The sequence below is a fragment of the Amphiura filiformis genome, chromosome 16, assembly GCF_039555335.1.
Source record: "Amphiura filiformis chromosome 16, Afil_fr2py, whole genome shotgun sequence".
Taxonomy (NCBI): domain Eukaryota; kingdom Metazoa; phylum Echinodermata; class Ophiuroidea; order Amphilepidida; family Amphiuridae; genus Amphiura; species Amphiura filiformis.
Window position 1 is genome coordinate 36550537 of NC_092643.1, and position 139701 is coordinate 36690237.

Genomic DNA, 139701 nt, shown 5'->3' on the forward strand with positions numbered 1-139701 from the left:
TTTCAGAGTTACTGGTACTAATTGATAATCATGGAGCACGTACAAGAGGTAAAGTCTTTACCCCTTCTACGCGCTCGATGACTAAGGGTTCAACCATCTTGTTCATTAGCCAATCAGCGTGATCGTTTATAAATTTGCAGGGCTCATAACTCTGAAATTAGTTGAGTGTGTTGGTAAAATTTCGGTTGCTCTATCCAGGCGGCGGATGACATGATCGAGCCGGCAACCCGTGAAACCGCCCCGGCCGTATGGCATTTTCCATATACTCGGTTAGTTTTGTGGGGTTCATTATCGAACCCCAACGGTTTTAGCTTGTATTTATATTATTTATCAACATAGGCCTATTTGTTTGTGATATTTCAAGCGTTTTAAAATTTCAAAATAATCCCATTCAATTACACGGTTGACGATGAAAATTTACTGAATTTAGGGAATGCATGTCATCCACCACCTGGCTCTATCTGCAGGTTGTCAAAACACATTTAACTCCACCAGGTGATAATTTGATTTACTTCCCACCTCAATGTTGAGTAAAGAATCCGAGAAGAACACATCAGAAGTATTACTGTAAAACATCCATGTGTTACGCACATGATATGAATGAAATTATGAGGCTTTTTCATTGCAGATATCGGCAACCTTATAAATCAATGACACAACGCTGCATCTGCTCCACACACGACAATTTTCGATTTGTCAGATTTTTATATCTACAAGGTAAATCCGCCGTGACTGAGCCATTTCAATCAATTTCATTGGTACGGTGGCAAAACACCGACAACCAAAGTATGGGAGCAAAATGTGTGCGACAAACTGCATCGTAAAATCTATGGATGAGCAAGGATAGTGTATCAAAGTTTAGAAATATGTCGTCGCAGGTGCAAAAGCCTGATTCAACAAGACATATTATAAACATGAGTGAAAACAAGAATAAGCTTAAAAAGATGGAGAGAGTTAAAGAATGATACATTCACTACCATAAACAGATCCCAATTTATGTGAAAATTTAGAAATCCTGTAAAAATAGTGATTTTTTTTCTTCTGCTATGGAAACAAGTTGCAAAAACTAGAAACATTCTATATTATGGTAATAATTAACTTTGCAATGTTCTTTGAAAGAGAGTGTAGTAGATTCTGACAATTCTGTGTGATTTCTCAATTTAATATTACAGCAAAAAACACTTCTTTCTTTGCGGTCAATCTCAGTATTCCAAGTTTAATTACTTCTGACATCGTATGACCGCCATTTTCACAGAAAACATGTGTCATATTGATATTGATAGGAAAAATACTTTTGATTGTTTTGATGGAAAAAAAAAATTAAAATCACATCAGTAATCATTGGACAAGATCATATATTTTGATATCAAAATCTCAGTGGGTGAATGGTTTCACACTCCACTATCGAGGCCTGTCAATGTTGAATGAATAATTGATGTCAAAAAGATGAAATCACAAAATCTATCATTTCACCAATATTTTCTACTATTTACCAAAAAGGCTGGTGCAATCAAGAATGTATTACCAAATAGTGATTTAGTATCGAAATTCATAATGAAAATGCAAACTCCAAATTTAAAATAAACCCTCTTGGTCTGTAATTTTCATCATCTGACTATCTTTGTAAGCCAAAAGTTAAACTTGTATGTTGACAAAAGATGATATCCATGGATTCTTTAGTTTTTTTTAACCATGGGTCTCAGTTTCAATGACATTGACAATAATTCTTTTGACACCATTCTTACCAAACTTGCACAGTTTGACCTACACAGCCTTTTATACACAATGTTTGTCTGCTGTAATGATTTTATTACGATTTTGAAATAACCGGCTTCATCTGTCAAAAAGGCTCTGTTGACATCTTGGCATCACTACTTCGTTTTTCAAACTCCAGCGATCCAGCTTGAAGTGCGCCATGTCTTCACATAGAGGTAACCATGGTAACGCTCACCAGGGAAGAAGAGGGTGCAGGTCAAAGACAAAGCAGACCGTCCACATAGTTATATCACAAAACTATGCTAAATCACATTTTCAACATTATCATGTGATAAGGTGAACACTACATACTAGCTTCTACCGTTCCTGGTCATACACAGGGTAGCATATCAAAATCATGGTTAACTAGTGCCATGGGTACATGGTAATAAGTCAAAATCGCGGTTCACTTGTACCATGGGTACATGTTCATCGGTGATCTTGGGTGGAGATTTAGGGTCCCACATTTTCAAATCTTGCAGTTTGAGTTCCCAGTCTAAACGCTGCATAGCGTAGAGTGACGATGACTCGTGTTGGTGTCTTTGTAGTAATTCCTCCTGTTGGTTGGAAAGAACGAAAATATTTTGGGATTATTTAAAAATCTTTGGAGATAACAAAATGTTTTTGGCAGATAATTTTGTGTGCAAAAGGAGATCATGTTGTGAATAACACAGATTTGAGCCTTGGAGGTCACAGGTTCAATTCTTGGTACTAAGCTAGCACACAAACTTGTCTACTTCCAACAATTAAAATTAGTATTGCTTTTTTGCTTAGCCACTGATGTTTCTTATACTTGAAGGACTTGAGTTACTCCACTTTCTATACTTTGTTCAGCTTATAATTGGCGAAAATTATTTGTTTTTTGTTGCTGCTTGTGTCAAACGCGTCTTAAGGGCTGGGGTATGAACGTTTGGACAGTATTTATTTTGGGACATTAGAGCACATCAGACATATCGAATTGCATTCTGAATACGAAGAATGTCATTCTGATATCAAATAATTATGAATTTTTGAAATTCGCAATTTAATACACATTTTATGGCAAATCATTAAAAATTGATATTTTTTATATTTAACAGTACTTGAAGTAAACTTTATAAATCTGATGATTTATACTTAAAAGTGTATGTGGTGGGATGAAAAGCCGACGATCAATTGAAAATTTTGACCTTTAAGATTGAAGATATGGATTTTTCCCAAAACACCACAAAAAAAAATAGGTCTTTTTGGGAAAAAATCCATATCTTCAATATGAAAGGTCAAAATTTTCAATTGACCGTCGGCTTTTCCTCCCTGCTACATACACTTTAAGAATATGTCATTAGATTTATATAATTTACTTTGAGGACTGTTACATATCAAAATTTGAAAATATCAAATTTTTATAATTTGTCACAAAATTTGTACTATATTGTGATTTTCAAAAAATGAAAATTATTTGATATCAGAAAGACATGCTTCGTATTCAGAATGCAATTCGATAGGTCTGAGGTGCTCTCATGTCCCACAAAAAATACTGTCGAAACGCAATAAACGCCATTTTAGATCCCTTAACAACTTATGCTGGCATAAATTCACACAAGCGCACATCAGTCACACAACTCGATTCTAGTGTAGGTGCTGCATCCAACTGCATGCATGCCATTCTATATCATTAATACACAATGTAATGAGCAATTGTTTTGCCAATTGTAAGTCTAACAATGTACAGCGTTAAGTCATTTTGTGATCAATGACCTGCTTAGTTTCTGCCAAAGTGACAAAATCAGTCTGGTCAACTAGTAACTGGAATATCAATATTATTTCAACCTGCATCAGCTAGTAATAACCAAAAAGATTTTTTGAATGAATCTAGATGTTGACTGTTTGTGTCTGTATTGTTGACACACTTCACTCACCTTTATTCTCTCATACTTCATGTCTACATCTTGTAGTAGTGAGTACAACTGTCGACCATTGAATCGGGTGCAAATATTCTTACTATCATCTGGTGGCTGTGTGATATAAAGACCAAAAGAAGGTGTTACTATAAAATCATTTGATCTAATTAAGTTGTGCGTAAATACTAACAGTCCCAAGAAGAATCTATTATCCATGTTCTCTATATACCCACAAATTTCAATTGGGTGAGAGGGGTGTTAGGTCTATTTCACCCCACACACTTTGTATGTGTTGATGCCTCAACAGCCCTCGCCCTCAAGAGTAACTGGTGGGCATATCGAGTAAATGCATGTAGGTAATAAATGATGCTAGACCCTAAACGAATTGGGGCTATTTTAAAATTCACACTCCCAGTGTAGAAGATCAAGGTCATGTCTTCCATAGGTATGGAGTCTTGTATGGAGTCCAATGGTAATAGCCCAATAAAGCAATATACTTCAACAAAACTATGGAAGACATGATTTAATCTCCCACATGGGGTGTAGATTTCAAATGGTGTCACCCATTCAGCTAACTCCATTTGAAATTTACACTCCTGTGTGGAAGAAGGGCGTATGGATTCCAACTGGAACAGCACAATGTTTAACACTTCAAATTTGCTGTCTTTTGACCTATCATGCTTTCATGAGAATGTTACATGTAGGAGTTGGCATTGTGTTAAGGCAGTCCAGATGTTGTTGACAGGAAGCTCTTGATATTTTGGTTAGATTTAATAAGGGGAAATCCTTGCAAATAAGTAAGCTTAAGTGTATTTTTTACACTTGGGTTCAGGGTACTTACCAGTGGTTCAGGCATATTATAAATCTCCTGGTCTCTAAACACAACACACGCACTGAAAGGCATCCTTTGATTAGCATACGCCCTCGCTGCCTTGCCGTGCACACGCATTATATCTTGCTCCGCCGATAACATCAGCTTTTCCTAATAAAAGAACAAAAATTTTCAAAATAAATTGGGTTAATTGTCAAGTTCTCAGTAACACTAATATTTTTACTCTTGGTGGGTGGGTGATGTCAACGTGTTGAAGCAGCCGATTTGCGCATGCTGTGTTAAAATGCATGCATATTATGTATTCAACACTTTGAGGCAATGGTAACAATTTGTAGCTGTGCGCAGATGTCACCGAGTAGCTGAAATACTGCAAATTAGAACTGGACTCACTATAAACACATGAATTCAGAAGTGAAACATTTTCTGAAATGTTACCAAAATATGTTTCCGGTAAGACGTACTCCCTGACAAAAGAGAGTGAGCCAATTTAATTTCAAACACAAAAAGTTTGAAAATGGTCAAACAATGGCTACATCAGACAATGCCCTATCAAAAATAATCCTTTTCCTATTTGAGCTTTGGTGACACAAATGGTACACCGTACATCCACATATTTCATCATCCACATATTCCCCTATATAATTATTACAGTACATCATACTTGGATACCATGATTGCTCTAGTTCATACAAGGTTCAAAGGGCTAATTTGATCTCAAATAGCTAGTCCCGTGGAATAATGTAACTACCATAAGAAAAAAAAGAACCCAGAGTACTATAAGAGGTTATCGTTGGGATTCAGACAATATAAACGTGCCCACATAAACAACATTCATGTTGCAGATTATGCCTGAGTGCACTGTCAAGTTGAGATAACCCAATTTCATATATCACAAATTGGCTCACCTACATCTGCCAAAGTATATTTCTAGTGAATTCATGTTACAAAAAAAAATTGGCGATATTACTTTGAGCATATTGTAGAACATACCTAAAATCAAAGTCTAACCTAATTAAGGCGCTAACCTGATTAAGGCTCTAACCTAATTAGCACTCCTTTTGGCTCAAACTTGTTTTTTAACACCTCCTCTTTACATGTACATAAAAATGAAATTGGGTTGAAAATCTGAGTAAAAATTTACATGAAACCATTCGAGCCTTGAGTTGCAATTTGGCTGTGGCATATGTGTGTGATAAGAAATATTCAAACTTTGTACTGAGTTGTAATTTGGTTGTGGCATTGCTCAACAGCTCGGTATGTGACGAGAAATTTTAAAATTTGCAGCTTTTTCCAAAGTGGCATTGTCGCCAGGCACACCAACGCACAAAACACACACATAATATGCACTTCATGGCACAGATGAATTACATGTATAAAATGCAAAACATATGATTGGGAATTCTTGCCTGCACACTAACGTTCTAAAATGCTAACTTGTTTTTATTTTATGAGAAAGCCCGGGCACAAGCACCCCTAGGTGAGAGTAGAGAACCGCACAGATCTGGTTTCACATTAAGTCTGTATATTGGTGAGTCACATACATGGATAATTTAATCTAGGTCAGTCACAAACTGCTGGTAACCATTCATTACAAAAATAGCTAGAAAACGATACCACCATGTTACTATGAATAAAATATCAACTTCCCCTTCTAATGATAGTCTGACATAACTTCATCCCATAATCTGAAGGTATTCAATATTTGAGTAAGTAAATGTTTAAGCTAAAGCATCTTTGCTACCCTTCGATTGACCCTACTTTGTTCTGTGTATCATGAGTGACATTCATGCACGCTGAATTAGGTAGCATGGGCTGGGCTAAATCCTTCACAAGATTAGCGAGTTTAACAGAAAGTCTGGCGCCATAATTGACCTGACATTTTGGGATGCCCGCCCGCCCGGTTCAAGGCAAATGTTAGATTTAAAACTGTGGAAGCAAAGCAGTTCTACTTTTGCTACATCAATGGTCAATTTATATTTCTTGTCAAAATTATACAACATAACTCCTGATAATAAAGACCCGTACTTCTTTTATTGTTAAAAATCTAATCACTTTAGCAACATGGAACCAAAAGAACGGCCAAGATAAAAACAATTCCTTTTAGCTTAATAATAAGTACAATGTGCAAGTCAGCATGTTCAATCATATTTATGCCAACAAACATTGTCTACGCCACGTAACACCAAACGACCTTTTCCCTTCACTAGCATGTTCCAGAAACCTATTTACCGAATAAACCTAACCATGCACATCAACACAAACCATACAGTACAAGATAATCAATGCTTTCTTCAACCCAACAGAAATCAAAGTAACCCGTTACAGATAACGCGTGTACGCTTTACACCACAGTGACATCTCAAATGCTACATGGGGACCGGTTTTCCGATACAGAATGGGCACAGGCAGGACGATGAACCGCGTTCTGCTGGAAATGAGCGAGGGGAAAAATAACACGAGCACATCCTTTTCCTCACCACTCTACAGGAAGAAATCAATCTTATCTCTCTCTTTTTAGGTTCGAACAACTCCAGGGAAATGGTTAAGTTTGTCTTTTTCCCGTTAGATAGATATCGGTGACTTGGTTGGTGTTAAAGCCCTTGGATTATATAAAGAAAAGCTAAGAAGGGGTAATAATAAAAATGTTTGTAAGCTGTAGCTAACTAGGTTATAGGGCAAATTGGTTAACTGTTATTTTGGTACCATTTCCTCTTATAAATTTTATAAGTAACTGTCACAGCAATAATATGTGCTAATGTTTACACTTCTTGCTGTGTGCCATGAAATATGTTAAGGTGCATTAGGGGAAAGTTGATTTCCATTTCCAAAAAAAACCAAAAACGATTGTTAACTTGCAACAAAATCAGCAACATTTTTGTATGAAATTATTTCCTGGAACAATGTACAAAGAGTTATATGCACAACTCGAATTTATGTACAATTAATTCGCACAGAATGAACAAAACATTAATGTACTTCAAATTTGGAGGACAGATTTTAAATCAAAAAAAAAAAAAAAAGTGCATTTAAATCCTTTTGTAAAACCAAGACCAGAAAGCTATTACATGTAGTACCCTGAGCATGATCTGTTTGTGGTACCATATGGACAGGATGGCATATGGTGGCTGCCACAAATATGGCAATAGATTAAAGCTTGGATAGAAAGCTCTTGTTAACACCACAACAGGAAAAAGACAAGTACCTCGCCACTGCAAATCCTATATTTAGACATGACTTGTACTACTAAATAATGCTATTTTTAACTGTTCAACATGACATATGTTTGAAAGTACTTGTATTTTCTGTAGCAATTTATCAAACAAGATGACCCATGGATGTGACGTCAAAATGGGTACGCTTTTCATGAAAAAGGGACATGCAATGAACATTTACAGATCGTTTTATTTCCCTAATCTGATATATGAGTGCTTAATTTAATTTGATAAGTGTTTCCCATAAATCAAATATTTGGGTTAAAAAATGGAAGCACTGGGAATTTATCTTAGGATTTTAATATTGCACAGAGCTAGTCTAAACAAGTAGACCAGAGAGGAATGATTTGTGTGAGTTCCGATTTTAATCACACAATAATCAAGATGACAGTGACAAATGGTGTCCCCAATTTGCATGCATGTTCCTCCTGTACCAAAGCAGTACCAAGAAAGAAAGAAAAAAGTTGTAAACTTGCCCCCACTTACCCTTTCTATATAGTGTCTCATTCTCAGCATATATCGCATCTTCTCCTGTTCCTGGAATTGACTTAGCAGAGGACTTGGCAGTTCAGGTGGTGCTGTCATCTGAAAACAAAATTCAAGCAAAAATTTTTCATAGCCATTCACAAACTTGGACTTCTATACTAATTTTCGTTTTTGGCGCATATTTTAAACATGTGTGGCACTGTTTTTAAACAGGTTCATTTGTATGCCAGAGCTTTGAGCGATTTGAAGCTGACATGTGAAAAATGGTATTTTGTCTCACAATTTCATATAATGTCGTCTTCGTCTCTTCTTTCCTCAGTTGTTACTTGGCCTGGACCACTTGCATCCGAAATGTCATTCATCACTATTTTTAGATCAAGAGATTGTCCCTCCAATTTGAACTTTTTTTGTTAAAAATATTACATGTTTGCTTTTCGTAACATTTTTAGTTCATAACCACTATAGAAATCAACTGTATTTCTTGCATCACACAATATAAAGAACTGTTTTCAATTATAAGCTTCGTGGTAGTTAAGACTTAATTTGTACCATCCCCACATCTGAATCTATCCTCCTATCACCGTTCCCGTCACACTAACCCCATAGAAAATGAACAGATAAGACTCACACTGATTTTTACGAGTAAAGTTAAACACAGTAATTTTAGAATGATTGATGCCACTCTAAATCTTAATTTGAGCCACAAAAAGTCCAGTAACAACATCAAAAACTCTGGCCATCTTCCTGCTGCCTATCTTAACCTGTAAAGACCTTGGGGTGGCATCCCAATTCCAAAATTCTAGCCGATTTTTAAATCTTGACATTAACTCACCTGTGGTATGACTCCCTTCACTTTTGTCTTCGGACTACTTTCCAAGAGGTAGGTCTTCCTACACATAAGATACTCCTGGAAGCCATTGGGAATCTTAGGTTGCACATCAGCAATCAACGTCTTCTGTCGCTGCGACACCTCGTTGCGAATGTTAATAAACATTTCCATGGTGTTCACTTTATCCTGAGGTGGCAGTGGTGTCGGCAACGGATACGGTGGATCCTCGTGCTGTTGCTGCTTATTGTGTCTTGCAATCTTTCGCTTCCTGGGATGTGACTCCACATTCTGTGGTTCGGGCATACTGCCGTTGCCATTGGAAGACTCGGCTGCTCGGCGACTTCTTGTCATGACGGTCATTTCCGCTTTGCCCTCGTTGTTGCCGTTGTTGTCGGGCTTTGTTGCGTCGGTGACAACATTCAAGTTTGAATTTGAACGCAAAGTTCTTGTCACTTTCGGTTTACTATCATCGTTTATAGGTTCCACATTCTTTGGCGAACTCTTTCCGGAGACACCAGGCTGAATGGTACCTGAAACTGATGACGACGTAATATCGGGAGAACCTCTCGCAGGCGACTTCCGTCTCTCCAAGTCTCTCGTAATGGGACTTTTACGATTGCTAACTTCACTACTAGGACTTTTTCTATTACTAGCCTCATTACTACTACATAAATCAGTTCTTGAATCATTACCGACACTAGCTGCAGTGCTAGTCGACGGTTTGGAGTCCTTCTCTGTACTTTTTGAAGTGTTTTCAGTCGGGGATGAGGCACTCGTGGAAGAGACTGACTGTAAGCTATTTGAAGAGGCAGTTGTGGGTGGTTCCTTAGGTTTAGACTGCACCATGTTTGGGTTGCGTCTTATGAGCAATGTTTTAATTTCGCTTGATTTTGAGTCATCAGCGCTAGAGGACGGAGGTACAATGTAATAAACTTCTCGCGCACAATTGAATTGTGGCGGCGACGATTGTCTTTGCTGAGATGAATCTTTACTGCTACAATGCGAGTCTTTTGTATTTTGTGTGTCTGATTTACCACCACCACCATCATTTGTATCAGTCCTAGATTCACCATCCGTGCTTGGATTACGAGTTGGCGATCTTGCCGACGAGGTAAAAGACGCATTGTTATCTTCGTTCACATGTCTATCCTCTTTGCTACTGCGAACACTTGAAGAACCCTGATGCCTATGATGTTTTCTATGAGATTTCTTATCGGAGCGTTCTTTGTGTTTCTTCGAACGCTCACGACCACTATGATGAAGTTTTTCTGACAGCGAGTCCGATGATTCACTCTCAGCTCTTGGTTCAGATACGGCAGCTATTTTAGCCTCTGTCCTCCATTCTGGTAATGAGTCCGATTCAGACTCGGACTTTAAGTCTTGCTTTTCTATATGTACCTGAGCTTCCTGCGGTAGAACTGATGGTTGTCTATTTCCTGTCGTCTGAGAGACCACTGGCTCCTCCACAGAGGAATGTTTTGCTGACACAGCAGCATGTATACTACTATTCTCTGTAGGAAAAATTCTACGAGAGTTGCTCTCTGTAGGAACAGTTCTACGAGAGTCTAATAATGCTTGTGAGTCTGGGGAATTCCGACTCACAGCAAACTTTGCACTTGGTTGATGATGTGTGTGTTGTACAGCAGGCTGCACTGACATTGGTAAACTACTAGTCCTAAGAAGATCCGTCACCGGTTTGGTGGTGACCGAAACACTTTGTAATAATGATGAACATGCTTCACGAGGTGTCGTCGCAGGTAATGGGATTCCCGACGGAACTCTAGAATAGTTTGTGTTGGGTATAAAGACATTAGAATCACTAGAATCAGCTGGTGTGCATGTACTTAAAACAGAAGCGTTCTCCACAGTCCTCATCAAATTTGGATGTTTCTTTTCTATGGGATGTCCTAATGAGAACGTTAGCAACTCTGTTGTCGTACTGTCGGCTTTACCTGCTACCGAACCTCTGCTTTCGGCAGTTAAATTTGAATCGTCCGAGATATACAAATTCGATTCACTTAGACTACTTTCAGAATCGTCTCTTGTTTCAGGTATTCTAGCAAGTTCCGACTGTTCTTGAACTGGCAACCTTGGTGTTGCATGTTTTGGTGTTGAAGAGGATGACGGTGTCGATGCAGCAGCTGTTAAAATAGATGGTCCCTGTGGTTTATCCTGTATGCACACATCGTTCAAATTAGGTGATTTTATATCCGATTTGGTATTCAAATGCGGATCAAATAGATCACTATCTCCCGATGAAAGAGAGTCCATTGAATTGGGTGTGCCAGCAGCATTCCTTTCCTGCTGCTGTGCATGAATTGTCTGGGTTGTTTTGGGGATCGTAATCACGTCCATCACCCTCGCAGATTTTCCATTTTTCACCGGCACCTTGTAATGAATTCTGATCTTCTGTTCACCCGTTGGTTGCTGCTCCGATGGAAACTCATATGGATCCACAACAGGTTCTGCATAATAATACAAACAAACAGAGAATGCAAATGAGAGTAAGTTTTATGCAACCAGAAGGAAATAAAATTAAAAGTTCATAGAGTGAAGCGGACACAAAAGCAATGGACCATTTCCTGTTGGTCTACTTTCACTCTCCCTAACTGCAATAGCTGCCCTGTTTGACATTTGACAATTCACATTCTACATTGTACAAATCTATATAAATATGACACCTGGCAGCTATTGCAGATAGGGCCTACTTGCACTAGCCCCTCGATGCTATGCAGCTCGCTATCAAGGGAAATGTGGCCTTGTCTGGCAGAAACAATTCTACATGTAGGTATGTCAATGTAAATTTCAATAGGTATATCAAGAAAATGCAATCAGAACTAGAATTTTCAAGTTCGGAAATATTGTCATTTTACAATACTAAAAAGAAACTTTGTGGTTTATTTCAGATATTTTTCTCGCTCGCATCAGGCGTGTATGTTTTGTACAGCAAAGGGTTAGCAAATGTTGCCGGTGCACTATAACCCAGATTCTGCACACAAGACCAATTAATATCTGACCCACTTTTTGGCAATTATTGCAAACACATGTCACATAATTGGAATTGAGGTACTGGCAGGAATGACTATCTTGAATTCCCTGTCTTCTGCTGATGTCAGAGCCCCAGTGAGGTAGAACCAAAGAGTACCAACTCTGTCATGTTGGGCAAAAAAATATTTCACTTGAATTTGCTGTCTTTTGCTGATGTCACTGCCCCAGTGAGGTAGAACCAAAGAGTAACGACTCTGCCATGTTGGGCAAAATTCACTTGAATTTGCTATCTTTTGCTGATGTCATTGCCCAAATGAGGTAGAACCAAAGAGTACCGATTCCTCCGCCATGTTGGGAAAAAAACCATTTCACTATGCGCCCAGCAAACTTTGATACAAAGTGCACGGTTGTGCCAAAAATAAAGCAAACATTTGTAATGATGGAGCTGAAAGACAATCAATTATCATTCTTTGTAAATGCCAAAGGTACACTATTTGTTATCCATGAGCAACAAACTGATATTGCAGATTCACCATAATGTTACACATGGGACAGTTTTGACTTGGTACTCTTTTGGTATACAATTTTTGGGAGTACCCTGACCAATATTGCAGATTCACCATAATGTTACACATGGGACAGTTTTGAGTTGGTACTCGTTGGGTCTATGGAGCGCACTGACCAATATGGCCGATTTACCATAACGTTACTCATGGGACAGTTTTGCTGAGTTGGTACTCTTCAAGTCTAATCTCTTTGGGGCACCCTGGCAATCGCATAGAAAACGTGGGTGGGTACTTTCTTGCATCAGTCAATAAGATACCAATTTTCATGATCTATTAGCCAATCTTATTTGCAGACTACAGACAATTGCATGCTGCATGGCAAAACATTGGGATAATAAAGTCAGAATATTATATATTCATCAACCTAGTGGTTTTTAGTCCAACTTGTGGGTTCTGTTGCTATAGAATGTTATCCAAAGAGGATGCGTCAGCAACCTTGCGGGAACATCCAGCCTTTCGGGCTGGCCTCGTGCTTCATGCTCACTAAGTATGTGAGGGCCACAGACTGTGGCTAAGTGGTTTCATGATGGGTGCAATGTGTTCCATAGAAAGCCTCGATTGTTTCAGTACATTTGATGAATCAGAATGACTCAAAACAATGTTTCGATTTTAATTTAGTGCAGGATTAACAAAAGGTATAATGAATCCATGTTATTAGATTCAGTATCGGTATGACAAGGGAAATACTCTGTTATCTCTTTTCTAATATTTCTATATACCATACCCAATAGATGCTTCTCTCAATACCTAATTATTATGTGATGTGATCAAGCTAAATGAGTTGTTTGGTGATTATTGCTAATATTGATTTTGAAATATACCTAATAATATTATTTTTCAACTTCCTTTGTATTTTACTGTGCTGAGAAAAACTAAAATGACCACACTTCTAATTCTGATGATAGAAGTTTTCAGCGAAATAAAGCTCTAAAAATAGCACGTGAAATTGAAATGAAAACCCAAATTTAGATTTTGGTCACCAAATGACTCATTTTGCTTAAACACACTACAGGTACCCCTGGAACAGGAAATCCCTACACAGCAACATTCCTCCTATGCACCTACCTGGCACCTGTGTTTCCCCATTTATATCCCTGCCTAGATTGCTACTCTCTTCAGCAGAATCTAGACTCTCGGGTGACGTCGGCGAGTTGGCTTCTAATAATGAACTATCCGAACACGACTCAATGATTTCGTTCCTCATGAGGGCGCGGATCTCATTTGATGCGAGGTCAAAGGGTGATTTGCCTTTCTTGTTGACTTGTAACGGATCTGCTCCGTGTTTGAGGAGCAACTCCACCAGCTGAATGAAGAAGAAAAGAAACAAATTGATGAAGCATGATTAGTTTTAGCTGAGAATCTTAAAATGCTTTTTCCATGTTTATACTTACGGCAAGTCGGAAGTTCTGAACGATTTCATGACTAACAAAGTTTCATACAGTTTAGTGAAATGGACCCCAGGTCAATATTCCCAGCAAGTTTTCTACCGCAAGGAAATCAAACCCCGGATTTCATACACCCAAAGCGAGTACTCCAACCACCGAGACACGCTCTCCAAAAGATAACATCATCAAAGCTTTCACTGTTTATTCATACTCTGCATATATGTTATTCTAAACATCATATAATTGTTTGTAATTTGTTTAGAGATGAATATATATTCTGTTCTTGTGTATTTTGTAACACATCCTACGTGAATGTGGGCCTATTTACAAAACTCTCAATAAAGATTTGACAAGCAATTAAGATTTCATATTTTGAGTGGTGGTTTGAATTATTCAGCAAAATGGACACTCTCTGTATAGGTAACTTTTCTTTTGCTTTGCCTTAAAAAGTTTTGTTTCCTGGAAGTGGGTGGCCTGAAATGCAGGTTTTGTTTTTGGTTTTTAGAGTTTCGATGCATGGTAACACATGCTTTAATTACTTGTATTTACTGTCAAATCAGTGAGGATTAGGTTTGAGGTGAAAATGTCCCGTTTTAGGAAACTTATCGATTTTCATAGAATACACTATGGACCACAATAGCCTCATCCCAATGGCATAGTCCAATAACCTCAATTACATAATCATAAATTTGGCCTCAAGTTGCAGAGTTTTTATACCCAAATCTTCAAAAGGTCATTCACTGAATGTGCAAATGTATTGGGTTTAAGAACTGTGCCCCTGATAGATGAGCATGTTGTGGATCCTAGTGATATTTAGTGATTTCATATTGCTTGTAAACAAAATGTGTAAAAAGAAATCTTTAAAAAAATTTATCATAATTTTTTACTTGAAAATGGATTTTGACTAGATTTCTCAAATTAAAAAACAAAAGTGCCGTAAATTTGCTCCTAAAACAAAATGTGTAATGTCTACAGGAACTAAACATTTTTTTAGCCTTGTCTTACAAGCAATCACTCAAACCACCCACACACTCTAGGATGTCAGTCAGTCAGTCGGCCAAACAATCCGATTTCTTTCCCCCCATTAAAAATGTCAAGATACTCATTACTAAGTCATGACTCTTCACAAAGATTTTTCTTCTTAAAATGTCGTAAAAATCAACACTTAAAACTATTAAATAAAGCTGCATCTATTTGTCATGCATAATACATTGCCACCTCCATTTTATTAAAAGTTCACTGAATTCAGTAAATTTTTGCAGAATATATAAAAGGTTATTGTTGTGTTGCATTAAAGATACTGTTACATTTCAAAAAAAAAAAAAAAAGGTTATTACATCAATCAAGGCTTGTAATGTGTGTGCGAAAATAATATGTCTTAAGACTGTGAGACCCCATTTATACAGAGAAGTCAACATCAATATTTTGAAGTCAAATTGCGATTAAAGATTAGCATAAATTATTTTTGACCGGGGGAGGGGGTCTACCATGTATACCAAACCGAGAAAGGTAGTCAACTTCAAAACTAAAGTGAACTTTTTCATCCTCATTTGCTCCTGTTATGAACGACTTCTAATTTCTACACTGCAAATTCAGTCAAGTTTGAATTAGACAAAAGTTGCTGTGGGCCGTCATTAGAAGCTGACTTTTTATAGTCGAGTTAACGCAGTGACCTTGTTTACACACAAACAAGGTCGAGTTCAAATTCGAAGGAAGTCGACTTCAGTTTCTGTGTAAACTGGGTCTACATCAAAAATACGATCCATGTTATGGTTGTTGAATTCCTCACCTTGACATGCCCATTGATGGCAGCATCATGTAACGGTGTGTCATCTTCTAGGCCTAGGATATTTACGTAAGCACCCGCTTTTAACAGTTGCTTGGCAACATCGTAGGAACCATGGTTACAAGCTTCGTGAAGAGGTGACCAACCTAATGATGATAAGAAACAAAAAGAAGAGTGAAGAAGATAGATAATTAATCATCTTTCAAAGAGAGAAATAAGAGGAACGCTATTTGTTGTTACCGGTACTAATTACCCACAGCGACACATTCAGCGGAGATAATTGACTTATGTTGAAGCCTTTGTATTCATGTATTATGTACCAGAGAAGATAGAGTACCCTTCCCACAATGCATTTCTTTCATTTCAATTTTCTGTACTGATTTGCTATCTAGTGCAACAGTGACAAAAAGTACCTCGATGAACAGAGCACATCCAGATCTTGCAATATATGTTTATTTCTTGTCTATCGACCCATGTTTAGCCAGCCCTTTCTCAATATGAAAACAAGGGGAACCTGTACAAAGTAATAGGAGTATCATTTGCTGTAATGAGGTGGTGTGTCATATTGCAAAGGATTCTGGGAAGGGTAAGACATCTTCTCTGATTATGTACACAGACTCAAAATAGCACAGACTGTAGCACTACATTTCAACCCTCCATTTTCAATGGTCATATTTTTCCTAAGGAAGATAACAAGTTTGTAGCTACATGAAAAATAGTCAGACTCATCAATAATGTGGGTACTTCTACATTATACAACCTGAATTTTAAAGGGCACGGTGGTGCAGCGGTACAGGCTCTGTCTTGTAATCGGTGGATTGCAAGTTCGAGCCCCGGCCGTGCCATCGTGTTGTGCTCTTAGGCAAGGCGCTTTACCTTACTTGCCTCTCTCTACCCAGGGGTGAAACGGGGGAGCTGTTATGAATATTGTCCATTGAGCGCTGCCCAAAGGTATGAGAATGCCTTGCTTTTTTAATTGTAAGTACTTGATCAATACATTTCCCAGAACATTTTGCTATCAAATTTTAACATATTTTTAAGACATAGCTTCATTCAGCAAACTATCAAATTCCACTCATCCATTTGCTGTTGTTTTTCGGACAATGAATCAAGAGAGGGGATGACAAATTATTCTATCAATCCAACTTTTCTCCCTATAATACATCACATTACCGAAACACAACCCATCATGTGCAAATTTCAAATCCGGATTTTGACCACAAGTCCTCGGATTTGAAATCCAATTTTAGTCCAGATCCCTGTCTTTAATATCAAGTCATATATGCACTCCAGAGCCCACACCCTAATCTTTTTACTATCATCCATAAATCTCATATTCATATCTGTCCATAACATAGGATTTACTTTTGTCAAAACATGATTTAAACCCACATCAATCTCATGGTAACCATGGTGATGAAAATAATGTGCCTACTGCAACATAATAACAAGATTAATTTCTGTCATTATTTTTTTGTATGATAACATTTGTTCAGTGACAAATATTTCAAATTTAAATCTTAACCCCCTGAGCACTACCTGCCAATCTAACATTGCCTCTGATTGGTCAATTACATGATATCATCATTTTAATCACCAATCAGAATGGAGCTTTGCAAATAATTCACCCCAATTTTTTTGCATGGTGAAATTATTCTAACAATGTTGCCGATTGGTCCAATTGATAATGAACACTTCCTTTTGGCCAATCGGCAGGTAGTTCGCATAGGGTTATGAAATCTCAGTTAGATCACACATTCATACTACTCAATTCAGGAATCCTATATGGAATCACACAGTGATAGCATCACGTCTGGTACAGCCTGGCGGCATATCTAATTTTGTAACACAAAAAAACTCCCCTAAAAGAAACAAATTAAATGACCGCTAGCCGTCCTTAGAGATACAAGTGTTCATATTAAGTCCGATGTTGGAAAGGACGATTTTGAAATACAAACAAGCATGGCTCGAAAAAGTGGGGAATTTGGGAAGCTCCTTCCCAGGAAATGTTGGTGTTTGGAGGGAAATTCTGGTATTTGGGAGGGAAATTGTGTCTTTTTTTTGTATACAATTATATAAAACATGCTATAAATTTAACTTGTTTCACAGGAAATGAACAGTTTTTTCAAGCCCTGCAAACAAGACATGGATTCGTTTTCATTTGCATTTTTATGTTTTCACATCAAAAACATGATGTTCATCGACGAGAAATTAATTATGCTAATTAAATTGTTCCAGAACACAGGCAGTAACATGATTTTATATGCGCATGGATTTCAACCATCAGACGACTTCTTTAGTGAACAACCCAAGAAAATAATTAAGTCCAATAAACGTAGTTTCGTCTAATCAGGGGCGTGATTCAAAGCATGTGAAATATCCAGAAAATAATTTTTAAAAATCCAGAAAAACAGTGTGAAATTAGGCAAAAATACCCGAAAACAGGCTGAAAATCAACAAAATCACGTAAATTTTGGCCACAAAAAATCCTGAAAATCAGGAAAAATCCAGACAAATCACATCCCTGCGTCTTACTTTGCTTGATCGCTAGTACTTACATGCAAAGTCTTGTACGTTGACATCTGCGCCTTGTTTGATGAGACTCTTGGCTGCCTGGACATCTCCTTGGATAGCTGCCCTGTGTAGCGCCGTCTCTCCTTTGTCGTTCTTCTTGTTGATCCCCTTCTTGAAAGTACTGATAGTTTGTGATTCATGTTTGGGTGTTTGGTGGCCACAACCTGAAAATTCAAAATTGGGTCAAAAAGTTTCATATTTCAAAACTGGTCAAAGATTTTACTGTAGATGAGTCTCTGTTATTCTTTGTTTTATATTTCTGAAGGCTGGATGCGCTAAGGGTCAAAACAAGGGGTTCAGAACCATGATCTTAAAATGTCCACCATTTTGCAGGCCTTTGTTTTGGAACCCCACCTCCTTCAGGGTGTAAATGTACCTGAATAAAAAAAAAAGTTGCTCTGGTTGGGTGGAAAACATGCATATCAATGAGAACGTTTCAGTAAGGCCCCCTGGTTGCTATTTTATTATTAAATCTTTTTGATTTTCATATCTTTACCCATTAGAAGATGTCTAAAAAGAAATACTTACCGTTACCTGGTGAATCTTTTGCTTCTTTCGCTGTCAGTTGCTTCAACAAGGCCAACTGTTGACGCTCTGAGAGTGGATGAGGGCGGGATGTATTTAATGTTGGACTGCCAGGTTGCGAGTTGGTCTTTTTACGTTTTATTGAAGCTGGTTTTGGTGGCTTTTTCTCTGCAATAACAAGAAAAACAAAATACAATTCCGATTACTATTGACGTAAGAACAAATGCAAGCGCAATCCAAAAAGTGTGTCACCATTAACACAGATTCGCTATAAGTCAACTAGACAAAGACCAACTTATCCATCAAAAGTATGTCAGTTGGAAGAGCTCATATCAGGGCTTAATGCACAAAGGTCATAAATGAAATAGCTGCTCTATATATATTTGCCCATTTCTGCATTCTGTAATGCACACATATGACATCTGGCAGCTATACCTGATACAGCTTTCTAACACTGAACTGTAGATATGTGTGTGATAAACCTTTGATAATGCGTGTGACTTCCATAGAATCCGTAAGAATGCTATAAATGTACTCACAATACATAGCTTCAAGATACGTGTCGGGAAAAACGAGGTGACTCATTAAAACCCGGTCACATCAAATGAACATCAAGATGGAGCTGACTTATTAAGAGTGATGATGAGGCCAATATTGACAAATATGAAGACAGAGGTTTGTTATGATCAGCATCAGGGATTTTGAATACAATCATGCGTGTGTTTAAAAAGCGTAAACCCCTTTTGCGGGATACCATGATGAAGGGTTGGTTCGCTGAGTGGGATGATAAGTTTATTTACGAGCATCACAGACTTACAAATAGGACATCCATATACGACAAACAAGCAATACATGCAATAGACCTGTATATAAAGCACACAATTTTGATGCCATGAGTGCCCCGCATCTGGGGTGGATATACACGCAGCATAAATCTGCATTGTATTGTATTCTAATTATTTTTTTAACCACACCGTTTTTCCACAATTCCATCGTAAATTTCATCTGAAAAACTTTCCGAAATATGCATATTACTATTCACCTATTGCATGGTTCCGCCATATGACATGGAATAGACATGGAAGGATTATGTAACTTTACGCAATGTTATATGCATTCATGCATGCTACCAGATCGAGGCTCTCCTCGCATATGGCGGAACCATGCAATAGAGGTAGTCATTGTGACGTCAACACCGCCATCTTGTGGGTACGGAGTGCGTTGTTGCTAAGATCACCGCGTCGATGCTTGACTGAAGAGGTGCGTCACGCGCTGCGACTGCTGCATAATCGGGGGCGTAATGGCTAACGCATGACATGCAGAACGGCACTACCCACAAGATGGCGGAACCCGCGGAAAAGGCCGATGGCCTCTATGGGTGAATAGTACAAACATTTTGGTATGCAATATAAATACTATCATTATTCACAGAACATTTACTGAAACTCTGATGTCTGGAACAGGTTTAAAAAGGTCCCCCTTCACCACCTGAAATCATTCAGAATAACACCTCAGGTACATTCTACTTCTTACAGCGATTCCCCCCCCCCCCAACATAGCCTCGTCATTTCATATAGCAAAGACACATTACTCCATTTGATTAATTAATACATAATTACAGTCCACAGCTGGCATGTTCTTATTTATTATTTTCATCATTATCCCACATAGAGGGCACCCTATAAAACCACCGTTAGTATCCTTCTATTAGAAGAGCTATATCCCATTACAGATCCTACAACCCTGTCAACCCATCATAGATAATCAACCTTACAAATCATATTATAATTGACATTCAGCATCATCTCGAACCAATAGAAGCTAGGGATAGTTTCATTTGGCAAGAATCAGCAGATTAATATGCTAAAGATTCAGGTCAACTCGAGTTTGGAGAAATCCATTTTGACTCTCTTAAAATATAATTGACAGTGCAATTATTGTCATCATCAAATCTAACCAATAGAAATCAAGGATTTGAATTTGGATACAATCCGTGCAAAGATTCAGGCCAACTAGTATTTAAAAGAGAACCCCATTTCGACTCTTTTCATATAGGCTATACCTTTAATGCTCTGCGTGCTAGCCATATAGGCCTCAACATAAAAAGTCCAAGTTTTGAGATTTTTTGTCAAAATATCAAGAGCTATCTTAAGAACTACTGAACCAATACTAGGCTTGTTTGTACTCATTTTAATGCATTTTTCATGCTGATTCCAAATATGGTCATGAAAATTTACATTTCTGAAATTTTTAATTAAAAAAAAAATTTGAAACATGTCGTCTGCAGTCGACACCCGCGTGAAGAGAGTTCAGTATCATTATTGCACAGCCTGTTAGTGAGAATGTGTTAATTCGTGTTGGGAAAAAATGCTTGCATGAATTCCATTTCATCTCCATGAATCATAACAAAATTTAGCCCCTGGAAACACATTTTTTCATGAACAGTATGAAAAAGTTTGCTATGTTTTCCAAATGCATGCAAGTACATTTGATAGATTACTGTATGTTAACGAACCAAATTAACGTACGGAAATCATGACTGATTCTACATGTACCCGGTAATATTGGGACAAGGCAGTGAGAAATCGCCTTAGAGCAGATAGAACACCTTGTTAAGGCGCTGCATATTTCAAATATGCCCTGGTAATTAGTACACTAAGGAGTTATGCAAGACAAAGCGTTAACTGGACCATTGATAATTGGATTCCGCAGAAATTGATTAAAAAGTAACACATCCATGTGTAATGGTGTTAATAGAAATTGTCACAAGCCCTGGTGGGTGTAATTATTATGTAGAATTTATTTTCAAGCATAGAATACATGAAGGCCCATATTGTGGTCATATTAGTCTGCACAATAACAAACTTCTGCTGTTGTTATTGTGTTGTATTGTTTTAATCTTCAACATTTCTTTGTTACAAAAACACATGCATATTACAGTATTAAAATAAATATTATTAGTAATATTTATTATTAGTAATATTTATTATTAGTAATATTTATTATTATTATTATTATTATTATTATTATTACAATAATTTGTATATGAATAATTATAGATGAGTTGACTTCTGACGTCAATGCCTGGTAGTATGCGCACGCATCATCACTATTTCCATTGTTTTTTGCCTGGCAGTATGCGCGCGCATCATATTATGCTCGGGGCTTGTGTTTTTAAAACTCCCGCCACATCACAATAAGGCAATTGAACAGTGTAGTGGTTGCACGGGGTTCATTCAAGCATATCGATATACCAGTCCCTTGCTTTTGTGATAAACATTGAGGTCAACTCATCTATACAAATAATTATTATTACAATAATTTTTATATGATAGACTCCCACATTGCGGTCATTTATTGTAAACATTAAAAATAAGTAAAAGTATGTTGTTATTATTCTGTTGTATTGTTTTATTCTTTAACTAACATGTCTCTATATTGTTTTACAAAAACATGCATAATTAAATAAGTTTTAACTTGAACACTAGAGACTATTTTTACGCTCACCTGGAACGTTTTCGCTAGATCGACTACAAGTAGCGTCCTCAGCAGATGCTGGTGCTGTGATCGAAAAATAGTTTAGTGTTGAAGTTAAAACTCATTTTATTATTATATACCACTAGATTTATATACCATATGATTATCTAGACATGTACTTGTATATGCAATGTGTAAATTATAAAAAAAAATTATGTCGGCAGTCTGAAGAATACCTTTAATACAAGTGGATTGTGAAATACAAACCCCAAACGTGGAATATCTGCGCATGCATGTCAAATGCGAGTTACTGTTTTCTAAAAGGACTGGTGCCATACTGTCCATGTGAATTATAAATAACGGCACGGCACACTTAGATAAACCACTTCACATACGGTTTATATTCCGTCATGTTGGAGCACGTACAATGACCTGCTATTATTGCCTTGTCGCTGCGAGGCACAATATATGATATATGCAATTACAAAAATATGAAATATCCTGCGTAATTTGCAGCGATGGGTTTGGCCTCATGATGATTCATACAGCCTCTTATATGAACTGCTCATGTCAATTTTTGTGAGTAGATGTATCCCAAATGTCTTACATAATTTGTTATTTTTATTTTTAGCAATACGCCAAGACATGTATTGTATATTTGTACAAGGTTGGGGCCTATACGGTAAAAGCCGATTAATAACGTGTTGTGATGAATTAATTATTTGCTACATCTTTTAGATTTTATTTTTTTGCTGTATATCTGAATAATTCTACCTTAGAGATAACTTAATTTATCAGATGGGGGCACGAGGCATATTTATGGCGGGATCTGTACGATATAAGTCTTATCAAGAATTCACAAGAGTCTACCATATTGCTTTGAAAATTTGATTTCAGATGTACATCTTTTAATTATTATTATTATTGTTATTATTATTAATAATTTTGTTGTTGTTGTACATAGATCTGCACAATTCTACTTCAGAGAATTCTACTTCATATTTTGCAGATGTGATTTGCTGCATATTTTAATTTAATTTTTGCTTTCTCCTCATTTGCATTCCTGACTCCAAAATCCTCAGGTGGTTTTAGTAGCATCGGTTACAATCCATTTACTTAACGCACTCAAATAAAAATATTATCATTAAGCATACATTAAGTAGCATGTGTAAACAAAACGTCCTCATCAGCAGAGCCAGCAAAAGCTGGGATGCTTCGTATTGTATAGAGCTACAGATAAAATGCGTCTGTTAGCGGCCCCCGGGGAACGCATAAAAACACAGGATGATTTGTGGCCGTCACGAACATATTTCTAATCATAGCCAAGGTTTTGTTAGGCACGCGGACCGTCTAGGCATCATATTTTATAAAAACGCAGTCTTTCATATCATGATCAATGCCATTTTCAGAAATTATGCTGTCCTGGTTGAGTTATGAAATTAGAGAATAAAGGAAGATGGATGGGATTTCTGCAACATTGATGGAAAGAAAATATCTGTTTGCATATTTTTATCACAGATTTTGCTTGAAAAATATAATTTTTTAATATCACTTTTTCTTAATTTTCATAAATCAAATTTAATATCAGTGGTCTGATCCAAAGCTTGTGCAATATCCTGAAACAATTGGGCTAAAATACACATAAAATAGGCTGAAATAAATACAATTGCACCAATTTTGGCCACAAAAAATCTTGAAATCAGGACAAATTACACCTCTGTCATTTTAATAAAACATAAGCCTGTACATGTAGTCATTGTAGTGAATAATATTATTGGGGAATTTTAGAAAAAAAATATATTGAAGCAGTAATTGATTATTGTTCTCATCATTATTGTCAAAAAAGAATCAATTTGATGGATGAATGTTTGTGTGTATTTCCTGGACTCTCCAATAAATTATCTATACATGTATTCAATAAGAAAATATTCCCCACTGGAATCTGAATAACATTCCTATTTTTTGAATAAAGAGCAAAACAAGAACAAGGTCATATTATTGTTTAAATTTCCAACAAAATCCTTACAAATAATAATCAAGATGGACTTTTATTGAATTTGCTTGCTTTTTACGTTAAATGATGAACTGATAATTAATGACCCATGGCAAATAAATGAGATAGTACTAAAATATTCTGCAAGGTCATGCACAGGTGAATCCAATTGTAGACTTATTAAAATTCAACCTTTTCATGCACTTTTTGGCTAGCTGTATAATGGCAGCATATTGATTTTGCATAGTTTTAAAAAAATGCGGAACATTATTTTCACTCTATTCGTGCTGAACACAGCTGCCACAAAAATAAAGTGTGAATGCATACTACTAATGTACAAAACCTAAAATTTACAAACAAGCAAATAATTCAAAATCAGTGAAGTGCGTCAATTACACAGGAAAATGACCAAGAGAGTCTTATGTCACGAGGTTTCATGTCACCTGATGATCAGTAATGATTTATTTACTATTTATCAATGTTAATTATTAATTTATTTATTCATTTGTCAGTGAAATTGATTTTTATCAATGACCAAAAAAAGTGTTCAATCATAATGTTCAATTTATTTCAAAATTTACATTATCCAGCAACATCAAAATGATAAAGACCATTTGGCAAGTTTCATTTTAAGGGGGTACTACACCCCTCGATAAATTTGTGTCTATTTTTGCATTTTTCTCAAGAACTAATTACACACTGGTAACAAAAGTTATGTATATTATTGGGGCAAGGAATCCAATTACTACACTGGAATTTCAGTGACCTAAAACAAGCGGTTCGTTTTTTTATGATAAGAAATAAGGTACCGCAAGGATGTACCTCATTTTCTATCATATATACTGAACCGCCTGTTTTGAGTCACTGAAATTTCAGTGTAGTAATTGGATTCCTTGCCCCAATAATATACATAACATTTGTTACCAGTGTGTTATTAGTTTTTGAGAAAAATGCAAAAATAGTCACAAATTTACCACAGGGGTGTAGTACCCCCTTAATGAGGTTTCAGTATATGGAAGCCACTACAATGGACAGTACATATTAATTGAACAAAAAATTTAATTAAAATAATTAATTAAAGTTGATTTTGCTCAATAAATGAAACGTTGCATTGATTGCATCACAATTTATGTCATGCAAAAATGACGAGACTATAAGCTTTTCAAGATGTGGTTATAATTGTTTCTAATTTCAAAATGTGGTTATAATTGTTTCCTATAAATTGGTGTAACTTCTCCTTACAGAAAACGCAAGCAATACCCGATTGCTTTTTATTTCTTTGATCACTCCCAGATTGAAAGATTCGCACCTTCACAAGCTGATAACTACTGACAAGTAAAAATCCATTTCCGCATCCAAGAAAATTACCTCCATGCTAATTGCTTTTTGTTACATCTCACTCACAGGGTTGCCAAAAGATTTCAGCCGAATCGCGGGTCAAATAATCGAAAAGTCGCCCAATTTTTTCTCTTTACCAATGGTTTCTATGGGGCAGGAAATTATCGGAAGTCGCGAGAGCCAATGTTGAAAAGTCGCCCAATTTTTTTCTTAACCATTGGTTTCTATGGGACAAGAAATTGTCAGAAGTCGCGGGAAAAATCTTCAAAAGTCGCCCAATTGGGCTACTAAATCGCGGGTTTGGCAACCCTGCTCACTCAAACTCAACTCTCATCTTGCCTAGCAACAAGACCACCTGTTCTATAGCAACCAATAACGGGCTATTCCGGTTGGCATCCATACACCCCCTACGGAAGACATTACCGTAATCATCCACACAGGCAATGTGAATTCCAAATGGGGGTTTACTTGAATGGGCGACTCTATTTGAAATCTACACACCCTGTGTGGAAGATTAAGGTTATGTCTTCCACAGGGGGGTGTATGGATTTTAATTGGAATAGTCCAATGCCTACCTCAGCTAGCCTCCCAAATCAAACATCCCATGAATAATGGCACGAGATGTAAATGTCAACGCAGACGCTTTCATCAAACTACCGCTTTTCTTGAGTTATGTAAATTTCTTTTAAGGACAGGGATAAAACATTTTCAAAGGTTCGCAGGTGAAATGAAAGACCACATAAGCCTTAATTTTATTGCTAAAATATGTGATTACTGAGAGATGAACACTGAACAGACACTGCTACAGAATCAAACAGTCATCACAGACAATTCTTGACTTAGGTGAAGTACCAAAATTTCCATGTTTCTCATCCCTCCTGCTTCCTTATCAGCTGCTGCCTACGTTTTTTTACTATTTACTATTGATAAAAATGTGGAAAAAAACCCAGCTTTTCATTTATTTATTTTTCCATTGATTGTCAGAAAATTTGTTTACGAATTCTTAAAAATAAATGCAAGCTGTAGCACTGCATGGTGTTATCCTTCCATATTTTGACTTGACTGTTGGAGTCTAAAATCTCAAGTCATGTTCAGGAGTGTTTCAAAATCAGTCAGGTGATAACTTTTGACTTAGTGGCCACCTTTGTAAAAAAAAATATCAAGAAAATGGAAAGATCCGCCTCCTATTTGTTCAAAACTCCGGGCAAGAAACATGTTTTCTATTTCTTTTTTTATTTACAAATTTCCGGTGTACCTCCGAAAACGTGACCACGATTACTAAGTAATTGAATTATTTCTCTACATGTACTGTTCTTATATCTGGTCTATTTTTCCTTTTCTAAAAAAAAATAATAATTGCTTTCCAATTTCTGTAACAGGCACGTGGCTATGTACGTGACTCTTTCATTTTGTTTGTGCTGATCTGATGTCCACATTTCAAAATTTGATTTTCATTTTTGCATGCAAGTCAGTAACATAAAATATTTTACCATAGGCTAGGCCTGGCATTTTCGGTAATTTTGTACCCGGTACCCGCCGCATTTTTTCGGCGGGTAACTGGGTACCAAATTCAAAAATTCAATGCATTTTGAAATCATTAATAGACTATGACATTAATACAAATTATCAATTTTCATATTAAAAATACAAAATATCTTGAAATTTTTTTATTTTTATTTTTTTTTTTAGGTCAACCATGAATGATCCTGGCATTTAGGTCTAGGTCCAGGGACACTACAAAACCGAAAAAAAAAAAAAATTTCGGATACCCGGGGAGTGTATTTACTACCCGGGTAATGTAATCTCGGGCGGGTACCCGTTTACCCGACCGAAAATGCCAGCCTTACCATAGGCCTATACTACCGGAAATCACTTTTATTTTCTAAATTATGCTTGCACATAAATTATGATGTTACATGTTTTTATGCATGTTTTATGTGTAATTATGCATGCACAAAATATTCATAAACTAATTTCCGTGTTGTCATGCAACAGGGCATAAATTTATGCATAGTACTTGGCAATGTTCCTAATAAATTTCACTTGCATAAAATATGCTTACAAAAATGAAGCATTGTTTTGGAAAAGAATTTAGCGTAATCAATAATATTATTCTCAATAAAAACAAGTGCCACATATGTTATCTAATTAATACCTAGCTGCACGCACAACAATACAATGCATGACTCAACAAAAATAAATGCAATGCAATCAAGCTGATCAAGCAAGTACTGATGGTATTATTTCGAACATAGAAAAATTAAGTATTTTGAATTAGTATTCCTAAATTTTCATGTCACCATGAGTTAGGTAGTGTTGTTAGTGCATTTGCACGGTTTCACTGCAAGTGTACTGCCAAACCGCCCTTGTATGTGTGTACATACATGTCCGTGTATACATTCTGCATTTCAAGGAGTGAAATACGCACTTTTGTCACTACCAAAAGCAAAACTAAAGGCGAAACTAAGTAAAAGAGCATGAATACTGTCATATAACAACAAAATTGCAAGTCACTTCTATGGTGGAACTTTTGTGACGTGTAGCAGAACCTGTGTACAATATGAACAAATATTTGATTTATAACGAAACAAACGGCCATTCGATTTGACGTGTCATTTGTTTAAAAACTGTCAACAGGAAGTAAAATTGATATAAAATTGTTTTCTATTCTATTTTTAAATCCATGCAAACAAGCAGTGCATCCACATATACTATGAAAACCACTTTATTTACTCCACAAAATTCTGCGGAGCATCAATCATATTTCAGTAAATTATGTTTTCCATGTATATCGTTTTCTCCATTTTCCTAGTACCGTAAAGTTTTGTTAAGTGCTTTGTGTTGTTTTTCCTGAAATGTATCTTATTTTATCAGAGCATCCATCAATTTATATAATTTTCTGAAAAAACATATTCAACCAATCAATTTTTGGCCATTTGAACGTAAATTCAACAAAGCATTGGGATCCGCGCATGTAAATTGGAAATAAATTTATCTTCAAATTCGCAATTAATCAAAAAATGTGGAGCCTTTTTCAAATTTAACATTACAAGTAATTTTAATTTAAAATATTATTTCAAAATTTGTGCTGATCAATATCACTACCTTCCTCACATACATTACAACATAATAAATGTAATGCATCAAGCAAAGTTACAAAATATCCCCTACAACTACATGTCATACTCTATGAGCTGCCCGTTTTTTATTTCAAACATACAATCACATTAAAAAAAACTGCATTGAACTGATGTGGTGATCCCTTATGACTGTCTTCCTTACTTACAACATACATTATGCACAATGTAATGCATCTTAAAGCAAAACTACCAAATATCCCTATTACTACATTACATGCCATATGCCATGAGCTGCCCATTCCTTTTTAAAGGATTTTTTTAAATTTCAAACATACAATCACATTAAAAACACTGAATTAAACTGATGTGGTGATCCCTTATCACTGTCTTTCTTCCTTCCTTACAACATACATTATGCACAAATGTAATACACCAAGCAAGACAAATGTAATGCATCAAGAAAAATTACAAAATATCCCCTACAATATTATATGCCATACTCCATATGAACCCCATTCCTTTTTAAAGGATTTTGTTTTATTTCAAACATATTTTACATTAATAATATCACACTGAACTGATGTGGTGATCCCTCATCACTGTCTTCCTTACTTACAACATACATTATGCACAAATGTAATGCATCAAGCAAGACAAATGTAATGCATCAAGAAAAATTACAAAATATCCCCTACAATATTATATGCCATACTCCATATGAGCCACATTCCTTTTAAAGGATTTTGTTTTATTTCAAACATATTTTACATTAATAATATCACACTGAACTGATGTGGTGATCCCTCATCACTGTCTTCCTAACTTACAACATACATTATGCACAAATGTAATGCATCAAGCAAGACAAATGTAATGCATCAAGAAAAATTACAAAATATCCCTATTATATGCCATACTCCATATGAACCCCATTCCTTTTTAAAGGATTTTGTTTTATTTCAAACATATTTTACATTAATAATATCACACTGAACTGATGTGGTGATCCCTCATCACTGTCTTCCTTCGTTACAACATACATTATGCACAAATGTAATGCATCAAGCAAGACAAATGTAATGCATCAAGAAAAATGACTCATTTTGTCAAACTAGATCAATTCCCATGTTTCTTTCATTCTTTTATTCATACTCACTTCACATGCTACAACATGAAATTGGACTAAAAGCACCTGAGAAGCACTATCATTTCATGTTGCAGAATATTATAGATTATAAAATATTTATTTGCACACTTTCTTTTGGATATTACTTAAAATCAAATTTTTGCAACACACAGTGTCCTAGCTCACTCTTGTCGCCAACACAATTCTGCATAAAATTAGCATTTTTTGAAAACTTGAAATCTTATGGCATACTGCGGTTGTGAATTAAAAATATGATTGCATACATACACTACCTACCACAGCATATAAACACGTAAAATTTCATATATGCTGAAATTTATATGAACTTTTGTATAGACTGAAAATATTTGGTTGATAAACAGCTACTCTACCTTGTTGTATAATACATCTTCTGTTTTTACAGAATTAACATAAAATTTGAGTGAAATAAAATTAACAGACGCACGTTATGATCCGTTACTGCCACTGTATCGACACGAGTCAATAAATCAAAATCCATTTTGCCCCTGAAATAAATGGAAAAATTCACCCAGCATATTATGCAGTAGCAGCATCATTTTAAAACTAGTATATTTCTTTATTAATAGCTTGCTGTTGCATAATTTTTGCCCCATTTTTCTTTACTTGAAGCAGGTAATTTCAACCCCTTGGGAAGAAAGAGGCCATGTAAGAGCGTGTTTGGCTGTTTGCCGTATTCAGAAAGATGATGTAGTGCAAAATCGTTGCAAGAATCTAAGAGCTTACAACCATTTCCTGTTTTTCTCTTGAAGGCTCGACCTGACGAAGCAACAATGCAAAGCTAGCCTAGCAAGCAATCAGCTATCACTATGAACCACAATGGCCTCATCTCAGTGGCATAGTTCAATAACCTCAATAAAACAATCTTAGTGCAAAATTTGACCCTAAGTTGTGGAGTATGAGTTTGTGTACCCAAATTTCCAAAGGTCATTCAATGAATGTACAAAGTATTGGGGTTAAAGAACTGTGCCCTGATAGATGAGAATGTTGTGGATCCTAGTGTTGGCCTGCTAACTTTGTATTGACATGATAAGAGTTTTGTAAACGCTTTACAATGGCGGTATGACATTTAAAAACACTTTCGGAGAATCCGTATTTGATTGATGCGCAGTTGCGCACAATGGAATCTAAAAATAATGATTATGAATAAACCAAGAAGTTCATGAACATTTCAATTTTAATTTTATAGAATGGTACGAAAGTTGAGTTGGATAGTCGACTCCACTCTCCAGGTCTGTTTTTGAATATTTTTTATATGATTAATGTTAAAACACATTCTAATTAAGTAGAATGTTATGAAAAAATATTATTTCATTCTAAATTCACTTGAGTTGAGTTGGATGGATAGTCCACTCTCACATGACTGTTTTTGAATATTTATGTGTGACTAACATTAAACATAGCCTGCCAAACTGGATCGCTGCCGAAGTGAACGAGGCTGCCATAACAGCCACAGCTTATTTTGAAATTGTTTGACACCTTTCAACTTGAAAATCAAATGCGCTTTGTATTTTTGACAAGCTTGAAATGTAGATGATGAAATAAAAATACAGATTTCAATTCAAATCTTGTTAAATTTTCATATGGTATTGACAGCAAAGACTACTCCATCAGGTCAACTGTCAGTCATTGTTTTATACGGCGTACACATCTGCATTAGCATATGAGATGGGGACTATTACCATAATAGATGTAGCATTGCATCTCAAAATCACTCTGACAGGCTTTAGTGCCACCCATCCATCAACTGTTCAACCTGCTAGGTTTAGGTTTTATTCACAATAATGCAATAATATATGCATCTATGAGGGATTTACCGATTTCTTTTCACTTTTAGATTCGTTTTACCACAGCAACTCTGCAGTCAAAATTTCTGTGTTGTTCTTTGCTATTTTTTTCACTTAATGTGATGATGTTATGCTTCAATGACAGAATTTCACATTTTTGTCTTTTCCTATCATCGCTGAATATGGTTCAATTATTCCTAAAAAAATCATTACTTTGATGGCAAAACTCACTTGAGTGACAAATTCTAATTTTAGTTGCTAATATTTATTTTTATCGATATTTCAATTGAAACTCTTAACAATCTTTCAATTGAAACTCTTCAATCAGTGACAAAAAATTTTGAATAAAAATTACTGCTACTGAAAAATTTAAATTTTTTAATGCAAATCCACAAACAAACCAATTTCTCCGCAAATACACAGGAAGTCGGGGCATTAAATATAAATTCAGTTGTATCTTTATCCTAACTCGTCATTCAGTTCAGCAGTAAATTTTCTTCAAACTTCATGTTTACAAATTTTTAATTGACAATATTGTTCAGTACTTGTTTCTATAGCAGCTGCACCGAAATGATTTGGTTTATATGCATAGTTTTTGTTATATACGCATTAATTGCGTTGGTCAGCTAACGAGCAGGGCATGTGAGAACATGCATGGCTATCAGCATATTATATGCTAGGCTAGACCCGTGTTGAATAGACATTCAATGGTCAAGTTGGATATTTGATATTGAATATCTCACATTGTGGTTCTTTGTTCACTGATGGGTATAAACAGATTTGGTCCATTAAAACATTTGAACCATAAATATATTAATATTGTATTCAGTATAGATGCACATAAAAAGTACCGTATCATTTTGCTCATGTTTCATAACAAAGGCTATCCACTTTTGATATAAAATTGGAATGATTGAGACCATATTATTGGTCGAGCTATGAGTTTTAAAATATTGAACAAGACATAGTCGAGTCCAATATTTTAAACCTTAAAGCGAGAACAATAAATATTGGGCGTAAAGCATCCAATTTTATCATTATTATGTTTTGGATCCAATATTGTCACATACTTTGATTCATCAAAACATAACAATGACTAAAATTGAAACTTCTTCATTCCTTAAAATTCATAGAGTGTGGTTTATGGAAAATGATTTATTTTTTAATATGTTCACACAATAAACTTTCAAAGAGACGATTAAATAATTTTAAGATGTGAAATATTAAGGGCCTCATAAAACAAGACCGTTTTATTTTAAAGAAGGCTATTTAAAGAGGGCTGTTCCATTTAGCAGTAGCACCCCTCCCTCCAATTCATTTTCCCAATATGTATACCAGATTGATTTTAACACATGGTATACTCATTAATCGACCTGAAGTCTTTAATGCATTTTCCCCAAGACCAAAAAGATGAAAGCAACTTTTATCTTATAAAAGTAAAGATGATATAATAAAATATGATCATCATTAATTTGAACTTGATCATCTCCCCTCCTATGTTCTTCAACCACAGGTGCCGTCATGTACATTATGTAATTAAGTAGTTGATTGATTTTTTTTCCTTTCCAAGAAAAACCTATTGCAAATAACCACCAGGCAAACATTGTATTAATGCAAACCCAGCACGATCGATAACGAATGGTATGCCATTAGTGTGTTATGTGGTTTAACATTTAAAACTGTGTGCCCTGGTTTTCTAAAATCATCATCAGCATTTTGATGGATTTGAAGCAATTGAACTGGTTTTCCTTGATCCATTATGTGTGTATATTTATTGAATTCGCAAAACACATCAACGTTTATCAAAATTAAACCCGAATTTATTTGATAATTCAGGTCACTTAAACAATTTGAGAGAAATTCTTAAAGAGCTTCCACATTCTATATACTGGTTAGTGCATGAGCAACAAATTATTATTAAAAAGTGAATGATTTTATTTTTAGAAAAAGCTTCTGATAATCAACAAAATTTAAAATTTAAATTCAAAAGAAATATTGTGGATAAAATACAACTGAGGTATTTTAAATAATAGATGTCAATAATAACAACAACAGTAACAACAACGATGATGACGATGATGATGATAACAGTAATGTTGTTATTACAAGTATAAATAACAATCATCATCATCACCATCTTCATCACTGTAGTCATCAACACAGTTGACATCATCGTGGTCATCATCATCATCAACAACACAATACAACAGCAACAACAACAGCGAAGATGATGACAGTGATGTTGTTATTACAAGTATAAATAACAATCATCATCATCACCATCTTCATCACTGTAGTCATCAACATAGTTGCCATCATCTTGGTCATCATCATCAACAACACAACAACAACAACAACAACAACAACAACAACAACAACAACAACAACAACAACAACAACACTAAAAACATTTTTAAAATTCAAATTATTTAAATATTCAACTTACCGCCATCCTCAAATAATTTGCGTTTCAAAGATTTACTCTCTGCTGTTGCCTTCGCTGACTGTGGTGTTCGTATACTAGGCATCTTATCCTGCAAATGACACAAACAAAACCCACAAAGTCAGTCCTCAGTCAATATTATTAGGATACAAACCACCATCCCAACCATCCATCCTGCTAACCAAAGAGTATGTGTTTTAGCTTATACATGGGAGCATCCCCATCACTTAGTCACCTACGCGGTTACTTTTATTTCACAGTTACTCCCATTTATTTACGCTGGCGTGTATTCATCATATTTATCAACATAAATCCAGTTTACCGAAAATAAATACAGATGGTGATAGGTAAAACTATAACTGACATGTTTTCCGAGGATTTTCTCCGTCGCAGGAACCGCATAAACACACCGTGAAAATTACAATGGCGCACAAATATATTTGTTATTTTGCAATGCGAGAGCTGTCTATCTGTGGTCGAGGTCATGTGTCACAAGCGTAGTATATTATTAACTACGGTACTACATGTATGCACGGGGAGTTGAGGCAAGCACTCCACTCATGCGCTGCAGAGCCACACTGAACAAGGGCAATATTGCATACATCTATTGTTACGCTCAGAGATTTATCTTTCTGTTTTCCACTTGTCAACGAAAATAACACAGCCAAAGTAATTGCATCACCAATTTTGTTGTCATCTTTTTTTAACGATTATTATTCTTTTTTTTATACCTAAGCGGAGACAGACCTTGAAAATTTTCAATGCTTATTATTTCTTTCATCCGTCGTTAAACCTCCAGTGTCATTTTGGAAAATACAGTAAAATGAGATGGGATGGCGATTAAAGAAAATGCTATTAGCAGACGATATAATGCTCGCTTGTTTTCTAATTGCATCCGTAGGTTTCTCCTCTAATCAAATCATCATGAATTTTATTTTATTGATGAGATGGGTACAGTTCTTGCATTATAACAATAGGCAGACATGGAAGTAAAGCTTTCTCTCTCAAAATATCAAAATATAAGGGCTTTCTACGATGCACAATATGTACATGTATTTATAGGAATTCATATTTTTATATCAAATTCAAAATACAAATAAATTTTATAATGGAACTATTTGTCCATTAAATGTAATCATTCAAAAAATCATTGTAAAAAGCTTTCTCCCTCAAAAATGAGCTTTCTGCAGTGCACAATATGTGCATGTATTTAGAAGAACTCATATTTGTATATCACATTCAAAATACAAATAAATTTTATAATGGATCTATTTGTCCATTAAATGTAATCATTCAAAAAATCATTGTAAAAAGCTTTCTCCCTCAAAATGAGCTTTCTGCAGTGCACAATATTTGCATGTATTTAGAGGAATTCATTTTTTTCCATCAAATTCAAATACAAATAAATGTTATAATGGAACTATTTGCCCATTAAATGTAATCATTCAAACACACTATTTTACTTTTACAAGAAAATTGCAACCTGAATGAATCAATTTTGAGAAACTTTTTAATGTAAATTTTATACAAAACACATGAACAATGTCTTGTTTACATTGTATATTGTCAATGCAAATACAAAATTTGCCATAACACAGATTTCAAACATTTCATATATTATATTATTTTGACCATTAGGCCCCTAACAGTCTATTTTGAGTTTCCCGTCACATAATTTCTGAAAACAAGTGAGGTAACCTTTTCATTATTCATTATTTTTCTGCCTTTCATTATATGACCAACACGCATGTAAAATGTGTTGATATTTGCTGCTCACTCACTTGAAGATGGATGTTTAGCCCAAATGAGATTCAAAAGTACCGGTATATTAAAAAGAGTCTGCAAGGTTGACAGCAAAATGCATGTTTTGATTTTGATTTTTCCACAAAAAATAAAGGGATATTCATTTTTTTTTGTGCAAATATAACCAGTTTTTATTGGTAATTTTTGGAAAATTACAATAATGAATTCAAGTGAGGGTCAGAAAATGAAGTGAGGGCGGGTGACGGGAAACTCAAAATCGACTTTCCTTGGCCTTATGTGCAAAACACAAAATGTATGTGCATAATTTCTATGGTACACAACCTTAAAATAATTCTGCAAAATTGATTTCCAAATACTACATTGTACATTGTAAGTTTGTATACTATATTTTTATTAAATTTTTTATGATTAAAATATTTATTCTCATAATAATTATTATTACTCTACAGTTGACTGTTATATGACCTCTCATCTCAGTCAGTCATTCAGTCAATCAGCAGTCCCAACAATGCAAAATGCTAATTTCATTAGGGTTGGTTTTAAATTTTTAAGTAAACAACAACGTTGTCAGCTTGGTGTAGAGGGCATGTTGTGCGTGTTCTGCGCTGTCAGCATTCGGTATAGAGTGAGCTAGCCAGCTGTGCTCTTATCATGTGAGTCATTGCCTATATTTAGCACGCTCACTCTCTGGCTTGCAATAGGATCATGTTCGGCCTTATCATGTTCGCCATTCCTACACTTCGTCTTCATTTAACTCATTCTATGCAATCAGCAGGAAACATTTACGACTTTTGGATTTAGCAAACTATAAAATATTTTTATTGTCATTAAAAGTTGTATTTTTATTTTCAAAGCCAGGTGTGAGAATACAATCGAAAGCATGTAAAATCTACCACAAATGCTCCAAAATGGACTAAAAATAAACACAAACACAGAATTCGGGTAACAAAAGCAGAAATTCCGGTTAAAACATGAACAATTATCATACCTGAAAATATGCCAACCGCATAAAATGTAGCTAAAAATTACTTGAAACATAACATAATGGAATAACTGAAACATGACAATTTATTTGAGTACAAAACATTCGAGGAAAATTTAAATTATATTTTCTGATATGCTTCGTTTGATGTGAAAAAACATTTGATTTGAATCAAATAATACAAAAAGTATAATTTACACAATAGGAAGAATCAATTGAATAAATGAGAAATAACAATGGATTCTGCCATATGCTTTGAAATTTTTCCTTTCAAACCACACCTTAAATTACCCAATAGTTAAATAACACAATAGCACCTGTACATATCAATTGGTTTATTATTATTTGCTGGTACCTTGAAGCCTGTAATTAATATCTACATCCATTTGAAATTTTCATTTTATTTCCATTTCAATTATAATTTTCAAATTTGACTGGTAAAAACGAGAACTCAATTTCAGACTCATTTTGTGGTTGCAATTTCACTGTTCTACATACATGTACACACTACACAGATACAGGACAGAGCAAACGTGTTACTGTTTTTCATGTTGCAAATATGACAGACTCACTGTGCAGCTAAATTATCTGTTACAACATTTCATAAATTATCAAAGTTGAAAAAAATCACACAAGTTCACTCAGTCATACTACCGAATCTAAAAGGGGTTTTTACATTTTAAATCAGGATTCTTCATAGTTATGAAAATTAATATAATATGTCCTATTCCACATGCAGCTCATTTAATTCACCAGTCTTATGTAATTGTAAGGGAATAAACTCATCCCGCCCCCCTTTAATCGCAAGTAGTCTTTGACAAAGACTACTTTATAAATGGACCCAGGCCCGGCACAGACCCGCATATTATCGCAGCAAATCTGACCACCCCCACCCTCTGTAACAAAAGCATTAGTGGGTCAAAATAGCATTTTTTGTATTAGTACATATCAAGAAACATAACTAACATTTTTTAAGTCTCTCCCTCTCTAACGATTTTCTTTCAATAAAGCTTCATTGATGTGTTGGTTTGTTCACTAACACTAGTCAAATAAGGAAGAAAATTGCATTATTAAACCCGTTACCAATAAAAAGGCAAAAAAACATCAATTTGCCACAAATTATTGATTACAAGTCAAGTAAAAACACAATTTGTAGCATTTCAAAAAGCCATTTCGAGACACCTGCTATTTCGCATCAGTTATTAATTGCCCGCGCTTTCACTCTTAGTGGTACTTGTTCTAACCATGCATACAATGATGATGATGCGAACATCAGATGATGATGATGAGTTCACGGTTGAAAGTTCCTGATGTCATCATCGTTACTTCCACGTGGACTCAAATATGGCAATAATAACATCACTTGATGGGAAGACTTTTTGGCACAAAGAAATGAGTCATATTTTTTCTTCAAATTTTACGTGGAAACTGTGTCAGTTGACAAGACAAAGTGGGATGTGGTTTCTTCAAATAAGTCATCAAATTATTATGATCACATGCCGGGGTAAATTAGTTTCATTTATTGTTAATAGGATGAGGTAGAAGTGTGGGTTTATTATTGTTCATTGCTTGAAATATGGGGCAGGGGCAAGATGTATTCTAGTATAAACACACCTCAAAACCCATCGGAATGATGTCATACCACCGCAATCAATGATCCGTACACAGTATGTGCGCAACTCAGTTATTACATCTTAACATTATGCTGTGAGAGTGAACGTTGATCATATCAAGTGTTTTTTATTCAAACTAAAAACTAAATTTTCTGTTTATCAACAATACAATAATAATGTTTTGCTATTTGGTCATTTTCACGGTAAAGGGTGTAACTTTTGATTTTTAGGGTCAAAATTTCAAACCACTTAAATATGTTTCTGTTTACTGTAATCATGCATAGAAGCAACTTAAATTCGAGTAAAATAGTGTTTCAAGGCTTAAACCTTTTGATTTCTGATAAAAATTTGACATTTCCATAACATTTTGGTTAAAATCTAAGAAAAATGTATTTTACATAAGCTCAGAAAATTATGACATGAAAGCTGGAATACATGTGAAATCCCATTCCAAAGTAAGTCAACAGATATAAGTTAAATTTTATACCATGTTTTGCTATGTTTGTAATTGCAATTTTGAAATTTTTAACATCAAGGGTCATTTGCAATGGAAATTTCCCAACCTTAAACATATTTTTAAGTTTTAATTGGGTTCCTAAAATAATTTAAATGTCTAACTTCATGTACAAATACTACTTGATGAAAGGAACCTCCCAGCCAAGTTTCACAGAAATTGGAGTTATTTTTTAGAATTGGCAATTCAAGCGATTTGTGTTTCGGAGGCTTCAGTTAACAACACAGGTGATCATAAAAGTAAAATATTTGGCTAACTACTACAAGTTGACATGAAAAATAGGTAAAAATATCACAATTACCAATTTTCATGCTTTGCTTCTAAGTATTGAATTTCAGTTGTGACAAAAATTAAATTATCACAGCAAGTCATTTTTTTTTTTTTTTTTGAGGCTTCATGTTAACAATGGTTAAACATTGCAGAAGTAGTTTTTTTGAAAACAACACTGTTGGGATCATCTAAGCTGTTATTTTCTTGTGTGTATTGAATCAATGATTCTATGCGGCAGATATTGTAGATTTATAACATGGTAATTTTTTCACCCATTTGTTAAGTATGGTGTTATTTGCATGTGAAGCCTCCAAAGCGGGCTTTCTTGGATATCAGTATATTTTTCAAGCATTAACCATAATATCAATTTTTTTTTAATTTATGACATTCTGCACATATCATGCAACAATTACAATGCAGATATCAATATGGAACATACCAATTTAGATATGCATAGATGATAATTAAGCTTACTGTTTTTTCGGAGGCTTCATTTGTTTCGGAGGCTTCAATTGTTAACGGAAAGGTTGTATTGGGTCCCATTTTCAAACGGTGATATATATCTCCATGATTTAAAAACAAGTGACTTGAGGATCTACTTTGCTACATTTTGATAAATAGATTGGATGAGCTCTTTTATTTATATTTGCCCAAGCTTGCTGAACAGTTTGTTTCGGAGGCTTCAAAAAAAAGTTAACGGAAAATCGGCTCTTTGAAGTCAAGATTTTATAAAAATTTTAAAAGCTTGCAAATCAACTAATTTTTGTTACCCATTTCAAGTTAAGATATCAACTGTTATGAATCAAGAAGAAGTGAAGAAATAACCAAGAATTATGAACCAAAGCTATACCCACAAAGTTTGTTAACAATTGTTAACGGAAAATGAAACCTCCGAAACGACAAATATCGAAGTCCGGTTCTCAAAAATACAGGGCTGTTCACAATTAAATCTAATGTGGCAGTGTTTACTGAACATATGACCGTACTTTCAGGATAAGAAAAATTATCCATGAACTAACTGAAGAAAACACAGGGTTTTACAAAATGTTACTGTTTTTACAGTTTTTCAAAATGGCAATATTAGGTACATTTAAGCCTGCTAAAACTGAACGCAGTAACTCCCGAAGATGATTATGCTACCCAAGGTAGCTGCTAACTAGATGACTTATGTGGCCAAAAATCATGGAATTCTGTGGCTTTATTAGAAAACTACGGATCAAAATGTTAAAAATCCAAAGTTACACCCTTTACCGTGAAAATGACCATTTACAATGTTGTTGTTATTTCAGCCATTGTTCATACTTTGAATTGGCTTTTGGTACTAAAAATAACATTATTTATTTTTAACTTGGCTTTTGTAATGATAACATTATTTTGACTTGGCTTTTGTACTGAAAATAGCATTTTTTCTTAACATAAATGTAATGATCATAATTATAAATTGTGTGCGACTGAAAGTTTATCATTTCAAGAAGTATTTTTTCTTTATTCAAACTAAAAACTTAATTGTCTGTATTTTCTTAACAATAACATACATGTAATGATCATAATTATATTGCATGTGAATAAATGTTTTTCATTTCAAGAGTTGCTTTATTTTCTTTATTCAAACTAAAAACTTAATTGTCTGTTTAACAATACAATGTTGTTGTTGTTTTAGCAATTGTTCAAAATAACATTATTTACACAACTCATTCTACAACAACACATGCCAAAAGATACAACTTTGTTCATATACATGTCAACTGTTTGAAAAAATGTTGCCAGAATTTCAAAATCAGAAAACTGTTTAATCCTACTGACATTTCACATTAGAAAACATGACAATTTCAACAGCAAATAAGTCTCATATATAATCATGACATTTGTAACATAATCCCCAAATGTTGTTTCCAATTCTACTAATAACAACATCCGTAATGTCATACACAACAAACACCAATCTATGACCTTTACAGACGAGCTAACCAAAGCTGCATAAATCTACATGACAAAATAACAAGATACGATTTCAGTCTCTCTAGAGTAATACCGGCGTACGGAATAACTCGCATTGACCGCTCGCCTCTCCGACTGGACAAACACGAGAAAGAGGAGGATAGCATCGGTCAATGACTCAGACTCTGTGCAAGTCCCTGAAGGGTCAACACTGCCATGTGGCTATTCCAGTTGACATCCATACACCCTCTATAATCTCCCAAACAGGAGTGTGTGAATTTCAAATGGAGTCGCCGATTCAAATAATCCTATTATAAAAACACACTCCCTGTGTGGAAGATTAAGGTTGTGTCTTCCACAGCGGGTGTATGGATTTCAATTGGAACAGCCTGTCATGTGGCTGCAGTTTGACCATCACGTCTGTTATGTATTCGCTTCCTGTACCATTGACATGACACTTCATCTATATATCCCTCGTATCTTTTTGCTATCATACGTTATCTCGTGGTGCTGATAGTAACTGGGCAAAGTCTAAGCCTTACCTGCCAATGTCACTGGTCTCAAGTGCATAAAGTGACATAACGTAGGCGATATCAATTGAAAATACGCTATTGATGGGGTGGCCATCGCTCCGTCATATACCATACGCTTCATTTCAATTCGGCACTCTCTGTAGTGATAGAGTAACCGACCAAGCATCCACTTTCGATTCTAACCGCCAAAATGTATTCACATTACAAACAGCCTGATAAATTGCTAATTATTAACTGAGATCATCAGTTTTGTTTCTCATCTTCTTCATTATGCTTTAATTATTAACCAGCAAACAAAATTGGTAAACCAATGCAGCCATATTAAACTTGTTTATAAAAGCCGCCAATAGTTTACAAATTATGTAACATCTTTGGTACAATGCAGAGATATCAGTAAGATCATTTTTAACTAAATTGATTTATATAACAAGAGTTATTTTTTTCAGGCCTCAACCATTATTATAATATTACATTATTGTCACACAAAAAATGAAATATTTTCATCAAGTACCACACCTAAATAAAATGACTTGTACTTTCATACCTCCAACCAGATTTACATAAACCGCAAGTCCACACATTCACTATAATAGATAGCTTTTAAAAGAAATACCCCTTTATCTTTATCTTATGAAATATAAATTCAGTATAGGATATTTTGTCACCGAGTCTAATGCAGTAACGCTTGATATAACATAAGGTATTTGTCCAAGCCTTCGTAAAAGTCTAGGCACTGCTAGCGTAACCTAGATCTAACCGAAACAGCTGCACTGACTGACTAGCAAACTACAAACACTACTGCGCTCGTCCTATCCGTAAAATTCAAAATTATATTTATATTAGATTAGGGTAGAGATGATGATGTTTCGCTAATAATACGCTAGATGATGCTGTTGAACTCAAGTTTTCTCCGAATCTGCCGAGGTAATCACCTGACTGGCTGATTGCTGCATCTCCTCCATATGCAAGCACAAACGTACGATATATAAATTTCATAAGCTTAAGGTGATGTAGACAGAGGCATATCTGTTAGCATTGAAAGTCCAGTGTCAGTTGCACATGAATCTCTTCTGTGCCACAATTTTAGTTTTACCGAAGTCAGTGGGTTCAATAAAGCCTCCCATCCACCCTGCATGATACTCATGGCAATGTAAGATATAGGCCTATACAATTATAAAATCACAAGATGAAATAATGCATAACTGTCTAAAAATTCCCCCTTTGCTAAGATTTCAATTCGCCAGCAAAGTTACTGGATCACACACCTGATTATTAAACCATGATCGAAACAATCACCACTTAAAGTATATGGCACTTGAAGGCATACCACAATAGTGTGATCCGGTAACCAAGAGAATTACGTAACCACCTCGATGGCGAATTATGTACATTGTATAACCCTGTTTACAGTAGGAAAAATCTCCATTTGATTTTCGACCTGAGAGACAAAACAACATAATTAATTTTTTTGGAAAATTGCAAAAAAATTCAATCATTGTCACCTTACCATAAGACTCAATTTAAAGGAAAATCAACAAACAGAAAAAACACCTTATTTTTGTGTAATTAGCTTCCTGATGCATAAAATATTAACAGCTGAAGAGATACACTTGATTTGACCCGAGTTGCCAAAAAAAATTTCAGCCCAATGGAAAAAATCACCCAATCCTTCTCTTCATGATTGGTTAATACAGGCACAGCAAACTAAATAAAAATTCCTTTAAAAAAGGAATGGGGCGCCCAAATTATGTGAGCTTGGACGTGATATGGTGAATTCCATGGCATGGTGTTTAGATTTGGTCCCGGGGATTTGGTATCATAATGATTTTTTCTAGGGCAGAGTAGAAGATGATCAAATGCAAGACAAATGTGTTTGATTGGGGAAGGTGTATCACAGGACCGTTTTGGATGAAATAAATTGAATTGGAATGAAGCTGTCGTGTCAATTTGCGATTATGTGGGGTGGGGAGTTCAATTTTGGGGCATATTGTAGTGATGATATTGCTTTGGATATTGAATATTGTTGAATTTCGTTATGCAGGGGGTATATGATGGATAGTATAGAAGAGGATCTACCCTATGTTGACCAAAAGAAAAGTTTTTATGAATGTATAACGTCTGTGATCCCGGGTCTGTGATACATATACATCATAACGTCTGTGATACATATACATCATCTACTTGCTAATACACTGAAAATCTAATAGAGATGAAGGATAAAAGACAATTACAGAACATTCATTCTTCAAAAGTAGCTATATGGGTATACAATGTTTACAAGATAAGAACGTTAATGTTTTGTACATGAACGTAACATCTTTGATACATAGTTGTTAACACACTGAAAATCTGACTAGAGATTTACAATTTGATGATATCCAAAAGAATACTTACTAACTTAGCATTGAAGAATTAAAATAATTACAGAACTTTCATTTGTTAACATACACGTAGCAATGATTAACAATGTTGAAAATACAAACGTAACGTTTTGTTCATAAACATAACATCCTCGACACATCTAGGATCCGCATAATTTGTTGATTAATGTCATAAACAGTCACAAAAGATTTATGGTCTGATCATTTTATCATTTTAAGGGGGACCCGATATTGCATTTGGAAGAACCAGGCTTTTCAATTACTATCAAAACTGCTGGGTACCAAACCTTTTGATACAGCTTGTATAGTAATTTGTTCTAATTTCCATGCAAAAGGAGCCAGTTGTTTCATCCTTAAAACAAATAGGCTACACCATAATAATATTTCCAATTACCATGCAGATAGATAAGACCTTGGTAAGATAAGCGTGTTAATTGTTATGTCACTATCACTATCTTGATCTTGATAAGATGCCTGACTTTGAAACTTTGGGTACAAAAACTCATACTCTGCAAGTTAGGTCAAATTTTGCACTATGATTGTTTATTTGAGCTTATTGGACTATGCCATTCAGATTAGGCTATTGTAATCCATAGTGTTGGTCACCGTCTATCGGGTTCTAAGAGGCGGTAAACTGGTTACAAAGGTCAAAGTGGTTACAAAGGTCAAAGGTCTCGATTTATTTGGTGTTTTTACAAATCCATTAATTTTGTCTTTTAAACAAAGAATATACGCACACCATTTTATCCTGTGCATAACAGAAAACAATAATAAAATAAAATCCAAGCATATTGTGGATTTATTTCTGAGCAAGGGCATAATTTTAGCAAAATAGCACAACAATTGCGGAGTAAATCTAGTAAGACTGAAATTAGAAGCTACTCACAAGTACATGCCTATATTGTGGGACGCCTCCGTAGAGGGCGCCCCAAAAAAAGTTGCAGAAAGCCAATATTTAAAAGTCGCCTATTCTTTTCCCTTATCATTGGTGTCTATGGAACAAGGATCTTGGGATGTTCAACAAAAATCGCAGGAAAAATCTTCAAAGTCGCCTAATTGGGCTAACAAATCACTGGGTTTGGCAATCCTGGATTTGACTGGGATAGGATGCGCAGGTAGACAATTAGAAGTGTTTTGTTGTTTTGTTTTAAATAAATAACCACTCTGTTTACATTATTCATTCATTAACGACGACAACCTCTTATTTGTCATTCTACTGAGTTTAATAGGGACTCTTATACAAGATTTATGTATGCAATCTACTTATCAGGGGTAGTGCAATAAAACACCATCTGCAATAGCTCCCCTATATATAATAGCAGGCTTCGAAATTAAGGAAGGCCACTAAGACCATGCCTCTTGGTGCCAGAATTCCTTCCCACAATGCAATAGGCGCATAACTGCATTACATAACAGATACAATGCAATAAGAATATTACATAACAATAGATGCTGTTTTGAAGGTTAATACTTTATTATGCAATATTGTAAGGAATTTCGACATTAAAAGCGACTTGAGTAGAGAAGCAGTAAATTTGCATATTCGGTAAAAGATGAGCAGTAATTTTTGTTATGACATCATCTTGTTTGTTAAGGAGCAACATAACAGGGTATAATAATGATGTAACAATACAGGCAAATTGCTGCCTGCACTCATTAGCATGATTAGGGGCCATCCATCTTTGAAGATGCAGACCGTATGGTTGGAATAGAGCCAATTCAATCTCAAATAATTACTTCATTAGCAGGCTAATATTATATCTCTTTCTTTTATTGACAAAATTTTGTGGCCATATTGAAGAAGAAAATAATTGATGATGATGATTGGTAGGTAGGCGTAATTGACGGTAATATTAGTACAATGACTGTCTTCAGCAAAAAGGTCATTTAAAAAGGTCACTATTTGACTGAGGTAGTTGAAACACTTAAGTCAAATCAATGACCTCTTGAAAACAACTTCTTACTGAAGAATATTCTTAAACATTGGCATTCTATCAAAATAAATCCCCTACAGTAGAATGGCAAAAAAAATGTATTTTCAACAGAATATGTAAAAATACAGATATCTTATAAATGAAGAGGTTTTGTCAGACAGTCATGTAGGCCTGTACATAAAATTGGTTTCTTTTTGAATTGTGGCAACATATACATTATTAGAAAAACATAAAAAATTTATAGTTTTAGTCTGTAGGCCTAAACATGTTCACCAAAGAATGGCACATCTAGGTTTTGATGCAGATTTCTGTAACATTTAAATATATTGAACTGACAGTGACAACTATTTTTAGAAAACACATAGGGCCTACTTCAGTACATGTACATGCGCTACATAAACACTGCTATATAAACACTGGTAAGCTGATAAAAAAACCCATGAATGATACTTGGTGCTCCACTTGTAAAAGGAATTGTACTACAGGTATCACATGACTATTGCAAATACAATGTATGCCTACGGTAGCTGTAAAAGACAGAAAACAGAAATGACAGAAATGACAGAAAAGACAGAAAAGTTTGGAGTTATGAACTAGAGAGTAGTTATTGATAGTAATGAATGCAAATGAGTGAGAATGAGTCGAAATGAATCACTGTATAGACTCTATGTGGTCCTAATGTAACACTGTCACAAAAGTCTGGACTGTGCCTCAAAGCATGTTTTAAATGGTCTATGCTCTAAGCCAGAAAGCCTTGACCAGCTACAGGACCTGCTGATACACAGCAGGATCGTTTTGCATACCTGCATATTTTTAGAGTTTCTTAGTGGCGCAGTGAGTATGGTATAAGCTACTTTATTTGAAGTGCATGTGATGTTGGCGAGAACTTTGTGGTGGTGGAGTACAGGAGTACATGGCGAGGGGTGGATGCTGATATGATCCCCACAATTAGATTTTTATTAGCTTTTACTATATATGGCACAACAAATTGTGATAAAGCAGGAGACACAATTGAAGACTCTATATCCATTCCAAAAATAAGCAAACTTCACAAGTTACCCACAATTAGATGAAAACAATTTAATAAAAAAGTCTAGGCCGGCTGAAAAGCTGCCCCTTTTCCCCTGACGCCCCGGCCCCTCCCCCCGATAGCCATGCTACTGTTGATCTGAGTGCATGAAATGATGAAAGTAATCCGTGCACGGACATGGCAGGTAAGGCCCGAGGTAAGTAGGCATTCATGAAGCTGAAAATAAGGGTGGCACTGTTAAGGTGCCTGTAGCTCAAAAATTTGTTTAATTACAGAAACTAAATTTTGTCACATTCACCAAGTTTGATGGCAATCCAACAATCTATACTCGGATGACCTTGACAATTTTCGGCACCCGATGGTAATCGCATCCACCAAGTTTTATGGCAATCCAGCAAACTATCAATTAATGGGAACATGCATCTTTAAACATTAACTCCCAACATTTTAACTCCCACAGCTTCCTGACAACTCTCTAATTCATAACTCCAAACTTTTCTGTCTTTTCTGTCATTTCTGTGATTTCTGTTTTCTGTCTTTTACAGCTACCGTGTATGCCTACATTTATTTGCTATGTGAAATTTCCACACCACATCACCCCACCATCTCTAAAGAAATATCCATGTGAAAAAAAAAGCAAAATGTGCCAATTCATGAACACACAAAACGCTCAATTACTGAAATTACTATTTATAAATATTCAAGCATGAAAAAATACTACTCAATTCCTGCAATTCCCTTTCAAAACTAAACCAATTCATGACCTTGGGTGTAACTATACAGAATGATGCAAAATTGTTGATAATAATAACAATATTAGTTCCCATTCATCATCCAATGGCCTTCACACCTGAGAAATTGTATAGAAACCCTGCAGCTACCTTTCACCAGGTAGTCCCTGGTATTGTTCAGTTCAATACATTTTCACATCAAAAGATCCATAACAAATCAGTCAAATATAACTTTTGCCTGTGCCCTTGATTAACCATGCATAAACTGAAAGGATAACAAAAGCTGTGACTAACAACAAGGCTTCTTCAGTTTACATTAATTTTAGTTTTGAATGTTACTTTATTACTATCAATGGCACTTGTTAAACAATTCAAGGATACAACTTTTATGATATGAAATAACAAACCAACATTATTTACATTTGAACAAACCCACTGATGTAATGTAACATAAAACACTTCAAGGATACAACTTTTAAAGAGGGGTGAACCAAACCTGCCTGGTTATAAAATTACTTGGTGATAAGTTATCCATTTCATATCTCCTCCAATACCTACAAGGTTCATCTCTGAATTTGTCTGGTGTTAATTGATGCAATAACATTAAAACATCAATCAAATTCAGATATATTACATTGTCACGGATTAATTTGATAACCAGGCAGGTTTGGTTCACCCCTGAAGAACTGCTCTGGCAGGGCTACCTCTTTACAGCAAACCAGTGTATATTTACATTTGAACAAACCCACTCAAATAATGTAACATTAAATATTAAACTAAAGCGTAGGTTTCCTCATATCACAGTCAGGTGATCCACCAACTACTGTATAAGTGGTAATTTTCGCGTACAGTTATTTTCGCAATTTGGAGTGAGAGACACATTTTCGCGAAAGTTATTTTCGCGATTGCCCAGTCCTTCCCTATACTCGTAATACATTATTGCATACATTCGCGAGGTGTTATTTTCGCGGTTGGAGCTCTAATCGCGAAAATAAAACCCTCGCGAAAATTACCACTTATACAGTATTTAACAACCAACAGCTGATTAAAGTAGTGTATTTTTACCAATGTATTAATCTATGTTTATAATGTAAATCCTTTCAAATAACATTCACCAACTTCATTTAAATTAAAAACAGACATACTGCAAAGTTCTTGTTATATTTCTTGAAATTTGAGCAAAAGCGAAGAGGGAAAAACCTGAACTTGGTCGATCAAGTTTCCTCCAAAGAGCTCAAACTACTGATTAATTTTGTAGATTTTACAAGACTATTCTGGAAATAATAAGTGTAATTCTTCAGAGGCCTGCTGGGTTCGACACAGAGTGGTACAAATTGCAAACCAATATTCAAGAGGTATTTTCTAAGCAAAGTTTCCTGATCCCATTTCAAACTCACCTCCACACGCTCATCAATTCTTCTCACAAAAACATCAAGAAAACGCAAATTAGCAGCAGCCTTGAATGCATAATTAAATTTCTCATGGTACACAAGTTTACAATTACTTCCCATTTAGCATAAATTTAACCTCCAGACTTTCTATTCTGCACTCAAGCTGAAAGATTTTAATAATAACACTCCCTGTCTCAATGCATTCTTGTATTGTTATGACTACCACATCAACACAATGAGTTGAGTCGATCCCTTACAGGCATTCAGCCTAACCATGGAGGGCAAAGGGGTCAGCTTGGTAAATCTTTGTGGTTTAAGGGAAGTACTCAATGTGTGGTTAGGAACTGCTGGCAGTCCTATACCAGGAAACCACATGAGTCACGAATAGCAAAATTATTGCAAACTTGTGGCTTGCTTGATATGTCAGCACAGCATGCTAATCCAGTACACTTGTGTATAATTTTATAAACCGCCAAAATATTAAATGACATGTTGAGTCTGTTTTTCTTGGCCCACAATAATGTAAATTTACTTCTGTGTTCCTAGACAGTGACTTGACAAAAAAATGTCTGACCATGTCTACTACATGTAGTACAAGCTGGCACAAAGTTATAATTATATGGCTTGCAATAACAACATTATATTCCTTTCTAAGAGTGAACAAATAATCTTTATGCAGACTAACTTTGTAACAAAAATTTAAGGGATTTCTGTTACAGATGTGCAAATATTACATTTTATTTCATTTCGATTGATTCATTCCAATGTTTATTTTTATTTTACACCAGAAATATCCACATTTTTCATGTTCAACCACCAATATTGAAGATCCCCCATCGTTTGAGGCCCTGTATAATTCAAAGCTAGGTGTCATGCTATTCTTCATCTCTGGGGCCCCACACTCAAACAGCTAGACCTAGTTAAGTCAAGTTGATTGATAGTTAATTATTATCTTTATCAGAGACAAAAGGGGCTCAAGAAAAGGGGATGATACCAATAACAAACAGATGACAAATGATGCATCAACAGGGATGTTTAAGCAGGCCTGAAGAAAAAAAACCTTAAAATCTGGAGAAAAAAATCTTGGAAAAGGTGAGTGAATTTGGGCTGAAAATTAATAGAAGTGCAGAAATGTGGACCAAACAAATCTAGAATTCCTGTTTAATCCTGAAATCTTGCATTCCTAATCTACATGTATTGTATGTAACATGTAAGCCGATCTGGTTTTACCTTCATGTACATACATTTTTATAATCATAAACCATTAATGATAATCCCAAGCCTAACCCTAAATTCTACCCTTAAATTTTGAATTTGTGACTAATCCTTACATGAACGTACATGTACAACTGCTGATACTGATCCTTGGTGTAATAATATTTGCACTGAAATATGAGTTCAACTCATGTCACACTCATCATAATTTCACTCAAACTCAAATTACCTCAGACAATCATTTTTAACATGTAAGTTGTTGTTAAAATTGACTTCAATGGCGAATGAAGATGACGAGAGTGAGAACGAGGAAGAGGAGAGAGTGAAAGGCTTAGGTGTCGTGAGGAAGATGAAGTTGAAGTAGACGACACATCCGGCATCAATCTATTTGGTTAGAGCCTCAATGTGAATTTACACTGAAATATAAGTAGTGACAAGTACGGATCTGACACCCACGTCGCATCCTGGCAAATACAGGCAATCTAAAATTATGTTTACAAATAACGGTTCATTATAAGATGTAAGCCCTACATAACCTGCTACTCCTTAATAAAGGGGCATCTCATAGTAGAGTGTTTATATTGAACACCCCGCATTACCGCATTTTCACATTCACTCGCATTTTAATCTTCTTGCCGTCATCAGGTTGTTTCTACTGCATTGTACATGCAGGGTAACAATTCACTACTCGTATATTTAGTGGGGAGAATGGAAGTCTAGAATATTTTGACTGCTTATTCTGTATTGTAGTAGGCTAACTTCCAATGTCGCTCACAAAATCGTCACCTGAACTGTTTCTACTGCAAAGTTACTGTGTATTCGCCACTATTCCACCTCAAAATGTGGCTGACAGTGAGGTTTGCTCGCATCACCCCACATTCACCTTCCCCCGATCTGTTTCTACTGGGGTTGTTAACATGTATTCAATGCATCACCCCGAATTAACTTGAAATTCAATGGCAACCGTTTGCTCAATAGAAACATGCTGTTAATGTTTATGCGATTGAACATGATTTAATATGTTGTAAGAGTACCTCAGTGTTGTAGGCCGACATACATATTGTAAATGTAGGGCCTATGTATGTCACAGAATGAATTACTGTAGTTGAATATTATTGTTTAAACAAATTTATGTTTTCTGTTGAACATAATATTACAACGCCATTGTTGTTCATGATATTTAAGTTTTATATTTATTCACAGTACATTATAAGGATTTATAAAATTTATTTGACATTTGATAGAATGGCTAAACACATGCATGCCCATACCAAACACAAAGCGATTATTTGAAAGCGTTTTTTTTTTCATCAAATATTAATTTTAACCACTCACAGGATGTCAACTGCAGCAGATGGCACAGCACAATAATAAACATGACATTGGACTTTGGCCCATCTGTGGTAATTAATACAGGCAGGGATCATATTATATTGCTGGCAACAAATATTTGTGTTTTTTTACGTGGGCGTAATATCTACTGAAGCATGATTACCAGGAAATATGCATTAGCTCTATAGCATGGACTGTATAGACCGAAACTCAAGCGGAACGGTATAACTATTGAAATGGCAGCCACGTTGGTTTTAAGTTTTAAGTGACAGAGGGACAGGTGTCTAGTTCGATTCCAAAACCATTCATACCCATCACATGTTTTATTGTATTATCGTGCGAATTGCCTTGTGGTACCTTATTATGGTAGACAGAATTTTATTTAAATGAGGACAAGTGACGATTCGATAGGGTCTAAACACATGATACATGTACATGGTATAGTCAAAGATGGAATTGTTTCAGTTTAATATTTTTATAACATCAATAAATTCAAGCGACAAATTCAAAGAACCATCCTTGCACTGACAGGATATAAATGTTTAAATAATAATATAATCAAACAAAAAATCAAACAAAAATATACATCTAAATTTAGCCATGCTTTTAGAGCTATATCCATTGCATTGCGAGTCCATTAGGCAAAAAGCAGAAATTCACAAGATGTGATCATTATTTTGATACAGAAGCCTGATGGAATAAAAAAAAAACACCTACCCATCTTTTTGAGCTCAATAATATATCTCTGGCTAATTTTCTTAATAATAATAATATCGTAGTGAATTTACTGCATAAAATATACAATTTCTCAATCTAATATACTAAGTTTATAGCAAAATTACCAAAGTAGGAATTCATACTCTTTATCAGACCCGCCTAGTAGCAAATTAATGGCAAAATTATCAAAGTAGGAATTCATACTCTTTGTCAGACCCGCCTAGTAGCAAATTAATGGCAAAATTATCAAAGTAAGAATTCATACTCTACTGTATGTCTTAGATGGTGACAATTTTACATGTACAAAATTAGCAGTTTCCAACCAGAGCAGAATTCAACACCAGTGTGAAGGCAAAGTGCATTTGACCTATAGAATCTAGAACAAGATACACTGATATTTTAACAGGCCTATTTACTTAATGAATCAGAGACACATGTAGATAAAATATTCATGGCTTTCAAAACTGGCCAACCTGTGAATGACTCAAAATTATCATCCCATTTATCAAATACGGTACTAGATTTCTGAATCTCAAGTTCATGATCAATTCATTGATGTAAATATTTAATAGTATTACCATGTAAATGTTTGATGATTCCAATGTGGTTTCTGGCCGTGACAAAGAGCCCAATTTGATTCCAACACTTCCTTATTTACTAAATTCCATTTCTTTATTTTTTTTGTAGAGAATTATACATTATTTACTCCATTCTTCATCAAAAGCTGATATTTTACTATGGTATGCGATCTTTTCAATTCCTGATTTTCTGTGGTTTTTGACTGTAACAAAGATACTGTTCATACAATTATGTATACGTGTCCCTGGCTATGAATCATGGTGTTTAGCTTTTTTTTCTCAAGGTTTACCGAACACAGTGAAAGACCCTTTGTCAAGTTCAGGTACTTGGCCAGGGCGTATTTGCAAAAGAATAGATTTGTGGAAATGCTAAGCAAATAGTCACAGGTGAATAATGCATTGGAAAAAGGGTCACCAAAACCACAATTGGTGTGCTTATTGCTAGAAAACTAAATATAACCATTGACCATGCACTAATGATCACAAGTACCAATTTATGAGATCACTTCTAATCTGTGGTATTATACCGTAATGTTTGGAATTTAAGCAGCACTGCATATCCTTGCGTGCAAAGCCACTTGCTTGCAGCTGCTGCAACAGTGTAATTTGCTAGTATAGTACCACTTATGAGATCACTTCTTATCTGTGGTATTATACCGTAATGTTTGGAATTTAAGCCGCACTGCATATCCTTGTGTACAACTGCCACTTGCTTGCAGCTGCTGCAACAGTGTAATTTGCTAGTGTAGTACCACTTATGAGATCACTTCTTATCTGTGGTATTATACCCGTATACCGTAATGTTTGGAATTTAAGCCGCACTGCATATCCCTGTGTACAACTGCCACTTGCTCTCAGCTGCTGCAAGTGTAATTTCAACATCACTCGCACATGACCAGGGCATAATTTAGTGCAATTTGTATTTATTTGTACAAGTTTTATTTGTATCCAGCAATAATTATGTATAGCAATGACATATGTTTGTGTGATTGCATAGCAATTTGGCTAGATTGTGTAGCAAAATGACTTGTGGACAATAACCATGGAATTAATTTTGCATTTGGGCAAAATCATTGAAATATGTATGACTGTAAAGTACTGGAAATTTTACACAAGTGTGGATGTCAATTTTACAATGCATTCCTCCTGTATGTGAGGCTAATATATAGAGTATTAAAATAACATTAACAATGGTCTCCAAAATTTCTAACAAAAAATATGAGCTTTTTGTCATAAAATACAAAATCTTTGTTCCCACAATTAATCAATTCACTCAGTACGACAGGTCAAGTGCAAATAAAGTGTTGCATGACTTCCCATAAACAAGGCGTGGTTTACTATGAACAATAACGCATTGAGACGGTCCTATTCAATGCACTGAATGCAATACTTAACAAATTGATTATGGCTAATTACAAATAGCCTTAAAGATTTGTTTTTCTTTGTACACTTTTAAGCTGATTTTATATGCTTTACCCTAAATTCTTGACCTCATACAGAAATGTCAAAAACTCTGATTTTTACTACAATATAACACTTTGAACTTCAATGTTCACAACGTCTTAAAATATTAATTATTATATACACATTAAAAAAAAAATTCTTTGTTGAATCAAATTTCAATCTATAGTCAGTAATTGGGGAGTCAGTTAACTTCAAAATTACAAACAAATCAACTTTGGCTATTCTTTAGAAAAATTATGACAAATTCACCATTGAAGTCATGGTTTCCACTCGGGGGCGAATTTTCTTACGATATCCAATTACTACGAAATGGAATGGAGAAAAAACTCAAAAGCCCTAAAGAGTGAGTAAGATATTTGTCACTTACTAATAATGTACCCTTCCTTCCAATCAAAAGTACATTACAAACACACAATGATATATCAACTTTCAAAAGTTCATTTTACACGAAAAGGGACTTTCCCTAACTTGTCATCTTGCTGTCAGGCGAAATCACTCACTTCTATTTTAAATTATAAATGATGATAGTTCGGAGCATTATTTTTTGTTGAAGTGTTATGAATACACACAATTCACATTTTATGGAAAGATCTAAGATGTCATATTGAGTGATCCGTGCTGCTTGAAATTGCTCCGTTGCGAACGAACCTTGAGAGCCCTAATGCACATTGCGCATGCAATGATAACATCGAGCATATCACTTCAATTGCATGGGATTTTCTTTTGCGTTATTTTTATCCTTTAGAGATGTAATCCATGTTCTAGAGTTACTTCAATATTACAGATTAGCTCTAATCTGCATGCACATCCTATATAGGCCTACAGTATTGCGGAAACTTCTCACAACCTAGGCGTGGCAGTCAGCGGTAAATAGGTTCTCTAAAGCATGGTTAAGTTCTACATGGTGTTTATTTATTACACAGTACACACCTGAATTAAATATAGGCCTACTAATTAACTATCATTGCATCAAATTGACTGCCCATAAATAACTGGTAAATTGTGCACTTCAAAGACTAAAAAATATCAGCAACTTCGGGAAATTTCCATATAATTTCAAATTCCGCCATGCCTTGATGGATCGCTACATTTCACAATTATTTATTCTGCCACACCTTAACAATACACACATTTGAGAAAGTAACCAAAGTGACTTTTCAAAGCCTAAAAAAGTCAAACCAAATTACATGTCTAAAAGGGTGTTGTTTCAAAGACACCAATGATGGATTGCATAGACCAGACTTGTCAATATCTGCATGTTTGTTATTATAACTTCAATTGAAAGGTTATGTCTAGACCCTGTACAGTAAAATATTTCAGTCCTGAAGTCGGAATAAAAGTGACTAGTGAACTCTTTAGTTTTATGTCAATCCTTAAATAATCTTAGGCCATCTTAATTAAATCCTGTGTCTCATAGCTGCCACGCGCATTGGTAAAATCGTGCGCGTAGTCCTCTTTGAAAATCAAGATTCAAGAAATTCATTTTTTTTTATCTCTTTTTATTTTTTTAAAACAAAAAGGCGAAAATAAAACTAAAAATTCATATTTAATTTCAAGTTTTTGATTTTTTCGATAAACTTTGGACACAAAAATAACAATTTAGAGAAGAATAATCTACTATTCAACATTTACAACATTGGATATTATTTGCACAAAATGCTTGTCCGAAATCCTGTAGGCCTACTGACACATTTAAAAAAAAAAATCAAAAAAAAATTACAGTATAAAACACAGCATTCCACATTAGGTTTTGAATTTCTCACAAGCTTTGAGACACAGGATTTAATTAAGATGACCTTAAAACATTTTAATTTTTTGGTCAATATATCAAATTCAGATCCAGATATTGTGAAGCATAAAACGCCCTATCATTGGTCATTTCATACAGGCCCTATCATTGGCTGTTTCATGCAATGATGTATCAACAATGTCCTGACATGAAATGGCCAATGATATGCTCTCTTTATATAATCTAATATGATAACATACCTGCAAATGAACTAAAACAAGAAATTTTGTAATAAACTTTCTTCTTACCTTTTTTAGAGAGGGCGAGTTCTTATCAGTCATTATTTAGTCTGTTGTTGCCAGGTGCTGACAACAGGCAATGTGTATGAGCGGCTGCAGGATCTGCCCCTGCTGCACAACGGCATTCATGGGAATGGTTGAATTGCAAACCATTAGAGATACTGCTGCTTGTAAGTCCACATTAGACACGACTGATATTACTGGTAGCTACCTACACCTGTTGATAAAATAACACACAGATAGAACATTAATAGAGGATCATTTCCAGATATATCTTGGAAAATGTAAAATTTCTCATCGTAAGAATCAAATGATTTATTTACCCCTATGCATGAATCACACAATCTTGCTTCCCAAATGAAGGTTCTCCCTGTAAAAGACATGCATGCATAAAAAGTGTTTTTTTTGCTTTTCACACTTTAGTAACGCACCAGAAAGTTTTAGATAAGCATACGCGGTAATAAGCATGTGTATGAAAGGTGTATGCAGTATGCACACTCACTTTACGGAATATTTATTGGTGAAAATTACAGAACCCCCATAATAAATGATTCATCTGATAGAGAAGGTCCAGTATATTCATGCAAGCTGACCATGGAAATTGGGAAGGCGGAGTTGCATATCTTCACTTTATAATAATTAATATCAATTTATTTACCAATGTCAAGCCATTGACTGCAACAATAAGTTCAAAGGCTGGAAGAAGCACACACAAACATGACCTTTGTACATGTTTGTGTACATTTACAATGTGTTCCAATATCTGTGGTACAATAATGAACCATTTTATGTACATATGTACCACTGTAAAATATCAGCAGATATTTCCAAATCTTCTCTCAACCACATATCTCAACATGCAAATTCCCAGTAATAATCTAAATATGTGATGATGCCACAACTCAACATTGTTGTTTACAAAAAATTACATACAGAGTTCCTGCAATGTTTACATGAATAGAATCATTCATGCATGATTTATTACAGCACTAAAATTTACCATGGTGTGAAAACCCTGGCAGGTGCCAGCAGAACAGTCATAATAAAATTCCTTTTCATTTCCTAGTATCCATAGCAACCAAAGGGCAAAGGTCACCAGTCTGACCTACATTTAAGGATGGGTGCTCCAAGCTATTTTATAATGATAACACAAAGTGAAATGTGATGCAGAACACATGTGGCTCTTAATATTTCTCATTCAGTGTTTACTTTATTTATCAGTTTCCCTGTCCCAAATATTTGTACTATACATCAATGTGCTCATCATTATCAGTTGATTCTTTGATATAAAGGCCAATTACAATTGATCCTTAGTTTCCTGTTTCCCTCGCGCGTCCAAAATCAAGAATGGAAAAATATTTAATTATTTTATTTTTATTTACGTATTTTCATCTTTTAATTGACTTTGTAATTACTTTTATTTGCTAATATCTGTTTTTGATCATCTCAACTTGATTATGAATATAAAACAAGAACATTGTAGGGTCCCCTACTAATATTAATGTTAAAAATCCATTATAAAGGTAAAATAATTAAATCCATAGTCTTAGTCAAAATGACCAAATGGACTGTTGATAATAGTCACGACCACATTTTCAAAATAAAGAAAGTAATAGATAATTAATAATTAATAGATAATTAATAATTAAAAGTCGCCTCGTCCTTTATTTTCAAACTTGAAACAGGAAACTAAGAATTAATTGTGAAGGGCCTAAACAAACTTGTACCAAAGTCTAGTAATTGGCAATATTTAGATATGATTGCTATGGTAAGTCAACGGATCAATGTTTAGATACTGGAGCAGACCCAAGGTTGTAGACCTGGCTTCAGTACTAGGCTGTACTACCATAAAATCTATGGTACTACACATATCTATTTTTCAATAAGCACTCATAACGTATGATGCAATTGCAATTAAAATAAATTAAAATTAGGAACTCATCAATACCAAGAATTATTATACTTTGTTTATTACTACATCACAAAAAAGTGGGCTTTTTTGTGTGTGTTTTTAACGTGATGCCAATTTTGAACTACATTGCTTGCTTTTTAATTTGCAAGTTTTAATTTTTGAGTTTTCTTACATAGACCTAAAAGAACAAATTTGCACATTTAATATTTGTGGTTCGCTGGTTGCTGCCAGATTTCACACAAAAAGCATGAAAATTGATGTTCCTCAAAAAATTGTCACTTTAGGCAGCCTTTAAATTATTATCCAAAAACAAGCCAATCTGTGATGACACAGTTCTCTATTTCCAACAATGTACACATGAAGAATGACCTTTGATTGTGTTAGGAACAAAAACTCATCCTCTCAACCAAAGGTCATCTTTTGAAGCTATACAGGTTATTGAACTTTGCCATGGGATATTCCATTGGTTCATGGTGTTTGTAATCTCCCGCTTGTTATTTTGCCATCCATCTGTCTATTCTGAGAAAGTTCCTCTCCATACACTCGAAAAATATTTTTTCTTTGCTCTGAAATAACACTTCAAAATCCCACTTGAATATTGGGATAGGGATGGGGTAAGTTAAAATGTAAACATAACCGTTGCAGTGATGCAGTATCGATGCTGCAACAAACGAATCATCTCCTACTATTTACATGCAAGCCTATAATATTATATGCGTAGATCCAGGTGGAGATAAAGCCCCCTCAATATTCGATGTGGGGGGAGTGTCCATGCAGCCCCCCAATGTTATGCAAATAAATGCATGTTTACGAAAGCTTTAAAAATGGCAAATTTCCGTGCGCATTTGTTCAAGTTTTAATTATTCTAGGAGCAAATTAATTCACTCTGCTTTACAGATTTTACACCAACATCCAACCATACCAATACAAATTCTATGCAACTGCATACAAGCACGGAGCACCCATGAAGTCACATGAACTCATTTTCATTCAATTCAGGCACTATTTTGTTTTATTTTTATGTGCAATCATTCATTAGGAGATTATTTGTAATCTGTTCATGAATTGTAAATGCACAATTCTCCCATCTTTCAAGGCACATAGATTTATTGCATTTTACAAAACATCCCCATCACCAGGCAAGTAGACAATGTAAGACATAATGATGGATTCAGCTGTTTTTCGTTCAGACTTTGATTCTGAAAGCTTTTAAAAATATCCCATAATAAGCAAAAAACTAACATATTATGTGATATTTTGACTACCTTCTATATGCTGTTTGTGCTACACTATTTCACATCAAGATTTTTTTCACAATTTTGAAGTTGGGGAAATTGCATGAGTTGTTTTATCAAATAGGCTCTCAAGCAAATTACCGGTATATAATACTATCAGTATAAAATACATTGTAAGAGGCTATATTTCTGTGTGTGTGTGTGGGGGGTTGTTTTTATAGGAAGCCTATCACAAGACCAAATTTGTAAAAATAAAACTTGTGTGAAAATGACAGCAGATTTTTCAGTATGTTGTAGATCTGCACACACCTGGCTGGCCCTAATTTACAATACTGTCTTATTCAAGATAAAGCAAGAAGGCTGTAATGACTAGAACAAAATGATGTTCTTGCATTTATAGAATTGTGTCTCATCATTAATGCTTCTCAACTAAGCTAAAATAATTTAATCTTTGATCCCACTCTTAATCCCATGCTAGAAGTTAAGCTTTCTTTAAACCCCCCTCAGAACATCTGTCTGAAAAACACAATACAACAGAATCAAATCTTCAGATAAATAGAAAAATGGAAAGCTTAACAGCATGTGCTGTAGCTTAGAAGAACCTGATTTTAGGATATAATGAGGTCCCAAGGTTTTCTAAATTTAATAATCTTATGTAGCCATTATCCTATTTAATATTCAAGTAAAATGCATTTTGTGTTTGTCAAATGTGTGGGAGGATGGATACACAAAAGTTACTTTGCAAATACAAGTTTTCCAGGGACTCCTCTTATGATCTTGAAAAGATTATAGCCTTATTATGTTAAACAGTGGTTAATTGCTGTTTCTTAATTTATTTAGACCTACATGAAAGTTTTACCTGATGTGATAGATTTAAACAACTTTCTATAGAACCTCAGTTTAACTCATGATAGCACAAATGACAATGAGAAAAGAAGGCTAAAATTTTCTGCAGAGCAATTGATTGGCAAATTGCCACAGCAATAAAGGTCAAAACAATTTTTGAATATATCACACTGCACTAGTACATTCACACGGTACCTCTACCATAGATGTCAAAGAACAGGAACAAAGACCAGGATCAAAAATCCATAGAATATTCAATTATTCAAACCTGTGAGATTAGCATCTTTGAAAAGAACCGTTGTATTCAATCTATGATTGCAGACATAAACAGGTGATGAGTACTACAATCTGCTTGCAGTGCAGGGCAATATATTCAAAAATTGTTTTAACCTACTGCTATGGTAGTTTATCCAGTTACATCATCACTTCTATGGCGAATACAAATTATCTAATACCATCCTTGGACTTAATGTACAAGGTATCTTCACCTTGATAATCATAAATAATGTATTCATATTAATTTAATCACCGCACACCTGGTACAAAAAATGTGCATCATCTCACGTAGTACACTTCTCTTTTCCGGCTATGCTTATAATTAACTTCCTAATTTAAATTTCTTTAAAAGCCATAAATGGAGAATACAAGCTGTATTTTTCGCTGATTTTAATCATAGGTGTGGAAACACAAATATAAAAAGACACACAAAAATATATTACCGGTAATACCATGTACATGTAGAGCTATTGCGACAAAAAGCAGCTCGTGCAATTTTACTCGCAAAAAATTCTGAATGCAAAAATGGTGCATTTAATCCCCCATTGCACAGAGTTGCACAGGCTGATGTGGCCCTGAATATTATTGAAGTTGAGGGAAGGCCCTGTCTGCAATAGCTGCCAGGTGTTATATTAGATGTGTAAAATAAATAGAATACACAAATTGTCAAATGACTATATAGGGCAGCTATTGCCTTCTTACATTAAGCAGTAAAGAGATATTTAGTTGCGGTCAAGTGGGTATACATGAAGCGCACGTACACATCCCCATCATACACCATTTGTAAAGAATCAATTGAAGATGGAGATGGTGTGTATCACCTGAAGTGTCACGTTTTATCATCATCGCAATATATATCTATTTATTGAAGGCTACAGAAAATAACATACGATGTTCTCCTGTGAATACTAAAATGATTTCTCATTCCATATATACATGAATAAAATATTTTTATATGTAAATTTCAAAAAGAGATAAAGTATTGATGCAAATGGACTACCTTTCAGGACACACAAAAGTCTGGCTTCTGCATTACCACTCAATTTCGTCTCACAAATAGTGTACGCCACAAAAAAAAAGTCGTTTTTGAAAAGACCGTTTTAGCTTGTCTGCTCCAATTTCCCCTCAAAAACAGAGAAATAGGTCATGCTAGATATATGATGTCACATACTGCCAAATGAAATACTGGATTGCGAAATCATCGCATCAAATTTTAATAATCTATTTCATTCCGTCTGGCATCATTCCACATTTTCAATTCATTATGGACCACAATAGCCTCATCCTAATGGCATAGTTCAATAACCTCAATTAAACACAGGTAGTGCAAAATTTGACCTCAAGTTGCAGAGTATGAGTTTTTGTACCCAAATCTTCAAAGGTCATTCAATGAATGTACAAATGTATTGGGATTTAAGAACTGTACCCCTGATAGATGAGCATGTTGTGGATCCTACATGTAGTGATTGCATTTATATGAGGGGCCTAATGAAATTCAAAGCAATGTGCTCTTCGTCAAATACGCATCTAATAAATTGATAATTATGAAGTTCCTGGCCCAAGCTGGAACTATCTGGATAGCACACTCCAACTCATACAAATGTATTTCCATAAGATTATATCCAATCATGGTTCAAATTAGAAATTGCCAGGTATGCAGTATGATATGCCTACAGAAAGTATTTTCAGAGTGCTCAGATAGACTGGTGACCTCGTTGACCTCTAACCAGATTTCTTCGAAATGGTTCATATGCATGTATTTGAGTGACATGACACACAGCAAAGTATTCAGCATCTCAAGTAGAACTGGTATCCATTTTATATGTCCCACTGATAGTCTAGCTATGCTATGTCAGCGATCCTGTCGCAACATGGCCGATGGCAATCGTATCATGTTGATGGAAAATGAGAAATGCCCATCATTTTTCCTGTCATAATAACACATTCCATCGGTACTGTCGCAACAGGGAAACATGATGATGTATAGAGCAGGCTACATACATCCTATCTATTCTCTTGACATATTTGGGAATAATAACAAATTTCACTGAAATATTATGCATGAGAAGGTAAACTGTAAAATACTTAAGCTTTTCGGTTTTGAAAGTTCAGGCAGGGTTGCCAAAAGATTTCAGCCCGAATCGCAGGTCAAATAATCGAAAAGTCGCCCAATTTTTCTCTTTACCATTGGTTTCTATGGGGCAGGAAACTATCGAAGTCGCGGGAGCCAATGTTGAAAAGTCGCCCAAATTTTTTCTTAACCATTGGTTTCTATGGGACAGGAAATTGTCAAAAGTCGCGGGAAAAATCTTCAAAAGTCGCCCAATTGGGCTACCAAATCGCGGGTTTGGCAACCCTGAGTTCAGGTTGTAAGGTTTAGGGTAACTGTGTTCATGTCATCATTTCTGTACCATCAACTGTATAAGTGGTAATTTTCGCGTACAGTTATTTTCGCGATATGGAGTGAGAGACTCATTTTTGTGAATGTTATTTTCGCTATTGCCCAGTCCTTCCCTATGCTTGTAATACATTATTGCATATATTCGCGAGGTGTTATTTTCGCAGTTGGAGCTCTAATCGCGAAAATAAAATCCTCGCAAAAATTACCACTTGTACAGTAAGGGCTATGAAAAGTGCTGTTTTAGACTGATTAGGGTTATGGTTCATGTTAAGGTTAGGGTTAGCAAGAAAAGAACACTAAAATTTATTGTCCAAGATCTCAAGAAATATTAACAGCAAGGATACACACACCATCTAAGGCGAGCTAACAAAATTTGATTACATCACAAGATCACATCATCCATATTTAGGACTATATAATCTATAAATTGAAATCACTGACTAGTGTCCATGGGAAGTAATCATCATATTTGGATTGTGAGATTTAATTAGATTGCGTAATGCTTGTCACATCTGTTTAATTCCTGATTATATTAAAGCTTTGCACACATCAGCAGTATGTATGATCATACACGCCATAATTTAAAAATTCCCTTTTCATAAATCCTACAAATTTATTCTCCATATGAATATGATGCAATTGCATACACAGTGACAATAGCAACATATCACCATTATCACAAGTCTTACAAAGGTACGTCTAACAAGAACTGTCTTCAAAACAGACAACGCCATGAACTGTCTGTAAAAAAGACAACGCCATGTATAAAGATCATGTTTCATAATTTTGCATTGATGCCATAATTTAAAAATAGTTCCCTTTTCATAAATCCTACAAATTTATTCTCCATACGATGCAATTGCATACACAGTGACATTAGCAACATATTATCATTATCACTTCTTACAAAGGTGCGTCTAAAAATACACACACTTCAGATAACATTTCATGTAATTCAATCTTATTGCTAAAATCATACCATGTTTGAATACACATCATGATGGATACTCAACTCAACACAACCCTGCAAGAAATTATTGAGTACCCTCCATGCCTACTCCCAGCTAAAGGTCAGCATGATGATCCTGGTCAACGAACCCTTCGGAACTTTTCATTGACAGCCCAGCATTTTGCAAGATTCGCATTTACTAATAATATATTTTGTAATAATTGCTTTTAATAACCGAGAATATCAATATTAACAACAGCTTGCATAGGACATGAACTACATGTACAGCAGGCTAGGGTGTGTGACTGTGTATGTGGAGGTTTATATTTTATTCAGTATTTTGCAAAATGTTGTACAGGCACTAGGGCAGTTTCAGGAATAACATTATATATTTACAATGTAGGTCTTCTCACATGGCAATGTCATTTGCAAACTGCTAAATGAGTTCCTGCAATTGAAATAACAGAAGTTTAACATGGTAGGCTAGTTTCAAATTTGTGGCGACTGGCGGGTGTTTAGCTGAAGTGTTGCATTATATAAATGCAAAGTTGTATCTTGAAAGTACTTGAAGGAGCTCCAGGCAACTTACTTTCATAAAGTACAGCTTATGTATGCACCTGATCCTGTAGTAGCCAAGCATTGACCTCGGACAATAATCATCTGATAACCATCTACTTTTCTGAGAAAATTACAAACCCTACTACAATAACAAGGATCCAGAAGGAATTTAATTACATAACAAGCATAGTGCAGTCAGTGATGGGTCTTCTTTCCCTCCAAATTGATCTCTTCATTGTTATTGGAGATAGGAATCCACTAATCACAAAAGGAGATGGGTCCATAGAAATATTATTATTAATTCAGTCTTTATCCTGCATGCATGACCTATTTTTAAGATGTGGATCAATATTGGCTTCTTTCATCAAAAACCCACAATTGAATGTATTTCCTTTCAAGCATAACATAACATCAGACCATGATGACATCACACATGGAAGAAAACATACCAATAAAGTTGGAATTTTGAAGAGATTACATTTTGCCAAGTCACCATGTCTACATGACCCTATTTGTATTTGCAGCACAATTTGCATTTTTTGGCTCCAAATGCTTTTTTTTTAGTTTTAATTTTTTCCCAAGCAGATTTGGAAAGTCCCTTGACATAGAGCAAAGTACTGCAATCATTTGTGGTTGATTTTCTAGCTTGATGTTCTTGCTCATAATTTGGACGTTGCGATTGCAGGGCCTGATGTGACTTCAATTTACAAATTTATAATAATTTGTGGGTAAATCTTCAAACCCCACCTAATATCACTTGGTTTAAATCTTCCCATAGATAGTGAAGGATCTTCCCTAGAATCTCTCAACACAGAATAAATAGGCTCACTGTTCACAAAGTCAATCAAGCTAACCGCATCTCATTATCTTATGTAACTTGCGCTAATTAAAATGTTTATCAGATTTCAAGGAAACCATGAGTAATATCAAACACCCCTGAAACCGATAATTATCTTTTGTTTTGACATACATATGTACGTGTAGACCCTATGTAGGCCTATACCTAAGTCATCATTATCACATTTTAACTGTATTATTCAAAAATATTGAAATGATATCATAGGTTTTATACCCCACTGGCTATCTTGGTGTTGGATGTTAACATGAATTTCTTTGGGATTCAATGCCGCAATTACAACATCATTAATTCAAACTTGCCTTGTTGATAAATAAAAAAACAAGAATTTTACTGATTCCAAGTTGGGACATGTGTAAACATTAATTACATATACCAAAAAATCAGTTTGAATTTGATAAAAAAATCTTACTTCTTTTACTTTTAAAGATCGTAAATTATCATTATGGCGTTAAAAATAATTAAAATTTTTAGTAAGTTTTGTACCCGCACTAGAGCCATCTGCTGATGATTATCATATTAACAACATTTTTAAAATTTCATTTGCAACATGAAAACTACAGAAAGTGCTTTTATATCATACACATATTTATAGCAAATGTGTGCAATGGTTTACAAACATTACAGCACATCTGTTCAAATAAACACCTTTTTTAAAATGTATAAATTGCAAATTTTACAAATTGATCAAAAAGAGCTGACTCAAATATCATATTTTTTTCTGAGTTCGCAAATTATTTCAGGATGCAACACACATGTTTAGTTTTGGGCGACAGCTGTCAGCATTTTAATAATAATGAAAATGATTTATTTCCATGCACCAAAAAATATTAGACACAATTGTGAAATCAACCATAAACTGTTGGCACAGTTTTATTGTCTGCTATTTTTTTTTTTTTTTTTAAATGACAAATTTTTTGTATTTTTAAACATCAATGGTCAGTGACTTTATAGGCCTATATGTACATGAATCACACTCACAAATAGTACTGTTTGCATGGGGGTTGTGTGCACTTGTGTGGGTTCACAGAATTCACATATCATTATATGGACATGTGTAAATATTAAATAGCACTTGTATTTTCTCTATTTTTCTAGCAACATTTATTTTTCAATACACACCCACACACAAACAAAAAACATAGGCCAACATTCATCAATTCACAATCATGTCTGGTCACAACAGATAAAGGGAAGTATCCCATCATGCACTGCTGTATATCTGCTTGCTCCATACTAGCAAATGTATACAAAAAATAAGAGCCGCTTTAAATGTAAAATATTGAGAGCTATGGATAGTTTCACAATATTTCAGAGGTCATAATTTTTCAAACAAAAGTCTAAGCACCCCTGAGAGGCCTGATAAAGCGAGTAAAATGTAAGTTGACGAGATTTTGTATATAATTTCTATGGTACATGCAGGTCAAATAATGGTACTGCAAAGCATTATGGATAGACCTTTCAGCTGCTGCCATGTCTGATAGCAAAAATAAGTTTCATTCAACGCTATCTAAAAATTAAATCATGTCAATCTCTCTGGTATGCTGTGGCTTTTGTATCCCTGCCAAATGAAAGCGGAAACAACATGTGACCTGCATGATTTCATCATAGTTTCATTACAGCTATTTGAATAATCATATCTTTGCTCTTGTGTCAAATTAATTTCCTCTTTTTGAGCTGCCAGCCTGCCACCTAGCCAGCACCTGCAATATCACTGAGTGAACTGCATGAAGAAACCATTATTGCCCAACACTAATCAACCGTTCATGCCCATCCCTATTTTCAATTTTCTCTTTTAGATTATGGCGTGATAAGCAAGGGGTGAGGGGTCGGTCATGTTCACAAGAGCGGAATGATGAGTACTCAAGTGTTATGCTTTGCACATAATGAATAATTCGAAAGTAAAGCACTACTACACTCTAAAACAGTTGAACATGATTTCATTTAGGTCAAATTTTATGTTCAGCTTATTTTAAAAACTTTGTGACACAAATAATTGAAAACAAACAATCTTTGCTTACATTTTATTTACAATCACTTTCACCTTAATTCAGAAAGATCTATGCCAAGCTGTTACACTAATAAAAGTGTAACAGTTTGGCATCTTTTTCAGAATTTTCCTTAATATGGTGCAATTTTATTTACTGGTACAACTAGTGGCGTAGCGTGGGTCATCACATTGGGGTCGGGGCACTGACCATGATTGGGGGGTACCGGGTCTGATGGGGGGCACAAGCCATTTTTCAGCAATTTTCCTACGGGTTTGTCTAATTTTTGCAATTGATTGGAGGGCACGTACCCCCTGCCCCTATGCCACTGGGTATAGCACTCTACATGCAAAATGGTAGAAGCATGATTAAAAACATGATTATTGACTTGTGCTTGGTGTTGTTGTCATCGATGTTGAACTCTGTTTACCTACGGAAGTTTGGGTGTAACCCTAGTTGTAACCCTAATGGGTGCCCCCAATTCATCGACTAAGGTGAAATTTGATTAACTGAATTTCACTGTATCAAATTGACATGTCAGTCCGCAAAGTGGCGCAAACTTGCGTGGACATGACTAACATTGACAAAAATGAAAAAGAAGACAATTTGCTTTTTTTCGAGACGAACAAATTTGCACATGTATGAGGAATGCAATATTAATGGTGGAGACGACGGAGAAGCATAGTATACATAATGTGCTTAGATGGCATACAAGTCTGTCTGTAGGGATCATTCGATCAGGCCACTAATGCAAGGAAATGGAGTGTGACTATGAGTCACACCGAGTATATAAAGGCTTAGCATTAACATAGCAATTTTAGCATAGGATAGGAAGAAAGAAAATAACTCGGTAAAAATTATAAACCTGTATGTTGTGCTAACCCAAAGCCTGTACGTATAAACTAGCGATAAAATTAAAAACAGCATTGACTGTATGGCCCATTCTGGTAAATGACCAATATTTTGCATGACACATGCAGGATACAATAGCATTTGCAAGACATTAACTTGATACAAATTTTACACCTTGTCACAATTTCTTTTTGCTAGCATTTGCATTACCCGGTATTACTTTTCGAGAAAAAATTTTCAAAATAGAAATATTTATTACGCTACACAAATAACACAATTGTAAATTGTTTGTTTTACTTGAAAGGATTAACTTACACAAATTTTGACAAAAAATATATCTCAAATTTGCACATTTATCGAAACTCCATACTAGAGAACAAATTTGATTTTCCAAACACGCACATACAGGGTAATATCCTCTGTGAGGAAATTAGCTTTATATTATTCATGAAATTCATACACCAGTTTTCATTTCCTACATTTTTTTTCTGGAAAAACTGAGTGTACATACTTTTCTACATTTAATATGTTCATGTAATCTATCAAATCACCACACCCAAAACATTATGAAAAAAAAAATCATGTATAAACATTATCGTCTGTAGAAGCACTTTGCACATTTTTTAATACTTGGCAGCAGTACAAAAAGCCCATTTTCTTTCACATACGTTATTGCATTTCCAATAAGATGAGTTTACAAAAACAGGCAGCCACATTTTTTGCCATATCCAATCCAATTGTTCAGTTAAAATTAATTGACAAAGTATGATGAAAAATTGAGAATACTGAGAAACTGCACGATATAAATATACAAATATCAGCTGAAGTGGAATTGAAAATGGATTCAATGAAGTTTCCCAATCAAGTTATCTTTACTTGTGACCTCTTCGATTTACAAGGCTGTTATTTTGACACACATTAATTAATGCCAACATCCATGACATGTGTCAATTCAGACTTCAATGTGTCAATACATGTGATCAAAACCTTCATTTTATAACCAATGCTGATTAGACTTTGTGAATACTAATTTGGTACTTGCATTATGTAACTGAATCAGGAGAACAATTGAAGGGAAGTGAACAACTGAAGAACAGACTTCTGAAAACACAATGGGAAATAATTACAAATGTAAGGATTCATTGTCGATGTCTTTTAATATATGTGTAGGGCTATGTGTAAAGCATCCACCAATTCATTGCTAATACTTCATACTCCTTGGCAGTAATACTAATAGCATTTTTCTCAATTCAAATAAAAAATGCTTAAATTTCTTAAGCATTGAACCAAAAATTCCTACAGTTTTGGTTGATAGTATCACCAGTTACGTCAATCGGTTCGCTATGTCGAAAAATAACATTCACAATGTCATAGGATGAAATTCGGGTTGGTAAATGTAAGGCCTCTTAGTCTTACCATAACCTAAGTATGATATAATATAGCCTTATTTCATATTCTACAGAGCGAACCTTACTTCACATTCCACATAGGGAACCTTTATTTCTGACATATCGCAACCTTCGACATAGCAAACAGACACCATATCACAGTACTTGGCAGCATATGGTTGAAATTATTACATTAATTCTGAAAATTTCACCAAGTGCAAGGACAGTGTACAGCACATGATACACAAATTTTTCGATATTATCCTGGCCCTCTCTCTTCCTGACAACTTATCATAACCTTTGACATAGTGGGCGGACACTATATTATTAGTATTACAGTATTTGCCAGAATAAAGTTGAAATTATTGCATGAATTCTGAAAATTTTACTATTTTGTGCAAGGACAGCAGTGTGCAGCACATGATACACAAATTTTATTTAGATATTATCCTGGTGCTCTTCCTGACAACTTCCTTGTCATTTTCCTGTATTCTGAATGATTCACACACACAGGAGTTCAATGTTATAATCAACCTACACAGGTCACACAGTGGCAGGTCTCTATCTGCGTGGCAATTTGCCAAATATGTCAAATCAGGGATCTGCTCAATCTTGGCAGCCATATTTGTGCCATGTAAACCCCCCATTTTTCCAAGGCCTACATGTATGCTTTTAATAGAGTTATTCATGGCAAGATACACAAATGGACATTGAAAAAAAAATTATTCAAATTTTAACCCATCGTAACTTGATTACATAACTTGATTATGTATATAATTTACTGATTATTCTGAGATATATTATGTCCTGTGATCCAATATTTTGGTTTAATATTTCACACAAAAAAGTGGAATTTATGCGCTTTATTTTATTTTCCCGCTTTTCACATTTGAGGCAGATAGGCCTACCGCAAAAGCAACAAGCGAAAAAATATAACCCTTTTGTACCAACGTAACAAGCTTAGAATCATGAATTGAAAACCATATTCAAAAATACTTCAAAATTAACAAAAAGTTATTTATTGCACAAAAATTTCCACTTATATACAAGGAGTAAAATAAGTATCAGAAATTCATCCTATTAAAAAAAGTAATCTTAGGGAATGGACAAGCCCAGGTCAACCACATTTTGCAGTTCTCAAAAGACCGTAATCTTTTCATCTTTATTCATGATTTTCATGGAATTAAATTTAATTCCAGTTTGATTTTACCAAGCACTGCATTGTTGCACAATAATTATTTTTCACACAAACTTCAATAAAAAGCAAAATCTGATTTAACTTCAAAATGCAATCACAGTTGCAACATATCAACTATATTCAATGATATTTACATTGAAACATAAAAAACCCTAGATCTAGACCTAATTTTTATGTTCTCTATGAAAAAATTGCATAATTTTTTCTGTTCGCTATAAAAATTGCATACAAATATTTTTTAATCATTAATGAAATCAAAAACTAACCCGTTTTGATGTATTCTATCCTCACTTTTATTATTTTATTATAATGGGTAGATTCTCAGTATTTTAATGGAGAAGCAGTCAGAAGCTTTTAAAAGAACACCTATTCGTTCTCTATTTTCACTTACACAACACAAAAGTCACTGGTTTCATGGAAACAGTCAAGATTTTCAATCCGTTTTTCACTCACAATTTGATGAATGATCAATCTGTTCAAGTCGTACCTAGTAAACAACCGGATAAATGTATCCATTTTGTTTTAAGATTCCCTTGCACGGGCCTCTTACTATGCTATTTGTAGTTCCATCCATTAGCTTATACTACTCTCTATTATTTACAAAGTGCATGCTTTGCCTCCGCTAGATACACATTCTGCATTTTCGTTCTTGGTAATAATATGTACATTATCACAATGTAATAAAATGTACATTAGCAAACAGAATATTCAAATACATGTCAAATTTGTCAGACGAGGTTCTCCCAGCTCTTTTCCATTTATTTTTTTTATAAACCAATCCCATGTCAATAGTGTGATGTAGTTGCATGACATTTAAAATAACTGCAGACCTTTCGAGAAAAGACCTTTTCTTCGAGAAAAGACCTTTTCTTTTCGTTCCCTGTGGTTAAAAACCGATCTCAATAGAATACATCTTTTTCTCTCCCAATATCAACAAGGAAGTCTGTCTCGTCCATTTCGGCCATTTTAAGACTTGTTTTATTCACTCAAATCCATCAGAAAAACACCGGCGGTATTGATTCGCTCCATGCAGCGAATAACAAAATGTACATTTTATTATATTGTTTGATACTTTATGACTACCCAGCCATTCACAATTCACATCATATTTATGAAATTATTGTGCACAATGCCAGAGTTGTATAGTTATTCTTGTCACAAAAAAAAAATGGGAAATTTTCTTTTTCGATATCCCACGCCCATTGAAATTCATTTGCTTTTGTCAATAATTCCAATTCCATATTCAATGCAAGTTTGCCACATAAGCTTTCTACAGGTACAAACAACATGCCCTAGATTTTTGTTAAGATTACAAATCCATTTATATTTTTGACCTATATTCTGATGATCACTATTGATTACATCACTCGTGTTTTGAAATTCTTTTTGCGGGGTATTAAGATTTCAACATTCAGTCACGATTCGCACATGCAATACAATGTACATGTATGTAATAATGTTGTAACCTCAATGACACAAACAGCGTATTTGCCCGAAAAATTTTGTTTGGCTACTTAAAACATATCTTTTATGATAAATGTTTACAAAAATATTAAGAGCATCCAGTAGTTGAACCTAAAGAAACAAATAAATAATGGAGTAAATGAACCTAGATGGACAAATCTTTTCATAGCAATGTATAATTCACAATCGGTTTTATACAAAAACATTTGAAATTAGATTTAGGTTACACAAGTATTTTAGTAAGAGAAAAGGAACAATTTTAAAAGTAATCTTTCCACTTATCTTTTTGATCTATTTTTCATTTCTCATTGTACGCTCCCATCAAATTGCACTTTATCAATATCAATCTTTTCCTCTTTCTCTTTTAAATACAATACCTATCCTTTCTCTTACACACAGTGGCATGAGCAAATTAGAACTGGGCTAGGGACAAAAATAACAACCGCAAGCCTGGACAAACATGTTTGCCAAGACAAGCCTTGCCCTGTGAATACTTGGATCGGATGGACGCCACCATATTGAAGTGTTTCATAACTGCAATATATTGCACGTAACTTTCCGCACCACTCGTTGCTTTATCCAATTGTAGCTTTTTATATAATTTTCCACTCTGTGTGTAAACTGTAAAACTTCATAAATATTGGTTTTCATATAAATAGTTTTCTCGGCTTCAACATCAATGTATTTGCTGTATGTAAAGTTGAAATTTAATATTGGAAATTGCCACTCCGTAGGTTTTAATAACAACATGTTCAGAATTGGCAAAGAATGGTACATTATTTGGGAGAAAACACAATTTCAAAGAGTTGGTTTTAAAATTACGGTATATTGCAGCAGGTCGTGCGGACTGAATAAGAATATGGGCAATGGTCTATTTTAATCTTATCCGTGATGTTGACTCTATCATTTTTAGAATTCAGAGAAAAAAGGTCTCACTCTTATAAATAAAAATATGTTTTTGAACATCAAGATAAACAACCTGTGGGATAAACAAAATACTCTGCTTTTCTAAGCAAGCCACACTTGACTTCATTAGCATTTTTACATAACACTTTTAACAGCCTCAAGACAACATCATGACTGGTTGGCCATCATGGCTATGCACTATGGAAATTAAAAGTGAAAATGGGACAGTCCCTTTTCATCCTTTGGGAGGATGCCAACAACTGTATAATACATCATGGTCCCACTATCTCAGGAAAAGGTTACTCAACCTTTAAATTAAGGTCGACTTTTATTCACAGCAATTGGGACAAAATTACAGGTAATTTTATATCAAAACAAAATTTTTTAATGGGGACCCACCTAGGCCCTACATAGTACATGTACTAATAAAAGTAATATTATAACAAAATGTACAATTTTTACATGTATGCATTTTTTTTAATTTCTCACAAAGTTGCATCTAGCATAAATTTGAAATATAGGCTGTAGGCTACATTATTTTACTTTAATTTATTCTCAACTTTATTCAATTCAAATCAAACCGTCAACCTCGGGCCACTGGATTCAAAATACAATTTTGCGAGATAACATTATTATATAGTTTGGCGACCTTTGACCCAAGAACCGTGGCGGGAGACTAATAGTACTTGTAGTTGATGGTAATAAACACCTGAAGAGAGCTATGACCGGGACTGGCAGGAGGGAGACATTATTGGTATCATGTGAGAAATGCTGCAGTATCTATATTTAGCCGATAAGGATGCTGGATTCTTTAGGCGGGGAATCTTCACCACGAGCCTCCGTCCGTGGGAATTTCATCTCATCACAGACAGTCATTTGAATCATGTTTTTAAAATAACAATATTACAAGATCACATTCCTTTTCACATTGAAACATCAGAATAAGGTAACTTGTAAGTTTAATAAACCCTCCATGTTGGAATTCAAACATATCTATTTTGATTACTAAGGAACCTAGAACTAGTTGTGCATTTGATATCTTCCCCATGTTGATACACCAATCAATGGCCAACACAAAGGATGGGGTACTGATGCAGCATGAATTCGATGTTCACTGGTTTTCAATACACCACATTTCACATTTTATTGATGGATATTATCAGCATTATCAATAGGTCAAATGTCCTTTTTCAAGAAACATAGCACTGTAAAGCGCACAATTTTCCTGGTATTAATTTTTTGCGATTTCAACTGTTGGAGCAGTTTTGCATTTTTTTATATATATTCGTGATTCTAAACAGTCATACATTGAAGCCCCATGGTAAAAACTATTTTTGTGGGCTTTTTAAATTTGCGGTTCCGAAATAAACCATGAAAATAAAAACCCAGCGAAAATTGCGCCAGACAGCATTTCATGTGAACACCATGTGAAACATCACTACATACCACTTTTTGTTCAATATATTTACAATGATTTCCTTTGTTGCAGCATTTAGAGTATAGGTCTATCTGCAAATTACAATATCAATTGTATTGTTTACACGTACCATATTCATTACCAGATTTACCACTTCACTATCAGTTTAAATATTCCATGTATCATGATTTAAATCAATGATTGAATATGAATACGTATATTCCATGGTGTTTTGCAACAGAATTTTAAATGTTTCTTTCTCACTTTCTTTCCAATTCGTTCAAATAGTGATTTTGTTTCATAGAAACATGAACCAACAACAATAACACTGAAATTAACTTTACATAGTGATGGTTGGACCCTGGGGTTGGACCCATCTTAAAAGTCAAAGGTCAACCTATGCTTCCCTTTCTATTATTCTCCGAATACAATAAGGAACATGCATATTTGGTTTACAATCCTAGTTCTATGGTTTTGGGACTGAGTTAATGATTTGTTTCCTTCCACAACATAGGAACAAAACGATACAAATTGATTAAAGTTTCGGTGAAAAAGTCAAGGCTATGGGAGTGAATTTCCTTTTATAAATTTTCCAATAAACAGGCAAGCCAGCGTAGGAATCGTAGACTTGTGGGTACGCCTAAATAAATTCAAGCTCATGCTGACTTCATTTCATCAAATCATTGTACGATTGGAATTCAGCGCATGCATGCACGCACCAAACAACACTTTGAGGAAATAAATGAAACATTTATGATTGAACATGAAATATGTTCGCAATTGTTACACACAAGCCCATGCTACATTGTGTAGGTCTAGATGCCCTAAATACCACTCCTGAATTTATTGTATTACATGTTGGGGTTTAGACTTAGAGCAAGAAATGCTTAACTGCAATAGCTGCCAGGTGTCATATGTGTACAATATAGGCCTACAAAAAAAGTTAATTTGGCTATCATAGGGGAGCTATTCTTGCACCAAACCCTCTATTTCTTATCCACCTGGGTAAGTTTTCACACTGAAATGTATTCTTTATTGAAATGATATTTAAATAAAATATCTGTACTATGAAATTTATGCTAGTCCAAAACAATCCTATCTGTGCAAGCTGGCCCAGCTGTGCAAGGCTACACACTCAAATGGCAATTATTATAAAAATTGCAAATTTTCATTTTGGTTCAAATTACAACAAACAACTAAAATAGGAGCTGTTTTACAAAAAATTCAATCTCTGTTTGATTGTAGCAAGATACAAGACGTTAAAGGTGAAACGGATGTTTGTGTTTCCCGATTGAAAAATAATGCAAGAAACATGGATAGCTAGTTAGAAACAGTGTTGCCAGAAACTGAAAAACTCTCCCAACTGCCTTGGTGTACAGATTATATAATCTGTGCTTGATGTGATGAAACGACAACTAAAATTATTTTCATCTCCTTCATGTACTATAATCATTCTAATCAATTTTGTTTTTGGTTTTTTGGTGGAATTCACTGTCAAGATGCTATGTCAGTAAAATATTTGGCTGTAACACATGATGTAACCCAATTCGCCATCGAAGTTATGTAATGTTACTATGTCAACTGGATCAAGCGGTTGAGTAATGAACCACGATCAAAACGATCACCACACAAAGTATGGCACTCGAAAGCATACCAAAATAGCGTGATCCGGTAACCAAGAGAATTACGTAACCACTTCGACATGTTGTGTTGTACGTTTCACTTGGCAAAACTGGTCCATAGATAGAGCACATACCATGATCCAAACCAGTCTCATCTCCAATGCCCAAGTTCAACAACAACCACTCATCACTGGTACAGTGTAGCATAACATTTGATCTGAAATTGTAGAGTACGAGTTTCTGTACCAAATGTATTCAAAGGTCATTCGATGTATAGGCTTGAACATTAGGGTCAAAGAAATGTGCCCAATAGATGAGCAAGCATGATTAAATCCGAGCGTAATGAATTGGGAGGATTCATGACATTGCAATCCCAGTTGCTGCTGCCTATATTAGCTGCCAATCTAATTGAATTTCTTGGAAAATGTAATTAGATCACGCATGGAACACAAGTCAGTGAGGGGGCACAAAATCACGGGCATGCAGCTAGCCTAGAGATATATGAGAAATGGACGAGTGATTCGCAGGGGTTTTTTTTATTGGGTATGGGGGAAAAGCAAGGGACATCATGTTGGCAATTATGCGATGCATGTAGATTGAGATGAAAAGTCGACAACGACAGGGTTAAATCCAATAAGGCCTAAAAAATTGCATTGCCCTTAGAGCTCCAACGTAAGAGTGGAGGGCAATAGCAATACCTCCGGACTATTTCGCCATGCGCTATAATTCCATCTAGTCTCTGCACATTTTGCCTGCTGGTAGATTTCAACATGAGATAACATGTTATTATGCAACTTACCATGCTTACTGACTGTTCATATTTATGCTCAAGAAGAGCGAGTCATTTTTATCCAGGGTAGCGGAAATTACATGTACCAACAATTAGTGCAAGCAGGGTTGTCACAAACAAGGCTGTTATTTTTAGTTATACTTTTTTGAGCATTCATGAAATGTCATAAAATCAAAATACATGTAAATCCAACCTTGGTATTATACAAAGTACATATTTTTCAATTTTGAAATTTAACGACAGCGAATCTGTAGGCTTCTATCTAATATTTCCACAATAGCGAATCTGTAGGCTTCTATCTAAAATTTCCACAATAAACAAAAGGGGAGGGGCAGGTCTATTCACAACATGAGAAACTGATATGCCTTTACTATGTATTTTGTGATGCCCTATTCAGCAGGATCATAAATTTAATAATCGTCAATTAATCTGCTTGCTTCTATCTATGGCATTAAATTCTTTTTATCCATGGAATCTATTCAACTTGTTAAATTATATCAAATGTTGTATACATGTAATCCTTTCCATCTTCTTTGAACACAACAATCTGTTCAATTGAATGCCATCATTTTGAATCACTTGTGATAAAGCTCAAAAAGAATGAGACTGCCTGTGTCCACAAAATTGATCTGGCTCAGCTGCCTTGAAAACAAAAATGTGCGAATATATTCCTTTTGCTGATAAGTAAGGAAGCTTTGAATCTCAAATTATGAAATAACAAGTGAATCAGTTCAAAATCGTGTAAAAATTTCAACTTCACAATATCCATAACAAGTTTCTTGTGTTTTTTAAGTTTAAGAAAACCTGAATATTCATAACTAAATCACAGAAAAAACAATGAACTTTTAACTTTTAAAAAACAATGCACTTTTAATGGCAGTTTCAGTATCATCTTCAACATGTTAATTAACAACGAAACTGAATACTAGTAGGGTTGACATCGGCATCAAATCACATGTAATATTATGTGCTGATTTAGGTGGGCGGGTACTTCCCTTCTGCAACCATACAGTACAGCTTCCTTATAAAGTTTCCCTTTTTTGCCTGCCTTGGATGGATAGGCAAACACATATTATTGATACAGTATCGTATGTCATGGTGAAACATGGCTCCCGAATTCAAGGCTCGTTTTATCAATCCAGTCACGTTGCCAGAACACAGGCGGATCTAGGTCACTGCCATTTTGGTGGTAACTTACACCGCTTTTCACTGACAAAACCTTCGCAATGTTCAACATCATCAATCTCATTGTATTTTAAGAACAAAAAGTGCAAGGTTTGTCAGTGTTGTATGTTCTTCATTATTGATGTGTGTGTGTGTTGCCCTAAATGCTTGTTAAATTATGCAAGATAGCCAACTTTTAACTTTCCTAATGGAAGTATAGTTTGTTGTTGAATCACTGGAAAGTTGATAAAACCATACTTGACAAAAAAAGGGTTGCCAGATGCTTTCTCACAGCTTAAGGATTAGGGTTAGGTCTTAGAATAAGGATTAGCATATGACAGATTAAGGTCAGAATTGAGAGCTTTGTGTCCAGATTAGCATCAAGGCGATATCACAAAATGGCTCAGAACCTTTTTTTCCATCTCAAGATGCCAAGCAGATTTAGGATTTTTATTATCAATTATTCGAAATAACCATCCCATGTTATATTTGGCTATTGACATTATGAATATACACTACATTGTAGGATCCACAACATGCTCATGTATCAGGCACAGTTCTTTAACCCCAATACATTTGCACATTCATTGAATGACCTTTGAAAATTTGAGTACAAAAACTCATCCTCTTCAACTCGAGGTCAAATTTTCCCTATACTTGTTTATTGAGGTTATTGAACTATGCCATTGGGATGAGGCCATTGTGGTCCATAGTGATATTCAAGCTGTTACCCTTTCAAATGAAAGCTTTATTTATCAATCCTTGAATAACAAAGTATGTGGATGATGTGGTGAATTCAGGCATAAAGAGTCGGTTGTTGGGAAAATTTATTTCAAAATACATGTAGGGTCAAAACAAGTAACATGAGTTGCAGTGTAACATTCATCTCATACAAAATTTACAAAAAAATCTTTTCGCTGACAGTTCTGGAAAAATAACGACAAATTCACGTCCAAATTGAATGCGGTCGACATCAAACTCATTTTACTTTGAAATCGCATTGCATGTTATCTTTAAAACTTAAGTAGATGGTCCTCACAAATTGACGACACAACATGACAGGTACCAAGCTGAAGATATTTGTAACATCCTGTCTAAATATCAGGCAGGTAGAACATGCAACAACATGATCCGGAGTTCACGGGCTGAATAATATGACTGCATACGCATGATTAAGGAAACATGCGAGCGAGTGAGCACCGTAATTAAAAGCACTAGGATGACATGATTTAAATAGGATGGAAACTAAATCTGTCAAGTGCAGACTCATCCTCATAGGCCGGATTTAATTCTCTCAACCGCATCCTGGCTCTTTAAGTTCTAACATTTGAACTCTGCAGACTGATTAGGTGTAGTCTCTGGACAAGCAAGGGTCAATGAAAACATTCTATGAAAACGTGACATATCCGTTTTAGACTCAATACCATATTCAACCTAATTAGCACCCATCCCCGACCCCTAATAAGCGCCCTCAGCAGATTTTTTTTAAATAACAACTGTCGAAGCGCCTCAATCTGCTCAATGCGCATTATATGCACATGTACATGTACTAAAATTTGTTCGGCTTATATAAGGCAGAAAAAATAAGACTCATAAAATAAGACTCATTTAACACTGTGTATTGATATAGAATGGCGTGCATGCCGTTGGGTGCAATGCTTACCCCAGGTGTGCGTTGCGTTATACGTGACTAGCGCACGCTTATGTGAATTTACACGAGCGTGAGTTGGGACTTTATTGATGCGCGCATTAACAAACGCCAAATAATTTCCGCCTTATATAAACCGAACAAACTTTACAACTAACAAAATGCAAAACAGGAAAGTCAGGGGGTGCTATTTAAGGTGGTATTGGATGCATTTTCTAGAAATTAGAAAATGCTTTGAGCATGTTTTAAACAGATTAATTGAGTAGGGTAAAGGACACTGATTAATATGCCTTTTGTTTGGAGCAAATCGGACACACGGTTTCCAAAATACATCAATTTATATTTTCTTTGTATCCTATTGTTTTTGTCAATAATCAATATAGTTAATGAGCTAAAAGGACTGGAAAGGCTCATTAATATGTAATTTTGCCAATATTTTGCTAAAAACCAATGCATAAATGTTCAGGGTACTTTTATTTTGCATAATTTTGCCCTGAAACTTGGTCAAAGTGTTTCTAATATGTTCTAATGTATTATATAGTGAAGCCGCCCTCTAATTTGCATATGGTCATTTTCACAGTAAAGGGTGTAACTTTTGATGTTTAGGGTCAAAATTTCAAACCACTTAAATATGTTTCTGTTTACTGAAATCATGCATAGAAGCAACTTAAATTCCAGTAAAATAATATTTCAAGGCTGAAACCTATTGATTACAAATAAAAAAAATTGACATTTCCATAACATTTTGGTTAAAATCTAAGAAAAATGTATTTTACATAACCTCAGAAAATTATGACATGAAAGCTGGAATACATGTGAAATCCCATTCCAAAGTAAGTCAACAGATATAAGTTAAATTTTATACCATGTTTTGCTATGTTTGTAATTGCAGTTTTGAAAATTTTTAACATCAAGTGTCATTTACAATGGAAATTTCCAAACCTTAAACATATTTTTTAAGTTTTAATTGGGTTCCTAAAATAATTTGAATGTCTAACTTCATGTACAAATACTACTTGATGAAAGTAACCTCCCAGCCAAGTTTCACAGAAATTGGAGTTATTTTTTAGAATTGGCAATTCAAGCGATTTGTGTTTCGGAGGCTTCAGTTAACAACACAGGTGATCATAAAAGTAAAATATTTGGCTAACTACTACAAGTTGACATAAAAAATAGGTAAAAAATATCACAATTACTAATTTTCATGCTTTGCTTCTAAGTATTGAATTTCAGTTGTGACAAAAATTAAATTATCACAGCAAGTCATTTTTTTTGTTTCGGAGGCTTCATGTTAACAATTGTTAAACATTGCAGAAGTAGTTTTTTTTGAAAACAACAGTGTTGGGACCATCTAAGCTGTTATTTTCTTGTGTGTATTGAATCAATGATTCTATGCAGCAGATATTGTAGATTTATCACATGTTAATTTTTTCACCCATTTGTTAAGTATGGTGTTTTTTTGCATGTGAAGCCTCCGAAACAGGCTTCTATGGGTATCAGTATATTTTTCAAACATTAACCATAATGTCAAATTTTTTTTAAATTTATGACATTCTGCACATATCAAGTAATAATTACAATGCAGATATCAGTATGAAACACACTAATTTAGATATGCATAGATGATAATTAATCTTATTGTTGTTTCGGAGGCTTCATTTGTTTCGGAGGCTTCAATTGTTAACGGAAAGTTTGTATTGGGTCCCATTTTCAAACGGTGATATATATCTCCACGATTTAAAAACATGTGACTTGAGGATCTACTTTGCTACATTTTGATAAATAGATTGGATGAGCTCTTTTATTTATATTTGCACAAGCTTGCTGAACAGTTTGATACGGAGGCTTCAAAAATGAAGCCTCCGAAACGACAAATATCGAAGTCCGGTTCTCAAAAATACAAGGCTGTTCACAATTAAATCTAATGTGGCAGTGTTTACTGAACATATGACTGTACTTTCAGGTTAAGAAAAATTATCCATGAACTAACTGAAGAAAACACAGGGTTTTACAAAAATGTTACTGTTTTTTATAGTTTTTCAAAATGGCAATATTAAGTACATTTAAGCCTGCTAAAACTGAACGCAGTAACTCCCAAAGCTGATTATGCTACCCAAGGTAGCTGCTAACTAGATGACTTATGTGGCCAAAAATCATGGAATTCTGTGGCTTTATTAGAACACTATGGATTAAAATCCAAAGTTACACCCTTTACCGTGAAAATGACCATATTTGTATAATTAATGAGCTAATTTGCATAATTGCTAATTAATTATGCAAATATGCAAATTAGGGGGCTTCACTATATAATACATTAGAACATATTAGAAACACTTTGACCAAGTTTCAGGGCAAAATTATACAAAATAAAAGTACCCTGAACATTTATGCATGGATTTTTAGCAAAATATTGGCAAAATTATATGTAAATGAGCTTCTCCAGCCATTTTAGCTCATTAACTTGATTGATTATTGATAAAAACAATAAGATACAAAGAAAATATAAAATGATATATTTTGATAACCGTATGTCCGATTGACTCCAAACAAAAGGCATATTGATCAGTGTACTTTACTCTACTCAATTAATCTGTTTAAAACATGTTTAGAACACTTTTATAATGCCTCCATAACCACCTTAAGTAGAATATGATATATGTAATTCATTCTGAGGATTCTTAACTTACCGCTAGGAGTAGATAGCCACTGTCTCATCAGTATGTCTTCAACAAACTTGTAATATTCAAATTGGTTTCTTCAAAGTAGGTGTTCCAAATAGGTATCTTCAACGCGGTGGTATGGTAATTCAAATTATTATATCCAGACTATTCCACAAGGAAAAAAATCTGCAGCAAAGAAAAAACAAATGATACATTTTAATTACATAACTTCGTAAATTTGCATGGTAAATTTTATGATGCATAGAATTTGGTTCTATTTTCAAACTATCACAATGAAAATTTGCGGGGTTAATTTAGTGTATAAATAAAAGAGGTGAGAGAATTTATTTCTCAAAATAGCAAATGAATGATTCAATAATGAACCACCTGTGGTTCAATACAATGATTATCATTACACCTGGTGTAAAACCTATTGTTAGCATGTATGTAAAGGAAATGTGATCTACATGCAACAGGAAGCAACATTATACAACTTTAACAGGTACATTGTCATGCCTAAAAAGTGCCCTGGACGAAACAAGCCTAAACTAGATTAGAACACACAGAAACCTATATTTAAACTTGAAATATAGGTCTACATAGCCGCAGGAAACGCAAGCTACAATGCAATTTAAGAAACGGAAAAATATCTCCCACAGCTTACTTGCTGTCAGCGTTCTTTCTTAGGTTTATACCAAGTCAAGACACAGATTGCATATGTTTTAAGGCATATATAAAAAGGTAAAAATTCACAGTTAGCGAGCGAGCTCTTGAGCACTCTCTAATGCCTGTATGTTGTCAGGGCTATTTTTGGTCAGCTAACTTCCTGATGTTTTTCCTTTCTTGCAAGCTGTCTCAGGCGTACGCAAGTAGAATGCAAGCGCCCTGTGACTCACTCGGTTTTTAATGAAGACAAGAAAGAAGGTAGCATCTGCCGCTACATGGTTTCCGGCAAAACAAACTTGACTTGCTATTCGCAACTTTTATTTTGTATGGTTTGCATTTTGCGAACACGACTGTGGATGTCTTCGAATATATCAGAAACATGTGAAAGGATGGAAATCTTGCTTTAAATCACAAAATCGAGTCGGGCAAAGATTCTTATCACAGATATTTTGCAAGGATCCTCCCAACTCAGGGCACATCACACCTTTCCTCAGCAGCTTGCAAGCTTGAGCATGTTGTACGGAAAAGAAATGTTCGAAATGTATGATTAAAATTGTAGTGTGTGCCTCCTTGACAAAAACGGATATTTAAATTTAAGTGCACCAGAACATAAATCCATACATGTATGCATGTGTAATTTCAAACATTAATTTTCATACCGAAATGAACCATTCACATGAATACAGATATTACTTAAATTTGATACTGTGCCATTTTTGTTATTGCATTTTTATGATATCAAACAACTTGCAAATTCATGCCAGGGTATATGGATCTGAAAAACTGCACGGATTTTTCAGGAAATTGCAAATAATTTTCTACTGGCTGCACAAATGGAAAAGCATACATTAGACAGGCATGGTACCTTATATTATTGGATGATTTAATTGCTAGTTAAAATCAACACTAGCCATTAAGCTTAGTGCATTCTACTTAGTCATGCCATGTTTAGTTTGGAACACACAAAGTGCATTTCCATCCATTCCTCAGATTTACCCATTAACTCCAATATTGGTATTTAGAAGCAAACAGTGTTTGCAAACAGACTACACAGCAAATGTTTGCATGAAAGATAATGAATTGGGTCTTACATAATCATTCAATCACATGATCAAAAACCAAGACTGCTATTCGATCCCATGAACATAATATCCTAATTCCTGATATAAATGAATGGGTCTTAAATAATCATTCAATCACATGATCAAAAACCAAGACTGCTAATGATCACCTGAACATATCCTAATTCCTTTATGTACATGTATAGGAACGAAAAGAAAGTTTGCAAAAAATGTTCAGATTTTTCATCTTTTTAATAGGGTCATTTAAAACCTCTTCCAGAAAACAAAAAATTTGTAAAAAAACAAACAAAAACAAAACAACAACCAACCGACCCTACTTGGCAAGTCTATCCGTACATAGAACAGGGTGGGTTTTAATCCTTTTGCCTTTAATACTACAAATTTAAAAGGGATAAAAATCTTTCTAATTATACAATTTGTTTACAAGTTACAACTTGCTCTGCCTACAGTACAGACGCTGATTGGGAACTGGCTGAACTCCATTAGTAGAGGCTTGAGGCTGGGAATACACTGTAATTAATGCAGGCCTAATGAGGCAGGGTGAGACACTGATTTTCATAAATTAAAAACAGCCACAGTACCTGAAAATAACCTATACTAATCAGCTATGTAAATGATTGCAATTTGCGGTTTTAATTTGATATATTTGGTTCAACAGAAAATGTATTGTTTTTACTTTAATATTCAGAGCAAATTTATTATTTTAAAATGACATTGAACGAAAAACAATACCAAGAAAACACAACTAAATCAGTTTTTAATTTCCTCTCTCAGGCCAATCTGTAAACCACGTCTCGTATCCCTTTTGCAATGTGCCCTATTCACATGTAAATCAGTTTCAAAATATGATATCAGTGTCTCTGCAATAACAAAGGTTCCTTGTGAGGGAAGAATTCCTGGTTCATGTGCAATAAATAAGCTTTATATTCAGTTTTAAAAGGCGTGCAAAACTCACGCTATCTGAATTTCTCTAGCTCCTTGCTTCCATACATGACTAGTATTGTATGAATAATTCATCAAACTTGTGCATTTTTGACTCTACCCAAAGACAGTTTTGAAGTATTTCTTCTGCAGGCTCTACCCGTACACTTTAAATTTACAAATTTGTGGTTATTTCATTCGAGTGTGTGTTTGCGCATGTGTCATGAGTGTGCCTCTTCCTTTGTGCATAGATTATCATTTTCGTGGCCTTCATTTCTGGTTACAAGACTCAAACAAACAAACTGACAAACATAACATCATACACAGAAGTTCACCTTCATGATTACATACATGATAACAACAACAACAACAACAACAACAACAACAACAACAACAACAACAACAACAACAACACCTATTACATAAAGTATTCTTCTAAATACCAAACCTACATGTATCAACTTGCACAATGTCACTGACCTTTGCCTATAAGAGATGAGGTTGCAGTGGTTGAGAGTACAGACATTCAAAATGAGCTGCTAGAGTGAAATTCCCCTGACATGTGGCCTCACAAGGTGACACATGGCACACCTGCCCTCAGGCCAGTCAAATCTAGCTAAATAGGGGACTTCTAAATCCACCATAAGCTTCATTGCACGCTTCACTTGCTTGGCTTCCATTTTACAGATTTAGCAGTCTAATAAAAAAAAAGTATTCATAAATCATAGGCAATTCATTTTGAACATACCCATGTATAAACTATGACCCGTTTACATCAGAAGTGGACTTCAATTGCGACATCCATTTTGCAACTAAGGATTAGCATAAAAAGTCGACTTTATAAGTTCTATCATATTGAATAATTTATGTTACTGCGTAGGATTCTCATTACATATGATTGTTCTACTTATCACCTTGTACCAATTAATGAGGCTATATAAAGAATAAGATAGAATATCAGCCTATTCTCAATGGAGTCACCTAACCTTCCCTATCTCCCAAAGCCAACCTAGGCCAACTATTTTCCTGTTTTTCGTCACAACACATGACATGGCATGCATGCTCCTATAAGAAACTATGTAATTGACTACGGATGTCCTCGCTCAAGGCATGCCATGCCAAAGACTGGCTGTTTTGCAAGCTAGCTAGCTAGTATAACCTCAAGTTGTTTTCACATCACATCTCTAGATATGATGCCCAAGTTTCTTGAGAGCAAAAAATGTTCTTATTAGAAAGCCCTCAGGTGAGGGATATGATACCATACACCTGATGCCAACTATGCTATGTATCATGGCAATTTAAAGGTCTACTTAAATATCATGGCATATCAATGGTAATTTAAAGGTCTACTTCTATCTTGGCATGTAATTTAAAGGCCTAGTCCATTTTAGCAAACATACAAATTGAAGAACTATGCCCTGTACAAACTGAACCATATACTGTTTAAGTGGTAATTTTCGCGTACAGTTATTTTCGCGATTTGGAGTGAGAGACACATTTTCGCGAAAGTTATTTTCGCGATTGCCCAGTCCTTCATACTTGTAATACATTATTGCATACATTCGCAAGGTGTTATTTTCGCGGTTGGAGCTCTAATCGCGAAATTCACGAAAATAAAACCCTCGCGAAAATTACCACTTATACAGTACTGGCAATTAAAGGCAATGTGTATAAAGGTCATAGTAATGTACATATTTGTTTGACAATTCTGGGCCTCTATTCCCATGTGATTGTCCCAGGGTCAGTTCATCACTGTCAAAAAGGACTACATTTATCATTGTCATTTTAATGACAAAACTTTGAAGATCCTAATTAGGCTTATTATTTATGCTGACAAAGTTGCAAAGAGATCTGTGGAATTCTGATGGCCATAAATCTCTACCAGTACCAATTTATTTGTGCCTTACATACTACTTTTCATTGCCGACACTGTCTACACCTTTACGCATGTTACAATACCCTATCGGTTATGGTGTAACCTGCAGTGTATATGAGCCAAAAAACCTTGTTAATATTTATAAATTCGAAAAATAACATATCACAAAACTAATCAGCACAAAAGGTCATCATACTCAACCACCCTACATGTAGTGTGAAGTCCTATATATATAGCTGCAGAATGATGCAAATAAATCTCTACCAGTACCAGTTTGTGCCTTACAGAAGACTTTTCATTGACAACACTGTCTACACCTTGCTGTTACAATATATTATATATACCCTATTGGTTATTGGTGTAACCTGCAGAGTAGATGAAATTTTAGGCAAAATAGGCAACTCATTAATATTCATAAATACGAAAATAACATGTCACAAAACTATTCAGCACAATAGGTCATCATACTCAATCACCCTACATGTAGTTTGAAGTTCTATGCTAGCTGCAGAATGGAGCAATGCTTTTTCTTTCACCCTGACAGCCATAGGGACGGGCAGTCGGGCATCCATGGATAGACAGCGGATGACCAACCATCCATGCCATAACCACATGGTAACATAAGCCCCACACAACACACTGGGGAAGGGGTGGGGGCAAAAAGAGGCAAATAACAAATTACTCCCAAGAATAACATGGTGCAAATTCAGCAAGTTTTTGTACTTTTAAAGTTCTAGCATTCGGCATTTACAGGTGAAAATCCGCTCACAAATCCTCTCCCAAAATTTAAAGGTTTTGCCCTCTTCATTCATTAAGGCATGACATCAATGAACTAGAGCCCGAGGGTCACCTGGTTACCATGACAATGAACTTCTCACTCCCTATGTGGCTTTGTTGTGGCTTGCTCCAAGAATAATAATAATAATAGCTATGGTGGCACTTATGAGCAAGCCCTTTAAACATGACCTAAACATAACAAAAGGGTCTTGTTCAGGGTTCAAAGAATCCATGGGACTTTAAATCATGCACCACAAAGGGGAAAATAAATTTCCAAGGTTTAGTTCATAAGGGCAATATTTATGAGGAATAACATGTTGTAAAGGGAATGAATTTTGAGGAAACTATATTGTTTAGGTCATGAGTATTGAATTCAACAAATTCTTGGCTTTTTAATCAAGTGTTTTCAAATTCTCAGGGCTTGGAAGAGGAATTTACTGAGGGAATTATCCAAAACATGCAAAAGATAGGTTTAACCTTTGAAAAGTAAATTGTGGTTAAGTTTTCCATGCACAACACTATGCGGTGGTCTATTTAGATGTTTCTCAATGCATAAAGTATAGCGAGTCTATGTGTACTAGACGATGAAGTTACAATACCACAAACTATCGTCTAGCATGTGATCTCGCTAGTTTACATTGAGAACGAGAACCGTCTGAATAGCACTCCGCATAGAGCTGCGCACAAAAACCTACGCCTGTATGTTCAGGAGTGGCATGCCATATTGTAGTTGCAAGGCTTTCAATACACTTAATACGCATCCATATTGCGAAATGTTGATGGTTATGGTAGAACGCCTAACACACAATTCTTTTCACTTTACGAAAATTTCCAACCAAATCTTTGCCCACATGGGGAACAGACTTTACCCTGAGAGTCAGGGTCCGGTTCAGGGATGGGTGCATAATTCTACATTAGTCACCTTACAAAAACTTAACCATCAACCCCAAGTTGATCATTCAAATCTGTGCTCAGGTAGAGAACAAATTTTTCTCAGGAAGCCAGGACCCAGGGTCCGGTTCAGGAGGGCAACTAGTAATACCCAATATACTGAAAGAATAGGCCCTAAATACATACATGTATGTACAATGTCACACATGTACATGTAGGCGGGATAGGAATTTACAGAGGAAGTAATCGAATCAGATTCAGAACACATGTTCACCTTTCTTGCTGGGTCAAGATAATCAGTTATTTCAGTTTCCTCTGTGGTGAGAATTTTGCCTAGTTATTGTAGGTCTTACAAAAACAAGTGTCCATCTAGATATGTACATGTACCATATACAGTTACGGCCTAGCTTAATATCATTATCTTGCAAAACTGAATAATTAAAACAACATCAATGACATAGGGCCTATATATTTTGATATCCAAGTTACCATAAACAAAATTCCCAGTGAAACACACATGTTGAAGACCTAGCATTTCTTTCAAACTTTCCTTCACCACATCAGACATAAAAAGGATATGATTGATTTCAACATGGACTATGACTCTCTAAACAATATAAGATGCCAATTCGGTCAACCCAAATAAGCAACTTGTGCATATTTTGCCCCGCAATGTCTGTAACTTGAAAATCCCTGCTGTATGATGCTGATGGAGGTTTTCTGAATGCCTGGGCCTCTTCTAAAATCACATCTGAATCCATTTGCCCCACAAGCGGGAAACGCCGGCTGAAAATAGGAATAATTTTGACAAGAGGAAAATGTACACACAAATAGGCCCTAGCAAGGAAGCCTTCATTTCATTTTCAAACCTCAATTCAACTTGCTGGTTGCTGTCAATTTACACAACTTGTTTACCAAGTCTGTCAGTTCTACATTAATTTACCACATTTAGACTAATCATGTTAGCTCCACCACTTCACAAATTCACACTTGCAGACAATTTCCTTTCACTGAACACAAGAGGATCAATACATTAGACAATACAAAGTGGGATTGTGTTGAGCCCATCCCTGATCTCTTTTGATCCCTGAATAGTGTCCTGACATACAAGCCTTCTTATGTCAACAATGTGGACAACAGACAATTCCATGGGTTTAAGTTTTCAAGGTGACCTTCCCAGCCTAGACAGGGTCATTATAAATAGCCATTACAAATAAATATTGAATTTTAAAGGCAGACATGTGTGACAGGTACTTTAATTATATTGCTTTTATTTCTCACTTGCTAGAACTCCAATGTCACAGCCTATTTTTGATGGCCATGTACATTGTGGGGCCCCTACATGATAAATGACCCCCCCCCCCTTTATAATTATGTAGGCCTAGTAAACCATAGTATAACTTGAAGGTCCATTCAGTGATCTCAACAACAGTGTAAGAAAAATTAATTTTAGATATTTGGTGCAACTGCATAATTAATTTCATAAAAGGTTCCCTTTTACTTAGAACACACTTGGATACACAGCCTAGTACATACCATATTGTCTGTAATAAACACTCCTGGGTGTTGCATTTTTTCCAAAAGGGGGGAGGGCATTTATTAGAATCAGGTTCAATTTTCCAATGGTTCTCCTGTTGAAAGGATGGATTTAATACTATACTAATACTAGTACTACTGCACTGTGACATTATATTTTGTGCACAAGATTTTACTGCAGTTTACCATGCAGTAGTGTGCAGTTTAATATCTAACAATCAGGAAACATCTGACATTCTGACAGTATATATATTGACAATAGATAATCCCTGCAAAAATTGTTGAACTTTCAACAGAGGTCAAAGTTACCATTTTCCTACACCCACACACAGATGCAATAAAACATCCTATTTTTGTGTTAATATTTCATTTTACCAGATAAAAAGTACTCATCGCCCACACACTAAAGTGCTACAAAATACACTATGTATGAAAACCACAAAATGTTTTGTTACTTGAAAGTGAAACATTTAGGGATTACTACAAAAATATTTGATAAATAATATTATTAATTATTTTTTATGTAATTCTCCTTGCAAGAGAGAAGCAGTTTCCATGTTAACATTTTGAATCATTTGGTAAAACAAAAGATAGTGAATAGTGTCATTAGAATTACGCAAGAATATGGGAATCAACATGCCCCATTTAGCCATCCATATCTGAAGTATGTGGGATTTTTGTAGTCTTTGGCAATAAGCCACATGCTGAGTATATGGATCAATAATTCCATTATGATATTATTATTATAATCTTACACAAAACAGGATCCTCTATTCACCAAGTTTTCCTTTATTGATATCATTGAACACAAAAACTACTGACATATTCCACAGTGGTGGGACAAAACTACTGACATATTCCATGGTGGGATATTTTTGAGGAGTGCTATACAATAGGCCTTTCAAAATGTGATATTTATTAAATTTTAGACAAAAATTCATTCCAATGCCATTCATTTTATTTCTTTAAAATTTCATTTGTAAATTTCACGTGAAGTTTATTAAGAGGAATCCCTGCCAGAGCAGTTCTTCTGGGGTGAACCAAACCTGCCTGGTTATAGAATTAATCAGTGATAAGTTTATCCATAAGTATCTATCTCCTCTAATGCAATGACATTAAAACATTAATTTGATAACCAGGCAGGTTTGGTTCACCCCAGAAGACCTGCTCTGTCAGGCTTCCTCTTTAATAAAAGCACAATCTATGCAAGCTAAATTGAAACAGCAGTGGGTTTTATTACCTTGTTTAGTTATGCATGGCAATTAATTTAATGGTTTTGAAAGGAAAGAAATGTGCAATGAAAAAATAAATGACGGATGCCCTCATCACGGATGACCAAAAACAAAAATTATGTAGACCCAATAAAAAATGGAAGATGGATGACCCATCTTGAATGATGTGCAGATTTCATACATTTGGAGTAGCTTGTCAATATAGCGCACCAATTTGTAGCCAACATCACCAGACCTCACTTGACGCATATGCTTGACGCCACTTATTCCACTAATTAGTTTTTGTCTTAATGTTGTTGACCCATCACCTACTTCTAATTTGTTTTCTTGATATCTAGCTAATTCCAAGTTATTAACCCCATGACATCTACCTGCCGATTGGTCAAAAAGAAGTTTTTATTATCAATTGGACCAACCAGCAACACTGTTACAATAATTTCACCACGCAAAAAAATTGGGATGAATTATTTGCAAAACTCCATTTTGATTGGTGATTAAAATGAAGATATCATTTAATTGACCAATCAGAGGCAATGTTAGATGGGCATGTAGTGCTCAGGTGGTTAAGACTAAAGCCAAAATGATCTCAACTCCAATGGTGAAGTTCAATAACCTCCATTCATGGAACACATATCAAAAGTTGACATTTATAGCTGTGGAGAATGAGTTTTCGTACCCAGATACATTTGTACATTCAAATGGCATTTCTATCATGCATGTAGATAATGGGTTAAGGAACTGTGTAATAATTATTGTCATGTTCGAGGTCCAACATTTTGTACAAAATGTCTGTGTTTCCAGGCGAGGAGTGTCCAGCATATGACATGCCACAAGCTAGAGGTCTGCCAACATGGCAATACAGCTAACTTGCATATTACAAGTCAACATGCCATGTTGGCAATCTGTGGCAGCCATTGCACACACACACAAATACTTGGAACACAGCCTGCATTGCCAATACTGTGTGTGTGTTTGTTGTATCAGTCCCATACAAGGACATGATATTGATAGAGATATGATATTATGATATTGAAATAACATGCCAAAATATCACATGTGTCTCTACAACATTAATGGTCACATTGGCCAATGTCATTAAAGCTGTCTAGTCCATCAATAGCAGATGTCAGTGCTACATGTATGCTAATTCTATGCAGTTTTACATGAAGGATAAGCCATATTGGTATATACTGTATAGGAACGTCCTAGGCTGTCAATGTTATTCTACATTTTTCATTTGATTTAGAAATCTTATTTAATTCAAAATAAAGGTCTCGTCATAATTGGAAGTTGCAATGTAAACTAGACAATTATTTTATAAAAATTGCTGAAAACAAAACTGATACAAAAGAATTAGACATGTACCTTTTAGGTCATTTTCAAAATCATGTAGTGACTTCTCACTAATTTCACTTGATCACATAGTGGAAATAGTCTCTTTTACATTGATCACATTAACAAATGTTCAAATTCCATGTTGGTATAGTCTATAGATGTTAAACAACGTAACAAGCGAAATATCACATAATTAGTTCACACAGAAATACTAAATTTTACATTTTGATCATATCATGTTCATCGATCCTCAGCAATCTTGGGTGCCATTCATGCATCTTTTCATTTTCTTTGTAAACCAGACTTGTTATTTACCCAGAAAACTTGACTGTATATAACTCATTATTTATGAACCGTTCATGCTTGGATGAATCTAGTGGTATTATAATAATGGCAACTTGATCAATTTCAGTTGTGCCAGTTCTGTCATTTTTGGTCCTCATTAGCAATATAATTACTGATTCATGTGAAGTCAATTTATTCTGAATTCGGAACCGCCATCTTCACAATGTCTTTTGAAATGTATGACTAAATAATATGCTTCAATTTAAGAATCTAAGCCTATGTACTAATTTTCTAAACACCACTTCCATCATTTATGATCCAACAAAATGCATGCAACTTAAATTTTAGAAATTTACGAACTTTGGGAGTTGTTCCATTTCAAACATGAATTTCAAATTACATTCAATATTTGTATGTTATGAATACGTAATCATTCATCATGTAGCATGATCCTTAATAATGAAAAAACTTCCTGTATTCATAATGAATGCATTTTTGTTTTTAAAGCTGTTTATAACTGAAAGTCAATATTACGTTACATCTTAATGCATATTTTGGTTACTATGTATGTAGGCTATATTATTTCATCAACAAAAACAAACAAATGCCAATATGGCCACACAAACATATTTAAAATAAATAAAATAACATCATACATTATTTTGCATTAAAACAGAAATCTGTTGTTTCATATCCGAATGAAAGCATGTAACATGACGACACATATTAAACACATTTATGTCCTTAAAATAAACACACATTTTCACTGAAATAAATTATAATAATTAAATGTCATAATTAATAACAAAATATCATTAAAACAAACATACAGTAAACATAAAACAATCAACATGTTTAAGAACCTATACTCACAGTGCGCTCAATTCAACGCTGTCAAATTCATATAACGCCCTTCAAAGTGAGAGAAAAAATCCCAATTCCTTGGAAATATTGAAGAAATCAAAATAAGCTGAAATGAAAATGCTGAAGCAAAAATCTCTGTATGAGTTGTATAGTATAGTACCACATCTGTAGACTAGCTCCTATAGTGTGTGTATACTGGCTTGCATGCACTTGTCACAACTGTGCATAGTGAGTTTTGAGCCAGTCCCCAAACCTGCTCATGGATCAAGCTGAGTGCATATTGTAGACTGGACACAAGATCTTACCCTGCGAGTCACGCTGATTTGTAAGGTTAATTTTCACATGGTGAGCATGCTGTGCAAGCACAGTTATGGACTTGTACGCAATTTTGCAGTAAAATATTATATTTAAATGTTCAACTTCAAAACAAAGAAAATATTCAAGATAAAATATCAGGAAATTGTTAGGAGTAAATATGATTGAAAATTCGGAATAATAATTTCGGTAGTTTGACTAATTCAAGTATTTTTATGTCTAAAATATGACAAATATGTGGTAAATATGTGTCTAACTAAATTAGCAATTGTTGTATCACCACTAATATTACTTCACAATCATTACAAACGTGTCCAAATTTGAATCCCATTTTGTTATTTCACGACCGTTTCTTGACAATAACAAGTTAGCTTGTGTCAAGTCTAAAGTGCCAGTCACATGTATATAGGAGCCCCATAATGCAATCCCATTGTGCCTCAAGCTTGATTGATTTTGCATTCAGTACTGCACCTACCACAAAGGGACAGCTTGGCAATTTCAATGCAAGGCCAAACCAGATATATTTACCAACCAAGCAAATGGCTGCATGAGCAAGGGAGCTAGCTGGCTCACAGGACTGCATATCCAATTGATGGATAGTTACAGGGACAGGGCAGGTCAAAACACATCACCAAATAATAAATACGACACGGTCGTATTTTCACAATTTCGCTCCACTTCATTTTAACAACTACCTACTATATCTGCGATATATTCCACGCTCAATACAGTTTCCTTATTCAAACCAATTCATATGCCACATCCATTCTCACACCTTTTCCTGGTTTTTGTTTCCCTTTTACAAGCTTCAAAAATATTCTTCACAAAATTTGTCTTTTATAATTCATGGAATAATTAGATGCAGTAATTAAAGTGAAGTTTAATCCTATATGAATACTGTGAATACAGCTGTCTTGGAAGTAGGCACTTGCCCATTCACTCTTTAACAAACAAAAAAGAGGATGTTCATAAAAGGATTTAAAGATTTGCTCATCATAAGTGGTAGGATCATCAAAACAATCATATTGACATTGTGATCGTTGACATTATTCTATGTTCATGGGGTATACATCCTTATCCCATCATTTTTAGTGGTATTATTATTAATATTAAAGTATCTTTGACATTGTGCCCTGCTGTCAAAAGAGATCGTTTATTCTAAAAATACTGTAATTGACACACCTATGCCATTTTCAACACCAGAGATTTTCAATATGATTCGCATGAAAGTCTAGTCCTGCTTCCTGTTTAAATCCAATCTTGCCAAATTTAGGCAAAACAAAAAAAAAGACAGAAAGTCGCAAATGCCCTTTTTAGCCCGACCCAAAAATTGACAAATGTAGGGTCACATTTGTTTGTTGTTGTTTTCCCATACTTTTTGATATTTGCAAAATGTTTTTCCTGTTTGAAATTTGTACAGCATAAATCTAAATATATTAAAAAAACAAGCCTGATAGTCCGTACAAATCATTGTCTACCGTCATATTTTGCAGCCAACTTGCGCTTATTATATATAGTCTGTGGCAAAATATATATAAAAATATTTTTGGTATGATATAAAAAAAAATCTTTTATTCACTCAATATGGCAGGGATGCAATTTGTTGTTTTTTCCCGTTTTTTTTTATAGTTTTGGTATGGAGTTTGCAAAATGTATTTCCTGTTTGTAATTTGTACAGTAAAATTTAAATATATTCAAAAAACACTAAGCCTGACAATCCGTACAAATCATTGTCTACTGTCCTATTTTGCGGTTAATTTGCCCTTATTACCGTATTCGTCCGAGTATAGTCCCACGCTCGAGTATAATCCCACCCCCATTTTTCGAAAAATTTCAGAAATTGTAAAAAAAAAAAATTTTTTTTTTTTTTTTAAGTTTATTTTTTTTTCGGTTTTAGAGTGTTTTTGGACTTAGACCTAGAATCATTCTTTTTTGACCTAAAAAAAAAAAAAAAAAAAAATTTCAAGATATTTTGTATTTTTAATATGAAAATTGATAATTTGTATTCATGTCATAGTCTATTAATGATTTCAAAATGCATTGAATTTGAATGCATTTTGAAATCATTAATAGAGTATGACATGAAAACAAAGTATCAATTTTCATATTAAAAATACAAAATATCTTGAAATTTTTTTTTTTTTTAAATTTTTTAGGTCAACCATGAATGATCCTAGCATCTAGGTCTAGGTACACTCCAAAACCGGAAAAATAAACTTTAAAAAAAAATTTTTTTTTTTTTTTTTTTTTTTGAAATTGAGTATAATCCCACCCCCAATTGTGAAAAAATTTTCACATAAAAAGCGGGTGGGACTATACTCGGACCAATACGGTAATATATAAATATTGACCGACTGACCCTGACTTTGGGGCTGTAAGGGCAATACAATTTGCCTGATTGACCACTGTATTTTTTTAAAAACAACAGCAGCAACAACAAAATCATAGATTGTTAGAATAAAAATATGCATTGCAACATGCATATAGGCCTAGTTAAAAACTTTCCTACGTGGGTCAGATGTGGGCATTATCAAATTTACTTTTTTTATTGATGAGAAAAAAATAATGATTTGATCAAGCTTATTGGACCAAATAACTTAATAAGCAAAACTTTAATGTAATTAATTTACCACACCCCAAATATACCATTAAAACACCTTCAAACTGAATACAGGGTGTATCAAAATGATCAATTTTGATGTTTATTGAAAAGTCTGCTTCTTCAAAATGCAACTTAGGATACTCTTGAAATGTCCAGAATGTATTGTTTATGACTTGTTATTGTTATACAATTCATCTACAAATTATTTACACATTAATTATTATGTTGAATTTTGATGTGTCAGACTCATCCAATATCAATGAAAACTGACGGGTACCAATCATTTTGACTTGTATGAAATGTTCTGTGATCACATCAAAAGGCAACCCAGGCCTATGCATTTCATGCTAAATGTTTATCAGTCTGAAAAGAAGACATCACAGCCATAAATTTTCATTTCCAAGTCCATGTTATCTCAAGGACCACCTGCACCTACGGGTTTGTTGTCATTACAAGTTCAAAATTCCACATGTTGTAATCATAATCAAAATTATCATGATCCAAGTCCAAAACTTATTACAAATTGACAAACTTGGCAACCAGCCCATTCAAGTTATATGCATTGTGGTTTCACAACTATGGGCTGCAACCATTATCTGCCGTTTTCCAAGTCAGTGCCTAGATAAACACAAGATAAAAGGGAACAAGGTACAACATAATGTGTACTCTATTTCAAACAGCAAACAGAGGTGCTCTATTTCTTTATTTGATCTACAACAAGTTTGTCTGAACAGGTCAAATTAAAAAATGCTCACTTTTATACCATGAAACTAATCAGCTTTACAGAGCTCGTAAACCTGAGGTTCTGGGTTCGATTCCCAGGCAGGATCACTTTTTCTACTCGTCTCCTTTATTATTTGCGACGGGGAACCTGGTGAAACATTATGTTTATTCATATAATTCCTGTTGATCATGCCACTGTTTTTCCATGTTCACAGAGCTCATTCATCATGCTTATTTTTTTGCTGGACCATGACATGGCCCAGTAGTTTTGTTTTCCCAACTCATCTTTTGGTATTTTGGAACGTTTTTCAAACAAATTCAGGCTACTGGGCGATCATATATCACGGTATATACGAGGTACAGATGATTGACCGGCAGCCTGGATTTGTTGAAAAAACGTCCCACGATGGGCTGGATCTGCTATAGCTGTTGTACCTATTTCTCTTCTCATAGACCTGATTGGCACTTCAAAATAATGTTACGAAAAAATTAAGCTCTCTGAATGCATAGCTATCTGTAACTGTTGCCATGGTGGAAAATTGGACATTTGCAGGGAAATTTTGATATAAATTTAGAGGGAAAATTGGTCTTCCCCTAATAAAGAAATATGGAAAATTATATTATTTTTAAAATTTACCATCTTCCCAGGCAATTAACATTTTTAGCAAGGCATGGCTTGTTGCTACATTGGAATGAAAAATGCAGCTAGCACAGGCACTGCCAGATACAACCCGGGAGATGAATAGATAAGCTGCCTTTAAAAATATAAATTGCTTAAAAGAGAAGGATAGGCCTAAGTCATTCAAATTGTCATTTGGTATTTTTGAAATGCCAAATTTGGCAAAAAATGAAGAAAACAGCAGTACTGACGAAGTTCAAGCCCCGCCATTCAAATACTTGTAGCTAATTTCAGATACTGTCAGTATCTAAAAATACAGATTCGTGTAAAATGTCTTATTTTGTCTTAAATAGGCCTACCGGCTTTTGGCTGAACCATTCGCAGACTTAGCACATCTATGTAATAACAAAGGTCACGTACCAAAATTTTGATGATTTTTACGATCGTCCGGATGAGCAAATCACTGAATGGGCCTTTAATATTAATAATAGATAAGCTGCCTTTAAAAATATTATTGACAATGTTGAGAGTATAGGAATTACCTTGCATTCAAAAATACCAAATGACAATTTGAATGACTTAGGCCTATCCTTCTCTTTTAAGCAATTTATATTTTTAAAGGCAGCTTATCTATTATTAATATTAAAGGCCCATTCAGTGATTTGCTCATCCGGACGATCGTAAAAATCATCAAAATTTTGGTACTGCATCTTTGTTATTACATAGATGTGCTAAGTCTGCTAATGGTTCAGCCAAAAGCCGTGTAGGCCTATTTAAGACAAAATAAGACATTTTACATTTAATCTGTATTTTTAGATACTGACAGTATCAAAAATACCAAATGACAATTTGAATGACTTAGGCCTATCCTTCTCTTTTAAGCAATTTATAAACAATTTTAATTTTTTTTACTCTTGCACTGGGATCACTGAATGGGTCTTTAAGAAATGTGGCGTATCATGTCAAAAACAGACATCTTTTGGACAGCTTATAAATTTGGAGGCTTTCACATAAAGAGCTATTTTGCTCCACAACGCCGTTTTCCCCAATAAAATCGGACATTCCTAAGCGAAGAAATTGAGTTCGTAAGTTATGGTATTAAAAAATTGAAAATTGAAATATCGTGGGTAAAAAGCTGAAAAGACAAATAAAACCAGAACAGAACAATTTAGAGAACAATAATGAATTAATAATAATGAACAATAATGAATTAAAGAGTTGACAGGAGATTAGGAGTTAATGTTTTCTGCAGTTTCAGTGTACATCTTCTCACCGTTGATGGTTTGGTGGACTGTCATGTAACATGGATGTAGTAAGCCGTGATCCTAAAAATGCCTTTCACATTGACCAAAACTAATTACAAGACCTCTTCTACATTGAGGCTGGCTTTCCCTTTTAAAGGAATTTTATTATGCAATATGCCAGTAATTTGCATAGAATGGGATTGACACATGACACGCAGGTCTCATGTAATATTAATATACATGTATACAGGGAAAATAGAACGGTGTGAGAAGTAAATATCACCTGGATATAAATAAAATATCTTTTATTCACTCAATATGGCTGGCAGGGATGCAATTTCAGCGAGAATCAGAGAATAGATTCTTGTAATGTTTCTCCTAAAATTGGTTTGCCAGAATCAAAATTGATAAGTGTAAAAAAAGTTAAAGAAAAAAAACCTGTTATACGGGTGGCTGGGTCGACCTTTCAAGTAGCGTCGGTCATTTTTGTTTTCGTTTTTTCTGGAGGTTAAAATTTCATCAAAATCTGAAAAATTTGAAGATTTTTTGCAAACATATTTTCTAAACTTGTTCAGCCAAAATTAATCAATTTGGCACCAAAATGGCTGATTTTACATGATTTTGAACAATAACAACAACAACAACAACAACAACAACAACAACAACAACAATTTAAGTTGTTTCAGAAACGGGGCATCATTAAAAACATAAAAACCTTCACCTTCACAACACACAGAATGCATTGAAATTTTTGCAATTCTGTCGGAGTGCAATGGCGTGGGAAAAGTCGCAACCGCAAGACTGATAATAGCAACGGGAATATCATGGTAACTATTTATAGTGGCCCAACACTAGTCAGTTATGAATGTCATGTCAATGCTGATGATTAATTACAGTAAGCTTGATCTGGTCTTAAATAATTGTATAAAGATGGGGATGATATACATCTGGAAGAGCATGACATACGTACAATTGCGTGACAGAGGATTAAGAAATATGTGCTTGTAATTAATGTGGGCCTAGGAGTACAACTGCACAGAGTTACTGCATGGAGTTGCTCCAATCCTGGGTGAAGTATCGGATGGATGGATGGATGGATTAAAGTACCGTATTGTTTGTAATAAACGCTCAGGGGGGTTTGCAATTTTCCAAAAGGGGGTGTTTATTAGAAATTAACTTTCAGTAAAAAAAAATTAAATTTGGATTAAAATTCCAAATGGTGCTCCTGTAAAAAGAAGGGATTTATGACTATACTAATACTATCACTGATCATGGCAGTGCCCACAGAATTGGGTAGAACATGATATTTTTACCTTAAATACAACAAAATTATGCACCGTAGTGTGCATCATCATGCAAGAATCTGATGAAATTAGCAGGTGGTGGTCGCATTGCATTCTCTAAATTCAGTAAATTTTCATCGTCAACCGTGTAATTGAATGGGATTATTTTGAAATTTTAAAACGCTTGAAATATCACAAACAAATAAGCCTATAATAATAAATAATATAAATAAAAGCTAAAACCGTTGGGGTTCGATAATGAACCCCACTAAACTAACCAAGTATATGGAAAATGCCATACGGCCGGGCAGTTTCACAAGTTGCCGGCTCTATCATGCCATTCGCCGCCTGGAAATTAGTGTAACTCTGGGTACCATATTAAATTAGGCAATAAACTGGATGGAGGTTTGAGCAATAATAATAAGCCTCAATGCGAGGTAGAAAACACCACAGCGGAAAACACCATGTGTTGCAATCAAACTACCACACTTTAATTGTACATTCATTTTTTATTTCTTTATCAAAACAACATCAACATCTTGTAAATAGCAATATACCATCACATGTGTATAGCCCCTTCATAGCAACTCCAATTCATAGACCTAATTTATCATCAATAAACCTAGATGATTCATTAAAATTATTAATTATCGATAGCATAGTTTCAAGTCAACAAAACACAGATGCAATGTTCAATGTTCGTCAGACAAACACGGATACCAGTTGGTCCCATTACAATTGATTTACCGATATATGACGCAACACTGTACAAAGTGCTATGTGCTGAACTACGTGTAGGTCTTCCGTAATTTTTGAGGCAGCATTTTTTTTGTGAATATAAAAAAAATATTTATGTCAAAACAAGTTACAATCTTGATCAATCTTGTCCTAACTTAATTTTTTTTTTTTAAATGAATAGAAATATTGTCACAGGCGTTATGAATTCATGCAAAGTAAAACCTATTTATATATTTGACATTTCGAAAATAAACACCCTGAAAATAATAGTTGTATTTAATATAGATCCCTGCATCAATAGACACAAGCAAACCCTGGACTTGTATCAATACAACAAAAACACAACACAAGGTATTGTGTGATAGGAAATAAAAGATAAATGTCTGGCCTATCTATAATTCTATTCTTAGTTCTGACAATAGTAAAAGGGTGGGGATATTTTACAAGTATGATTCATGTGATCCCATAATGCTGTGCAAAAATATTATGTAACAAAGAAAAAGCAGACAGACCACAGTGACACTGACAAGTACCACCAACACCTAAAAATATAGTCAACAGAGTTATAACAAGTCAAGTCATTTCATGGTCGAGTCGAGTCATTTCTTGCAATATCTCGAGTCGAGTCAAATGACTCGAGTCACTGTACAATCTCTATGGGAAAATTTCAAGGTTTGAGTCGAGTCATTTCATTTGTGAAAAGTCGAGTCTGGAGTCATGACTCGTTACAAGTCTGATAGTCAAGTATGTTTTCTCTTTCAAATGACACTAACAATTAATGGATTCCAACAAAAGGAGTTCATAGTACTGTACATTGTCAGCCACATTAAATTTTCTACATGAAGGCCTACATGTGCATAATTTTTATTTTAGACTTTGTGAGGCTCTGTGAGGAAAACTGATAAGTGAGATATAAAGAGTTAAGGACTCAGCTGGGTTAATTTCTTGGGCCACTTGCATCATTTATTTCTGATTCTATTTCATTCAGTGTGTCTTGTATTGTCATACGCTCTGCTAGGGTAAGCATGTAGGCCACCTCGTTTTCATCAGTTATCTACTTTTTTTTAATCATTTTAATTTTGCACACACAATGTGTTGCTGAATACTGACATCAACACTAACCAAAGAAGTAATTACCCCCTTTATTACGAGACTAAAACTCAAAATCTATATTATATCAAATTTAAAAACTGAAATAGCAAAAAGAAACTCGGTTTAATTTTGCAAATTTTGAAACCTCATTTGTCTGGATAGCTCAACATTTGCAGCCAATACATGTAGGCTTATTCATAACGACAAACCAGATCTTGGGATATTATTGATATGCCAAAAAAATTCACCAGCACCTATAGGTTGAACAAAACTATAGTCCATTTAGTCCAAGCAATTTGAGACCATTTTCCCTGGGCCATTTTCGTTGAAATCAGAGCATTTTTATTTTTTTGCTTATAACGGTATGTCGCAGGTATGTCAAACTATACTTTTTTCTGAATCCTTGCAATGAGAGGAATAATTTGGTGTGCTTGTTAACCAGATTTAGACTTCGCCAAAGCTTTGGGTTATTCTTCCTTTCGCATTTTGTCCCCGGGGAATTTTGTCAAACCAACTTTGAAAATTGGACCAGTGTTGTCCTTTAACCTTGAATATGGCCGGTGTGCCGGGAATTATTTTTTGTTAAAATATTGAATGTGTTATAGGACCATAAAAGGAAGCTAAAAAAGTTGGTTTGGTAGAGTCCTGTGGGGGGTCATCATTAAATTCCCGTATATACCAGACTAATTTGCCTTCCTCGATAGAATAACTTCAGTACTTTGTCAGAGTTACTTCGCGTGTATACAGATGTACAGCCTTTAATCTTGTGTGTAAAGACACCAGTTCTTCGAATCAACATCAATGCGCACACTTTAATACTCCGTGCATACTGCAACTACTCTCTTGAGGAAGCCAAATGGACAGTAGAAAAGAATCTTATTCCCACTGCATTATGGGATTGCCACCAATGCCTCCTCTGAGGTGGCCACAAAAACAGGGCAACCATAACCATGGTTTGTGCTGCATCATGTTTGCCTTTCAGCCCAGGCCTCACAATTTTGAGTCAATAAACCTATTCAAGTTTCAATTGACCCAATTCTTGAAGTGATTGCATAATTTAGAGCGCTTGTTACTGGTACTTGTAGTACTTGGGTTTCCAGGTAAGAGGATAACAAAAGGGTCTACAACTTCCAGACAATGTTTTACCTCAGGGGAAACCACAAATCAACAAGGAAATGATAAAATAACTTAAGAAGACATGAAGAAAAGACCTGGTTCTTGCTTTTAGGTCATTCAATAATTAGGCCTAGATTTATCCAAATACAAATGTATGTCCAGAACATGGGCTTATTTGCAGAGTTGACAGCATCCAAATATTTTTTTCTCCTGAGTAGGTTCACTATCTATGGTCTGAGCTGTTGGCAAATTATAGTTTTGGATTAGAACTTGTCCTGCAATTGCAAAGCCAGTCCCTTGAACCAAAATCCTCATACATCACCAGCCTAATCCTTTTCCAGCCCTTAAATAAAAAAAAAACATGTTGCAGAGGAGGCCCTGCCAGAGCAGTTAGTTCTTCTGGAGTGAACCAAACCTAACTGGTTATCAAATTTATCAATGACAAGGTTATTTCTGTATTTGATGGTGCTAAGTGATGCAATAACATTAAAACATCAATTAGCACCTGTTAAATTAAGCGATTATCTTGTCAATGATTAATTTGATAACCAGGCAGGTTTGGTTCACCCCAGAATAATTGCTCTGGTGGGGCTTCCTCTTTAAAAGTGCAAAGTGTTAGCACACTGTGATGGCAAATGGTTCTCATTCCTGCTCTGCTTTAAAATAAATGTTTTACTTAGAAAACCTAAATTTAAAAATATGCAACCCGATTTTCTCCACCACAGCAAGTTCAATAAAGTGGATTACAGTTCAGAGGTCGAAATACAAAATAAAACTTACATGCACAAGTCTGATTTTTTCCTAAAAATTGGCTGATTTTCACAAATTTTTACATGTACAGGCAAAATTCTACATACACAGAGTCAAAGTTATGTATGCATGTGGTATTTCGAACACTGCCTAACAACCTTGTTGCTTTTTGGCAAGGGGGAAGGAAAGAAGCAAGGAAAAAGACGAAAAAAAGATAACCGACCCCTCGGGTGCCAGAGATGTGTACGCGCCTAACTTGTCACAAGGGTGTAGCTTGGCATATGCTTTCGGAATTGAGGTTTTTTGATTTTACGATTAGGGTTAATAATTACAATATTGAAAACCAACTAATAAAGTGTAACAGTTTTGTACGCAAATTTATTGATCTAAAAATTAGTGTATAAACTGCCAACCATTTTGATATGCTTTAGTACAGGTGACTGGATGCGACTACAGTCATAATATTGTAACATATTAAACTATGGTCGTAATATTGTAACACTGTATCAAAAGCTTCTTCTTTTTTCATTTCAGCTTCCTCTCTCTCATAATAATGGCCAGCCAGCCATTCACAATATGATAATGGCGCATTTCGCTCGCAGCAATAAATCTGCTGTCCGCTCTAACTTGTTTTCGTTCTTCAATCAAAGGAAGCAAGAGATATGATTTGCCATTCTTCATCAATTCCACTCGTTCCCATTCTTACAACTGAATTAACTCTAGATCAGACCTTACATAATGCATGAAGCATCTCCTTTTGACATTTGAGTGGACCCTATTCATGGCCTAGACTTCACCAAAGCTTTGGGGTTATTCTTCATTTCGCATTTTGTCAAATCAAATCAAATGATTGGTTGTGTTCGCCATGTCTCAGTTGAGACTGTTTTGACACTTGAAATGTCTCGATATGCCCTATGGCTGCCACATAATTAATACAATTTGGTATTTCACATGTGACATACTCTGGCCGACTCGGGCAGTTTGAAAACCAAGTTATTACTAACTTGCTCAGTATTCCGTAATAACCAAAAGGGTTGTAGCTAGCCTGATTTTAGTGGTGGGCTCTATAAAATTGCTGAAGTCCCATGAATGGCTCAGTCGGGTGATCGGGGAATAAGCTCAGGGGGTATCACCCCCTAAAACTTGTTTTCACTGGGACAAAATCGCAACAAACAGCCTGAGCAAACACTGGTGCACCTATTGAAAAGTGGGATTTCCAAGCTATGGTAGTTGCACTCATGCTCATTGTGCTTTGGAAATTAATTTCTTAAAATACTTACTACTAGATTCTTTTCCCTCATTAAGGACTTCACAAATTTGCTTTCCATATGTTACTGTCTTCATCATTTATTCTTGTATGCAACCCTCAGAATTGATGTCTTGAGTACAAAATTAAAATGGCAAAAGGCAGCTACTGTGGTATCAATACTTTCTTGCACACATATGACTGTCTGAAATTATAGCGTTTTTTATGCAAAACACAATATTAGCTCCCTTGTGTTACTTATTTTCCCACATCCAAATATTGTTATTATTTACTTACTTACTCTATTAAACCCTCCCCTTCAATTGAACACCCCCATCAATTTTCCAGCAAAAATAGATCAATTTCGGCAACACCACGCTGAAATTTCCATGCTATGTTGTGCAAGTAAGCTTACCATGGTCCACACACGATCGGTAAATGCCGTAAATGACATCACAAAACCTGGAAGTGAATCGGAAGTCATTGATCCTAAGTTCATAAATCGTCATAACGGCATTATTTAAACCCAAATTTTTTTGGGAATTATTTTTGTAATAAACGTCCACTATTTTGAAAATGTCAAGCCCAGGGCGTTTTAAATATGAGTAAATACAAGTGATATTTTCTATTTTTTGATGCTACATTTTTTCTTAAAATGAAATATAAAGTGGCCATATTAGTATTTCATTTCAAATATGACATCAGGCAGCCTTGGATATTAAAAGCAAAATGCATCTTAAATCTGCAATTTATCGCCCAAGGCAGTAATGTTGGCTTGCCTCTTAAGAAACTCAATGCCCAATGCCAAACTATCTCCTGAAGAAACAACATTTCAATTCTATAAATATAATTTTGTTTTTCATTTTTGCAATTCACCTGACATTGAGTATTGGAAAGGGGAAGGTCTTCCACATGATGTGGTGACTTGGCAAGGGCAACACTGCAATATTATCAAGGAGGAATTTCATTATTTTCAGTAGTTTAATTTCTGCTTTATATATTAATTTTGTCTCTTGCAAATCATATACCATAGTTAAATTTGACTGTATTCAAGGGAGACCACTGCACCTTGTCCTTGCATTATATTTTTGGCCAATTTTGAGCTTTTGCTTTACTTGTTAAGTTTGATTCAGTGCGATGTGATGCTGTAATGCTTTCAAAACACAGCAGCATCGTGTGATGAAATTATTTTGTGGTTTTCAACATCTTTTTGGTAAAGATAAAACTTTCCTGAATTCAAATATTTCTCTAAAGACAACTCTAAACACATTCTATTATCATCTCACAAAAAACGCTGCATTTTCTTCCCATCTATTCCATCACAAAATCCCATGTAAACATCTCCACCTTTGGATGAGTCGCCCACGCCCAAATTTATTTTGATATTTTACAAGTCGTCTTTTGTAAGTACTTCCTGTGATTTCTTACTCAGTGTTGCTAAACCATGCGATATGGTAGCCCAATTGGGCCATTTTTGTCCATTTTCCCACCGACTTATGACAAATTCCTGTGACAGAAATGGATAAGAACAAAATAAGGTGAATTATGGACATTAGAGCCTGCAACTTTCGTCAATTTCATGTACCCGTTGAAACCAATGGTTAAGAGAAAAAATTGGGCTACTTTTCACCCTGTAATTCAGGCTAAACCTGGCAACCCTGTGATTCCTTACTCACCGAACACAGAAGCAGGTGTAGCTGACTGAACAAGCCTTTCCTTAGTTGTTATTTTATCCATCTTCTAAAACAAATCATTGCATTTAGTAAGTTCCTGTAAAAAAGAGAAATATTTATGCTACATTAATTTGTGGTTTTTTCAGGCTTTCAAACTGGCATCAAATTTAAGGGAAAATGTTTCAATATTGGATGATTTCGGAAATTTATCAAGGGATAAGTGTCAGGAAGCATTATCTGCAATAGCTCCCGTATAGACATATGACAATTTCTGCATCCTTATATTATACACACCTAAAAATTTGACATCTGGCAGCTATTGCAGATGACAGGATTTGAATATGAAGGGGATAGTACAAATAGCTGCCACATCTAGATATTTGACAATTTCTGCACCCATAGAGCACACATGTATAAAAATATGACACCTGGCAGCTATTGCAGATAGGGCTTTCCTGCATACACCTGGATACCAATGTGATGATGAGGAAACATGCTAATAATCAATGAAGCACGAAAAAATAAACACACAATTTAAAAATCGCAAATTTAAATAAATCCTCGTCAGGGAGGAATGACCTGTCTCAGTATTGATGAAATTATTTCTGGAAATTCTTCAAAATTTTGAAATCAAATACATTTTGCTTTTATGTAAGAGTTTGAATATGCATTAAATCAAGTTTTTTGCTGTCTTTGAGCAAATATTTAATTAAGTATGCACACATTTTCAATGGTAATTCCAAGGGACCTAACATACACGCTGAGCAGCGCAGACTGCATTTGAATAGGAAATATTATGCATGTATTGCATACAAACAATTTTACATCCAATTCCTGGATGGGAGATCTTTTGTCATTCATGGAACAAATTTAATTCATTTAAGGTGAAACGGAAGTTCACTGAATATAATTAGCTTAAAATTAAGAGCAAACATAAATGCTTTTAACCACAGACACTCAAGAGTTTGCGTTTAGAATGTCAATGACCTCTCCAAAATGTCCTTTCAATCCCAGTTTCAAGATTTTGAAGAATGCAAATCTGTTGAAAGCTAGTGTTTGAATGTGCCACCGCTATCATAGCATTGGCATGTCCAGGAGGAGCTTTAGGGGCACAATGATCCCCCTACCCTCCTCACTTTACACCAAATTCATACAAATATTTGCATGTTTTGGACATGTTTCAGCCACTGTCCCACTCCTCACCCAGGTGAGCTAAAACATGCCATTTCAATCTCAGTTTAAAGATCTGAAGAAGAATGTTCTGTCAAAAGCTAATGTTTGCATGCGCCACCAGCGTACATTTAATAGCATTGGCATGCCTAGCCTCCTACCCCTCCCATTATACCAAATCTTGGAAAAATCGGTATAGTTAAATTATCAAGATTCTGGTAACAGATCCAAGAAAATGAAGTACTCACTCGACTGTTGACTTTGAACGATCCTGATGAATCTCTTCAATAATAAAATCGGTATACTTTGATACATTTCAGCCACTCACCCCCCCCCCCCCATATCAGGTGACCTAAACATGCTAACAGCCCTCATGGTTGATAAATTCTAGGTACACCCGCCTCTGTCCCGGGTACACCCTGAATTGTGTAACCACAGAGGGAGGGGCAGGGACAGGGTCTCAATTAGTAAAGTTCTAGCTATCCCGGGTGGGGCAAGTCAAAATTTTGCTGGGTCCCCACATCCATCCTCAGATAAAACGTCATATAACTATTATAGAATTGCATTAGTAATTATACAGTAAGCCTAAGTATAAAAACATGATCAAAGATGGACGGCTGCTCATGGAACTGATGAAAAGTCATTTTGTTGATGCCCAAGATGACTCATACTTGATTTTGATAAAATTGCATTATTTCCCATTGCAAATGTTAAACTGCCATGGCGTAATTTGGCATGTAACATAGCGATTTTGCTTGTGACATTTCAGTTATTATAAGTGCTTTAAAAGCATGACAGACTCACAAGTCCAATCAATTTACAACATCCTGTATAAATGCATTAGAGTTTGATTCATTTCACATGGGCTATGGCGTATGTTTATTTTGCAGTGTACAGAACAACATGTGAAGTAGTCAAAAAAATTAAATTGTTTTTTTTGCAAAAACCAGTGTCATCCTTTTACAGATTTCCATTTAACATACTTGGCCTTGCTGAATCAATAACAGGCACCGATTTGCTATATAAAAATAATAAAAATTCTATCGAAGTTGGTACTATTGGCTTGAATTTTGTAGTATTGTTCCCAAGATATTATTGTTCATATTGCTGAAAACATGAAAATACAGAACAATTGCTGTGATTTTGGCTGAATGAAAGAATTTCCATTCTGTTATTTATTTGCGCTTTCAGTGACAAAGCACTAGGGGGCCCTGTGTATTAAAATTAGTTGATTTGTGGAATTTTCAGCCAAAATTTGAATAATTTTGGGCAAAATTTGGCTTCACTGTTCATTTGGCACACCCCATTATCTGAGTTAAACGCTGGTGTTATGATGGTCATCATCATCAGGGCAATTGTATAAATTAGAATGGACACACACCCCCACAAATCCTAACACACACCAACCCCGACAGTCTAGACAGGTACAATAACCGATCATACTACCATAATAGCAGGTGCGCAGATATAATTTGCGTTTTTTTTTTAATTTGGATGAACTTAATCAAAGAGTATCTATGACTTCATGTAAAACAATACCTACTTAATTCAGTCAGGTGCACAAAAATGGGGGTGGGGGTCTACCGATTATCTTTTGTTCTTTGACAGAAATTGACGCACAATATGCTTTCTTGTCTACTTTCATCATCTCTACCATAACAATTGCTTTATTGAAAAAATAGGATTATTACATATTATTGAGACATTGTTCACTTCATTTGTGATCAGGTGTTTGCGACCTATTTTAGCTGATTATTGTAGCTATTCTGTGTGAAATCTCTCACCATAACAATACTTCATCAAATCACAATCAATTATCAGAATCAATACTTTGAGTTGAATGGACTAATTATGCCAGCTGATGATATGATTAATTTGCATCTTCTCTACTGGGATAGAAACTCCTGGTACAAAACATTTCAAAAAGATGAACGACAGTTCAACAACAGAGTTACAGAAGACCTGTATGCTCATAAACAACTGTAGAAATTTATATATTTTTTCTGTTGAATTGTACTGTTTTCAACTTATAATAAAAAATCCCTTTAAAAAGGGGTGTACTGGTATAGTTAGTTATCGAAGCAATGCACAGATGTGGTGCAATAGCATCGTTGACCAATAGCATCGTTGACCAACTGAGTTACAGAAGACCTGTATGCTCATAAATATTGGTAGAAATTTATATATTTTTTTCTGTTGAATTGTAATGTTTTCAACTCATAATAAAAATCCCTTTAAAAAGGGGTGTGCTGGGTATAGTTAGTTATAGAAGCAATGCACAGATGTGGTGCAATAGCATCGTTGACCACTGTGGCACAAGATCCCCCACCCATTTTCAGGCAACAAGATACAGCTCAATTCAGGTACAGTACCCTTATAGCCTCTACCTTTTCAACCATTGCAGCCAGGATCTTTTCCCTGAGTTTCCATACCAGGTGCAAACCTGGATATCAACAGTAAGTGATAAATATTATTGCGAAGTACCAGTAACATTTCTGCTAAGAGCTTGTACCCACATAGCAACACACCCCACAGGCAGGAGTGGAGCCCTGTACCAATTCACCATTTCGATAAATCCCATAAGCCTTTGCGGGGTAGACATCTGATTTCTGGTATCATCATGCCGATGCGTAAATCTTTACTGTGCACATTGTAGCTTTCATATGCACAGAAAGTCCAGTGACGATGTTCGTTAAAATGAGCACATCAGCATGACGTCAAATGACAACATCACCGATCTTCCCGCAAAGGCTTATTTTAAAACGAAAAGGTGAATTGACCCAACTCAACTACTTTTACCTTCTTGTGACATGCTTTTCTTTCCTATCTCATCATATTCCATTAGCATTATATGATTAAATAATAATGCAATATGTTACATGCCCACCTGGTACAACACAAGCTAAAAGTACACATACCCCTATGGTTTGGTTGCTATCAAGATCAGCCACATATTATTTTATACTACATTACTATACAAGTGAAAATTTTTGAACTATATTTATTTTCACGTTTTTGTGTTCCAAACAGCAACCGCAAAAATAAAAAGTTTGCAAATATATTCCTTTTGTGTATAACTCAGTGTATGATTGCCTAGAATCGCAAATTCAAAAAAGAAAAGAAAAGTGAAACAGTTAAAAACTGGCAAAGCCGAAAACATTATGCGCAAAGATGTACATTTTCACAGTACCTGCAACCAGGTTGCACCGCGTTAATAATTAGATCAAAGTATGGAGCAGACACAGAGTGCCACCACAATATGTTATGGTTTCAAAAATTGTAATATCTCTCAATGCAATATTAGTTGAGAATCAAAGAGATATTTTTTTTACAACTTTATTCATTGGGGGGTCACAGCTTCTAATTTAAGAATAAATGAGATGAGAAGTAATATGAGGTGAGAGGAGGAGATGAGATGAGATAAGATGAAATGAGATGAAATGAGAGAAGAGGAAAGGAAAGGAGAGATGAGGAGAGGAGAGGAGAGGGGAGGGGAGAGGAGGGGAGGAGTGAAGAGGAGGAGAGCAGAGGAGAGGAGAGGGGAAGGGAGGAGTGGAGAGGAGGAGAGGAGAGGAGAGGAGCTAGGTAAGATGAGGTGAGAGGAGGAGAGGAGAGGAGATGAAATGAGATGAAATAAGAGAGGGGAGGAGAGAAGAGGAGAGGCGAGATGAGGCGAGGAGATGAGATGAGATGAGATGAAATAATGAATGAATGGGGTGAGAAATGATATCAAATAATGAATGAATGAATGAATGAGGTGTGACATGTGTTAATTGTAATGGAATTATTTTAAATTATTTAGATAAAATGAATGAAACAACGCATAGTTAACAAGCATGTTCTCACATAAAACATTATATGATTATGCATCAAGATTCATAATAAAGTCATACACACACAAACAATCATTTAAAGAGAGGAAAAAATTACTTGTTGCGCACTCATCAAGCCAGGCACCAATGACAGCAGAAGGTAAGTACAACCCTGTGCTAGGACAAAGAATAAGTCCTAAAAAGGCGCTTGTTCCAATTTCTTGGAATCCAGGGGTTGTAAATCCTTTATCATTCTAAGTGTTTTCTCTGCACACATCCCTAAAAAGCATGGCGTACCAAAATCAAAACAAATACGATAAATGGAAATCAATCTTCATTGAGGTTGCAGCGAACAATTTAATACAGCTACGCTTTGAAGGTTCTTTTTCTAAAGATCTACATTTATACGCATTGGAATAAATAGTAATTTAACTTGAATACAGAAGAAACTTGCCGTAATTTTTTCACTCGAGATATTATACCCAAAATTGCTCTGTGTTATGCTATATATAGTAAATCTGCCATATTAGCTTGTCGCTCATGGAGGGCAAATAGTGTACCTCCAGCATTTTTCAGCAAGAGCCTAAAATCAAATGATAATTTGCATCTCTAAACTTGAGCCTTTCAAAGGTTTGCGCACTCAGCATGTATTTTTTTTTTTGGCACAACACGTTAAAAAAAAAAAGTAAACAACAACGCACTTTGAATCAAAGTTTGCGAAGGGTATTTAGTCCTCCATGAGTGACATGCACACATGGTGGAGTCGGTACTCTTTGGTTTTATCTCATTGGTGTCTTTGCATCATAAAAACAAACCATTGTCATCAACTTAAATCACAATGATTTTTTAACGGAATTCTTAAATTAAAGAGCCATGACAATGTTATCCGATGTGTCTCAAACATACAGAATCATCCGTGATACATGTTTTGCTTGTTTGTTCATTATGTTCTGCTTGTTTGTTTTGATTTTTGTTGTTGCTTCGCACATTAAATGTAAGACCATAAAACCCACACACTTCCGAGGGTTTTTTTTGTAGGTGCCCTGTGCGTTGCCCGCCCCATCCCACGGAGAGGCACCAGACTGCTGTATTTTGTGGTATTTAGTACAGTAGGGTTAGGGTTAAAGCGTTTCAAATTTTACAGAAGAGAAGATGACACCCAACCATGAAGACACAGCTGATCAATGCAAGCAAGTACAATCCGCATGTTGTCAACTGAAAAAGAGAGTGAGCAAGCCAGACCAGTGTTGTTTGTACACGTTTGCCATAGTATGCCCCTAGACACCGATGGTTGGAAATGCCAAAGGTGAGGTAAGGAGCATGCTATCTTACTACAGATGTGTCCATACGGAGGTAAAAACACTGAAGTTCAGAACCCTTGAAGGTTCAGTTTGGAGTTTTGCCGGTGTGGATGCACTTTCAGAGGTTTGATACTCAAAGAAAAATTTAAGAGGTATGACCAAACCCCCAAGAAATTTAAGCTAGGACTTTTTCAGAGGGGAGGAGGGGGGAAAGACAAATTTCCAGGGGGAGGCAAACTTTGTCGAAAGTGGTCAAAATGGGCTAAACATAAATACAAAGGCCTCTCACAGGGGACAAGACCTTGGGGGGGGGGCACTGCTAAAGGAAACTTGGAGGTTTGTGCTGTGTAGACTTGTTTGGGGGATTCAGAGGTTCACTGTATGATTAATGCTCTGCATGCTAGCCAAAGGCTTCACCATAAGAAGTTCAAATTTTGAGATATTTTCTAAAAATATCAAGAGCTATCCACTGAACCAATACTAGGCTTGTTTGTACTCATTTCAATGCATTTTTCATGCTGATTCCAAATATGGTCATGAAAATTAACAATTCTGAAATTTTTTGAATTTTTATAATTTTTGAAAGTTGTTATCTGCAGTCCACACCTGTGTATAGTGATTGAATTCATATTTCTACACCCTAAGCTCACATGGGTTTCTGCAGGCAAAACCACTGTTGGGACACCATTCTTAGAATTACCATTGCAGGGACTGCCTTTTGAAAATCAGGTGAAGAGCTGTAAAATGCTCTTCTGGTTTCTTCAAGAAGAGCTTTAGAAGAGCTGTTTGCACAGGAGCCATTAAAGCGTAAAGAATTAAATGAGTTATTAAGAGGAGCTATTGATCACTCTTGCAAATGCAACTTAAGAGGAGATGTAGAAGAGCGATAGCTCTAGCTCCTCTCAAAAGGCAGTCCCTGCATTGGTTGTTCATATGTCCGTCTGAACATGGCTTATCTAGTTTGTCAGCCAGGTAAAAATAGATTAGATGAATATGAGGAAGGGAGGGAAGGAGAGAGGCTCCGCATCACATGCTCGCTTCAGTGCTAACCGATACCAACGACTAGGGGGCCCAGCTGGATGCACTGATGTATTAAAAACATGAGATGCAAAATTGAACATTTAATCATACAAAATAGAATAAAAATTTATAACATGGAGCCACTTCTGTAGGAAAAAAAATTAGATTAATTTTTACTTAAAGGAGGATTTTGTGATCCTAGCATCCTTTTTTTATGACATCTTTCAGTAGATATAAAAAAAAAAAAAGCGTATTCCCAAAATTTGAGTTGATTCCGATTTTGCATTTGCGAGTTATGCATGATTTAATATGTGTATTACACTGCTCCATAGGCCACTGTTGTAATATATACCAGAACGAAATTCAAATTTGACGATATTTATTAATTAATCTGCAAAAATGTTTGGTACATAAACATTATGTAGCCAGAGGTTTCCAGTGGTATAAAAATCTCAAGTTTTTTATAGAAAAGTGAGGGGGGGGTGAGGCTGTGGATCACAAAATGCCCTTTTAAATGCAAGTTTTCTTTTTTTTTTCTTCAATGCCGTACAACTAGAACAGTGAACCTCTAAATTATTTCGCCAAATAATTTATGCAAATCCTTAGTCAGAATCTGAATTTTTTGTCGCAATTTAATTCAGACTTCTATGTGTGTAAACAGGGTCTTTGATGCTATGAGAAAAACTGGCCAAGTGGGTCAAAAATGCGGAAAAAATTGTACCGCTTCTGGTTTTCCCCCTTAATTTTCTGCTCAGGTAAACTTAGCCTTACATGTTGTTGCTGCATACTCTTTTTTTCTGTTATTCACCATGATGATGAATAAAGCTATTATGTAGCCTTCATTCAGATGTCGCTTTTATTTTCCTAGCTGTATACACAAAAAATTTTGAAATTTGTTCTCTGACATAAAATCAGCATTTAAGTATTCACCATGTCTTTCTCATACAATTACAACTAAAAAGCGATTCAAACGCAATAAAAGCATCTCTTTGATATTTGAAATCACAGATGCAACCCTGGATTTCTAACTGAGTTAATGCGGTAATGAAAAGAAATGGGCTATTCCAGTTGAAATCCATACACCCTGTATGGAAGGCATGGTCTTAATATCTCACACAGGGGGTGTAGATTTCAAATGGAGTCATCAATTCAGATAGGTAGTCCCATTTGAAATTCACACTCCTTGTGTGGACGATTAAGGTCACGTCTTCCATAGAGGGCGTATGGATTTCAACTGGAATTGCCAATGTGGATTTCACTGCCAACTGTCAAGACTTTGTAATTCAATGCATGTTTTACCCAGATACAAAGAATCAGAGCAAGAAAAATATGAATTCATCCCAATTACAGTAACGCTCTACTTTTTTTTCATTCATCCTTCAAATTATGCATTTCTCCCAAAGCGCATCAATATCGCAGCGCTGTAAAAAAGTTGTTTTTGAATTAAAATGCTGTTCTAACGCACTCCCGTCATGTCTACAACATAGATTCATGATACATTCGGTATATACATTAGCTTGATATATGTATCTAGAACACCGAACAACATACTAAAATTCCAGTCGAGTACCACCAGCGCGAGGCCTGGACTATTAAATAATAGCAGGGTAGCTGTACACTTGTTTTATATGTATATACCCATTGTACAAAGATATCTGAGTATCTCATTTGCAAGTACTGGTACTTAAAATGCTAGAACAAAGGAACAGCTGCACCCATTGTCTTTTGAGTGCCTACAATATAACACCAGAATTGAATGGCTCAATATGAATAAAACAACCAATCTCATTGGCTCATGATTTCATGTTAAACAGCAACAAGATTTTTTTAAATTGTGTAAACATGGTACATGTTTTTTGAGGGGTCTTGGTTTTGTATAGGTATGGTCGAGTTGTGTGGTGCTGCGATTCCAAAAACATGATATCCCGAAATATACCAAATGTAACTGCAAAGAGACCCTAACATAATATTTGAGAAAGGTGTTCAAATTCATTTACGACTGTTTGCAACAACAAGTACAACCTAGATGTACAATCACATTTAAATATCATATTTCTACGTACAAAATATGAAACAAACCAATTAAACTATATTTCAAATACTGTTGACACATTGCTTCCCAGCATTCTCTCTTGTTTTTAACCCGTGTTTTCTTTTTCCTCGATTCATTTTCAACATCTGCTCAGGTGAACATTTCTAGTATTAAAAGCAAAAATATTACATCATATTATAATTAAAGAAAAATCATGAGAGAGAAAACAAGCACCCTGGATATTGCCATGTCTTTCATCAATTTCCATCAAAGCAACAAAGAGACTAGGACTGACGAATAAGATTGAAAAAAAAATCTTTGCAATCACAATGCGAGAAACAGAAGATCTTTATCTTCCTCAATTACTTCTTTTTCATCTCATGCCACAAACGGGAGATGAATTTAGCCTGAGAATCCCACACCCAAACTCCCCGACCACCTCGCCGTAGCTAGAGGAAAGACAGGAAAAGTTGTCATCAGTGTGCACAGAATTCATGAGATTGCATTTGATGGTACAGAGTGTTACTGAAGTAGTAATTTTTAGTGTACAGTTATTTTCACGATTTATAGTGAGAACACATTTTCGTGAATGTTATTTTCGCGATTGCCCAGTCCTGCCCTATACTTGTAATATATTATTGCATATATTCGCGGGTGTTATTTTCGGGTTGGAGCTCTAATCGCGAAATTCGCAAAAAATAAAACCCACACAAAAACACAGTATAATTCACAGAGATTTAAAAGAACCATCATTCATTTTCAAAAATGGTGGGGCTGCCTGGTTGAACTTGGGATAGGGCTTCATACAAGCAATCTCTTTATCACGAATAACTTTCTCCCTCTAGACGAATTTAATATTTTAAGTTTTAACCACATTCAAAGAATATATATAAATTCTTTTTGCATTTAATCATCAAACCACAGCAGACTTTCCCCGACATGTTGGTTTAGACCTGCGGTCTGTTCCTAAGCTCCACGACACTTTGTAATTTTCGACAGCGGGATTCGTTACTAGCTAACTTCGTTGACCTGTAAGCAGCAATATTTTTTTTCTTGTCAATTTGTCATGACATGGGGATTTTCGGGGTAACCCTTCAATATTATACAGCCTGCTGGTTGTAATATGATGCATTGTACGTTTACTATTACCTAGTCAGCGTTGATGTCAAGTTGGATCCCAGTGTCTAACAGGATCATTTGATTTCAGACATCTTGGGGTGAAAATGCACTAGCTGTCAACAGGTGATGACGAGATGTTTTTTTATAAGTTGATGAATAATTCCTTTCACAATCAGAATCTAACCAGCAAACAAAATGTTTATTATCAAGCTTTCTTTACACAAATTTGGCTGCTTTCATGTTTTGATTTACCCTATGATTGTGTTTTATTTGAATTCAATTTGGTAAGAATTAAGAAATTTTTATGAATAAATGGAAGCTGTAATTGTTGTCCATTTTCCCCACATTTTTCCTTCTTCTCTACATGTACTGCAGGCACTACTGAATACTACATGTATGTATGATCCCTCACTACTGACTTGAAATGCAGCCCTGGTGGGGATTGAGTAGGGGTGGCAAGGGTGTCTTTGATTTTGGATAAGTGGAGATGTTGCGTTATGATCCTTAAAAACTGACTCAACATTCAACAAATTTTTACACACCTGTAGAATTTTGTAATTTTTTCCTTAAATTTTGGGGAAAATTTGTTAAAGCTCTCATTTCTAATTTATTATAGTTCATATCTAATTATTTTTTCCAAAGAGCCTGAAGAATAAAATGTTCCTTTCTATTGTTCATATTATCCCCATATCCACCCTTCCACCAACCCCCAGTTACAATACATGTATTTGACAGCTTGGAGTACACAACAGCTATAAAACTGCAATAGCTGCCTGGTGGACAAAAGGTTAACTGCTAAGGTTAAACTAAGGCAGTTAACCCTAGTGATCCAGGCAGCTATTAAATGAAGTAAGATTTTGTGCACTCCAAGAAGTCAATATTCTTCGATGACTGCCTGAATCATGATTATGAATCATGTTCCAAATCCTACATAATCAACAGGTATATAGAATCTATAAAAAAAAAGAGCGCAGTGCTTACAGCCTTACCCTCGCGGGAGTATGTTATTCTTAATTGGAAAATGGAATTCCTATCTAAACATGATACTAAAAATCCATATCTAGGTTATCAATAATTACTAGGTTATCATTAAAATCAATTTTATATTACTTCCTTGAATTTTATATTACGATATACTCCTCCATATGGAGTGAGCAATATGGGGAAAACATTCAGCTATAGTATAATGATATGCAGGTTGAACAACCAACATGAGCGAGTGTAAAAAAAAACCGGCACCGGTTGTCACGTAGGATTTCCAAAAATACGAAATATGCCTGATGTAAAGACGTCAGTATCTGGAGTGAACAAAATGTCCCCAATGAGTACACTTGAGCAAATACAATTCATATTGACACGCTGTAGAGATGAGAAGAGATAAAGCAGACCTACTGCATGTACTGTAGGATCATATCCGACATAGGAGCATGGGGGGGGGCCACTCATATATGAAAGTTGTAAGCATCCGCGTGAAAGAATATTTAGGGTGGTTTTGAAAAGCAAAATGCGGATCCGCGATTAGGATCTCAAAACACTCATTTTACTAAAAGAAGGGGTGTTTTTTATGGTTGATCCTCGCTTAGGGTAGATTTTTAATATTACCCAATTAACGGATAGTTTCTAAGTAATTTACCAATCAGATTTCTTAAAAATCGGAGCCGACTTCAACAACCGATATCACTGTACCAACACACACAATGTCTTTAGGGGCAAATTTCAAACCAATTCCTCGCTTCGGGTGTTTATTGTTTGAGTAAAATCCTTGTTTAGGGTTAGTTTGACAAATTTTCAACATTTGAAAGTCAATTCATGCGGATGCTTACAACTTTTATACATGAGTGATCCCCCGGGCATAGGAGATGAATTGACAACTTTTTTTTCCCAAAACATTTTCTATGAGATGATTCATGTCATACAGACTACTTGAATGCAATGAGTATAACCGTTTTTACCATGATCTCTACAATATTACCAGAATTGAAATTGCTTCAGCTCAAGGTAAAGCGGTCAATATCAAATCCATCATGCTAATTAGTAATTATTATGCCTTTGACATTTGAATTGTAGTAGCAAATAACAATCAAAATATTTTAATTATTGTTGATGAACGATGACACAATATAATACATGCAAAGTGGTACAGAAGTTTCTTGTTTATCAAAAGCACTTGAGGTGAAAAAAATAGTAAGAATTTAAAAATAATAAAATTTAATTGGTAAAAACAACCTTTGCACCTCTTTGCATATAAACTTGATCAATTGATGTTTTTGCTTGTTTCAAATTGTTTTGTTTGGCTCTTGTTTTTTAAATCAAACAACAACAACCAACATTTTTTCAATATACTTTTTTTAATGAAAGCTGAAGGAAAGTATCCATCTGGTAAAGCACAGACACAAGAAAAAGTCTTTGTCTGTCGGTAAAGTTATCAAGAAATTCATAATTTAATATTAATGCTGTGTTTTCTATTTCTGTCTCACCCATGATTCATCTAGCACTAAGATCCACAACATGCTCATCTAACAGGGCACAGTTGTTGAACCCCAATACATTTGTACATTCATTGAATGACCTTTGAAAATATGAGCACAAAAACTCATACCCTGCAACTTGAGGTCAAATTTTGCACTATGATTGTTTAATTGAGGTTATTGAACTATGTCATTGGGATGAAGCCATTGTGGTCCATATTGTAGACTACCTCTTGGATATTTCATCATCTTAATCCCACCTGAATCAAAGTACAGTATCTCAAATTGAGTCAATCCACAAGGATCGCAAACCCCCATGTTAATTTCTCGCGCTACAATTTTTTGATAAACAATTCCAAGAAACAAGGATTTTGTAAACGCATTACAATTCATCCAGCTCCATGAAAAATAGATGGGAACCATCTAGCCTTACATCCTCTTATCTTCATCAATAGGAGGGGAATATAATACAGAGGAGGCCTGCCAGGCATTTGTGTCCTTATGAACCCTAGTACGGTGAAGGGCTTATTTATCGCAATTTCATCACCATATTCTGAGGGAGTGAGGGCTTGTTTTGGGGGTCTTTCTTTTGTTTTTTGCATTTTTCGTGCACACTGTGCTAAATATGCCACAAAATATGGTGAGGGCTTATAAAATTGCAGCTCCGTTGCGCACACTATGCTAAATATGCCACAAAATATTATGATGAGGGGCTTACAAAATTGCAGTTTCGTCGCCATATTCTGTGGCATTTTTTGTGTGTTTTGTTTGTCATTTCTCACGCACACATTGTTATTATGCCACACAAATATCAGCCAAAATATGACCATTATAAAGAGCAAAACATTCACCGTTGATACATTTTGATGAAGTAAAGTCCGATCCTGACTCCACTTCGCAGCGCGATGCGATGCTTTTCAAACATCGCAGCATCGCGCGGTGAAATTAAAATGTACATTATAATTTCATCGCACAAAGTTGCGATGTTTGAAAAGCATGTGGGGTTTGCATCTCCTTTTAAGGTCATTCTACCGACCTTGATTTTCCGCAGCGCGATGCGAAAAAGTTGAACATTGTTCAACTCCATCGTGGACCGAAATTTTCACCGCGCGATGAGAATTTTCATCGCTGAGCTTGTAAAAACCTGGCTCAGATTACAGTTTTTATAGCATCGCATCGCGCTGCGATGTGATGTGGAGTTAGGATCGGGCTTAAGACCTCCTTTACCAATTAGGTATGAAACTGATTTCTTCATACCAAATAAAAATGAATTACTCTTTATTGAATATTATCATAGACATTCAGTTCCATCAGGCCTTCATTTTTGAAAATTTCAGGAGCTCTGTTAATCACTCTCCTGAGTTTACTAACGTGCTCAACAAGGAGCTCAATCTTTTAATATCTGTATTAAAATATAGGGATTCAAGTAGTGAGGAGCTCAGTAAATCATACTCCTGGAATGTTGTTAAGGAGAGCTGTAGGAGCTCTGGTACGGTGCAATCGAGCTCCTCAAAAATGATGGTCTGTTCCATATTATGCCTATCATGATCACTGTAAAACGGTGGAATCAATATGATTTTGGTACAATTCTGGTTTACCTTGAGCACCCTACGTTTTCTATACAATTCTGGTTTACCCTTCACACCCTATTTTTTAGGGTTAGGTTAGGATTAGGGTTATACTTGTGCGCAGGGTATTCCAGAATTATTCCATGATTTTATATACCGCCTTAGAAACATTTATTCCACTTCCACTAAGATTTAATCACACCATTTGGATGCCAACACCAGCAGCATGCTACCCTATCAGCTCCCCATTTTACACCTGGGTGGAGTGGAACAAGCAACATAAAGTGTCTTACTCAAGGACACAGCAAAATTGGCAGTGACAGGGTTTGAACCCACAAGCTTGTGATCATGAGTTGAATATCCTAACTGTTAGGCCACTGTGCTCTCTATAAAATGTTTGGGGATACAAAGAAGACCCTAGCTTAGACCAATCATGGAAAAATAACAGTTTGATTACAGTTCCCGGACTGACCGTAGGTCAGACCCCCATCCCCAACTCAGGGGAAAAAAAAGTTGGTTGAGAATCTATTTATTAACACTTGTAGCTATTCCAAATTATATCTACAAATTTTCGCGTCCACATATGCATATGAAACTGTAATTTCCCTGCGAAATCGACCTCAGCATCGACCACGGTCACTATTTTCCCGGAAGCAGTGCCAGAAATAACTTTGAGTACCAGTAAACACAAATTTTAAATTGATTGTGCAATATTACAGTGTCCAAAACAGGGCTGGACGGCAAAATAAATAAATTAAATATTTCAGCGGCCTGACCATACGTTTCGAGTGGCATGGAACGCCAACCAAACAATTATTTCCCCACAGCCTTAGGAGCAAACATGTTTGAATTCATCTTGCCATGTCTTTTCAGACTGAATTTTGATTTGCTTTAATGGATTTTTAATAAATGTCAAAATCTAGCATTACATAAAAGCTTCTCATTCCATTTGGTTTAATCAATGACCACTGCAGTCCATTTGCTAAAGTGACAGGTTAACATAGCAGCTAAAAAATAATAGCCTCACTTCCAATGGCATAGTTCATAACTTCCCTTCCACAATTATGGCTCAAATGTTGAACGATTACATATTTTTGAATCATGTCCGTAGCCAGACTATTTTCGTGGTAGGTGCAGATTTTCCAAATGCAGACGTTTTAGACATTTCCATAAATTCTCCTTCATTTAATTGGATTTCCAAGCTGTTTCAAGTGACATTGACAACTAGAATTCCAGTAGTTTTCCGAAAGCAGACTTGGAAATCCAGACATTTCTTTAATTGAAAAGTTACTCGTCTATAAAGGGTGTGTACTTATTTTCTGGAATAGGCCATTTGGGGTTGTAGATGTGGGGAAAATTATAAATCACATCTCAATTGTTGGATTTGATGTTCACTGGAAACTAGATGTTTCATTAAAATTGTCATTTCATATTACATTACCTATTATACAACACTGTTTCTATTCCAGTTGAAATCCATACACCCATGTAGAAGGCATGGCCTTAATCTTCCACACAGGGCGTGCAGATTTCAAATGGAGTCACCCATTCAGCTAACCCTATTTCAAATTCACATTCCCTGTGTGGAAGATCAAACGTCCCTAGTAAGAAGGTCTATGGGAAGATAAGGTCATGCTTTCCATAGGGAGTGTGGATTTCAAATGGGGTCACCCATTCAGCTAACCCTATTTCAAATTCACACTCCCTGTGTGCAAGATCAAACATCCCTAGTAAGAAGGTCTATGGGAAGATAAGGTCATGCTTTCCATAGGGAGTGTGGATTTCAAATGGGGTCACCCATTCAGCTAACCCTATTTCAAATTCACACTCCCTGTGTGCAAGATCAAACATTCCTAGTAAGAAGGTCTATGGGAAGATAAGGTCATGTCTTCCATAGGGAGTGTGTATTTCAACTGGAATAGCCCAATTATTTACAGACCCAGACCCTCCCATTTTCATTATTTCCATCTGAAATCCTATATGCTGGTCAACAAAGCAAAAATAAACGTAAAGAATAAAGCGTAGATCAAAAGCAATTTTCCCTTGCTTGAGCATCGCATCAAATTACATGCAGGTTTTGAGCTCAACGATAACAGCAACGTTGGTCAGCGACATACGCTGGTCAGCGACACATGCTGTCTACCTGGGTAACTGCTCCTTTTCCACTAGACTACGGTAAAGGTGGACATTTCTGCTATGTGTAATTGTTTGCGCTTAGCCGATTTTTGAACTACTTCGCTTGTTATTGAATTCGCCATTTTGAGTTCCATGTTTGCATGTTAAAAGGCTCGATAGTAAGCACATATGCTAACTAGGGCTGTGGTCGACATGCCTTATGTCGACATAATGTCGACGTGCCGACATACGTCGACATCAAAAACAAATTCTAAAAAATAAAAATAAAAATTTTTTTTTTTTTTTTTTTAGTTTTCAAAAAATATTTTTGGCCAGAAAAGCAAGTTATAGGCCCAAACTGACTTGTTATTCAAGGTTGGAAACCAGAGAAATAATGCTACTAAAAAAAAAAAAAAATGCCAATTTTTTTTTTTTTTTTTTACAAAGTTGGATGAATTTGTACATTTTGATTACCTTTGCTTCTATTGAACAGTCAGGGACACATTGAATTACTGTATACGCTGAATTTTCACGGTGGTTTAATTTTCGCGGACTTCGCTGATCAAGAGGCATCCGTGAAAATAAAACCCCGCGAAAACATGATAATTAAGCATTTTACTATGTTATTCTATTGAGGAGATATCCACAACCGCGAATTTAACAACCCGAATAGGAGCGGTACTCGGTCTGAGAGTAATTTCATTGCGAGATGAGATGGCGTCAAAATATGGATTTCAAAAGAAGGGCTACGAACTAGCTAGGCTTCTTTCGGACATTTCCTGCTTTTTAAATATTAATTTCAACAATTGCAATATTTAACAAGAAAATGTCACCAGATCAAACATAATGATATTTATCTCAAATTAATATAATTATTTCAAGTTGTACATTTTGGAGTTTTGCAAATGCATCAAATTTCAAAAAAATTGATATCATACGACTCTCATACATAATTTACTAAGAAATAGAGGAAATGAACAAAAAAATAAGCAAAACAAATAAATACAATTAAAATCACAAAGCCATAATGTAGAACTTTACAATTTTTTTTTTTTTTAGTTTTCAAAAAATATTTTTGGCCAGAAAAGCAAGTTATAGGGTTATAGGCCCAAACTGACTTGTTATTCAAGGTTGAAACCAGAGAAATACTGCTACTAAAAAAAAAAAAAAATGCCAATTTTTTTTTTTTTGCAAAGTTGGATGAATTTGTACATTTTGATTACCTTTGCTTCTATTGAACAGTCAGGGACACATTGAATTACTGTATCGCTGAATTTTCACGGTGGTTTAATTTTCGCAGACTTCGCTGATCAAGAGGCATCCGTGAAAATAAAACCCCGCGAAAACATGATAATTAAGCATTTTACTATGTTATTCTATTGAGGAGATATCCACAACCGCGAATTTAACAACCCGTTAAATTGTCAATGATACATGAAACCGTGAAAATATATTCCCGTGAAAATATTGGCGTATACAGTAGTATGCATTGCTAGCTGTTCAATAGAAACAAAAGTAATTAAAATGTACAACTTTTTCCAACTTTGCAAAAAAAATTGGCATTTTTTTTTTTTTTGAGTAGCAGTATTTCTCTGGTTTCCAACCTTGAATAACAAGTCAGTTTGGGCCTATAACTTGATTTTCTGGCCAAAAATATTTTTTGAAAATTAAAAAAAAAAATTTTTTTTTATAGAATTTTTTTATGTTTCCACACACTGTCGACGTCGGTATATCTGAATTATATCGACATGTCGACAATAAAAAAACGGTGCCGACCACAGCCCTAATGCTAACTATCAAATTTTTACGGTACTTATTTCACAGCAGCTGTGTTGAGCACGATTAAGCGTGAAAATTAATATCCACTTTCACAGTCAATACTTCGTAAGAAATCCTTTTTTGATTTTACCTCAGCTGTGCCATTCCACAAAACACAACACATCCCCAGTAACCTCTCTGTACCCAGAGATATTTCTTGGGGCATCGCCATTTTCGGATAGGAGCGGTACTCGGTCTGAGAGTAATTTCATTGCGAGATGAGATGGCGTCAAAATATGGATTTCAAAAGAAGGGCTACGAACTAGCTAGGCTTCTTTCGGACATTTCCGGCTTTTTAAATATTAATTTCAACAATTGCAATATTTAACAAGAAGAAAATGTCACCAGATCAAACATAATTTAATGATATCCATAAATTCAGACGATGCGCAACTAGTGTAAGTGCTGCGCCCAACTGTATGTCGTCATTCTATTTCAATACATGATGTTATGAGTCTTGATTTTTTCACCAATTACAAACCGTCCATTTCAAAAATTTTCAAAAATAACAAAAGTACATTTTGACAGAAATCGTATATTATGGCTTTAATTTGCACTGAATGAAGATGAATTTTGATGATTGAGCCAACGCTGTAACTTTTTTTCAAGGTTATATGATGATTCACAGGCAACACCAGAAATATAACGAAGCTGCATCAAATTGTCTAAAAAGTCATCTAGTCTGAGAATAGAAAACCTCTAGGGAACTCAACGATGGCTGATAAAAGCCGAAACCATCGCATCAATACTATACTATCGTGAATCTTTTATATATTTATTTGTTTCCTTTATCAAATTCTCAATCGACTATCCCTAATACGTGCCAAACGTGATACATATGTACAACCTTGACGATGCAGTATCTGAATCCTAATCTCCATTAAACAACAAAAGACCCACATGACGAATCGATTCACTGGTTAAGACTTTTGTGTAGAAAAACACAACAATTTCAACTTGACATATTTTGTATAAGATTCTAAAAATACTATCGGACAAATAAGAAAAGTCAAAATGTTCACACCATTATTTTTTTCACTTCAGTACTTTCAAGCAAATATTCCCGTTTTATGCTGTGAAACTTATGCAATTTCTATTTAAAAATCCAATACACAAAATCAGGAATAATTTGACACTTGTCAAGTTTCCAATTAGCTTGGAAGCATGCAGGATATACAAAAATATGGCGCAAAATCATCAACTTTTCCTGTAGTAATTGCCTGTTGACTTTGATGGGTGACCTTTTATCGTTGGATCGTTGCCAAATATGGCCGCTTTCAAGAGAATAACAGGAAGTTTGATTGGCTGTCTGTCCGTTAGTGTCACCGCTTTATTGTACACTCTTCTTCCTGTTGTCCAGATATGCCAAGGTGTTTTATTCCACATGTTTATAAATTACAAAACCAGGAATTATTTGAAAAAGATGTGCTTATGTTTGATAAAAAGCCACAAGTGCATTTCACCAGAGTGTCCAGGATCTGTTCGTGGGGGGGGGGCCTCAGAGTTATGCTGCAGGGGAGGGGCTTAATGGCTAAAATCACCAAAAAACAGCTGATTTTACATAACAAAGTATGGGGGTTCAGCCCCAAAGCACCCCCAACACGCCACTACATTTATGTGCTATTCGACTGTTTATGTCAACTTGAAAACCCATTATAGCGAAGTCATTTTCACAATTTTTTGTCCTGTTTAGGGTTGCTCTTTGCACCCCTTGTATGTGCCTCTGCCCTGATTAGCACCCCACTTTGGACATTTGTACCTGCAAAACAATATGATTCAAGAACCGAAACAGGTTTATCCTTAGTGTAAGAGAGCACGAAATATTCATAGGATCAGATTTAGGGTTAGGGTTGGGGTTAGGGTTAGGATTTAGGGTTAGGGTTTGGGTTAGGTTAGGGTAAAGGTTAGGGTTAGGATTAGAGTTGGGATTTGTTTGGTGCTCTCTTACACGAAGGATACACCCAGAAACAGGGTAATTATCAAGTGTCCCCTTCAGATGCAACTTTAGCACCTTGATTAGGTCAAATGAAGTACAAAGTAAGTTGTTCCTGTCTTGTATTTGTAATATGGTTGTTCACTTGTTTCCTATCCTAACCAAATCACAAGAGTGCATTGTCCTTTGTAGATAATTATGATCCACAACATGCTCGTCTATCAGGGGAACAGTTCTTAAACCCCAATACATTTGTACATTCATTGAATGAACTTTGAAGATTTGGGTACAAAAACTCAGACTCTTCAACTTGAGGTCAAATTTTGCACTATGATATGTAATTGAGGTTATTGGACTATGCCATTGGGATGAGGCTCTTGTGGTCCATAGTGTATTCGCATTAGACTCATTTAATAATAAAAATTGAAGGATTCAAGATGGCTCTTCAACGAACCTCCCACAATCACTTCAATAGCTCCTGTAAAGTCAATGAATATTCCATTCTCCAGGATTGCATTGCATAGATAAACACCTTATCCTTGGAAAACACAATGTACAAAATGAAGAAACAAAAGTGAAAACAAGAAACAAGAAATAAACGTGTACATACAAGGAGTATTGCAAGGATACGTTTTAATTGAGAATTGAGCGACTATGCAAATATCAAGTCTGTCATCAAGTAACCTGATGCAATTATGGCATTGGTTAGATATAGAACCTTTGCTTTTGAATTTGAGAGTGAAATGTCTCTCGTTATGTAAAAAAAACATGTGCGTGCATGATGCAAGCAAATGCGCCAGGCAAGGTGACACATAATCAGGGAGTGTCTATTACGAATTATGCAATGCAATGAATGATACAGTACTGTACTTTTAGTTCACAAGTCAATTCCAGCATGTTTTCCGTACCACTTTTCAGAAGTTTACCAAGTTCTGGTTATTCCTTCGTGTAATTTTACACAAAATTAGGTTTAGGATTGGGGATAGAGTTAGGATTATGATTATTAGGTTTAGGATTAGCTTACACATTACATGAAGGATCAATCCAAGTTCAGCACTTACTATGTGTCCTAACATGCCGTAGTGACAGGATCGCGTGCTTAATATTCATAACAAGAACTGTCTTTAAAAAAGACAAAGCCATGGATGAAGATCATGTTTCATAATTTTGCATTGAAATATAGATCAAATACAGGTCAAATGGTTAACTGATTCGGACATAACTGTGCAGAATCATACCTCCAAATTCTTGTCGCAAGTCCGATACAAAATCTGTCTGGGTCTCAGTCGATCAGCATTCACAATGACGTGTCAATCGTATTACTTTTTCAAACCTGCAATGCAAACTCTCCTGAAAACCTCACCTCAAAATTTCACATCTGCCATGTAATTCATAGCTCTTCTTTTTAATGCTGACAGTATTGCTATTATTAAAAAGTAACAATGCTAACTTCGAACTCTAGGGGGTTATAACTTAAGTTAAACTATACAAGATTTAATAAATGTACTCAAGCAACTCCCCCATCCACCACCCACCAAAAAAAAAAAACCTGTCAGAAACAGCCATCAGCAGAGAAGTTTGTAGCACCTTAAATTTTCAAAACCTATTGAACCATATAAACATTTTTTTCATAATTCTACTAAACTTATCAGATAGGATTACCAGCACAATAACCATCCTAGAAAAGCAGGCCTGTACGCAGGATTTTTTGGGGGGGGTGCTGATTTTGAAAAAGTGGACTTTTTTCCAAGGGGGGGTGATTTTGGGAAAAGTGGACTTTTTTGACCAAAAAACCTGTTTTTTTGCTCGCTACGCTCGCAAATTCTAAAATGTTGGGACTTTTTGTATACTTTTGCAAATTTGGGGAGGTGCGGTCGCACCCCCCCTGCGTACGGGCCTGTAGAAAAGTATTGTTCTACACTTTCTCTTGACTTTTTCATTTTGCCTATTTTGAAGGAGCACATTATGCTTTTCCCCCATTGTTGCAATGTATTTTTGGTGGAGGCAGACTCCATCCAAAATATGTTGCGCAATGCAACTCACATATTGCACAATAGGCTTGGCAGGGATGAATTTAATACTACATTGCTGAGCGATAGCGATTGGTTTTTAGCCAATGAGGTGGAGCGCTTTTTGTTGCGTTGGGAAAAGCGTGCTACCTCATTGGTCAAATACATCACTCGTCGCTCAGCGATGCAAGTATAAATTCAGCTTAAAGATTTATCCGAGACAGGGATATTTTGACAGGGATAGGTTTAGCCAGCAGCCATTCGGATGCTAACATTGGTACAGGCTATTAAGTGATAGCTGCTTTGTGCTGCCACTAGCATTTCCTCAATAGAAAGAAGCTGATGCTGTTTCAAGCACCACCTCTGATGTGCTACTGTGTACAACACTCCAACTACAGTGACTACTCTGATAATGATAATGAGGGGTAAACCATCCCTTGCACTAGGATCCGCAACATGCTCATCTATCAGGGGGATATACATTTGAACATTCATTGAATGATCTTTGAAAATTTGGGTATTAAAACTCACACTCTGCAACTTCAGGTCAAATTTTGCACAATGATTGTTTAATTGAGGTTATTGAACTATGCCATTGAGATGAGGCCATTGTAGTCCATAGTGTTGCCTATAGGGTTGAGTCGGTTGACACCTTTTCGATTTCCCAAAAGCAATGGCTATCTTCTTTTCCTTTCCATTGCTGGTCATATTCCATTGCATGATGGGATACATTCATTGCTTGTTTTTCAGCCAGCCAGGTAAGTTAACCCTGAGAGTAGTCAAGCAATTACTCATTTAAAACAAACAAGGTCTCTCCCTATTCTACTCTTGTCATTGATCATGTTGAGAATAATGTATAGGATGGGACACACCCACCAGGCATTGATATTGCATGAACTGAGGCCATAGAAATTAGAAAGCAAAAAATACATGAATAAAGCACAGACCCTAGAATTAATAAAGCAACAAAATCAACAACAAAAGAAAAACCTGCATCAAGCATACTTAGTATTTCAAAAGCTCATGTTCATCATTTTAATTATTTCCCTGCACAAGTCCTTTCTGAGATATTCACTTTCACAAAGATATATTTCAAAGCAGGTACAACCAGCTTGGAATATGAATGAGACATGCCTCGCTCGCATCAATTAAATTTTCAAATCTAAGATGGCTGTTTACGATCACAACTGAACAGATTACAACAATTCTACACCATGATAATCAGAATCTGCATTTAGGATACACTGAAGGATTTATACCATACAAGTGAATGAATATTCCAGGAAATATACAAATTTATGTAATGTGTACAACAAACACCAATTTGTTTTGATGGCCAAACATTTGAAATCTAATTATCAACAGGTTCCACCTGTATTTTCAAAGACATTTTACAGTGGATCAATGATTGACATAGCCACTCACATTTTCGCATTTAACATTTTGCCTTTACCAGTATGCTAACATTTTATAATGTTCAATATCGGATGTGAATTTCTGGTGATTTTTTGTTAACCAGCCAATAGATGAATGCGGGTAATTTTTAATATAAACTGCGACAATTCAATATGCTGTCACAAACATTGAAAATGTAAGAGCATGGCCTACACACCAATGATTTAATTTCCTTTTTTATCCATTCCAAAAGCAAACCTTAGTCTACCATGTTTTAACTCTCTCCATACAGGTGTCGAATGCAGACGACAAGTTTCATTTTTATTTTTATTCAAAAATTTCAGAATTGTAAATTTTCATGACCATATTTAGAATCAGCATGAAAAATGTGTTAAAATGAGTACAAACATTCCTAGTATTGGCTGAGAGGCTCTTAAGAAAGCTCTTGATATTTCGAGAAAATATCTCAAAACTTGGGACTTTTTATGTTGAAGCCCAGAGCTAGCATGCAAAGCATTAAGTATTTATAGTCTTTATTTTTCATGAAGGTGTATTTTTTTTGTGAATTTCATGAGTAAGATAGTAAAGGACAGAACATAATTTATAAAGAACATCGTTAGTGTCATTAAATGATACGATATTAAAAATACCAACTCAATTAGAGTTCCTCCGTTTGATCTATCATTTTGTAAAAACATTTGCACCAAAATAATATTCCACTAAATACAGCATGCTAGGCTAGCTACCTCGCTGATGGTAATAATAAACGCTTCTATCGCCTGATGACCTAGCAAATAACAAATAGGGATCTTCTCAAACTGCTTTGCCTCGCTCAGCTACGTAAACATGCTGTGTATACCCATGAGGCCTTGTGGTTCGCCAGTCATAATTTATGTGTCGGTAATACATACCCACATACTGGTTGGTTGGTGTGTACCCATGTTCGGTCCGCAAAACAGGATGTATAAAATGAATATAGAAAGGAATAAATTTGATTTGTACATTTGAATCAGATGCTACATTCATAAATGATATACTGACTAACACTCTGAGTCTAATTGTGTCATATACTGTACATTGTTAATCCTGGCTAAACATATTCCCTTTTCCTTTCTGTAAAATATGACATGAAATATTCATGATAATTTTATGTATAGCTTGAATTGTACATTTGAATCACGTCTGAATGTGATGAATGCCACCATCATAATTTACACATATATGCCAGTATTATTGCTGCATATTATTGAAGATGCCCACATTTTGGTTGACAACAGCCTGCGTTCTCTTACCGTCCCATAAAACATGGCGTCAAATATTCATGAACTATGGATAGAACTTCTTGAATCATTCCCCATTCGTACATACAGTACGTGCTGGTACCAATAAATTCTTATATTAGCAGTATTAGCTGCATTTCCTTTTAGCAAAATGCCATTCACTTTATACCATTCAAGAATATTCATGAACATACATGTCTGTATTAAACTTGAATTGTTCATTGAATTTGAATGGTCTTCCAATTCAACTGCAGTGATTCTGCTATATGACCATGGCAGTGGAATTTGAATTGGATAAATTGTCAGACCTTTTGCCTTACTATATAGGCAACATTACAATGGTATTTTCCGCCTTGACCAGGTAGTGATATCAACAAGTTCAGGCCCATGTTTTGCACGCACATCTATGCGGCATCATTAAACGCGTGCATATGTACACTAGCACTTTGAGTGAATTTTACAATCGCGATTTTGAAGCTGCGCCAAATGAAATTCACATTGATATCACTGCCAATTTTTTTAAAACTTGCCCATCATTTTGTCTTTCTGATATTACCGTACTGACGCGAGTATAGTCCCACCCCGTTTTTGGGTGAACATTTTTCAAAATTGGGGGTGGGACTATACTCAATTAAAAAAAAAAAAAAATTCAAGATATTTTGTATTTTAATATGAAAATTGATAATTTGTATTCATGTCATAGTCTGTTAATGATTTCAAAATGCATTGAATTTGAATGCATTTTGAAATCATTAATAGATTATGACATGAATACCAAGTATCAATTTTCATATTAAAAATACAAAATATCTTGATTTTTTTTTTTTTTTTTCAACCATGAATGATCCTAGCATTTAGGTCTAGGTCCTGGGACACTCCAAAGCCGAAAAAATAAATAACTTGCCAAAAAAATTCGAAAATTTGGGGGTGGGACTTTACTCGAAGGTGGGACTATAATCAGGAAACATGACAAATGTGATGATCTTTCTGTACAGACATGATATTTTAGTCATGAACCGCCTTCATACCTCCGAATGGCGATTCAACAGCATACAAAATAATGTACATTTCAAGAGTAATATTTTGCAGTGTTTGTTTTGTAAAATAATGCATACATCTTGTTTTCAAATTATACCTAATTCCTATATTTTCAGAAGTACTATTGATAATCAAAATATTATGTAATATGTGTGTGGGTGGGTGGGGTGGGGTGTGTGTGATCGTCATTGTTCAATCTAAATGCACATACAGCGTAAAACAATTTCATTAAATAATAACAAGCCAACATATTGCACAGCCCTGCTTCTTGTTTTCTGTGCTTAATTTAATACCAGATGTCACGCTCACCCAATTCTTTTCAAAGCCTCACTCAGAAACAACATGCTATTTGTGGAACAAGCTAAACGAAAAGGGAAAAAAAAATCAATTAGTTTTTGGGATTCATACGACGACATGTCATGTGACAGTGGACTTAATGAAGCCCAAATCGACAGGTCATGTGACAGCTGCGTTGGCGAAGCAGAAATCCATTAACGACGTTCAACTTCACATCCATTTAGGCTGTGCACAGCTAAGGCTCATTATTTGCTCAGGTTTATTTTCACAAACTGACTTTCAACATAATAAATATGAATACCAAAAATAAGTACCTGCAAAAATTTTGGCATTTAGGCTGTGCACAGCTAAGGCTCATTATTTGCTCAGGTTTATTTTCACAAACTGACTTTCAACATAATAAATATGAATACCAAAAATAAGTACCTGCGAAAATTGTTGCACTCGTTTAGCTTGTTGTTGATATTACAATATACTCAATAATAATAGCTTTTCCCAGTATTGATAGTGAATATGACAAAAATATCTGCGGCAAAAACAATGCAGGAATCATTTTATTGCAACACTGTGTATAAGCTTAAATCCCATTTTTTCCAATAATATTTTTAAAACAAATTTAAGTTGTTTTTCTTTCATCTCTTTTCTCTGTCTCTCTCAGATCAGAATGTAATTTTGCAAATCAGAAATATCATTTCGCATGACAGAGGATCAATTTCTTCTCCAATTCATGCCTTCGAGTATGAATTCATGATATTGCCAATGCCCAAGATATCAAATTATTTCAATATTAATATTGTGGATTATGATAAAATAAAATGGTGTATTTTTACTGTGTCATCTATTTGCACTGATTAAACACCCCCCACACACACACACACACACAGATTGTGATAAGTTTATTCTGGTTAACTAGAAAACTCACAAAATCAGAATTATTTTCAACATCCAGGATTTGGTTTGTTTGTTCCATCAACTGACCCATCAATCAACCCCCCGGACATTAAGATTATGTCTTAAGGGGGTTGGGGCTCTGTCCTCCTTTGCAGTGGGTTCGAACCCCAGATGATTTAACATGAATTTTAGTTTTCACTCCTTAGTCCCTCTCGCAGGTTTTCTCCAGGTTCTTTACAGCTACACACATGTATGTAATATGTATACAGATCTGCCTGAGAAAAATAAGCCCTTCTGTAAATATATCACCCTGAAATGTAGTTTGTATTATAAGAGAACACCCTACGAGGACGTACGGAACCTGAATGGGAACCACCTAATCAAATCTCAGCTAATATTGCAAAAACATACTCCTCGCCAGAATGGAAAAACGAGTCAGCTCAGGGCAAATCAATCAAAACCATAGACTTCATACGACAATTCTATGAAAGGGACTCTCATGGTATGGTGAAATAGTAGTCGGGTTTAGAATAAGACGAATGATTGGAGTGAGGGCCTCTTGCGTTATTTACATTACAAATGGCCAAATGCAGCTTGCACATTTACATTTTACTACCGACAGTGGCCAGCATGATGATCATGACATGGTCGAGCAAATGGACGGCCATTTTGGTCAAGATTTTGTGCAGTGCAAAATTTCACTTTGGATTCAGTGTTTTCTTTTTACAATTTCATACATTGAATACCCGCAGTCCTCAAGTCCTTTCATACTTTGGAACTTCAGCTGTCCAAATCAAACATTATTTACCGACTATTGTGTCCAATAAAGATGTGAAATATTAATATTATTTTTACCAAATGCATCAACTTTCACCAATCCACAGTCTCAAAATCATGAGATACAAATACAATTGGCTAGATGTATTGGTACAGTACACAATAACCTATTGGGGCTTCAATTTCAAATTTCTTGTTTACAGAAGCCTGCCCAATATGGCCGGCCACTGATAATTATCAAGTCTTGTCCTACATCATAGTGTAACTAAATGAGAAATCTATTTTAGACAACAAGCAGGTGGGTGGATTTCATGTAATTGCACTCCGATACTGAAATCGAGGGGTTGGTCCATTAGTGCAAGAAAGGCCTATCTGCAATAGCTGCCAGATGTTATATGGGACTATATGGGTACAATATAGAATACCGAAATAGTCAAATTGTCTACAGGGCAGCTATTGCAGATAAGCATTTCTTACACTAAACCCTTGAAATATGGCCAAAATGCAGGGTTGCCAGTTTCTGCTACAAATTTCCAGCCCATTTCAACTGGCTCGACACTTAGCATGTTACACAAATTTATATATTCGCCCAAAATATAACAAGTCATGCATCAATTTTTGATGGCATTTTGAGACCAAATTGGTCCAAAATTGTATTATTTTCTGTGAATTTATCTAAAGATCATCTGCGAGGACATGGTTTGTTGTTACTTTTGGTATTAGATTCTGGTTTACCCTGCACACCCTGTGTTTTCAATTCAATTCTGGTTTACCCTGCACACCCTATTTTTTAGGGTTAGGGTTAGTGTTAGGATTAGGGTTACTGTTAAGCTCAAGCTAAAAGTTCTGAAATCGCAAAAGCCATTGTCAAGTTGCAGGACAATTGCTCAAAGTCGCATACATACTATTAGGATACCAAATCGTGGATGCGGCAACCCAGGGCCTGCCGATATGGCACCAGCTAATTACTGCTTGGCGATTGAAAATTGAAATGTGTCAACGACAAGAAAATGGAGGCTTTGAAAAGGAGGAGGCAGGGATGGAGAGAGAGGAGAAAATGCACTGTTTTTAAGAGAGATGGAGACACTGTGACTACATGTGAATTCACAAGATTATCAAATTGCTGATGGAAACAGGGGCCGGTGAGAAAATAGAAATTTAGTAAAGGAAGATGGGATGATACAATGATAGAATATTAGCCACAAGTTGTACAAGTAGGGAAACACCCCTCTATCCATAAAGAGATCCACAGGGAATGGAGGGGGTCTTGGGTGTACAGCAAGCCAGGCCTTGTAAACCCTGATCATCTCTGGCTGTGAGCTTTTGTCATTCACTGCACCTGCCTGCCCTGCAATTCAAATGCAGTTAATGGAGAGTACAGATAAATAAATTTTTGAAATTGCCTCCACCAGGAATTGAACCAGGGCCCTCTTGCACTGAGTCAAAGACCTTAATCGCTGGACCAAGCTGCTCTCTTTCCATAGTCCAAAATTTCAAATGTGTCTGAAAATGTCTCAATTAAAAATGGAACATTCGTAAAAAAAAAATCATTTAAAACGTTCACAATTCACCCACTTGACTGGATTTAAGGTCCACTTTTGTGACAAGGAATGCGATTAGTTTTCTCGAAATGTCCACATTTTGACAAATCCCTCTCTCCCACCCCTCCCTGCAAAAACCTGGCGATGGACCTGCAGCCGACTGTATTATAACATGATCACATATCTTGGCTATTGTGTCCTTTCCTATCGCTATTCACTGCACATACAATGGTGATTGGTGGTAAGGAAATTAGAAGTGGCCACCTTAATTGATGTATTCTTTATGGGTTATAAACTTGCCATTGAATCCATAATGCAACTAACCAGTTATCAGCATTGCCAAACCCATGGTTTAGTAGCCCAATTGGGCGACTTTTGATTTCCGACCCCTCCCCCAACTTTTGACCATTTCCCGTTTCATAAAACACAATGGATTTAAGAAAACAATTGGGCGACTTTTCAACATCGGACTTCTGGTATTTCATATCTATAGTATAGAAACCAAAGGTATTTAGAAAAATTGGGCGACTTTTCCGACTATTCAACCCGCGATTTGGGCTGGACATTATTGGCAACCCTGCAACAAACCAGTTATCTGAATTGGATCTATGTGGAAGGGGCATAAATAGGGAGAACATTAAATGCAATCATGGTGGTCTACACAAACGTATTTCTGTACATGACGAGGCGCATCTGGGGATAATATGGAAATATTGTGTGATAAAATCATGGCGGCATACTATGTAGAGATAATATTACTTTCTACATGAGCGACAACAGATATATTCATCTAATTCCTGCTTTTAGAAATAGATGCAATTAGGTTTTCAATGTTATCTTTCAATCAGGTTTGTTTGTCCGTTCAAACAAAATCCAATTTCAAAATCAGATGGATACATAAGATCAAATATGAAATGTGATCAAGCCATATTGATGTTTTTAAAACGTTAAAAATTGATATTTTGAGACTTATTCAATTTCTGTAATTTGCTGTTCTCCACTTCTGATCAGTTTTCAGCCTATTGTAGTTTGAACAATGAACGTAAACATAATACTGATTTTGCACAACAAGAAAGCCATTTTGGTTGTTCATACAAATAATGAGCACATTAATGTAAGTGTTTACAATTGGCTGCCTGTAAGAATAACATTTTCATAACACCAAGATAAATCTTTTTCAACACAATGTATTCTGCGCTGCTCCATAAAGCTTGTTGCACAGGCTGTGCTGCCATCAACATGGGCGATGTAAACATGAAGTCAACATTAAATATTCTTTAGTTTTACAGGGAAAATGTTCAGAATGAGCGACTTCATATTAACATTTTAAAATGGAATCATTGGGCTGTATTAAAACACTAGCAATAGCAGATTTAAGTTGTGGTTGTGATCATGAATAGGCAATTAGCATCAGGACTACATGTCATGGTTATTGCATTGTGTATATTTGAAACAATTCTTCATTTTCACTTGTTTTGAATTCAAATTGGGAGTCCGTTTCAAAGAAAAAAAATTAATTACTTGCCACTCAAACCAGCCAAAGCATAACAATAGTAATTGCAAAATATATATCAGTAAATACATGGTGACACATTTAAGGGAGCCCTCTTTGGGCTGAACTGAGAGAGGATGAAACAGCCACTAATTTATAGTGCTGGTTGGAACCAGGGATATGAATATCCTTGTTGGAACCCATCCCCCTATTCATAAGCAACCCTATAACAGGGTCAGAATTTACGTTTCTCAGTGCGAGAATCAATCTTGATTCTTGCAGAATAATTTTCCTTAAGCACGCAGGTCATTAATTAGGTCAATCCCAACGATTTCGGCCATTTCTGGTCAACTTAAAAGTACCTTGATGAAGATGCTCCTGTTACACAACAACTACAGCAAACACACGTTGTGAAAAACATGTCTGGCTACTAGCTACTTCCTGTCGTACATATGCAATTATTAAAATACTTCATTTATGGGCGTGCGGGGGTGATGAGCGAGACTTTATATGGGAAACTTGAGAGTGTTCTCTACAGACAATCACTGTAATTGCTTTAATTAACGTGTTTGGTTTCTTTAATGAGGGGCTGTCCCTACCTGACGGCCGGGGTTACTAACCTTTTCAATGTAATATTGTCAATTTGACACTCCTGACATAAAGACAATCGATATCATTTTTGCAAGAAGTGGATATTTTTGCGAAATATTATCTCTTTTTTCATTTGCTAACAAGAATCGCTGGTAAACCAAGTTGGGGCAATTCTTAGTTGCTTACTCACATTACAACAGGGGTCAGTCTTATGTCAAGTCCCCCCCCCCTCCGGCATTAAAAAATAAATTAAACTTGCACTTCTTGAGATATTCTGTAGGCCTTAGGCTGCTAAAGAAATCAATATTCTTTAAATAAAAATTGAAAGCATATTTGGCCATATCTCTGAATTTCAATTTTACTAGCAAGATACAACTCATTTGGGCTTGACCATATCGCATATATACAATTGTGACATTTATGGAGATTTTATTATTGCTAAAAATTAACTGTTACGTATCATTACCATGTTTGTGTTTACCATGTAAACACATGTTAGAGCATTATTTTAAAAGTCTGTTT

General features: G+C 35.3%; 1 protein-coding gene across 5 annotated transcripts; it reads right to left on the reverse strand.

Annotated features, from left to right (window-relative positions):
- Positions 1 to 1412: 1412 nt before the first annotated feature.
- On the reverse strand, positions 1413 to 107612 carry LOC140135936 (uncharacterized). 5 transcript variants are annotated; one of them, XM_072157629.1, is made up of 14 exons: positions 107516 to 107612; positions 82674 to 82832; positions 56526 to 56733; positions 34105 to 34192; positions 22326 to 22379; positions 18822 to 18986; positions 18278 to 18457; positions 15723 to 15865; positions 13614 to 13851; positions 8998 to 11459; positions 8166 to 8264; positions 4477 to 4617; positions 3654 to 3749; positions 1413 to 2312 (listed from the first exon to the last, which is right to left on the reverse strand). In XM_072157629.1, exons 3-14 carry the CDS (start codon positions 56556 to 56558, stop codon positions 2118 to 2120), a joined length of 3894 nt encoding a protein of 1297 aa, XP_072013730.1. In that variant the 5' UTR covers positions 56559 to 56733; positions 82674 to 82832; positions 107516 to 107612; the 3' UTR covers positions 1413 to 2117. The 5 variants fall into 5 exon arrangements, with proteins under 5 accessions (XP_072013730.1, XP_072013729.1, XP_072013732.1 ...); XM_072157628.1 differs by lacking the exon at positions 107516 to 107612 and adding an exon at positions 94121 to 94341; XM_072157631.1 differs by lacking the exons at positions 22326 to 22379; positions 107516 to 107612 and adding an exon at positions 94121 to 94340.
- Positions 107613 to 139701: the final 32089 nt, after the last annotated feature.

Coding starts and splice junctions, on each gene's coding strand:
- LOC140135936 (XM_072157626.1), bottom strand. CDS start 49,302: ATGGGAAGTAATTGTAAACTTGTGTACCATGAGAAATTTAATTATGCA. Junction 22,380..34,104: donor CAAATTATTTGAGGATGGCG/GTAAGTTGAATA, acceptor TTTCGATCACAG/CACCAGCATCTGCTGAGGAC. Junction 8,265..8,997: donor TGAAGGGAGTCATACCACAG/GTGAGTTAATGT, acceptor TTTTGTTTTCAG/ATGACAGCACCACCTGAACT.